The sequence below is a fragment of the Elaeis guineensis genome, chromosome 1 (genome assembly GCF_000442705.2).
Source record: "Elaeis guineensis isolate ETL-2024a chromosome 1, EG11, whole genome shotgun sequence".
NCBI lineage: Eukaryota > Viridiplantae > Streptophyta > Magnoliopsida > Arecales > Arecaceae > Elaeis > Elaeis guineensis.
In genome coordinates, this window is record NC_025993.2 from 177,232,508 (window position 1) to 177,376,686 (window position 144,179).

Below are 144,179 nucleotides of genomic sequence, written 5' to 3' on the forward strand. Positions count from 1 at the left end.
TCGATATGAAATCCTGATCAAAGAGTTCAAATTTCAAATTCAAAATTTGAAATTCAAAATTTTGACCCCGGTACCCAAAATGTGTGGAACTCATGATTAGAGAATCCTAATTCTCAATCATAGAGTCCCAGATAGATAAGACTCATAATCAGCCATCAGATCAGAAAGGAACCTCTAATGTGTGTGACCCCGCAGGTTCGAACCTAAACCGGTAGCACAGGAACCAATTTCTGTACTAATCGAAGTGACCATCTAGCAATGGTACCCGACGACCGGATAGATCGAATAATCGTAATCGCAACATTCAGAACCTACGTGAATATGGTTACCGTATAATTCATCCCTTTTGACCCCTGTGTTTAGGACGACTCAGGGTTAAACTGTCAATCCTGATGATATCATCCGAATCGTGCTCAACTCAATTAGTCCTGTGACTCCTCACTAGGACTATCCTGGCCAAGGTTTTGCTAAATTGAAACACGACTGTACACAGCTCCTAAACTGGAGTGGTCAATCCCATCTTGACACACGCACCGACAAGTCAAGTACTTGACTACACCCAGCAACCTTCCGTCACTGAATTAGAAATTCAGGTAGTCCAGTGCCTAAGTGCAGTGAGTTGCTTGCAAGTCACCGTGGCGGTCTCAGGTCGGAGGGACATTTATACCCATATCCCATCGGAGCAAATCTTGACAGCAGAAATAGCTCCGGAGTTGGTCACGTTCAGTGCAGATGTACCATTACATCTCACCTGTATGCCATACCAGTGTCTCCACACTCTTTGGTTATGAGGACAACCAACCCATATGGCACACAACGACCTATGCTCGATAAACATTGTCGTCCTTGGTAACAACGTATCATTTGGTCGCGAACATGTTTAAGGACTAAGCGACAAATCCTCCTTTGTCGAGTCTAAATAGTCCTAAAGACTTCACCACAACACAGGAGTTCATTAGAAGATGAAACATTTGTGATGAAAAATATCAAAATAACTTTTATTTATTTATAATTCATGTACTAATACAAAAAGGAGCACAACCGTCGACAGGCTGACGATTGGCTTTAGGACACTATTCCCAACAGACGCGTGGATAAGAATTATTTTGCCATGTGTAGTGACTGCGTGGAGTGGGACCATGGGAGGATTGGAAAAGTTTCGAAAGAAGCTTCATTCGCTTCAAGCCTCCCACCTGATCGAGACTCCTGAGAATGAAAAAACAGCAAAAAAATACAGAGAAAAAACCCGGATGCGGCCTTGAAGGTGGTGAGGTGGGTGCGGAGCTCGACAGTGAGGCTCTCTAGAGGGACGAAGGAACGGAGGTCGGCGATGTAGGACTCTGGCTCGAAGTCCAAGCGAAGGAAGGAGGTGGCCTGGAATCATAGCGGCTGAGACTCGATGGGATCGTCGAAAAAATCCATAGCCGATAAGGGAGGGTAGAGCTCCACCATGGCTTAGGATTTTCGGAGCTCTTGGTTATATGTGATGGCAGGACCTTTGTCTGCTACGTGGTCTCAACACAGAGGCCTCCGCATGCCACGTCGCAGCTGAAGCTCGTAGGGAGAGGTTAAGGGAGGAGAGGGAGGCGGCGGCGGTGAGCTTTTGGAGGCTTCGACGGTGAGATTCTTCAGCGAAGATAAGGCGGTGGAGGTGGAGGCCACTACAAGGAGAGGACAGAGGTGGAAGAGGAGGCAATGAAGGATGGAAATGAGGAGGTTGCAGTAGTGGGGGGCGAGCGACTCTGGCTTGAAGTCCAAGTAGAGGAAGGAGGTGGCCTGGAACCATAGTGGTTGAGACTCGATGGGATCACCGAAGAGATCCATAGCCGATCAAGGAGGGAGGAGCTCCACCATGGCTTAGGATTTTAGGAGCTCTAGGTTATATGCGATGGCAGGACCTCCGTCTGCTACGTGGCCTCAATGCAGAGGCCTCCGCATGCCATGTCGCAATTGAAGCTCACAGGGAGAGGTCAAGGGAGGCGGCGGTGAGCTTCTGGAGGCTCCGACGATGAGATTCTTCGACGAAGATAAGGCGATGGAGGTGGAGGCCACGGTAGGGAGAGGACAGAGGTGGAAGAGGAGGCAGTGGAGGATGGAAATGAGGAGGCTGCAGTAGTGGGGGTCGAGCGGCGACGCGGCAGCAACTGGCAGCGAGCGACGGCCCGGGTGGCTAGACATGATGGGGTTGCTTAATTCATGTTTGTGGAACCTTTGGAGTCCGAGTGTCTGAGTGCCATTGGATATTGCACTCTGGCTTTAAAAAAATCGAAAGAAAAATTAAAAAAAACATGGCGATAGGTTTTATTTTTCACTAGAATATATTATATATTTCTATATTTCGATGGATTCAAATGGTGGAGTCATCGTCATTAAGCAACAGAATTAGAGAAATCACATAGACACCGAAATTATGATAGGACCCAGTTGGAAATCAATGGATACTGTGGATCTCATAGTGTAAAATCGGAGGCATACGTTGAGATTTAGCTGGAATTTAACGGGAGAGAATCAAAGGAGAAGAAAGGATAAAAAAGTTTAAAAATAATTAAAGATAAAAATAATAAAAAATGATAAGTTTAGAAAAGAATTTTATGAAATTAGGATTTCCAGATTTTCATAAAATTTATCTAATAGCTCATAATGCATGTTACGCATAAATATAATTTGTTTATAATATTTTTTTTCTTGAAGTTATCAATTGCTTTTGTTTATGCTATCTCATGTATTTGTTCAGAATTGCTTTTCTTATGTCTGCAATAATATGGTTTAGAACTTGATGTGAAGTTTTAAATAAAATAAACTAATTTATAAATAGCTTATAACATACATATAAATAGTTCAATAAAATAAAATATATTTTTAAAATAAAATAGTTAATAAAATCATCCAAACCGCTGTAAATTAGAACAACGGAGAATTACGTATTTACATGTGACCGTATCCCATGCATTGCATGGGGTTCTAAGCTAGTTATATATTAAAATAGAAATAATTGATAATAAAATTTAATAGTATAGAATTATTGATATAAATAAAATTAAAATATGCAAATAATATTAATGAAAAAAATAAAAAAGTATTATAATTTTATCAAAAAAATTAATAAGAAATAATTTTGTTAATACAGAAATCCACCTTCCACATGCTCTATCCATACTTTTTGTATTTGGGATGATACAAATTGGTGGATCCAAATAGATAAGCAATCCCCCATTTTCATTCATCTTTTCTAAATTTTTTTGAACTAAATGATGAATGAAGACTATCCATCTTTAGGGACCGAATAAATGGATAATCTCTCTTTTTCATCATTTTTTTTTTTAAATCAAATAATAAATAAAAACCATCTATCCTTTTAATTCCATCCTTTCTCTCCCCTATAATCCCCACTAAATACAGAGTTATATGGTTGGTTCCATCTAGTATGCGAAGGTTTCAACAATGCTCGTCTTAATGTACAAAACGGAGACAGCAGACGGTTCTCCTTTAACGGTCGGATAAAGCTGATTTGTCCCCGGCCAAACATGAGCAGCGTTTATTGATGCACGAACGCAAGGGAAAGAAAAACGTTGGGTGGAAATATCAATCCATCCGGCGAGTCGTTCAGCGACTCCTCCCCCGTTTCTTTGGACGCGCATACCGACGTTCGTCGGACGCGGCCAAAGCCAAAGCCCAACTTGGCGTCACGGCGAGGCGGAGAGAGAACCAGCGACGAAGAAAGAAAGCCGGGTTCTTGCTTGCTTTTCGTCGAACGGGAAGGAGGAAAAGGGGAAAAAAAGGGATTGGGAGGAAAAAAAAAAGAATCGGCAAACCCTAATCAAAGGCGAGCGTTCTAGCGATCTATTCAACTTCTGGTATTAGATTTCCAGGTGAGCTTCGTTTCTTGATCCCAATTATGGGTGCGTTGGGGGAAACAAGAAAGATGGTCTTCATTTATTATTGCCGTTTTGGATGATATCAATCGGATGGATGGAGCGCGCGGGGAGCAACAATTTTGATAATTTCTTGAATTTTTCTGAAATTTGAATGGAGAATTCGAGAATTTGGAAGGAGAGGCGACCTACGCCATAATGTGGTTTGGAGCCAAGCATGAGAACCGAGAAAAATAAAATTTATCGCAAAAAAATATGTTTCTTCCATCATTAAAATTTGTTACTAGTCTAATAACTTGCTTATAAATGTGTCGGGGGTTTGTGTTGGCCTGAATTTTTTTTGTCGGATGAGAATAACTGTTACTCGGGCTTCTTTTTCCAAGAAGTGGGTTTCCGAGGTTTGCGGGTTAGGTTGAGAATTGCAAAGACATAACAAGCTAAAGAATGATTTTGAATCCAAATATTTAGGATAGTATACTATTTTATACATAAAGGTCCTAGTATCAAAGTATTTTCAGGATGTCGAGATACATCAGTTAAAGTACGAGTTAAAAGTATAAATTACATTTCTTAGTTAGGAAGAATAACATCATAGAGCTGATACACGAGTCATCTCATCTACTTGAAGTGCAAGGTTTGTTAACGGGAACTGATGTGTGGGGATTTATGCATAAAAAGAATTCTTTCTATCTGAAAATGTAGTTGTACGTTAATAATTTTGTAGTAGATATTACTGGGAATGCCACATATATAATATTGTTTTGCTTGGAATATTATGTAATTTGATGGGCTCGTATCAACCACAGATTGCTTGACTCAATGGTATGCAAGACTGGGTGTGGAAGAATGGCTGCCATGGTGAGGCTTCTCACTGTTCGAAGTTGTCCAGAAATTACACCAGGTATTTATGGGAAAGTTTTTTTTTTTTTTGGTTAGTCACATGCTCATAATTCCAGAATATTTACAACATTGGAAGCATGCCTAGAACCCTTGCTTGATCTGTTTGTTCAAGCCGTTATGGGCTTTAGCTTGGTTGAAATGCCAATTAGAATTAGTTGAACTGCCATATGGTAAGAGAACTACCATGCAGCCAGAAGCCATATTTTATTTTATTTTCCTCCTCACAAAGGGATGCTTTTGTCCTATTTAAAGGCTTATAATACAACTTGACTTGATGCACATTCATATTAAGGTGGGGTATTAGCAAAAATGATCAACAATTGGCAGTCAAAAGAAAATTTCAGTATCCCACATTGTACCTGGGAATCCAAAATGCAAACGGCTAAATATCCCTCTTTCGTCCACTTCATGTCCCATTTGATGTCCTTTATAAATTTGTCCTGTTGCTGTATTATCGTCTAAGAATCTGTGTATCAAATTTTTTCCAACTATTGAGAAAAGAATCACCGTTGTAGTTTCCAGTTTGATATTGTTTCCATTTGCTAACCAAACCACAAAACCTGAATAAATTATCAGGACTCTCATAAATGCTCATGTTTGACCAAAATCATTAAGTTCCTTTCGATTAAGATAGCAGCAAGAGGTTTAGGCTTTTTTCATTTTTCAGTGAAAAACTTGGGAAATAAAAAAGGAGAAAATTGCTTATCTTTTAGACTTTACCACAAGCAAGCATGTTTGCTATGTCCATGGTACCAGGTGAACACATATACCTAAGGTTAAGCTTCCAATTCTTTTTCATTAGATCGAAGCAGAAATCCTCGCTATTGATAAGGGAATTCTTTGCAATTTTTTTTTTTTTTCAAAATGCAGTGAAAGGAAAAGAAAAGGATAAATGTTATCCATGGAAGCGTAAATGAGTAGAATTACTGGGAAAACATGATGCTTAATTTAACTGAGAATGTTGGATTTTTTTTCCATTATATAGTATTCAACAGAATGAAAAAGGAAATTGAAAAGATTCAGAAAGGCAATTTGTGATCAAGAAAGTTGATCAGCCTGAAGATATATGGAGATATCTTTTTCCATTGTTTTCAGGTGGTAAATGGAATCACTAATTGTCCACTGTTTTTAAAATCATAACCATAATTCAAGCCCTGTCCCAACAATTTGCATAAGGTTTATGAATCTCTATCATGTAGTCATGCAAGCTCAAGACTTCTCTCTCCCATTTTTATATTTGACAAATTTTCAAGTACTCTTACTTACTTGGGCCTCCTTGTATCCTTCTTGGACACTCTATCACTATTTTAATCATTTCTCTGTTACTTTTTTCCCAACATGCACCTTCATTGGTATATTGCTTCCTCGCACATGTATTGTAACTACAACCATGACCATGACCATCTTATGTTCTTCTATTTTAATTGCATAGTTCCATGCTTTTTCTTGGTTATTTGCTTCCTCATGGCCATGACAGCAATTCATATTGTGTCAGTCAAACCTTGGTCCTGTGTTATCTTGAAACTTTTTGTATATGATTTTCACTGAAGTCCTAGACTAATATGCACACCAAGAAAGGTACAGATTTGTGTTCTGGATATTTGGTCTGAAAGCAACTGCATTGTGTTTCTTTTTTCTGGTAGAAAAAGACAGCTATGAGAAGATTGCTGCTCAGACCATTCATAAGGAGTTTCATGATGCAGATGAGGCAAATTTACTTGAAGAAGAAGGTAAATTTCACAATTCTGGTTCCAGTTTTACCAATCAATCTTTTTAGTGGAGAAATTTTCTTATGGTTCAATTTATATTCCGATGTCTTTTCCTGTTTTTCTGTCTTGTTTGCCTTCTGCTTCCTTTGTGCAGCTATGTCATGAAATTTCACAGATATTGTTTGTAATGCAGTTGTGCTCAGTGCCACTGTTCTAGGTCAGTAGGTGTTCAAAGGCATAGTATGCCATAATGCAAGTAACATGGACTGCCTGGTGCATAAACTAACATTTTCATCTGTAACATGAGTCCCTGCATCTGCTATGTTCGAATAGTTGATTGAAAAATGTATTAAACTATATAATAAAGCCATAATATGCATACCTATCTTTCCTAGTTTAGATGTAGCATGCATGCTGTGAACTAATAACAAACAAAACTTCTCTTCATTCAAGAAGTTACCACAATGATATTTATAATTGGTGTTGTGCAAACAGGAAGCAAGATCATGGAAACAGATTCTTGGGTAGTCTGTAGAAGTTAGCAAAAGAAAACATTTAAAAGTGTTTTGATTTTCAAACTTACTAGCTTATAACCCCGTGCCATGCACAGGATGTGATTTTTTCTTGAAAAAATATTTTATTTTATTGATATATTAATATCTATTTTATATATATTTCAAAAATAATTAAAATAATAAAAAATATATATTTTGTACATGGTGTGGATTATAAGCTATTTATAAGTTATATATATATATATATTTTAAATTAAGAGTTTTCATGGGCCTTTTGTCGCCTAGCTCGTAAAATTCTCACCTTCTTTCGGTATTAGCATTCGTTCTTTTCTACTTTGTCCGTGCCTTCGGAGCTCGCTCTCTCTTCTCTCTTTATGTTGCCATGACAGAGCCCAAGAGACTCTCAGAGAGTTGGAAACTCGGGATCTTATTCGGATCAAGTGTATCGGCACCCACTCACATATCTGCAACCTGGGCCTCGACTCCACTTTGGAGGCCTGCACCATCTCCGAGGGTATGGTCGGCTAGTAGTCCATCTGCAAGGCTACTAGTCTTATCCTCTAGCTCATTGGTAAGGACAAGATCGTCTGCCATGCCATCCTCCTCGTCGGCCAGTCTGGCACTAGCGAGACTGCCATTGCCATGGGCCTTGTCAAGTCCCTTGGCCAGGAGACCCCTTTGCCACCGTCTTTGGCTTCGAGCTCTTCTCTCTTAAGATGTCCATATGTCAAATAGAGGCTTCTGCATTGTCAAACGGAGGCTCTGCCAATGCAGAAGCCTCCATTTTAATATACATATATATTAATGTATAGTAAGAGGGGATATTGATGATGAATTTATTATATCATATAAGGAACTACTGAGATTTTGAATCGATTTTTTCTGAGCCGAGATCCTTTCTTGCCATATGAAGCTTGGGTTTTCAAAAGAAAGAATCTTTTTCAAGGATTGTATGAGAGTTCAACTCTGGAGAGACTTTTTTTTTTTTAGAAAGGTTTTTTTGAATAAACATACATATCTTTAAATCTTTCGGAAAGTAGCGGCGTATTTGTTTGGTATCTTTCGTGCAAAAGAATGAGTCCCCTTCGCGCAAACCACTACAACCGTTCCTAGGCATGGTAAAACAAATTATTGCATTCTTATCTTCTGAAAAGTAGCGGCATATTTGTTTGGTATCTTTCGTGCAAACAAATGAGTCCCCTTCCTTCGTGCGAACGACTACAACCCTTCCTAGGCTTGGTAGAACAAATTATTGCATTCTTATGTGGATTCACGATACTATGTAAAAGTTCATTTACCATATATTGAAATTATTTAGGTTGTAGGACTAATAGCTTTTCGTCTCTCCTATTCCTTTTCTGGGCTTCAAACAATTCTAGCCCCTTAACATTGCCAATGGCGGCAGGCAAGAAGATGAGACAGAACCCGAAAGGGTCATGTGAGGGTCACAGCCTCACGGGCTCAATCCCCATGGGAGAAAAAACAATAATAGATGATTTTTATTATCCTGTGTGGACCAAGCCCGTGACTCCCATGGTGCTCGTGACTCCCATGGTACCCTCTCTGGCACCATCTCTTCTTCGGGCTCTTGCACTGGGAAAAACTACACGTGGTGGATGGAAAAGCTACAAACATGGCACATGGTGGCTGAAGCTTTCGTTTTAATGTATATAATATAGATTCTATATATGATATAGGATGAGGGTGGGGCCAGGGTTTTAATCAAGGGGTGGCCAAAAACATTTAGGTTATGCTAAAACATGATGCCATGCAAGTGAATATCACCCTAGACACATTTTGGATTGTCTGATATCCTTTGCAAACCTGCATTCAAAATGGGACTCACTATAAGACAGGAATTTTCAATTCCTCAAATTTTCAAGTCATTTTCCTCTACGCATGTGCATATGCAGACGTGGCTCACAAAAAATATATTAATGAAAACAAGATTGACATTAATATTATGAATACTCTAGACATTGCTTATCATATATTGATTTTAATGAAGGTATATTATAATTTATCTAAATTATATTAGTTTTTAAATGTTTGTGTTTTCTATTTTTCGAAATTTTCAATAGTAGTGAATAAACTTTTGTTACTCTTTTAGGAAATCATTAAAATTATTGTTAGTATGTATCATGCATTGAGAAGAAAAAAATCCCTTGATATGGGGGTTGCATCATTTTGTATCAACATCAAAGTAATTGTATAAATTTTTTCCCCATATAATATGCTATGCTGCTAGAATAATGCTAGTTGGACTCCAAGATACGGGACTCCACATTGAATTACTTTTGGGTGCTTCATGCTGTGGCACAAAGCAGTAGAGATTTTCACCATCTAAATAGTTACATGTGGGATAATACATCTTCAATGGTCCATTTTTGCTTGAAGGGGCTATTTCTTGGTGCCATGGTAAAAGGCTTGGATCTGTCCTATGCAAAGGCTGGGCCATCCTAAAGAGACCTTTGAAAGCATCAATGGTATACGTCAGGAGAATTGTTACAATTTGCCTATTAACACATCGATTTGAAGCTAGATGAGATACTTTTTGTTTTCAGCCTTCTGCTCATTGTTATTATTGAAGATGGGCATCACCATTAGCATGAGGAATATTCTCCAAATTTAAACTAGGATATAGGGGCTTTGGAAAACCTCTAAGTTCTCTAGTGTTTGTCTACTTCGTCTGTATCAGAATTGTGATAACCTGATTTCGGTTAATATTCCTTCACTGAATTTGAGGAACTTGGATCTAACAATTCTACTTGGCTATTGATCTCTTGCTTCACCTTTGCCTGTAATGTCTTCTCCATCATCCTTTATATAATTCATTTTAGTCCCATTTGGAGCTTTCATTTTTTGCTCCATGTGTATTAAGATCACCATAGGTTCAATGTTGATTTTTGGGTGGCGCTATGAATTTTTTCTTTTAAATTTTTTTATAGGTTTCATACATCTTTTCATTTTTTTGTAGGTGCTGCTTAAATTCTTTCAACCCATGCAGAACTCTGAGTGTGGACTAGTCTACCTTCTGAGTTGTCTAAATGGAAAGTCAAAATTTATGCTTATTTTTAGGATACGAAATCTTTGATATATCACTTTTTTGAGGTCCTCATTTATTTTTCATGTCTATAGAATACTTTGCTAGCTTATTCAATCCCCTCCATGATGTATCTCTTAGTAGCTTACAGTAGAAATTTTAGTTCATTTGCCTACTTTATTGTGTTTTACTATTTTTTTTTTTACATTGACTTCGCTTGTTTTAACCATAAGAATTGGATGAACTATGAACCTCTAATCTTGTGAGGTTGACATTTCAAGTTGGTTCTGCGCTTTGTGATACCAGCATTTTTTTTTGTATGTGATTTATTCTTTGGGGTCTTTGACATGATCTAGCACAAAGATTCAGGTCTTAGCGGGACGTCTTGCAGGATACCGGGATGGGATAGCATCCCATATGTCAGGACAGGGCCGTCCCGCTAGCGTTCTAGCATCCCAATTGAGACTTGTGACATCCTCTGTCCCAAGTGTTGGAATAGAGTAGGATGGCGGTGTGTCCCGTTCCATGGAAAAACCGGGACAGTCCCATCCTAAAGGATTTAAAATCTTTATCTAGCAATTTAATATTCTTTTGTGCTTCCTTTTTGTTGGTTGCATTTTCTAAACTAAGGGTTTCTTTTCCTTCACTTGTAGTTTACCTATCCCTTCAGCTTTTCATTAGTAAAACCTGATGGGCTATTTTTTTTTTAAAATATTAATCCCACTATTATGATCCATTTTTCACTCTTTATTCTTCGTGCATTTCAATTTAATATCATTCTCTTGTTCTGCATCATTTGATTGCCTTGGTATTGATCTTTGTCTAGCAGTCTAGCTTCTTTGTGAATTTAAGAACAATTAGATTATCTCTTATCATCCAATAGGAAAGGAGTTTACTGTTTTGTTAGGATTACTACATGGCCATCCACCTAGTGTTGTAATAACATCTATAAAAGGGGAAGATGCTTCATTTGATGATTCTGAAAAATAGTGGCTTTCCATTTGAACAATTGTTTTTATGATTTAGAAAGAAAATTCTGAAAGACTAATTCTTATTGCTATTAGTCGATCTAAAAGATTTTATGATGTTGAAAGGAATTATAAGGTAATATTTGTTTATTGGTGTTTCATGAAGGTGAAGATTAAAATTCTTTTGTTTCCATTTGTTGGATAACTTCTGCACCAAAATGGAGTATGATGCTAGTATTTTTAGATTTCTATTACATCTTATATCATAAAACTTTGTCCTTGTTTTGCTGGTAGTGAATTTCTATTTGTTTATTGCTCTCCTTTTTTGCAGATATGCATGTCTTTGATTGTAGACCACTGACAGATCCCTTGCACCTGGTAATTTTTTTAAAAGAAGTTATAGATAGTTTAGCTATCATCAAGAAATAAAAATATTCAAACAGTTTGGTGCTGATGTTGGGTCTATTTAGTCCGGTGGAGCCTGTATTGTGAAGTTAAAGGCAGTTTCATCTCACGGTCTTCGTTTGATCTTACACTGCTTGGAAAATTTCTCTGTTCTTTGAATATCTGAATTTGGTGTATAGCTGTTACACAAAATCTTTTATATTTCATCTTTGACATAAGAATTTATTGCAAAAAGTTTTTTTTTTCCCCTGTCATTCCCATGCATTGCTTGCAAAACAGCCATGTGGTTAATTATCATTTCATGCTCAATGATCTCATGCAAAGGATGGACTTGACAATAGAGAAGTGTTATATGTGCGGAATCTTTGCAACAGATGAGCCCTTAGAAATCATAATTTGTCATGACCCAAGACTTGAACTTATGACTTATCTGAATCCAAAGTGTGACTGCAGTAATGGAATATGGCACTCAGCAGGCACAGGCATTGCAGCACTGGCACACACTTTATGGCATGGGCATTGGGGTTTTCAGCTTTTTTTTTTTAATAAATAATTTTAAATTCTGATGCTTTAAACTTCATCTTAGTGTAGTTGTCAGTTGTTTCATCTTCCATGTGTTGAATCAATATCTTAAACCCTTACATAATGTCATACAAGCGAAAATGCGGTTTTGTTTTAATGCTGATTGTGCAGTACTGCAGTGTCATTTGAAGTTTTGAACTAATATGACATTTTAACTAGTTAAACTTTTTAAGTGGTGCTGCTTGTTTTGACGACTTATTTTCTGCAAATAGTGGCCACAATACTGAATATCTCTAGAGAACCTTCTGTACTTTTGCTCATTCGCAACTAATCAGACTGAACTGCACCATGCTAAGTGATCAATTTAAGCCATTTTGTGTCATGAAAAACTGAAAATATTAAGAAACAAGCGCCTGTTTTGTTGTGCCATAATATTTTTTTATCTCATCAACTGTATTCTCCAAGTTCACTGCACATCTTAGTCTGATGACTTTGATCTGTATACACTTATTTTGAATGGATGTGTTATTTCAGTTTTGTTGTTCTTGTCAATTCATATGTTATTCCTGATGTTTATATTTATGATAAAGGTTTGTTGCAATGCTTGCAAGAAGCCAGTCAAAGCCAGTCAATATGCAGCTCATGCAGGTTTCAGCTTATATTTTATTTTCTACAATGATGTTTTTCTATTATTTTTATGCTTACTTGTGGTGTATATGGCATAGAAATTTCCTTTTTTTTCAAAGGAAAACTGTTCATTATGATTATAATTTGCATTTCCAGCCCCACTTCTTCTGGGGCATGAATGTTTTGGAAATGGAGTTGAGCATGCAAAATGACTGAATTCTATTTCTGTTAAAGATGGTTAATTTTGAACCATGTTAAACGCTGTTCGAACTCCATTATATCATGAATATTTAATATGATGCCATGAATGCCCACCAAATGCAAGTAGGTGTGTTCACTCTATTATCTATCTATTTTGCAAAGTTGGGAAGGGTTTGTTGAAAGCCATATCCATGTCAATTCCACATTGTAAGAATGGCTTTATGAATGAAGTATCAAATTTTGTGCTTGTGGATAGTGGCCAGAATATTACAATATTAGGCATCATGCTACAACGAATGTTAGCATATTATTGCTAAAAACTTACATGACACTACACACCAAACATATATATGGATATGCTATGAAAACTCCTTTGAAAATATTTTTTTATTTGTACTTATTAAAGTATATTTAAAAATTAATCATGGAAGATAAATTGATTTACTTATGCACATAACATCAGTGCATTAATCAAGTGCATGAAGTGAACATGCCCTTCGATTGGGGCTGCAAAAATTTTGAAAAACTAAGAAAAGTGATAAAAGGTAATGGATTTAATAAAAAATATGGAATAAATAAGTTAATGCATGCCGTCCATTAAACCATGCCACTGATGATTTCTGTAAAGCTAATTGCATTTCAATTGCTAATTTTAAAACATATATTTTTTAAATGTATTCTAGTTTCCAAGTTTTGTGTAACTTGTCTGACAAAAATGCTTGCTATTGACCTCAGCATGCACAGAAAACCGTAACTCAAGCAGCAAAACTGATATTCCTACCTTATTTTTTTTGCAAAAATATAGCAAAAATGATAAGAAACCCCAAACCAGAGTTTGAAGGACAAAATGCCATTTTTAGGGTTTTTATTTGGCCATATTTATCTGTGCCTATCGATACCCCTTTTTCAATACAGATCCTCGATACGATGCATGCCATACCCATCCTTGGTCAGTACTGGTTTGATACTAAATATTTTGATCCTTCTTTATTATTAAGTTTAATCTATTAATTGTACTGAAAAAGCCCATATATCAATGTTCGCTAATCATATTTTGATTTTACGAAAATAATACAGCATTCAATTGTAAACTTGAGAAAGGCTAATCCTCCTTTTCCCTGGGGGAGGGGGTAGTAGTCACCTATTTGTATGATTTTCGACCTCTGATCCTACTGTCTGGCCCTTGCTAGTTTCTGGCATTGTTATCGAATTGTCGGGTCCATAATCACGGCAAATTTGGTAGAGCAACTTTCTATATCATGTCTATTGTCCTTTAGCGTGGTGCCTCTTGTATGATATGTAATGAAATGGGTTATCATTTAAATCCTTGTATTAATCTGGCTTGATATTTGCACAACAGACTCACCAAACCTGCTGAAAAATTTTGCCTCATCAGCCAAATTCATCTTAGAATACAATATCCTGACTTTTTCCAACAAAATAGATCATTTAAAGCAATATCTCTGAATTTAACATCCACTTGTGCATAGAACTGGTATTTCTCATATTCACATACTTTACTCAAGTCCATCTCAATTCAAGGTCTCAAAAGTGGAAATGACCAAATTACAATGGTGTTACAATTTCACTAGTCCAATTCTAATGCTTAAGGCAATTATTTTCCACAAACACTCTTGGATCTTATATTGGTCATTTTCTAATAAATTTAAAATTCTGGAAGACAACACTGAAGCAAATTCATATGAAATATAGTAAATTTGTTTTTCTGGTTTTATGATTAGATAGATACGTGATATTTGCCTTCCAAAAGATACATTTATATAGCAAACTACCAGTGAACAATCTTAAGTTCTTGACCATATCTGTTGCTTAAGAAGATTTTACATTTTCTCTTCTTTTGGATCTAGAGACCATATCAATATGTGGCAGATCTTCCTTGTTTAAGTTGATGTAGAACTTGAACCTGTATCCAGTGGATTCATTGATAGCTGTAATTTACAATTTTTTAGTGTACAAATCTATAGCCTTCTGTTCTTCTTAATGTTCTAATGGTCAATGTTGATTATTGAATCATTTAGTGTTAATCTTGAATATCGAATCATCCATCATGTTACATAATGAATTTTTCCCCTCTGAATACAAGTTAAACAATGAACATATTTTCTCTCATGATTGTTTAGCGTCTGCTTATGTTACTGAAATTTTCAACTGGTGGGGTGATGGTTCATTGAATAAATGTCTAATTCCTGCAGAGCGCTGTAGGTCATTAAACTCTATGAAAGACATTATTCTGGAGCTTGATGGTAGTTCTGGTCATAAGAAGCCTCCAAGGAAGGGGAGAAAAATATCACAAGCAACTAATGGCAGTATCCTTTTATTAAATATTTTAGTTATTAGGTAATAATTTGTTTTTAAAATTTTCCTTCTGTAGGCTTACTAACCTTTGAAAGAACAAGGAATATGTTTCAAGTTCGTTGTTTGGCTTATGTATTTTTTCTTTACACATACTCACAATAGCTTATAATTTATCATGAATTAGTTCTCTGTCTAGACTTCTGAGTTTAGGGATCCTTGGATAGCACTGACTAAGGTTAAGGGTTTGATCACTTTGATGCTTGTTTCAACTCTGTCCTAGCTGACCTCATATAGATGGGATGAAGGGATTGTTGGTGAAACTAATTTTTTGTAAAAGTTCCATAACAAAGATATAGCATAACTTCAATATGGTGTTGATAGAGAGCATAGAATCCTAGATAGCATTGGAAATGCTAGCGGACATGTTGGAAGTGATGAAGAGATTCTTGAGATGGGACAATTCTATCCAATCAAAAAGTTCTGGGCACCGATCGCCGAACCAGACAATTCAGGGCATTTTGAGCCATGCCAACTGCAAATTGGGACGGTTTGGCTGGCCAATTCAGAACACTGGATGAGGGAGAGGAAAGAGAGGGAGAGAGAGAGAGGAGGGGAAGAAAAAGAGGGGCCAGTGGTGGCCGCTGAGGTCGTCGGATGGTTGGTGGTGGCCGTCGAGGCCGTTGGAGGGTCGTAGAGGCTTCCATGGCTTGGTGTTGTCCGATAGGGCATTTAATCGAGAGAGATAGAGAGAGAGAGAGGGGGAGCGATAGTATCGGAAGGAGGCGCAGCCGGTGGAGAGGTTGCTGGAGGGTGCCGGATGGCCTCCATGGCCATTAGACGGTGGAAAAGGCATGGACGGAGCCGTGTTCGTGGAACATGGGTGATCGCCCTTGTTCATCATCTTTTTTTTTTTTTTAAACGATGATGAATAGTGAAGCCAGCAAACTCATTGCCGGCTTCACTATTTCAATTTTTTTTTTTTTTAAATCGAAGAAACAATGAAGTTGGCAATGGGTGTGCTGGCTTCACTTTTGCAAATCAATTGTCGGCTTCATTGTGGCTGGAATTTTTTGAAAAAATCCCATAAAATAGGGGTGATCGTCTATATTTCACGCTCGTGGACCTGCAAGCTGCGATTTTGCTGTCCAACAGCTACAGTGGCCAGCCAGAGGCCCATTGGTAGTCTCTCTATTGGTTGCCTCTCCCTCATCTTCTTTCTCCTCTCTCTTTATCTCTCTCTCTCTCTTGATCGAGATTTGGCGGAGGAAGCGGAGGCCTTGGTGGACTTTCGAGCGCGCTCGCGGCCCGCCTATGACCACTGCCGGCATATCCTCCAGCCTCCCTCTCCCTCCCTCACCCCTTCTCCCTCTCCTTCCCTCTTTCTCTCGTTTCCTCCTCTCCGATTCCTTTCTTCTCTTCTGTGTCGGTTTGCACTGGTCTGGTCCGATATGGATCCGTACCAACTCATACTGCCGCGGACTGGTACGGGTCCCGGTTTTGGTTTTGAGGACCTTGGTTTTGGGTTGTAAGAGAACTATGAGTGTTACTATTGATTTGTTAAGATGAAAATACTCTGTTGGCTGCAAAACAGGAGTTACAACCAAGGAGAGAATTGGTGGAACTTCTAATTTGTCAGCTTTAGGTTGCTACTAAATAAAATATTCTTCTCAAATTGTGGCAAGAAAATGATGGTTATGTCACCATGGAAAGAGATCTATGGAAATGCCTACTTTCATCAAAAACAATCCATAATCTGGTAGGACAGCATTAGAACATTTAATAGTGAACATCCCAGCACCATTATCTTTTTCCTATTTCTGGAGGTATCTATCGGTGTTTCTCATAAGCTAAGCGAGAGCAGCGATCTTCGAACTCTTCCACTGAACAAGCAATGTTAGGAAAAAATTTCCCTTGCCGAATCTGTAAAGATTTCTGGAGACAAGTATCCACAGTTTTTGGGATGGCTTTCTGAATTCTAGATCATCTTTGATGGAACCAGGGTGTTCAAGTCCCATCTTTTGCAAGCCTGGATAATAGCAAGTAGAGAAGAAACCGACAAAGCTTTTGACGCCACCATCTAACAGTGGATCTTGTTTATTGCAAAATGAAGTGTCAAGTTCGATAAAATTTCTGAAGCAAATAGCACTGTCTTCCATCTTGTTACGTTCCATTCGTGATTCATGATAAATCATCTCCTCATAGTGAAGTCCTTTCAACGGAAATTGTCTTATAAACTTATCAGCCATAATTCCTGGAAGACATAATTATGGTAAGAAAATACACAATTAGTTTAGCTGAATCAATTTCCTTCAGAAAATGTAGCTTTATGTACAAATAATTGACACATTTCTAATCCAGTCATCCACTGATATGCTTTTAGTTTTTGTCTTTAGGTGATAATGAAAGCTGAATCTGTCACAGAACAAATCATAACTGCTGCTTACTGAGAGCTCTACAATCATCCACTCTGCCCCAGTAAATAACACAAAGCAGAGAAGGGCAATATCTCTGATGCTGCCATCGGATATATATTAATTGTCTTTACTTTGGTGTACAGATTGTTTTCTACATTGCATCAGTATCACATAAATCTTCAAAATTGACATGGGATCAAGGATCTTTCACTATGTTCTGATAAAGAGAGGATAAGGAATGGAATAATGCTTTATTTTTGTGTGCTGTAAAGTACTTATAAGGTCTTCTTTTGAAGGATATATGTGCCTGCTAGAAAAAGTGCTTAACTACAGACAAATATATGAGAAAGGCCTGTTACTGAAACATTGAATAATTTGAGCCTACTCTGCTCCAAAGCCCAACGGTAGAGTCATGAAGGAAGATGACTTTCATTCAATATAATCGGATCGGCAGGTCTCATTAGTGACTCTCACTTATGATCAGTGCAAATTAGATTTTCATGAGTACAGTATATTTGTATTTATCTTCTCCTCTATCTTTCTTCGAAGATGGTGATAGATTGGTGACATTAAGAATTCATGATACAATACTATCATGTACTCCTTTTCTGATTCTTGTTCATCAATTAGACTTTTGCTTTTAGTCATTGATGATTCCTATGGTGAGAAGTCTTTGGTTATAGATCTTGACATTTCCTAGATCAACGAAAAACTGTAGAAGAGCAAGAAAAATCTGAGTCAATGGATGGGAATGCTCTTGGTGTTTCAGAATCAAATTTTGATAACCAGAGTGGCATGCTATCTTCACACTCTGGAGAATCTCAAAGTATGTCCTCATTGTCTCTGCTCGTTCATTCATTTTATTTTTGCTTTTCTAACTTTTTTAAAATTATTTTTTGGTCAAATCCTATAAATTTACAGATTCTTAAGGTTGTTTGTATGAGCTTTGCTTGATCAGTTGATCCTTTAGCTTCTTGAAATGAAATTTACAACTTTTAATAGTTTATATCCTTTATGCTGAGCTCTTATTTGGATGGTATCGCCTCTTGCCACTTGGGGCAAGAGGTTGCATGCTCGATTCTGGTTGGAGTCCCCAAGTGGGGTGGGTGTAGAGTAGAAAGGGTGGGGAGTAGACCCTCCTAGTCTCAGAAAAAAGTTTATATCCTTTCATATTGGTCTATAATTAAATATTAATGCTCTTTTGTCAGTGCTAAGAGATATGTATTTGTAAAGAATAAGGCTTTTCAATTGTTTTGGCATTTTTGAGTTATTTTTGCATCATGTCTTAAGATATAATCATACCTCAAAGTATGGAAAGATTGTAATATATACATTTTTTTATGAAGATGGGAGCATCCAATCATCAATATTGTGAAATGTTAATACAGCTGAATGCAAATGCGCAAGGACAGGATTACTGTTTGCATGGATACACTGTGTCTCTACATTCAGTATTTATTTTTTTCTTTATCATGTGGTATTGCATCATGATAGTACATTTTAACCCTTTTTTCTTAAGGAATCATGGAAGCCCAAATTGTTGTCTGAGATTTTCTCACAGAATCTCCTAGATAGTTTTGCCTGAGATTGGTAAAGAATCTCAACTTTTAGCTATTGTTATCAGAGCGTCCTCTTCGTGCTTATCATGCCTCTAGACTTTTGTAGCTTGAGCACCACTGGCTGCCCACAATTCTTTGTAGTTCAGTGAGACAAGTGACTTTGTTCATATTAGAGAAGATTAATGGTCTATATGTTGATTTTTGAGTAGGCTCTTGAATAATGCGATTAAACCCCATTTTACCCACATTCTTTTCAATGTTTCTTCCTATCTGTTGGATCTCTGGATTGCCTTTTTATCCAGTTGGTTAATATCGAACAAATTGTTCTCGGCTTCTCAATTAAGTCTTTATCATTCTATTCTTTATTCTTTTGTAAGTTAAACATTTGAGTAGCCTATGGCCTACTGTAGTCCTTCCCACTTTATTGAGCCAACCTCACTATTTTATATTGATTTGGTCTTGGTTATTCCACTTAGACACATAGCACTTGTTAATTTCTCTCCTCCTTTCTATTCCACTATTTTCTCCCATTTGATGCTCTTTCACCCTTTTCTTTTCTTTCTGGTCAGTATTTGTCTGATCCCTGTCCTGTGATGTAAAGGATTTAGTTAGCTTATCATGTAGGTAATCTCCAATATACTATTGCTTATTTTTATGAGCTAACTGTGGCTTGGAATTGAACAGGAATGTCTTATAGATTTACTTGTGTGAATGCTAAAAGAAGCATGACTCATTTTTTTGAGGGAACTCATCAAAGTGAATTGCTTTTCTTGAGTATTCATGAGGTTCATCTTCATCAATTCTTTGTTCTGTAGGGACACCAGCATCAGTTGATCATACCACAGCACTTGATGCTTCTGAAATTGGCATTGGAGGTACTGCGAACTGTTTGGCCGTTGCAATATATTCTCTGAAATTGAAAATTCTATATTTTACATGTATTTTCGAATAATCATTTGCATTATTTCACGAAGATTGCCAAATTTATATCTGGGCATGTAGAAATATTTGTTTGCAGATCATATGTTTAATAGGAACTCTCTGTTGGTTATGTGAGATCACTTTTTTAAAATCCTTATGGGATTGTTGTTGCTCAATTTGACTATGGATCATGCAATATATCTTTCAATTAATGTTCTTTTTTGTTTGGATTCTCCATTATTTTGTCTGTTTAATTGCTATCCAACGTAATGCAGTAACCATTTGAATAAATTTAATTTTTTTATTTAAAGGAAAGCATTTATGGCCACAAAATAATTGTATTTTTCCTTTGAATAAATCTCACCAAAGGGATGTAAAGCCTAACTAATTTGTTGGAAGAAAAGGGCTGCTTAATTGTTCAATTCTGTGCTATTTGCTTTAATGCAACATGATATACCCTGGTTTTAACTGTTTTATGCCTGCCTTCTCAAGCAAGTGCAAACCTTTTGTTTAATGCCTATGCGGGATTAAAACATCTTACAAACTATAATTTGATGCTGACAATTGGGAGGACACGTCCATTTAAGAGGTGGTTTGTTCCTGCTATTTCAATTGCACCACAACTGAAGTTGCAGAGAAGTTGGAGTGCAGCATTTCATGTCACAGGTGTTATATTTGGTTCATGTTGTTGAGTTTGCAAAAACTACTAATTTCTGTTTGGTTGCTTGCCATTCTAGTCATAGCATCCCAAGTTTACTCACTAGAATTCAGTTGCTAGAGGTCAGCGAAGTGCAAGATTGAGGTCTTTGGGTTGTTGGGGTCAGGAGGCAATGAGAACTCTGTGGGTGGGATGAGGGGCTGTAGGTAGTCCCTTGCTCATCCACTGTTAAAGTGCTGCATTTGACTTGGAGATGTTTTGCTTGAGTCATCTTGCTGCAAATCCCCTTCTCTGTGAGTCATCTTGCTGCACTTTAGATGACTTCAGGCAACCAAACACTGCAAAAGATCCACCTGCAAGTCTGCCCACAGCTAGTCAACTTGTAGGCAGGTCTTCTTGCATATTATACTTGCAAATGATGGTTTGAGGTGCCATTTGCAATTTAGCACATTGTACTGCATGTATCAGTTTTCCTTCAAAATTTAACCCAACTAAATAGGACATGACTTTGAAGTATTCATGAAGCCTCTATGCATTTCTTGTTATTGGTCTTGGGATGTCTATTATTTGATGTAAAAGGTTTCCGACCATCCGATAATATTTGCAGTTATATCTCCATTCTCCACTCATTTTTAAGATTTTTGGAAATTCTATATCCAATATATCTGCATTTGGAGTAAAAATTACATGGTAATCATCACACAGAAGAAGACACAAAGAATAGAGAGAACTGAAGAGAAAACTGAAGGAAGAGAGGAGCAGAGATCTCATTTGGGGTGGATGTCCATGGAGGTTCATTCAGTCCATGTTTCCAACTCCAATCAATAGATGATCAACTTCTTTAAGCACTGGAGGACACCTAATTACTGCCACTTTGAGCTGTTGAGGCCCATAGGTAGTGATGATTCTGTTATGGTATAATGAGAGTGATTGTCTTACGCATGCTGACATCTTTCAAGCTGATGCTTAAAAATCGTATGTGAGTTGTCCAGTCATATAAAGCATGTGAAATGATGAAATGGATCCGTTGGATATATCCTATGTTGCATGGACTTCAGTATGACAGTCAAGGGGTGGTTATATATGTCAGTGTCTGGTTATCCTAATCTCTAGGGCTATATTTGGATGAATGGAGTTCAACACAAGAACTTGGATCACTTGATTCTCTGAAACTGGGATATCATGTTTTCTAGAATTCGTAACATTTTTGTTGTTTGACTGCCATTAGAAATCACATTATTTTTCTCATTTTCCAACGGGCATTTGTTTAGCTGCATAAATTGAATGTGAAATCAAACTTCATGGAACTAAAGCAAATCAGTTCGTAAAAAACTTGCTTCAAAAGTTTACCCAAATTCAGGATCCAAATATCATCAGATTAATGAACCAAACGTTGGATAAAATTGCATTATGTGCAAGTATCCTACATGTAAAATGAATTCATGCCTTTCAGGCTTTCACCATTTAGGAAGTTGTTGGCATAACCATATGAGTCGAACCCTCCTTCCAATTCTCTGTCTTGCATGTTGTGGGTCTTAGAGGTAAAAAGGATGGCCCAGTGTGCAAGTCTCCTGCTATTGCAGGTCTGGAGAGGGTTAGATGTACCTAGCCTTACCCCTGCATGTAGAGGGGCTGTTTCCTTGTATCTCCTCTAACCTATCCCACTGCCGTAAATCATTGGACAGTCTTATTGTTTTCATGGGAAAACTGGGACAGCTCTGTCCCACAGGATTTAAAACCTTGGTGGGTATGTAAGGGGTTGTGGCATTGTTAGAGTGCGAAGAAGAAAAGGCACTTTGGATTGTATTTGGGAGAGAGTGTTGGTTGGTGGGTTAGGTTTTGAGGTAGATTGCTGCTATAGAGAAGTGGAGGGAACTATAGGCAAAGGATGGAGAGAGAGAGGGATGAGAGAGAGTTAGAGAGATGTAACTCACCTAATTTAGTATGGAGGGACATAGTGCTTCATGGATGGAATGTGGTGAAGAGAGAGATGTTTATATTGTTGGAGACCTGGAGTAGAGGGGCAACAGATTGTGGTTCTTTTTTTCCATGCAGTACCTGCATTTAGCTGAACTTTGATGTCTATTCTGATTATAATTTTGCAAACAACTATCTGGCTTACAATTATACATATGAATTTGAAACTCAAATTTTAGCTTACAAACATGTCATCTAGATTTGAGTCATATAAAATTATGAAATTTCTTGATTTTTTCAGGGCACCTAGACATATTAAAGAATATCTTCTTGTGGACCCATGCTCAAGTGTTACAACCCTACCCTTTCTCGGTGTTGGGTGCAGGTACCATGGGGTTAATCAAAGAGTCCAGTAATATAATTTATACTGATATACTCCATGGACGGTTTTAAAGAAATAAGATGAGTTTGAATGTACCCAAGAAATTATTGAATAACCAACTGACCCTACAAGCTTAAGCTAAAATGGAAAGGGTCAACAATGCATATCAGGTCTAACAACCCCTCTCCTCATGTGTGGGCCAGACCGTGTATGTGGTGGGACAATGAGATGGATCAGAATCAGCATAACAGATAACGAGGCATAATTAAATAAATAACTGAACTGGAGTGATTCGAACTCATGAGTCATGACTTCCAGCAAAGCTGTGCTCTGTCAGATATGACGAAATAACCAATAACCAATTGAATCCAAAAGCTTAAGCTGATAGGGAAAGGGTTAACAATGTATATCTGGCTTAACATAAACTTAATCAAGATATTGGCTATATGGTTTCATATTAGTGATGTGGAGTAAACATCTATCTCTTTATGCTTGGTCCATAAATAAATAGGAGATTGCTTACCATGTGTACAGTAATATGTGTGACTATATATGGTCACCAGGCCACTAAAAATAAATTGTATCTTTGGCGGCAAAATTTTAACCCACATCAGCAAACGACGCAAAGTTGTGCAGCCGCTTTTTACTCAGCTTTTGTATTGTATGTGAAAAAAAGAAGTTTCTTGGGTGCATATGTGATATCCTCTAATAAATAATTATTAATGGGAAACACAGTGCAATCAGCATTTGAATGTTAAAGGATCCTTATATTCAATTGACTTATGAACCTGTAAATGACAACCTTAAGAGTTAAGATATCAGAATGTATAATAAAATGGATCTCAATGTATTGCTATAGTGGGATTTATCAACTTAGTAACAGAGCTCAGAGCAATTCATGTTTGGCTGGTGATAGTCAGATGGCTGAGCTTAAGAGCTAGTTTTGTACATCCCAGATCATTGAGGAAATCCTCTTGCTTACTATCAACCATTTTTTTTTTTTGATCTCAAAGTGTTTACAAGATGATCTCGAAGCATGCACTTTCACTCCATTTGCAGATAAGCGGGCCTCCTTTTAAATCCTTCACTAGTTTTGTTAGTTTCAATAGTGTACTGGATTTTGCATTTTCTGAAATCTGAACTAACATGATACTCTTCTTCTTTTGCATTCTTTCAGGCAGGGAATATTACAAGATATCAAATGTGGAAACAGAAGTACCTTGTACTACTCTGAATGGATATCAGAAGGCTGGACAAATCCTTGAAAATGGTGTAATTTATAAGGAGTATCTTCGGAGTAGTAAGTCCCCTGACTTACTACCGAAGTTATCATTTTCAAACATGCTTACTGGGGCAAACAAAGCCCATCAAACATATTTAACGTTTACTTCTGGAAAACTGTTCCGCATATTGGTTATGCTTGAATTTTGATAACTGCATCTTACTTTGTAATTTACTTGTTTGGTTAATTAATTTGAATTGGCCAGCACTTAGGTTTTTCTTGCTTCGAAATATTTGAGCTCATAGATAATTTAATAGTGCTACATGACAGTCTGTCATTACTCCTTGCCTTTTTTCTTTCAAAACAGGAAATTCACAAAATCAATATGGGAAGTTTTTAAACTTCTTAATTACATGCCAAATATGTAGGTTTCTGTGGATAGGATCGCCAGTTGGTTAGTCCATGTTACGTGAAGTCGCTCTTACTCTGCCTTATTTAAGGCACATGCTTAACATATCCTGTCCCATTTGGTAAAGGAACTTTCTTTGAATAACCCTACAATAGACCCTGTAAGGGCCATCCCACCCATTTCACTTGTTGATGGTAACTGAGGATTATTTGCTGGATTGAACTTGATTTAGTTTACATATCCTAAGCCAAATTGTAGTTCCCTAAAGAGTTGTATTCTACTTTATGATGAATGAACTCTGAGCCATAAGAGTGAAATGGCTGATGGACTTAGAGGGCTTCCAACCCAACTTATTGACACCATTACAGTGATATAATTCCTCAAATAGGATAATCTTTGAATAGAGATGGATTATGTAAATTTTATGTGGAACTTTAATACTTTATTTTTTCTAATGAATACAAGACGTCCTGTCAATATGATGTATCTTGCATGATTATTTACATTGCACTGATGCCTTTCTTAATTCATATTATTCCATGAGTTGAACTCCATGAATGCTGGATTTCCTCTCTGGTAAGCAATCGGAATGTCTTGGCATGGGAACGCATGTGCTTATCTTGATAGTATAATGTTGTTTTGCACTACTTCTCTTCCTTTTTGAAGTGTCTTAGTTCTTTCATATATAGTTCATACTTTTATTCTGCAAAATTTCATTCTATTACAACGAAAAAAAATATTATCATGCTATAGAAGATCCGATACATTTATTTTATTTTACAACATCAGATGCTCCCATTCCACTGGCTACCAAAATTTATCACTTGCAAGGGAACAATCATCTCCGGTTAGAACTGGGCCATCTATACCGCGAGGCATGTGCAGAACAGCATGGCAATGATTCCTTAAGTCCACAATCAATGCAGGACAAGAGTATGATGTCTACTCAAGTCTCCTCTTCTAGTAAATTATTGTGTGAGGTTCACAGGAATGACGTTCCTCAAACGAAGGTCTGAAACACCTTACCTTTATTTAGATTATTTGCTAAGAGTCTAGTTAGTAATTAGTTTTTTATTTTTCCGCTCAAGTGCTCCCAATGTTAAAAAGAAAAGTGGTCACCTGGTTGTGCCTGTCTTCATGCTTATGCATCATGTTTATGTAAGATGTATCAATTTATGAATTGATATCAAATGTTGCCAAGTTGTTACTTGTCTTGACTTATTAAATCTCATTTGATATCTTGCGTCTCATCTTCTGAATTGTATCCTTATTTAGATTTCTGCTTATATTTCTTTCTTTTTGGTCATTTTTGACATCTGGGTGCCACTCAGGCACTTGCCTAGGGTGGCGCCATGGCTGCTTATCTGCTGCCTATGGTCCTTTGAAACTGAGTGCTCCAATTCTCATTTCTCAATTCTAACATCAGGATATGCAATTTCTTCAAAATGACGCATATCAATAGATGGATGTGCTCTCTATTATGTATTGAAAGAGGGATAAAAGAGCTTGCCCTCCAGGGTTTCATCGATCAAAATATATAGAGCACACCAGAATGTACACATATGGCAATATGGGCCAGCAATAATACAGCAATAATGCCAAAGAAATATGCAATACTAAAATATTAAATATATCTTAACATCCCCCCGCAAGTTGGGCATCCTTGGTATGGAGGCGAAGATTGGTGCGCAAAACCGAAAATCGAGAAGTGGTCAAAGATTTTGTGAAGATGTCAGCAAGTTGTTTGTCAGAAGAGATATGGACCACATCCAAATCATCCGATTAAACTCTCCCGCAAGAAGTGATGATCAAGTTCAATGTGCTTTGTATGGGCATGTAAAACGGGATTTGTCAGATCAGTAAGATGTGTTGTGCTAAGATTATCACAATAGTTGTGAATAGAGTGCCACAAGGAGATGCCAAGATCACGAAGAAGATGACGGATCCAAACGGTCTCGACAAGTGTGTAGGCTACAGATCGATACTCTGCTTCAGAATTGGAGCGAGAAATAGTAGGCTGCTTCTTCACTGATCAAGAGATTAGATTAGGGCCAAGAAATATGCAATTCCCTGAAGTGGACCTTCGTATATTTGGACAGCCAACCTAATCAGTATTTGAAAAAGCAACGAGTGATGGATTCAGACAGCGGGAGATGAAAATGCCGTAGGATAGTGTCCCGCTAATGTACCGGAGAAGATGTTTAACAGTTTGCATGTGTCTCACGAGGTGCATGGAGATATTGAGCAACTGTATTAATAGTATATGAGATGTCTGATCTTATGAAAGTAAGATATTACAAAGCACCAATAATTTGACAATAGAGAAAGGGATTTGCAAGAAGACGCCCTTCATGAGCTGAGAGACGAGCACTCGGAGATAGAGTAGCAACTGGCTTGTGAGAAAATTATGATGCTCAAGCAGTTGATGCGCATATTTTTGTTAAGTCAGATGAAGATCAGAAGGAGATCTAGTGATTTCAATGCCTAAAAAGTTATGTAGAGACCCTAAATTCTTTATGGCAAACTCATTGTAAAATGCCTGTAAGTGCCTCTAAAAGAGAGGAGAAGCTTCTAATAACAATAATATCATCGACATATGGTAGAAGAACGAAAGTGCTAAAAGAGGATTGACAAATGAACATGGAAGGATTTGCAGTACTTCCAATAAAACTAATCTTCAGAAAGAAAGAAAGCACTAAAATCAAGCCCGAGGTGCTTACTTGCATCCATAGATGGCTTTCTGTAGGTGGCAAATATGATGAGGAAGAAAAAAGTTTACAGAGTCAGGTGGTTGTTTCATATAGACGTCTTCAGAGAGAACACCATGAAGAAAGGCATTCTTCACATCAAGTTGCCAAAGTGGCCATCCAGAGGAGAAAGCAACAGAAATAACAGTGCGAATAGTAGTCGGTTTGACAACTGATGAAAAAATTTCTGCAAAATCAATGCCCTATTGCTGTTTATAACCTTGAGCCACAAGCTGAGCTTTGAGATGCTCAAGAGAACCATTAGCCTTCTGCTTAACCTTATATATCCATTTGCAGCCAATGAGATTGATAGATGAGGAGGAACAAGATCTCAAGTAGAGTTAGCCAATAAGACATCAAATTTTTCGGTCATAGCTGCACACCAACCTGCATCTTGAAAGACCTCAGCAAAGGAGTTAGGCTTGATGGGAAGAGAAGAACTCGTAGAAGCGAGAAAGGAGGTAGACGCATTCATATTCTTTGTCATGGACCAAATGAGCATAGAGTGGGTATGAGAAGGTGGAGGAACAATAGGTGAAGTAAATAAAGAAGATGGTGAAATTGGTAGATCTGCAGTAAGAGTGGAAAGAGAAGGTTCAGAACCCTAACTAGAGATATTGATCCATAGCCACCAACCGCCAAAACCTCTTCTTCCTCCCCTCTTTCTCCCCCCTCTTCTGCCATCCGATTTCTCTTGGCCTTCTCTGGTGTTGCTAGTTTTTCTTGGTGCCGTTGATCTTCCCTAATGCTGCTTGGCTTCTCCTGTTGCTGTCGCTGGATTTTTCTGTTGCTACTTGTTTCTTTTTTCTGATCTTCCCTAATGCTGGCCAGCTTCTTTTGCTGCTGTCGCTAGATTTTTTTGCTGCTGCTTGTTTTATTTTTTCGATCTTCCCTGGTGCTATCCGATTTCTCTTGCTGCCGCTGCTAGATTTTCTTGATGCTGCTTGTTTTCTTTTTCTGATCTTCTCTACTGCTACTGGTTTTTCTTGGTGTTGCTCGACTTCTCTTGCTGCCGCCGCTGGATTTTTTCAGATGTTCTTTGGTTCTACTTGGCTTTCTCTGGCACCACTCGGACTCTCTTTAAGCTGCTGTTTTTTTTTTGCTGCCGCCTGTTTTTCTGGTCTTTCCTGGCTGGCCCTATCTAATGCTGCTCGGCTTCTCTTGGGAAGTGATATTTATTGATTACTTTTAATCTCATATCTTTTTCTTCTAGTGGTGCTTTTTTTTGGTGGCAAACATGTCTTCATTTACCACAACATTATCAGTTGTTAACATCAAAACTCTTGTACTATTAGAACTCACAGATTCTACACCTTTGGTGTGGAAATAAGTTTTTCTAAATGTATTAGAGAGTTTTGGTGTTACTCCGCATGTGGATGGGACCAGCATGATCTCTCTTCAGACTATTAAAACTATCGATAAGAAGACAATTGTGAATCCAGAGTAACTAGTGTAGAAGAAGGTAGACACCACCGTACTTTCTTGGATTAATACTACTCTATCTCTTAGCATATTGCAGATGGTTATATCCAGTTCATCCAAAACAGCCCATGATGCATGAAAAATCATTGAGGCATACTTTCTTGACAAAACCATCTTTACGGTCTTTTCTTTGAAATTTGAATTACGAAGCATCAAGAAAGTATCAATGGGTATGAGTGAATATATGCAAAAAGTTAAATCCATAGGAGATGCCCTTCAGACGATTGGTGAAGATGAGTCCGATCACAATTTGGTTATGATTGTTCTTCTGGGACTATCCGAGGAATATAGAGGATTTGTAAGTGCATTAAACACACACAGGATAAAACTTATATTTGAGTAACTTCGACCTCTTTTATTGCAAGAAGAGATAGAAGTTCAGTGCCATGTCGGATTGATGACACCTACTTCCACCACTGAAGGAGAAGTCCTTTATCCAAATCACGTTCGAGGTCATCGTGGTGGATGCAGGGGTAGTTTTCGTAGAGGTCAAGGACAGTGTGGCAGACACAATTCAAATCCTGATCGTGGATACAATAGAGCATACATATATTCTCAGCCTTTTCCTCATCTTAACCAACAATCCTATGTTCCACGATATGGCACACAATGCCAGATATGTGGAAAATTTAATCATTCTGCTCTTCAGTGCAGGCAATGCTTCTATCATGCTTTTATCACAGATGATATTCCTTAGAGCTTTGCTGCTCTGATACCATGAAAGAGGAATAAAAGAGCTTGCCTTCTAGGAGTTTCATTGATCAAAATATATAGAATACAGAATATACACATATGACAACATAGGTCAGCAATAATACAGCAATAATGTCATAAAAACCTCCACTATACATGGAAAGAAATATGCAATACTAAATACTAAATATATCTTAACATGTATGTATGTATGTATATGTATAGAAGAAAAACTTCAGTAAAGGTACCTCATTTATCTTAGATCTCTAGAATACTTGACAGTGGGATTTTGTGGCAAATAATGAATAAAAATATTTTGCAATCGGTATGAACTCTTCAACAGAAGGGACTACAAATTCTGGAATCTTTGATAACTCCTTCACAATGGATTTTATCAAAAAAGAAGGGAAAACTATAAAACTAACAATGTTATTTGGCTTTTTCAAAAGCATAGAGGCCTGATCATCAGACTCTGCTTTTTAAGTGCTTATTTGACTTCTTAGTCGCATTCTCTCATTCCTCCATGGTGCCTTTCCATGTAGCATTGCTTTTTTCCAACATTTTTTATGAAATAATTCAGACTTAAGAATAAACAACACTTATTAACCTTTTTATTTATTTCACTTTTTCCTAAGAAATCTTTCTTCCTCCCTTTTTTCTTATCAAGGTAAAAAAAAAAAAATATTCTGAAATCATTGTCTAGGTTTGTTACATCTTCTTTATTTTTTTATTGTGTAACAATATTTTATGCTCCCTTTTTTATTAAAATAGTTCAAACAATCAAGTGGCAGATTTCACGCAGTTCTTTATTAAAAAACTATAAAATAATTAAGGGCCTGTTTGGCATCATTGTTGATTCTGTGTTTTTGTTTCTCTACAATTTTGTGAAATAGCATATGGATATTGATGTTGAAAGTAGAATTTGCACAAAACTTCTGCTATTCCTTACTTTTATTTTCACTCTTTTTAGAAAGCAATAAATCTTAGTTACCAAAAGCTATAAAGATTTTGCAAGCAATTTTAAAAAACTAAAGGGTTTCATCATAGAACTTGTTCAGTCTAGTTCATTTTTCTTCTCGGATTTTTGTGAGAAAAAACAAAGGCAAAAGCAATGGGGGCCCAAATAACTTGTTTGTGTGTGTGTGTGTTCCCACCACGCAGCTGGGTGTGTGGGCGAGGGGAGGGGAAGATGACTTCATCTCCCTGTCCACATCTAGCCATGGATTATCACCCATGGCCATAAATACCTGGCTATTAAATGAATTGAGCTGGAGTGTCTTTAAATGTCTCCACATCTCTATTTCTTCTGTTTTCATTATTGAGTTCCCGATCATAGCATGATCTAAAAACTATAAATAAGTAAAGAACATCCAATGCATAGTGCAGTTTTGTTTCCTCTGCCCTCTTCATTACCTATTTTTATCGCTTCTTTGTCATCTCTTTTAAGGAGTGATGGCTGATATCCATTAATGCCTCATCAGATGCATCATGTTTGCCAACATTAGTAATGTTTAAGTACAGTAAATCTGGAATTGCAGTTAAAAGTCAGTAATGATTTGTTGAATATTAAACATTCTATATCATACTAATCCTAGGAAAGCAATATGAAATTCAAAAAGAAGAAAAAAAATCAAGGTAAGCCTTACTGGTTATTGACAACCGACCTCGAATCTATAACTATATATCTGTACAAAGCACAAAAGGTAAGTAAATCAAATTATGCCTTTAAATGAAATTCTAATACAATCTTACAGAATCAAAATCTTAAAATAACATTCATATAAAAAAATTAAAATCATCTCCTTTGTCTATATAAACCCTAAGAACAAGTTCATATATCATTAGTATTCCAATAAGTTGACATGATAGCTTGAATCGCTATCTATATCCCATTTTTGGGATGAAGAGGAGAGGGAGTGACGTAACACAAGATGCAGCCAAGAGGTATTAAGACCAACCAGGCCATATCAAGTGCCGGAGGAGCTAGCAAATATTCGCAAGCGAAGATTGCAGCAGATCCACTCACAGGATTCAGAGGTTTTTGGCAGATTTTCTTGTAAATTTTCCATTAGGGACAATATCAAATTTTAGCCAGGTTTCCATATTTGTAATAGTATAATTCCAATATGTTTTCTTATCTCAAGTCCTATTTCGAGTATGATTTGTATCGGGTTTAATGCCAGAATTAGGGTTAAGGTATCATGTCCTATAAATATGCACATAATACATTGTAAGGGAAGCCTTTGAGTTATTAATAAAAATTCTTTTTGGGAGAATTTTTTTCACCAAGTAAAGGATTCTTCAATACAATTTTCTTTTATTTGTGTCTTGATCTTCGAAGCATAACCTTGTCGATCAAATTATCCCTTTTTCCCTTTCACATTGCATCACGGAGTGAATAAATCTAGACACAGAGCAGTGGCTAAAATGAATAGGCAAGAGAGGAAAAGATGAAGCAACAATCAAGAAGATCTTTGCACTTGTGGATTTTCTTTCATCATAGTAGATAGGTGTTTTTTATGAAGGAGATAAAAATCGAGCTGATGTATGGAGACACTGTTAGGAAGGAAACATGATATGCGCACACATGTACAAGTTCGACTACATACTTTGTTTTAATTTTTTGGAAAAATATTTAACAATTCAAAATCATTGATGCACAATCCAAATTTAAAATCCAAACTATTGATGTTAATGTATGCTATAAATAATTCTTAGAAACCAAAATTCAACTATTTTGGTGGTCTCTAACATAAACATCAACTGTGTGGGAAAATAAATGGTTTTAGTAGTATGATAATAATGATACCATGTTTTGTTAGGATCTAATAATCAAAACCTAGTGAATTTAAATCTACCCATGTTTTAAGATGTGTAGATCACGATACATGAAGTGGATTTTCAATTTATGTGTCCTATCATTTATTTGAGCATACGAGTATATTTTACGCCTTTTTGAACCTGGTTGGTGAACAGGTTAGAGACCACCAAGATAGGTGAATCTTGACTTGTAGGCATTTTTAGTGACTTAAATGATATGGATCTTCGATTTGGATGATCCATCATCAACTTTAAAATCATTAAATCTTTTGTCAAAGTTTGATGTGTGTAGTTTCTCTTTCTCTATCTATGTACATATATAAAATTGCTCAGATGGGATGGTTACAACTTACAAGTCACTTAGTCTGGAGGAAACATGACCTTCTGAGCTTAGATTCTTTCCAAACAAAGCCGATTCAAACGTTCAAATAGCTGGGTTAGTTTATAAGAGTTTTTTACTGTACCATTATATATATCTAAAATTGCGTGTATATCCTCATAGATTTATTAGTTGCATATATGCCCTTATAAACTATTTCTTATGCATGTATACTCTCACAAACTTACTATATATATATATATATATATATATATGCTTAATAAGGTAGATGTGCAAAAAGAAATAATTGTATACACATAAATAATGAATTGTGAGGACATACATGTGGAAGGAAATAATCTATATGAGCATACATGTAAGCAAGGTTTTAAATCCCGTGGGATGGGACTGTCCTGATTTTTATATGGAATAGAACGTACCGTCGTCCCACTCCGTCCCGACACTTGGAATAGAGGATGTTCTAAGACGTTCTGATCAGGATGGTGGGACGCTAGCGAGACGGCCATGCCCCGACACAGGGATGGTACTCCATCCTGGTATCCCACGGGACATCCCGCTGGGATTTGAATCCTTGCATGTAAGTGATAAATTTGCAGGGCATATGTGCGGTTTCGGATATTCATAAGGGTATGCATGCAAATAGTAAATTTTGCAACATATACATATAATTTGAGATATTTATAAGGGTATACGTGCACCCTAGTTAGAGTATTTATATGGAATTTTTTTGAGCATTAGTGGGTTAGGTCTAGGCAACATACCCAAAATGCTTAGGAGGCTCAACTAAACAATCCAACTGGAAGCCTGGAACAATATAAAGTTAGGCCTCTTGGTTGACCCATTGATGTTATCCAACATTTGGATTTTCAACAAAGAGAATATGGAAAATTATCAACTGACTAGGCAATTTAGGGTGAAATAATGCCTTTTACCCAAATATTTTTCATCTTTTTTGTTGATTTCTATCAAACATATGATTCTCATAACTCCCATAAAGATAGGAGGAAAATATCCTAAAAGACTTACTCTTTGTTTGGATTATTTAATAACCAAGGGTGAACAACAAGCAGTAAAATCCACCCTTTACTTTTTTTCTCTTTTTTGGTGTTTAGTAGGCATTCCAAATATAAATAACATGGCAGCAAGCTGGGTTTTTTCTATGATCTTCCCTAGATTTTCAGCTATTTTGGGTGAGGGGAGAGTCAGAGTTTTTCTTCTCTTGTTTATTTAATTAATATGGAGTTAGGGGAAAAGGAAAGAGATTCATACTTTTCAAAATTTTTCTTGGCATTTTGTATAAATTTAATTTCAAGCTTAAGTCTATTAGATATTAACATATACACATGTGGACAAAACATTTAAGTTCTGCCCACTTTTATACATGTGGAGTATGGTCTTCATTAAATTTTGTAGTTAAATCTACTCAATTCTTCTTTGTATGTTCTTTGCTTTGTTGAATACAACTGAATACAACTTTCAGATCATTAGCCAATATCTGCAAAATGGTTTGAGATGTACTAAAGCAAACTAGTATGGAATATGGTGGTTTGGCAGTTTGGTTCGAGACTCAGTGTGAGCCAACCCCAAACGCTCCAAACCAAGCAGAAATGCCCAATTTGGCTTGGTTCCTAATGATGACTTAGTTTGAGGGCTAAACCAGCGTAATTGTCTTTAAACCACCCCATTAGGTTTTTGCTGGATTGCACTCACCTTGTTTGAGCTCTCGCTCGCGATCCTTCGTGAGGTTCAGACGCTTTTAGGGTTTTTGGCTTTTTTGCCACCATCATTGCCAATATGTACAAGGTCGACGATAGGAACCTCTCTCTCGCCTCTCCTTCCTCTCTTTCTCTCCCTCTCTCTCGCCTTCTCTCTTGCTCTTTGTGTCTCTTCCTCTCCCTCCCTCTCCCTCTCTCTCTCCTTGCTCCTAGTTTCGACACTTTTTGGGTCGATACGATATGTACCAGTACCGTACGAAACTACTAGCTAGATAATATGACTCCGAGTATTGGTTTGGCAAACCTTGTTGTTAAGTTAATGTTTTTGTGTTAAGACTTGAGGGTAATAACTGGAAAATTATTTTGAGAAGAATCTTTCTATTTGAAAATTAAGAATCAAACAAAATTGCAAAATCCTTTTCAAAGCCTCTTTATGAGTAAGCTTTAAGAAGAGGGAGAGCTAACTAACTTGGATACAATTAGAGCAATAGTAGAGAGGGACAACAAATTAGAAAGATTTTTGTACTTGTGAGCTTCCTTAGATCTAAATAGATAAATATAGTTTAAGGAAAAAGTGATCCTAGAGTATCATTCAGCCTATTGTAGAGGCAGGGTCCAGGAGTAAGATTTGCCATATCGGAAGTTGAATTGGGCATCAAAACTTCGGAGGGCCATAACTTCCCTGTACGATGCCCGATCGAGATACTCTTTTTCTGAAATTGGATAACTAGATTTATGATGGGGTGTCCACTGGGCATGCAATAGTGCTTAGGCCTCCAAACAGGCTAGCCAGAAAAGTTTCCTTTTCAAGAAAAACTTTGACTAGGCATTACTCTTAATCTAAGATGAGTTAAATGAGGTGATTAGGCAAAATTGGAGGAATTAAGATCTATTCATATGAGAATTTGATTTTTTGATTTTTTTCATGCTTATTTGTACTAATAATGGCTATTTTAGGAAAGTTGTTGCCTCTTCTAACTAGAAGAGGAATCCTCAAATTTTGTAAGGGTGGATCTCACTAGTATAAATAGAGGCATCATAATTAATTCTATTAGGAAATCAATGAAAGCAAAAGGGATTGAAGTTCTTCTATTTTCCATTATGTTTTTAAGAGGTCCAAGTTGAGCATGTTGAAGGAAATCTTTTTTCTCCCCAATCAGATCAAAAAAAAATGAAGCCCACCTAACTTGCTTTTATAACTTAGTGAGCAAGAAAAAGAGAAGGCAATAGGAATTGCTTAGTGTGGACCATTTTAAGTCAACTAATCAAGATGGAACATGACTTTTGAGTTTGGCTTCTTTCTAAAAAAGGTGATCCAAAAGTCATTTGTATATCTTCTAATTACTTTGGCATTTCTAGAGTGGAATTGATATAGAGATATCAATGGGTATGGGCAAAGTATATCCAAAACTTTAAATAGGCTAAACCCAATGATACAATCCAAAGCATTTTGTATCATATGGTAATAATCGAGAACACTGTTTTAAGTCTTAATATATGGCCCTACTCTGGTAACTTATCAATATGGAACAACATGCAGTACCATTATCAAGGCCCTTTATCTGGTAACTTACTGGTATGGTACTGCATGCCCCTATGTTGAACACATGGTACACTACTAGGGTGGGCACAACACTAACCATATGTTGGTAAAGGGCATATTGAACCATTAAACATATTGGTACCTTAACAAGTTGGTATGATTAATCTTGTACTGGCTAGTACAAGTTGGTGCTTGAAACCTTGGTTGAGCATTTAAAAAGAAGTGAACTTATATGTAAGAAATGTTTGGATTCCTAAGGCAACACCTAAGCATGTGGAGAAGTATGGGATGGTACAATTTATTTGAAAAAAAAAATGTCATCTCGGTGTATGAGAGCAGGGTCCGGGGAGGGTGAGATGTATGTAGCCTTATCCTTGCTTGCGGAGGGTGAGATGTACATAGCCTTACCCCTGCTTGCGAAGAGCTATTTCCATATTTCAAAGTTCAAACCCATAACACCCAGGGTCACAATGGAGCAATCTTACTATTACGCCAAGGTTTGTCCTCTAAAAAAATCCGCACCATTGGATTTGAACCAGCGACCTAAGGATAAACGTGCATAACTACAGTCTTCCGTTCTACCAACTGAGCTAAGGTCGGTTACAACAACTTATTTGAAGTTGTGACTTTTATTATTTGAAATTTTCAATTATTTTACTAACTTTTGGCCAAGCATGTAACTCCCCATGCCATTAATGAAAGCAAAAGAAAGCCGTAAAAGACTTCCTTTTAGGATTCCGTAGAATCAAGGGAGAGCAACAAACTCTAAAACCCAACCTTTCCCCTTCTTCTGGCTTTTAATAGGAGTATAGGACAGTGATTATGTGGATGAGATTTGAGTGAAATGGGGTTGGGTTTTTCTTTAAATCTTTAGGCTTTTAACAATTATTGGAGAGATAGGTTTCTCTGTCATGTCCATCTAATATGTATAGAGATTAGGAAAAAAATAGAAGAGAATAGAGGAATATTTTTGTTTGAATCCTTGCATGCATTTTGTATGATCTAAAATCAAAGCTAACTAATGTTAAGATTTATAGATATAAACCATCAAGTTTTGTCCACATCTGACATGTGCAATGTGATCTTTATCAAACTCTGTTATTAAGTCTAATAACAAAGCTTACATCCTTAACCTTATTATTTTTGTTGGGAATAGTAGTTGAATAATCATTTGGAAGAGTTGCAATTTTGAAGCAAATTAAAGAAAGAACTAAAATTGCAAAACTTTTCAAAGCTTTTTTTGTAAATGTCTAAACTTAATGTGAAGTTTGCAAGATGATAATGATGATGATGATATGAAATAATGGACAATCGTATTAACTAAAATTAAAGCCTGGACTGGATCTAAGCACATATACTATGCTAAGAGTTCTATCATTCCTCTGTCATGCAGGTGATGCAGCGATGAAGTCCACAGGCTGCAACTTTACCCGTAAACTGCTAATAGGGCCCATGGAAATCCAACAACTAAACCAATCAGTTTGATCAAACTAGAGCTCAATACCTACAGTCCTGTGCCAGAGAGCCCAGCTGCTCACAGTGGCTTTAATTGCAAACCTTTTAATAAAACAAAAAGGAGTACAAACCCACATTCACACCTGGCTACAGTTTAGCCTGCTTTGTCGTGCGAGACTGGGTGCATTTGCACATGGCTATGAAGTCAAGAGCTCATAAATAGATTCATAAGCCTTCTTCTCCTTTCAGATGTGACAGAATGGGAAGGGCTGGTTCAAAGTTTTCGAACCTTTTCAAAGGTTCCAAATCTAATTTTTGGAATAAAATAAAACAAAAAAAAACCAATAAATAAATCTGGAAAGAACTGAAAGTCCCGAAAATTCTGTGGAAGTTCTTTCAGTTGTAACTTCTAAAATTATTTTTTTCGATATGCAAACTTATAAGGAAAATCATGAGACTTTACCTTGTGCATCAAGGCTTAAACTTTGCTTTTTTAAACATAGTTCTCAAAGAAGTGAGCATCATTCTCCTAAGCTAGTTCCATTTAATTCCCATGACCATTCATTGAACAGATTCATTTGGATGCACAAGATTTTCCATTTGAACATGTTTAGTGATGAGCATTTATTTCATGCATGAAGTGTTTTGACTGAAAATATGAAACATAAAATAGTTTTGGAATAACATTAAACATAGAAAGCACCAAGAAATAATTTTGGAAAGAACTGAAAATATCCATAAAAATCAGTTGAAGTTCTAACAGTTTTAACTTCTCAATCTTTTTTAGATATCTAAAACTTATAAGGAAAATCATGAGACTTTAGCCTCATTCTCCTTAGCTAGTTCGGTTTAATTCCTAACCATTCATTGAATGTATTCATTTGGATGCATAAGACTTTCAATTTGAACATGTTTAGCAATGAGCATTTATTTCATGCATGAAATGTTTTGACTGACAAAAACTTCCAGGCTTGCATAACTACTGATTGGTTATTACAAATTAGCAAGCATTGCTTGCTTATTCTGTATCACTGATTATTTAGTAAAAATCCATTGCGAGCAGCAATTACATTTCCACTTTCTCCCTTCAGAAACAGAGAGATATGTACTCCTCGGCTGCTGTTTGGAACCCTGAGCAGGTTCTAGCACAAAGTTCAGAACTATTATTGGGAACCTCAGGAGCATTACCATCAGCTGTAAGTTCTCCAAATCATTTCAGAGAGAACAGATTTTTGAAACCTGAAGTAGCTGCAGCTTCAATGGGTGTCATGAAAACCAGATATCATTCTGCACAATATTCATATGCTGCAAAATCAGGTTGAAGAATTCTTTTCTCCTTTTTGTATAAATTCTTCAGTATTTCATGATGATGACGATGAATCTTCCACTATGAGTAAAATTTTGTGAAATCAGAAGGATACATATAAAATTACATTATTATGCAGTTATTGATGTTTCTTTTCTCCTTTTTGTATAAATTCCTCAGTATTTCATGATGATGACGATGAATCTTCCACTATGAGTAAAATTTTGTGAAATCAGAAGGATACATATAAAATTACATTATTATGCAGTTATTGATGTTTCTCTTTAGTCTTTACAGCAACCCAATTCATTTCCTCCATGGAAGTTCATTTGTGTAGCAAAGTTTCACTTTTTTCTCCATACAACACAAGATCACAGGTGTCTAATTTGTTAAGCATAATAATAGAGTAAGAATCCTTTATTGAATAATGAAGTCCATTACTGATGCATGTCCAGGGAAGTGCGTTCATATACCATTTCTATTTATGATGAGAATAGCATACAAGAGCAAACTCATTCCATACATATGTCATTGGTTGATGGTGAGATTTAAAAAAAAAAAAAAAAACAAAAGGGATAAAGAGAAGAGGGAAAAATTAGTAGGGCAAGAAAAAGAAGATGAGACAAAGAAGATGCGAGAAGAAGAGAAGATAGAACTAAGTAAACTTTTATAGTTTTATATATGTTCTGCAGTTGCATGAGCTTAAATTGGGTAACCAAGAAGATTGGTCTTTTATCCAGCAACCAACCTTTTCATTTCACGGTAATGTCCTCTTTTATCTAAAGATGTCATTGCCTGGATTTTAAGAGCTGATGATGCTAGGCTGATAGCTGAACTTAAAACATTGTTCAACTTTCCAGGATCATACATTATTCTTTAGACTTGGACCAGATAGATGAGATAAAGCTTTCTGATAATGATTATGTTATATGATATTTTATGTAGCATGGAAAGGAACTAAGTGATTAAATAGAACACGACCACTTATTTTATAACTTGACTCTTTTTATCTAGTGAGAACACCCATCAGCTTTTTGAATGATTTTCTTGTTTCCATCTCAACTAAGTGACTAAATAGAGCACGACCATTGATTCCTAAAACTTGACTCTTTTCACCTAATGAGAACACCAATCAGCTTTTGAAATTTCCTTGTTTCCATCTCAAACTGTCCTCTTTCGATGAAAGATCACTTTTCTCCTCCAGGTACCCTTACTAATCAAAGTATCTTGTCCTTCACGAGGACTGTCAAGGCATGATTGTTCTTTTTAAATAGCTGCTTTTGTAAATTTTAGACTTCTAAAAGATGAGTACTGTTATCTATCAAAGAAAATGCAAGAATCTTGATGAAAATCAAGGTTTTAGGTCATGGTCCGTCCATGTTGGCCATAATATATGGTTCTGGACTGGTGCCGGCATGGGGATTCATGTGTGCAGAAGTAACCATGTGTACTGGAGCATATAGAATGATACCAAATGGCTAAAGTCCAATCCAAAGCCAGGCCTCAAACCACAAAATGTATACCCTAAGCAAAAAGGTTCCAATGACTTTTTTCCACTTTTTCATGCCTTGTACAGGGAGCAGTTGCACTTTATTGGCTGCGGAGCACTTGGAAGATCCCTATCTCACATATACTAGTTATTATGTAGCCATACTATAGTTTTAAAACTACAACATAATTGTATGATAGGGTAATATTGTTAAATTGTATGACACTATATAGAGCTTTAAGTTATTATTATTATTACTACTTAATGCATGGACCAACTCTTATCAATATTGGAAAGGAATTTAAAGTAACCTATTTTTTAGTAAAATCCAAAAAATGCTTGTGCCAATGCAATTAGTCTCGTGCCCACAGCAGGCTGGTCTGTGCCAACTGTTGGCATGGCACAGCATGTGGCATGTGGAATGCTAATCCCTGGTCAGCATGGGCATGCACAGGCAGAGCCAGCAGGGAGCAAGGGAAGACAAGTCCCCCAAACCCCTCATAAAGATATGGAAAAAAATAAAATTAGTCTTTTTGGCATTCTTTTTTTGGGCATTACTACCCTAGAGGCAATAATAATTTTTGTTAAATTTATAATTAATGGTTAAAAACTTAAAATAGTAGATGTCTGCTTAGCTTCTATGTTAAATTTTGAAGCATTCAAGATGTTGGCGGGCCTGCTTCTGTGTATAAGTAATTAGCCATAGTTGTGACAAATATCAATCTTTAAAGGTGTCTTCCCTATCAAAAGTTCATAACAAGTATGGTTTTCTCAATAACTTATCCTTTTCGATTCTAATGATGATATTGGTTGAGGAAGGTTTTGGGTCGGTGTAAATGGTAGAGAATTGTCAGAATGAAGTGTGTATTGTATTGTTTAAGGTGGAGAACCACCAAAAAAAACAAAAAAAAATCATGAATCACTAACTTACAGCTAATCAACCCCCCCCCCCCCCCAACACTGTGCATGGCATGCAATAGCGAAATCCTTGTGAAGTAATACATGTCAAAACATTTTGTCTTCTAAGGTTGAGGGACCTCTATTTAGATCTGAAATTTGCAACCTAGTTCTAAGTTGGTCCTAGAGAAAAGCCTATAGAAAACTAAAAATGCCGCATAAAATTATATGGTATGATATATGGGTCTGGTATGTTATATATTTGATGAAATTTCCCTTGCTTCATTTGGCTTCCTTAAATGCTTCCATGATGCTGATACAACTTTAGGTTTTGCTGTACATTAGTTACCTTTGCTGTATGGGCTTATCCAAAAGTTAGAAAATAAAAAGGCTTTTTATTCTTCGATGAAAAGTAGACATGATTCTAGAATCACCTTAGCAATTGAACACCTGCATGTAGGAACTTCATGCCACTAATGATCTTAGCATATCTCATCCAGCATCGTAATATTCATTACTTGGAACATGCCATTTTATATGGCTTTAAATTAATGTCTAAATGGTCAGTATTATCTATGTACTTATTAGTTACCTGAGAAATAATTAGAATAGATATAAAATTTTATATTTATATCCTTTTTCATACATTTCATTATACTGAAACTAATTAAAAGAGAAGCACATACGCATGCTGTTCATAAGTAATGACAACTGCAGGCCTGTCCTCTTTGAGAGAAACATTGTAAAAATTACAAATACCTTTATCCTAATCAAATGAATGGAATGATTGGTGAAGGCCTCTGTCATTGTTTAAATGCCAGGAGCTTTAATTATTAAGGCAGCTTATCAACCATTATGCTTTAAAAAGTTACACTTTGAAATAGGTATTCAATTGATTACCTTAGTGCAGTAGTTTAAAATTATTGAAGATTCTACATCATTTAACTTTTGAAAACTTTAAGGGATCGATATTAGTGGAGAACTTTACAGCTTGATTCAGAGAGTTCTCAATTCATTTTTCAATTGGCTTAAGTCAAGGATAAACTACTGTAACCTGAAATACAGAAATTATATGAGTTGGACGTGACTTTATCTATTTAGTTCTTTTTCCTGTTGAGCCTCCCCAATATTGATTGGCTGGGTTAAACTCCCCTCTCATGATAGACTGGGTCATGCACAGGTTCTCCAGGTTATCTGAGTTTCACAATATTTTGAGTCACCAAGATTGCCTTGCTCTTTTAATCCCATAATCTTTTTAAATGATATTTTGCATTTTATCTGTAGTTCGTCAAAGATGTAAAATTTGCAGAGGCTGTGCTCTATATCTTGCTGAACAATTATCACTCAATAAATCATAAAAGTCATCTAGTTCTTCCTGTAAGGCTGTAACATGATGACATCTTGTAATGTTGCTGGTACCTGTTTTATAGGTTTGCCCCTGGGAACAATGCAGAAGACGAATGGGCGTGTTTCTGTGGTTTAACCATCCAAGACTTTCTCACAAGGGAAGGGTGATTTTGTTGTACATCCCCTGTCAGAATAGTTGGATAAATGGTGGAACACATTAAAGTTGTTTTCTTTTCTTTTTGCTTTTTTGGGCATTGCATTATGATAGATTAATTTATTTCATTAACGATGTCTAGGATGCATGGGCTTATGGTTGTTGAATTGCCTATCTTCCATCTAATCAGATGTGGGTTCTCTCAGTGGAATGATTATGCTGCAGCCCTCACATAGGTCAAAATGGTGATTAGTTGGCCGCTATCAAGACTGTACCATCAAGTTGTGAGAAATGGCTCACAAATTGATGGTCCCTTCCTGGTGGAACTGATTCTTGCCCCTATGGGACATTTTTGGTTTTTTAAATTATACAATTGTGCAGAGGAAGATGGAATGGTGATTGAATCTGGTATGATCCATAGGACGTTGACCTATGAATAGTTTTGTTGTGCATCCCTGTCAACATATTTAGTACTTTATATGTTTGTAAATAATTTCAATTGTTAGCACCATCAAGCATTCTATGTTGTTCCATAAAAAATTTTTATTATAAGGTGCTGAACCTCTCTGTTTTTTGAGAAAAAACAGTAGGGAGTATCACGAGTAAGAAGAGAAATTCTTTGTGCACCGCGTGCGGTGTGCGAATGCGCACGGTGATTGGCTCATCTGTGGGGCCGGCGAAAAAAAATTATTTTTTCTATGCGCCACCCGATCCCACATGTGAGCCAATCATCATGCGCGGTGCTAGTGTTCCGCACCGCACGTGGTGCACAAAGAATTTCCCCTATTAAGAATAATCTAGGTCAAACACTTTGGAACAACAGCACCAAGATCTGAACCTAGACTCTTCCTATATTGATTATACAACCACCGGACTATCACCCAGGTGCAACGAATGAAGCAGCCCATTTCGTTCACATGAAAAGTTCTTCCTGTCATGTGGCATAAGGAGATTGGTGTGACTTGGTACATAGTGTTTAGTTGAATGGGGCATTGCCAAGGCAGTGTTGTATAGGCTCTTGGAACTTTTTGTGTGCCTTTCCATTGCCCAGTTTTTTAAAACAATCATATTTACTTCTATGCAATCCAGTTTTTTTCATAACATGATTAGTTTTCTTTTCTAAATGCATTCGGAAAAAAAACTTTAAAATGTGATTGATGACTTTGAGAGGCTGATAACATCATGGAAATTGTGGTTTGAAGTGAAGATGAACTTTATTGGAATTCTCTAAAATGGAGCAACCCGTAGACGAGTTGCAGAGTTTTGTATCATTTGCTTATTTATTTGATCGAAAATGCTTTGGGGCATTATTGATGCACATGAAAACCTTTCATACGTGATACAGGTTTGGAAACTCAAGAATCCAACCACTACAATTGTGCCACAATTTTGAGTTGTGCAGATGACTGTCATGCCATGTAGTAGGAGAAACTTTTTGCTTGCACTGCATCACTCTAATTTCGTAGGTCACTTGAGATACTGGTATCTACAAGTATTTCATTATTAGTATCGGTGCCAAGAAGGCACGAAAGCAAATTAACATCTGAGAATGGATAGCATATTTCAGATTTAGTTTGCTTGTTAAACATATTATGGAGTTTATAGGAGTTTAAATCTAGCAGCTGAGTTTTGTATGATCAAATGGATGTTTCCTCTATAGAACAGCATGCCTCTGGGAAAGGATAAGAAGTTTCTCATCATGGGAATGACACTTCCAATGCAAAAGAATAGGGGGAAAGAACCCCTCTGTGAGAAGTCTGATGCTTTCAATAAACTCCTAGATGAAATGTAAACTCTGGGTGTCTTAGACATGGGACTAAGGCCATAGGATGCTTGCTCATGTCTTGTAAACTACTCAACTAGACCACTTTGCTATCTTGATGTGGTGTTAACTAGGTAAGTATTAGGTTTGCAGAAAATCAGGGGCCAAATGCAACTTTTTCACTGGGAAAATAAGATGCCATGCAATAAACACTACCGTGGCCATCGATGGGTGTCTCCATGCAAACATCGATGAAGCCAAAACATCACCGTGGCCAAATCATCTTCGATAAACAGATAACCAGCATGAAGAATTCGACGCAGTATGAAGAATTCGACATGCATAAGTAATCCTAATCCATGCAGCTTGGAGCTCTGTAGAAGGAACGGTTGGATCAAATAGGTCACTACCTCCAACCCTTACAAATCTAGAAGCAAAATTACGGATAACGAAGTTAGATCCGCCACTCCTGCCTTTAACACTAGCGTCGAAGTTGATCTTAAGAAATCTCATAGGAGGGGGCTCTCAGATGATTAACATATCCTGGGTCGCTACCTAAGTAGGTTAGGAGTCCCAGATCTCTCTGAGGGTCTTAAGGCCATGTCAATCACCTCGACAACCATAGCTAAAGCTTGCTCCAAGATGACTCTCACCTGGCATCTTCTGGTCTTAAATACTAGAGTATTCCTAGCAAGCCAGATATGGGGGGCAATATAAGCCATCTGAATACCAACCGACATCGAACTTCAGTAGTAGCACATAGTCTCAGCTGTTTCAGAAACTCCTAGACTGACATGGCCTCCAGAAGAAGAAATCCACAAAGCCCGAGTAGTTGCCACACCTACACTGCCTTCGGATATCGAAAAAGGAGGTGCTCATCAGTTCCTTCCTCTCTACTGGGAACTTCCTCTCTACTGCAGATCGGACATAGCCTGAAGGCCCATACCTCGAGCTCTCAAGAGAGATCTGGTCGGGAGCCGTCGTCATGCCACCTTTTAAAGAAAAAGGCTAACTTACGGATGCACTCCAATCTTCCAGATCTATCCAATATCAAGTTGCCTCGAAGGCTCCTTTCGGAATATACAGTAAAGATCCTTAGTTAGTGCTTTCGGCACACAGGAGGATCTCCAAACTCTGACATCCGAAGTGGCATGCCTCAGAATCACTAGCAATTGCATATGCTTAGCCAGATTTTTTCCAAACAACTAGATCACAGACTCAGAGTCCCATCCATCACCATCCTGGGCAAGAATATTACACACCCTCATAGAATCTCTGATGTCCATGTTGATGAAGGTTGGCCATCGATATAGCGGTATCTCAGCTATATAGGGATCCAATAGGATGCTAACAGACCGTCCATTGTCCACAATCCACCTAGTCTATGAGTGGACTATAGAGGCCCACGCACAGATCTCCTTCCATAGGAAGGAACTCCTTCGGGTCGATTGGATCTCCACTCCAGCCTTCCATGATCCATATCTGGTCCTCATCATCAAGCTCCACCAACCGTCTGGATCAAGCAGGAAGCATGTCGCATGCCGAGGATGAAGAGCCTCTCCCCTAGTGGCTAGGGACTGGATTCCCCAACCACCATCCACCAATGGCTGATACACAATATCCCAAGGTAGTAAATGCACACCAGCGCCTCCAGTCTTCAAACTCCACGGAAATCTTTGGAAGTGCCACTCAATTTCCCCCATCATGAGCTTTGGGAGGAAAGTGTTGGACAGGAGATATACAGGAATAGCACTAAAGACTGACCGCATCAGGGTGATCCTGCCCATCATAGATAGAGTTTTAGTCTACCACCCCTCCAGCCGCTCTCGGATCAATTGAAGCACTCCACTGTACTCAGTCCTCTGGAGCCGACATCCTGCTATAGGAACTCCCAAGTACTGCAAGACCTCGTTGTGCTTTGCCATTCTAAAGATACCCCGTCTCATACATCGAAGATGAATTGAAGTCTTCGGACTGGGGCGGATTGCTGATTTATGTTCACCTTTTGGTCCGAAGAGAGGCAGTACTCCTCTAAGACTCTCCGAAAGCTAATAGCATTTCGGATTGATGCCCGACCCAGCAATAAACAGTCGTCTGCAAAAAGCAAATGCGAGATTGGCCAAGCCCTAGGAGCTAGCAGGTAAAGATCCAGATTCGAACCTTAGGACACTGCACGAAGGGCTCTTGAGAGAGCATCAGTACAAAGAATGAACAAGTATGGAGATAAAGGACAACCTTGCTGTCGTCTAGTCGATGAACAGAAATAATTCATTGGTGCCTCGTTGATCAAGATGGAGAAAGTAGGACTACGAACACATGCCATAATCTAGTCGGTCCAGCAGGGATGTGTTAGGATTTGATGCATTGAGATTCTGTCCATATTGAGATACAGCGAGGTTTGCGACAAAAAATGAAGTCCAACGAGACCAAGATCACCCCAAATAGAGCTCGGATAGAGGAAATACGAGCTTTTGAAGTCGGCACAAGATCCGAGATGGTGGAGGACCGCCGGCGGCCGGTGGAGCGGCGGCGGCACGGCCGCAGGCGACGGCCCGCGGCCCAGGCGGGGCCAACGCGCGGGACGCGCGACCCAGGCGCGCGGCCCAGGCGGGCAGACGGCCCAGCCCATGCACGGGCCCGCGCGCACGGGCCGGCCCAGGCCCAGGCGCCTTGCCTGGGCCTGTACCCCGGTCCACCATGGATCGGGTGGTCCACGGCTGGGCCTGTGGATCGCATGGGCGTTTTTCATGCGTTTCACACGGTTCATGGCACTATTCCATGAACCGGAGTGCAATCGGATGGTGTGGATGATTCCCGATGATGATCCAACGGTTTGGGATCTTAATTGGGTTTGATTAGGACTCTTAAACCTAATCTAATTGAGTTTTAGCCCTATAAAAAGGTCTGAACAGTGAAGAAAGTGTGGGTGATTTGATTTTTTTGCTGAGGATGCCGCGTGGAACCCGAGAAGAAAAAGAGAGAGGCATGAGGCCATTGAGAAAGAAGGAGCATGGCTCCTGGACAGCGGACGCCGGACACTTCAGAGGTTCAGAGGGGTCTTCCAAAAGAGAGAGCTTTTGTGAGAAAAACTTCAGGTGAGAGAGAATTAGGTGTACGAGGGTTGAGAGTGAGGTCTCCTCTTATAAATTTTTTTTTTCATAGTGAAGTTTGCATGCCCCGTGGAGACGAGTCCTTTTATGGCTGATCCACGTATTTTGATTGTTTTATTTTTTCTTTCTTCCTACTGCATCGCATGGTACTGAAAAGGTCTTGGAAGGTGGTGTCCTGACCAGACATCCACCCAACAAGTGGTGTTAGAGCAAGGCGGTACAAGGACGCAGATTGCAACGCTGGTGAGCAAGACTGAAGATGGAGAAGACAGAAACAATCAAGATGGAGATCAACAAGTTCGATGGTAAGAGCAATTTCTCCTTGTGGCAGGCAAGGGTGAAGGACGTGCTCATCCAACAGGAGTTGATCGATGCTCTCTTGTGCGATGAGAAGCCGACCACCATGGAGATGCGGAATTGAAAACGACTACAGATGCAGGCAGTGAGCACCATCCGCATGTACCTGACGGATGAGGTGGTGATCCATGTGCTGAGCATCGATATCTTTCTTCTTTTTTTTTTTGCTTAAATAAAACCATAGAAGATATCAAAACATTCTTCTTCCCTGTATCTCTTCCTATCATTCTGTGTCAATTACGAGGATGTTTGGTTGGAAGAAATGAGATTCGAAATAGGAATAGGAATGGATGATTCCTATTCTAATCATTTGGTTAGGAGAAGTTCCATTTCGATTTTCATTCCAGAGAGGAATGGGAATAGTTCAATCCCCTTAAAACTCATTCATGGATCTTCTCTACGGATTCAAAGCCCATTCCAAAGTTTAAAATTAAAATTCCTAAAATACTCCTCATCTTTTGTTTCTCCCGTTCGAATAACCCTGATAACCCCCGATGACCCCCGATGGCCATGGACTCCCTCGATAACCCGATAGAAAAAAAATGGTAGAGAAATCCTAGCCTTTGATGGATCTTCCTGGCTCCCCTCTCGTTGCCGTCGCATTCGATCCTCCATCTTTTGTCGACGGTCGACGGTGTCGACCTCTCCTCTCCTCATCTCTCATCATCGATCGATCTGATCTCCAATCCCTCTCCGCCTCTCTTTTTCGCTTCTGGAGCTCTCCCTCTTGCCGTCGCCGGTGCGCTCTTGTTTCTTTAAGGTTAGATCTCTTCTTCCCTTCTATTCCTTTCGCATCCCCTGTCTAGTCCCACTCCTTGATCAGAACCCTAACCCTAATTTACATCTTTATTGGCCATTGTCCTCTCACCACTTTGTAAATTACATAGTATTTTCGTTCTTAACTACAACTTGACCAAGTTATAATTTTGTCAATTACATAGTGGAAAAGCTCCTATTACAAAGTTTTCTGGAGGTAGGATGTGCATAACTGATGTATCTCCAGATTATGTATGGATTTTACTTGTTATATTATATTTGCTTATATAAATTAAAGCTTTAATATCTAGAACATGTTTTTCTTTGCTTATGTTTGTTATTTGATGTTATAATGGATTTACCATTTTTCAGTCAGTAATTTTATTTATGTTATAATTGGAGAATGAACAACAGAAGGGCTGTTTTTACAACCAAACAATATTGCAGATTTTTGATCGTTTGAACCCTGAAGTGATAGCTGCATCCTAAAACCTGCACTTCTATTATTCTTGTAAAAACAACCCTTGCTTAATCAAACAACTGAGAGCTGCAACAAGCAGTTTCCTTTTCCCTACTTGCATTGATGCTATCCAACCCACCTTGAGATGCAAGTTGAAAAGTTCTAAGATAACAATTTGTTCCTACGCAGCATATGTATCCCAAGATGACTGAAATGCATTTTTTGTCGACTTTAAAAATTAATTTAAAAAATCAAGATAATAAAGTTGTAGCATATGCATGGTCTAGGTTTTCCACTCATCTTTTTCCTCATTTCCTTCACAAATGTAGTTTTTCTTTGAGGAAATAGAAGTGTTGTCAAAAAATGTAGTTCTATTTGCCAATTCTTATAAAGCCCCTACAATCAGTTAATGAGGTGAATCTCTCTGACAAGCCCTTTTTAATTGAAGTGTTATGATATTTCATACTCCAAGGTTTGCTTGATTTAATTACTGATCTGAGGAAGCAAATAACATATCTAAAATTTGAAGACTTCAGCAACCATAACAGCATAAACTGCTGGGTTTTCACGACAATCCAGTTCAGGGTGCCATTTTACTTGAGAATTAACACAGTAATGGATAGACGATGACCGAAAAATAATTGAAAATTGATTATTAGGAAAAACACCACATCCCTTTTACAAGCTCAGGTGATGCTCCCCAATTCCTTCCTCTGATTTTTGCATATAAGATGGAGCAGTTTCTCTGTATATAATACAAATCAACCATGATCACCATTGCTGTGTACAAAGACATATACATTTCGTAGTTGCTAAACTTTTTCCACTCTATCAATTACATCCAATTTTTATTTATTCTGAAGTTTGTCCTGCACATGCATTTTCATTTCTTATCTCCAATTCATCAGTATATAAACAAAATTTGATGTACAAAATATTACAGATGTGGGTGATGAAAAAGAGAAGGAGCTATTTATTTTTTATTTTTTCTTCTTACAATCAAAAGTGCGTACAAGGATCTATAAATACAAATATGTAGACCCTAATATAGATAGGAAATAATAAGAATATGCCAGAGATCCAAATATAGATAGGGAATAACAAGAATATGATAGAGACTAATCAAGAATATGCTAAGGAATAAATCCTTGGACCTTTAATTGGATAGTTTTCCAATTAAGTTCAATCCTTCCAATACTTCCCCTCAAAATGAGGCGAAGATATCTCGAAGCCCCATCTTGTCAATCAATCCCGAAAAAGACACTGAGCTAAGCCCTTTGGTTAGAATATCTGCCACCTGATCAGAAGACCGAATATAGGTAATGCAGATCTGACCCTGATTAATCTTTTTCTTGATAAACTGACGGTTAATCTCGATGTGTTTAGTACGATCATGCTGTATTGGATTGCTTACAATCTCAATTGCTGCTTTGTTGTCACAATACAACCGAAGAGAAAATTTGTTTAGAAGTTGTAATTCCTTAAGCAACTTCTGAAGCCAAAGAAGTTCACATATGCCTAGAGCCATTGCTCTATTTTCAGCTTCTGCTGATGATCTAGCCACCACTGACTGTTTCTTACTTCTCCAGGTAACTAAATTATCCCCTACATATGTACAATATCCAGAAGTAGATCGCCTATCATCCAATGACCCAGCCCAATCTGCATCAGTGAATCCCTCTACCTGGAAGGTGTTGTGTTGTGAGAACAACAAACCACGACCAGGACATCCTTTCAGATAGCGTAATACTCTGAAAGCTCTCTCCATGTGTGATTCTCGTGGATCATGCATGTATTGACTGATGACACTGACAGCATAGGCTATATCTGGTCTTGTATGTGAAAGATATATCAACCTTCCAACCAACCGCTGGTACCTTTCTCGATCAACAGGAGCTCCACTATCTGTCACTGTTCGATGATTCTGATTTATTGGAGTAGTAGCAGGCTTACACCCCAACATCCCAGTCTCAGAAAGCAAATCTAGTACATACTTTCGTTGTGACAGAAAAATACCTTTGGATGATCGTCCAACTTCTATGCTCAAAAAATATCTTAGTGGACCCAGATCTTTTACCTCAAATACTTGCTTTAGTTTTTCTTTGAGTTGTTTAATCTCATGATGGTCATCTCCTGTTATTACAATGTCATCAATATAAACCAAGAGTATAGTTTTCTTTCTCTTGAGATGCCTATAGAATAGAGTATTATCTGCATTACTCTGTTTATATCCCATTCCTTTTATAGTCCGACTGAATCGATCAAACCATGTTCGAGGAGACTGTTTAAGGTCATAAAGTGAGTGCTTTAGTTTGCAGACTTTTTCAATAGTTGCTCTGGTTTCAAATCCTGGTGGTATTTGCATGTATACTTCCTCCTGAAGATCTCCATGAAGAAATGCATTCTTCACATCTAACTGATGTAATTTTCAGTCAAAATTAGCAGCACATGATATCAGTGTTCGAACAGAGTTCATCTTGGCCACTGGAGCAAAGATTTCATCATAGTCTACTCCATATATTTGAGTGTAGCCCTTTGCTACTAGCTGAGCTTTGTATCTTTCCACCTTGCCTTCTGGAGTCTGCTTTATAGTGTACACCCACTTACACCCTACAGGATGCTTACCAGCTGGTAGAGTGACCAGATCCCATGTCTGATTTTTGGATAAAGCAGTCATCTCTTCTAACATTGCTTCCTTCCACTTAGGTTCTGCCATAGCCTTTTGCCAGGTACTAGGAATACAGACAGAGTCTAATGCAGCTACAAAGTTTTGATAAGATGGAGACACATTTTTATATGAAACATAATTAGCGATATCATAACGGTAATGAGCAGGAGGAACAATTGAGTGAGTACCCTTCCATTTTGTAATAGAAATATTAAGATTAGAAATGGAAGGAGTAGTAGAGATATTGTTACCATTAGGAGACTCTGGAGAAGAAGCTTCAAGCGGTGGAGACACTTGGGCAGTTGGTGGTGAATGCACACTGGACTCTTCTTCACTGGACTCTTCTTCTTTCTCAATACTAGGCTCCCTCTGAACATCATTCTATGATACTCCTCCTGGGCATCAGAATTTTTTGGTGTGTATAAAAAGTCACCCGGAAGAAGTAATTCTGGTGTCTTATTATCAGATAGACGACTTTCATAATAAGCTTCAATTTCTCGAAAAGTAACATCCATAGTAACAAACATTCGCCGCTCAGGGGGATAATAGCACTTGTATCCCTTTTGAGTAGCAGGGTAACTGACAAAGACACATTTTAATGCTCGTGGATCTAGTTTTTCTACTGAAGGTCTATGATCGCGAGCAAAACAAACACATCCAAAGACCCTAGGAGTGACTACATAATCAGTAGACCTTTTCAAACATTGTATGGGGGACTTAAACCCGAGTGTTCTTAGAGGCATACGATTGATCAAGTAAGCCGCGGTCAAGACAGCCTCACCCCACAAAAATTTAGAAACTTGCATGGTAAAAAGTAAGGATCGGGCTACTTCCAATAAGTGCCGATTTTTTCTTTCGGCAACTCCATTTTGAGCAGGAGTATCAACACAAGTGGTTTGATGAATAATTCTGTGAGTGTGAAGATACGCACGAAACTCCTGATTAATATATTCTGTGCCATTGTCAGAACATAGAATTTTAATTTTGACACCAAACTGAGTACCTACAAGTTTATGAAACTCTTTAAAGCAGTTTAAAACTCCCATCTTTTCCTTCAATAAATAGACCCAAGTCACTCGACTAAAATAATCAATGAAGGTAACAAACCACCTATGGCCCATGAGAGTATTAGTACTACATGGTCCCCATACATCAGAGTGAATTAAAACAAAAGGTTTAGAACTTCTAATTCCAGATATAGAAAATACTGCTCTTGTGTGTTTAGCCAACTCACAATGATCACAAACTAACAAATTTTTATTGCATTTAGTTGATAAAGACGGAAATAAGTGACTAAGAATAGAAAAAAGAATGTGACCCAGCCTACGATGATGTAACATAAGTTCTGAAGTGGCACCTTCAACAGACAATGCATACCCCGTCAAAGAAGAATTCATATTTTTCTCATCAGTTGATAGATAATAGAGTCCATTGTGCAATCTACCACCCCCAAGTATCTTCTCCATTTTCAGCTCCTGAAATAGACAATGAGAAGGCCAAAAAGTGACAGGGCAATTCAAATCTCTAGTAACAGAGCTGATAGAGAGTAAATTTGTAGGAAAGGATGGAGCATGCAATACTGATGATAATCTTAAACTAGGAGTACAGTCAATGGATCCTTTTCCTGAGACAGGGGTAAAGGATCCATCAGCTATTCGGACTTTGTCATGTCCTGAACATGGTGAATAGGAAATAAAACTATTAGATGCCCCTGTCATGTGACTGGATGCTCCTGAGTCTATTACCCAGGAGTTGGATATTCTGTAAGTAAATGCATGTGATAATTTATATGGAGTACCTGAGTGTGCAAAAAGAGAGGAGTCAAGATATCCGTCCTGGTGGCTAGACTGTTCCAGAGTAGGTGTGGTGTTAGAAGATGATTCATACTTTTTCATCATTCGTCGGAAGGTCTGATACTCTTCTGCAGATAAGCTGTGTACAACACTCTCGGTCTCTTCAGAGAGATTGGCTTGGACAGGTCCACAAACATGATTTTGTCCTCCAGTTCTTCCACCACTACGATGACCACCACGGCCCCGACTACTACGTCCAGGCTGATTTGGGCGACCATGGAGATCCCAGCAAAATGCCTTAGTGTGCCCAGGTTTTTTACAATGAAAACATACCTTCTCACCTACCTGCTGTGGCTGTACAGTAAGAGCTGATCTTACAGAACTATTGGAGTCAGAAGTCACTCGTCGCCGTGTCTCCTCGCTTAAAATAGTAGAGAAGACTTGACCTAAACTAGGTAAAATATCTCTGGCGAGAAGCTGAACTCTGACAGATTTATATTCCGGATTCAAACCATATAGAAAGTCCTGAACCCGTTCTTCTTCTAAATATTTCTGAAATTCATCAACATCGATGGAGCATTGTGGAACAAAAGTTCTATAATGATTAGCTTCAGACCAAAGATATTTCAACTCGATGGCATATTCAGTGATAGATAAATCTCCCTGACGAAGCTGACGTAATTGAGAACGGATCTCAAATGCTTGAGCAGAATTCTGCTTTTGTGAGAACATTTGGGCCACTGTCTCCCAGACTTCCTGTGCAGTCTCCAGCAGTTACACACTTCTAGCCACATTCGGTGTCATGGTATTTAGAAGAAATGCCAGAACAGCAGAGTTTCCCATTCTCCATTGAGCCATATCCTGCTCATTATTACCAGGTTTCCTCTTTGTGCCGGTGAGATATCCCTCCAAACCTCATCCTTATACAAGTAGACGAGTGCTCCTCTCCTATTGTAAATATGTCGCTGGGCCATCAAGTTTTACAATTATTTGAAGAGCATTCAGCGATCCACTATCTCTTGACGAACCCCCTGATCGAGTGGCAACTGTAATAAGTCGATCCAGTAGACCTTCAAGATCTTGCATAGTGATTGGATTGGCCATACAGACAAAATACGAACGATAATCTCACTGGCACACTATCAATGAATCACAACACACACGAATCACCGGAGACACATTATCAATGAATCACCAAACACACGAATCACCAGACACACTGTAATTGCAGGCTTCTTAAGTATCTAGCCATAAAAGTTTCTCTTTTTTCTTTTTTTTTTCTTTTTTTTACTTTTTTTATTTTTTTTATTTTTTATTTTTATTTTTTTTTGAAATAAATAAAAGATTAAAAGAAAGAACTGTGGTTTTATTTGTTACCGACTATGTATCCCGTGAAGCACGGGATTGTCGAGGGTGATGCCATCGCCGGTGACGCCGTCGGCAAGGAAGACGATGGCTGGTGTCGGGGATTCGGCCGTGAAGAGGTTTTGGTGGAGGCATTGGAGGGATTTCGGGGCTGCGGTGGCGAGCTGCGGATGGACTCGGCGGAAGCGGAGGCTTCGGAGGGATTTCGATCGGAAAGAAAGGGGGCTGCGGTGACTGGGAAGAAGGGGGTTGCAGATGACTCGGCGGAGGGCAGCTCGTGGAAGGATCGGACGGCGGCGATGGTCCGGTAGAGCACCAGGAGCGAGATGCCGTGGTTGGTGATCTGGAAGAAACCCCAGTCGTGGGAGGCGGCGCGGATGAGATCGACGGATAGATGGTGGGGATGATGGGCTCGGCAGAGGCGGCCAGGGAGGAAGGGAGCTGCGATGGCTGCGGTGGCAACGATTCGCTGTGAATCAGGAGGAAGAAGGAGCAGTGGCGACGGTAGAGGCGGTATCAGCAATGGAGGGAAGAGAAAGGTTTTAAGAAGGGGGAAAAAAATGGAAGAGAAGGGTTTTAAGAAGGAGAAGAAAAAAATGGATCAGAACCTGAGTGCTCTGATACCATGATGAAAAAGAGAAGGAGCTATTTGTTTTTTATTTTTTCTTCTTACAATCAAGAGTGCGTACAAGGATCTATAAATATAAATATGTAGACCCAAATATAGATAGGGAATAACAAGAATATGTCAGAGACCCAAATATAGATAGGGAATAACAAGAATATGACAGAGAATAATCAAGAATATGCTAAGGAATAAATCCCTGGACTTTTAATTGGATAGTTTTCCAATTAAGTTCAATCCTTTCAATAGTGGGCTCTAAACAAGATTTTGTGTATTAAAGATGTGGGTTGGTAGATTTTTCCTAGAAGAAGGGATTGGTAGATGGAGCTTTAGGACTTGTTTGGGTAATCCAATAGGATTGGGATGGGTTTCTTATTGCATTCACGGATGGGGTATAATAGGGATTAGATGATATTCCCATACAGTGGATGTTGTTTGTTTGTTGTTAGTGGCCATAATAGGATACTTTGGGAACAAAAATTGATATAAGAATATTCCTAAAGTCCAATTTTTTTTAAAAAAATAAAAAAGTATGAGTTTAACTTCATTTATCTCCTTTTCCAGCATTTTATTATGATTATGTCTGTGGACGCTTAAAATTGCACCTTGTTGAGTTGGATGTGATAGTTATAGATCTCAGTATTGAAAAAAAAAAAAATACTGTCATTTTTTTGGGTAAAATTAACTGAATCTTGTACTGTTTTCCTATTATATTATCGTTTGAAAATTTTGGTGATAGCTTTTTGAGTATTTTTTTTCAAAATTTGAATTACCTATGCACTTGTTTCTACTTATTCTATTGAATTATTATAATTTGGTTGAAGAATCTTCATCTTAACTGTTGGACACTAAAAATGTATACTCGTCTTATTTAGTTCCTCAGCAGTTCTTTTGATTTCTTATTCTTGACCTCTAGAAGCATATTATGTGTGTGTTTTGCAGAATAACTATTTCTGGTGCCTGATATGTTTGGGGCTACTTAGAAATTTGCAAATTTTGGTACTTGCTGCTATAAGTTTTTTTCTTTCCTTGTAATGGCATTTCTTCTTTCAGCCTATATAGATGTTTGTTTTAATTATTTGATAAAAATGAATATATTTTGTGGGAAGGATGAAAAGCGATAGATATACCAATGAGCATTTATTCCAGCTGGGGTTTTGTTGTTTAAAACTTATGCAGTATCACGTCATATTGTCATTCTTCACTGAGCTTAGACCAAATAAGGGGACTCTTGAGTCCTGGTCTTTCTTTGCATATTTGCTTTAATGAATAAATATTATGGTATAAACCGTAGGAGGAGCTGTGTCTGTTGAAACTTGAAAGCCTTCAAGTATCAAATAGATGGATGGCAGCATCTAAAGATATAGTTTCATATCCTTCATTCTCTGAGCTAGATAAAGAAAGCCATGATGAGGAAGACTTCCAATCTGATTTCTGGAGTGTCCCAAGAAAAAGGCTTGCTCATCGGGGCAAAGATCCTTAAGACAAGGAGATCCTTATCGGTTAAGGGATGATGAATGACTTTCTTGATGGATATGATTCGGGTGAATAGTCTTGCATTTCTCCACAGCCGAAAGCACACCCTGAAGTAAACCTGAAAAATGTCTTGGGTGGGATAGTTGCAATTCTCACTGGGAGGAGCAAAGGACATGGCATTGTTCAACCCCGTCAAATTTTTAGTACAACATTTTTGGGATCTGAAAGCAATGGAGACAGTTTTTTACATCCCTCCGTGTACATATCAAGCTTCTGTAGATTCATTTTTGGCCTGTTACATCTGATTGCAATCAGCATGAGTTTAAGAGCTTGTGTATGAATTTGCAACAAAAATAGAAGAGGCTGAAAATTTACTTGCAAATTGAATTATTGTATCTTTATGTATTCAGGGCCGAGAAAGACTATTTTTTTTCCATTAAGCTCTGGATAAACAGATGGAAGCATGTTTTTGTTATCTATATGTCAAAGCTCCAATAATAGTTGATTTGTTATCTATTTGTTATTTTAAAAAATTTAATTTATGAAGATTTTTAATTTAAGAGTAAAAATAAAAATTTGAGTTGATTCCGATTCCTATATTGAGATAAACCAAACAACAATAATAGAAATCATCCATTTTGATTTCGATTCCGGTCACGAATCAAATACTTCATGGGAATTGACCATTTCGATTTTGATTTCAAGTCATTCTGATTTTCATTCTTATTTTTATTTCGATCGTGAACCAAATACTCCCTACATGTCTCCCACCATTTTCATTATAGCACTGTCATTTACGTTTTATAGATGCTACTTTGTTGGGCATCATCGTTGTTCTCGTACTCTCATCCTCCCTACTTTTGCTTTGGACAATCTCACCATATGGTTTCCCCTCCCTTTCTCTACACTGGACTAACTTGTGCTCGAGTTGTCTTCAACATGGTGATTGTTGTGCTCCTTGCTTATGGTTATTAATGTGATCCTCTGACTTTTTTTTTGTAGTCCTCCTATGGCCTCCTACATTTTGGTTGCTCCATGTTCCCATTTGAATCCATTACAGTTGCAATCACTGTCCTTGATTTGCCATTTACATTTTCCTATATTTGTGTCAATAGACAACACAGAAGTGCATTTGATTCCCGACTGGTATCAGAATCAGAATGTATTAGAATGGGAATCAAAATAGCTATATCTTCTAATGCATTTAGTTCACGATTAAAATCGACATCAAAATAGAATTTGAATATTGAAATCGGAATAAGAAAGAAACTCTTATCAATCAAACAGCTCAAACGAGAGTTATTTATTTTCATTCCTATTCTAGAATCTTACTCCCTTCAACCAAACATGCCATCTGATTGCTATATGGCTCTTATTTAAATTAATTTAGATATAAATCTTGTTGGAGGAAAATTTGAAATTTGGAAACTCAAAATTTTTCAAATAAATTTTTCTCAAAGAATTTTTCCTTTTAACCATCTTGATTAAATGTTTTATGCCCTTTACATAAGAAAAAGATTTAACTAAGCCCTTAGGAGCATTTGAGGAGGTTTAAAGGAAAATCAAATCGGAACAGGGGCGTGTGTATGGGCTTAGCACCTTGCTAATCCGAAATCTTTAATTTTAATTTTTTATTTGGCCATTTAAACTTTTAATCATTATTTTAATTTTTTAAATGTTGAGTTTTTAATATTTTAAATGTTGGGCTCTTTAATTTTTGAATGTTGGGATAGTCCAAATGGTCAAAATTTGTTGACTATAAAAAGATCTCCTTGGGACCTAATCGAGCAAGTCATTTAAGAGCTTTCTAATTTTTTTCTTTCTAAACTTTCTATAATGCTTGTCCTTTCTACTGTAATTTTTTTTTCTGAATACTGAAAAAATTTTCATCAACCTCCTCCATGATTGTGCTCATAGGCTGAAGATATCGATGGTATCTTGGGATGTATTTTTGGATATTTTCTATGTAAAAGATGGAAATATACCTTAGGACAGTGTTACGCATGCTTTCGGTTGTTTTTCAATTTTGCTTTAGCTCTATAAGTTAATTTATTTGATTTTCTATAGAGTAGAAAAAAAATTTTATAGCCTTTTTAGACTACATCCGATCTAGGGCTGAGCACGGATCGAGTTCAGTCAGGTTAAGAGAAAAATTCATCCGACCGAACCCAATCGGGTTGAAAAAAATTGAATTTGCTGCCGACTGTTTATCATGCATAAACCGTTTGAAACTGAAATGAATGGTTTATAGCGGGTTCGGATGGATTGTGTCAGTTTGGACTTTAATGTTGACCCAATGCTGATTTTAAGTCCGATGTTGGTCTATTTAGGCTTATTTACTTTTTTTAGTTAATTTAATATAAAAAGGTCTAAACCTTATAAGTTACAAATTTTGAATTTATTTTTGAATCTGTACAAAATAAAATAAAAAAAAAAAAGATTTACTCATCTGAAAGTAACTACATCTGAAAGCTTTCACTTTAGAATTATCTCAAATTAATGTATTTCTATCAACAATTCAATATTAATATTTTCATGAATCTAAATGGGTAATGATATTTTTTAGAATAAAGTATTGAAGTTTAAACGACACCGTCCCAAAATGAAAGTGAATTTGTGAAATACCACATCAGTTAGATTCGGTTACATACAGATTAAAAATGTAGATATCGAACTGGACCATAAATAACTAATTTTTTTACAAACCTCAACCCGATCCATCCGATTTATGTTTTTCAACTGATTGAAATCGATGTTTATTAGATCAAATTGGATGAATTTCTTCAAATTTTGATTATTTACTTAGCCCTTATCTGATCTATTCACAAACTGTGCCATAACAAATCTTACACAAAAAAAAAAAATTCTATATCTGCAAGTGACGAAGCTCTCTCTATCTTACTCCGTGTGTGTGTTTTGGGTGAGGGGGGTTGGGGGAGTCCAAACTAGATTCTACCATTGGATTATTCACCGATGGCTTTGAGATATGTGTAGGCATATGAATGACGAGTTGGATCGCTTGGAGAATTGTTCAGTTGGTGGTGATCCAACGGTGGATTCTCTCGAAGGAAGGTGAATCCTTCTTTCTCATGAAACATACAACCCCGTCGCAAAACCAACATGATCCGACCCAAACCAGTTTCGGGGCCAAGAGGATTCGGCTCCGTGTTGTGTCGGTCTCGGCAAACCCACAAATGGTGGCAGTATACGTAAATAGTCTTGCAGGCCGAGGTCTAATGCTTATCTCCCCAATATCGAAGCCCTTCTTCCATCCCTCGCTCGACCATTTTTTTCCCTCCCTCTTCGCTTCTCGATCTTTCTCCCCTCTCTATAAAAGTTCGAATTTTCTCTCCTTTGTACTCTGCCAATCCCTCGATGTCTTCTTCATTCTTCTTCCAATCTTCTCTCATTTCTCCTCCAATCCTGCCTTTGGATTGGATTTCGTCTACTTCGAGGATTCCAGGGCCGCAGAACTCCCCTATTTCGAGCGTTTCGGGAACCCTAACCCGCACCTAGCCCTCCCTAGACAGGAAACAAGTCGGCTGCCGCCGCAGAATCGGAGGGGCAGCAGAACGGCGCCCTCGGGGGGGGTAGAGAAACGAATAAGTCTGCTGTTTCGTTTCTTTCTTTGATGCGTGGGTTTGAGCTTGATTTGAACTCGCGGAAACCCTAAACCGAACTTCGGTTTTGATCTTTGGAGCAGGAACGGGTAGATTGGGGCTGTTGATAGGAGCAAGGCGGAGGAAGAATTGCGAGGTATTTGAATCTTTGCGTTGTTTAATCTGCTTGTTTTTTATGGTTTTCAGAGATTGAGGTGGCCCTAACCCTGATTCTAACCCTAACCCTAAAGTTCAATTGTTTCCGGAGGGGTACTCGTTGGTGTTCGTGGGGGAGGGGAAGTAGTTTCTAGCTTTTTGTGGGGATTATGATGAAGTTTTGTGCATTCTGTTGATATTTTTGTTTTCCTGGAGCCCTTGAACTACCCTTAAACGATTTATGGATTTGGTTCGCTTATGTGCTTGTGAAAATGGGAGATATCTCGGTGTTATTATTATCCCTATTTTTTTTCGGGGCATTGGCGGAGGTTTGTTTTTTCTGAACAAATTTTTTTTTTCCCATTTTTTAATGTTCTCCTTCAAATAGAAGTTTGGAGCAACAAGTTAATTTGTTGCCGTCCCAGTATTTGAAGATGTTAAATTTTATTTGCTTAAACTACAACTGTTCCTGCAGAAAAGGGGGAAATGTTATCGTGCAGTATAACCATTTTTGCTGAAATTTTAGTTTTGCATTTATAATACAGTGAAATTTAGGCATTCATCATGCACATTATGCTTACTAGATCATCGAGAGTTTATCCAGAAAAAGGTAAAAGAATAGGTCTCTGGTAGGGTTTATAATTAGCATTGGCAATTAGGGAAATCAGTGGTGTGGGATGATCAGAGGAGTTGTGATTGGATGAACCAAGGAAGTGTAATAATTAAAGTTAGAGAGGAGGAGAGAAGTGTTCTGTCACTTGCTGTATCTCAAGGCACATGGAAAGCACGAGATTAAACAATTTTCATGACCATGCATGGCTGGATGTGAAATCCTTTGATTTATATGTTGCAGAATTAGAGATGTATAGTCTTTCTTTTGTCTTTATATTTTGACAATATTTGGATCTTTACATATGTGTACTGTTTCTTCTCAGGTTGATCTTCTCTCTGCAAGAGGTTATAATATAATAACTTAGCTATCATTTCAAAAATTAGTAGCTGCTGTTTGTGGATGTGACTTGGTGTAGATGGCTGACCATCAAAGCACAAAACCATCTGGCTCTGGGGCTGGTGCATACTCAATCAATCTTGAGAATTTCAGCAAGCGTCTGAAGGGGTTTTATACACAGTGGAAGGAGCACAGAACTGATCTGTGGGGCTCTGCTGATGCTATTACCATTGCAACCCCCCCTCCTTCTGAAGATCTTCGGTATCTGAAGTCATCATCATTGAATATCTGGTTGCTTGGATACGAGTTCCCAGAGACAATCATGGTTTTCATGAGCAAGCAGATCCACTTCCTGTGTAGTCAGAAGAAAGCGACCCTGCTTGAAACCCTTAAGAAGTCAGCAAAGGAGGCTGTTGGCACTGATGTTGTGATACATGTCAAGGTGAAGAATGATGATGGGACTATCTTGATGGATGAGATATTACGTGCTGTTCGTGCTCAGTCCAAATCTGGTAGTCCCATTGTTGGATACATTGCAAAAGAGGCACCCGAAGGGAAGCTTCTCGAAACATGGTCTGAGAAACTGGGAGGCTCAACATTACAGCTCACTGATGTAACACCCGGTTTCTCGGGATTGTTTGCTGTCAAAGATGCCATTGAGCTCATTTGTGTCAGGAAAGCTGCATATCTAACTTCATCGGTGATGAAGAATTTTGTGGTCCCAAAGCTTGAGAAGGCTATTGATGAAGAGAAGAAGGTCTCTCATTCTTCAATGATGGATGATACAGAAAAGGTGATACTTGATCCATCTAAGATCAAAGTCAAGCTGAAGGGAGAAAATGTTGATATATGCTATCCTCCTATATTTCAGAGTGGGGGTAAGTTTGATCTCAGGCCAAGTGCATCAAGTAATGATGACAATCTGTACTATGACTCGACAAGTGTGATCATATGTGCAATTGGGTCACGTTTCAACAGTTATTGCTCAAATATCGCCAGAACATTTTTGATTGATGCTACTGCAACTCAGAGTAAGGCATATGAGGCTCTCCTTAAGGCTCATGATGCTGCAATAGCTGCTTTGAAGCCTGGTAATAAAGTTAGTGCTGCTTACCTAGCTGCAGTAGCCGTGGTTGAGAAAGAAGCACCAGAGCTCCTTCCAAATCTGACTAAGTCAGCTGGAACAGGAATTGGCCTTGAGTTCCGTGAATCCGGGTTTAGCTTAAATTCAAAAACTGATCGGCCACTGAAGGCAGGCATGGTTTTTAACGTCTCACTTGGTTTTCAGAACCTCCAAGCTGAGACTAACAATCCGAAGACTGAGACATTCTCTCTTTTGCTGGCTGATACAGTTATTGTTAGTGAAAAGTCCCCCGAAGTCTTGACAGCCGGCTGCTCCAAGGCAGTTAAGGATGTTGCTTACTCATTTAATGAGGAAGAGGAAGAAGAAGAGCCTCCCACAGCCAGGCCTCCTGTTAATGGCACTGATCTCTTTTCATCCAAAGCAACACTGAGGTCAGACAACCAGGAGATGTCGAAGGAAGAGCTGCGGAGACAGCATCAGGCAGAACTTGCTCGCCAGAAGAATGAAGAGACTGCCAGGAGGCTAGCTGGTGGTGGCTCTGCAACTGCAGATGGGCGAGGTCCTGTAAGAACTTCAACTGACCTGATTGCCTACAAGAACGTCAATGATATACCCTACTCAAAGGAGCTGGTGATACAAGTGGACCAGAAGAATGAAGCTATTCTTTTGCCAATATATGGAAGCATGGTTCCCTTCCATGTCTCTACTGTGAAGAGTGTGACTTCACATCAAGACAACCGGACCTGCACGATTCGTATAATATTCAATGTGCCTGGTACACCTTTTAACCCCCATGATGCAAACTCCCTTAAATTTCAAGGTGCTATCTATTTGAAGGAGATCACTTTCCGTTCCAAGGATCTGAGACATAGCAGTGAAGCGGTACAACTGATCAAGATCCTTAGAAGGCAAGTTGCATCTAGGGAATCAGAGAGAGCTGAGAGGGCCACTTTGGTTACTCAGGAGAAACTACAGCTTTCTGGCAATAGGATGAAACCAATCAGGTTACCTGACTTGTGGATACGCCCACTGTTTGGTGGGCGTGGAAGAAAGCAACCTGGTACTTTAGAGGCTCATGTCAATGGGTTCCGGTATTCGACCTCCAGACCTGATGAGAGAGTAGATATTATGTATGGAAACATTAAGCATGCCTTCTTCCAGCCTGCAGAGAGAGAAATGATTACACTTTTGCACTTTCATCTGCACAATCACATAATGGTGGGCAATAAGAAGACTAAGGATGTCCAATTTTATGTTGAGGTGATGGATGTTGTGCAGACATTGGGTGGTGGAAGGAGATCAGCCCTCGATCCAGATGAGATAGAGGAAGAGCAGCGTGAGAGGGAAAGAAAAAACAGAATAAACATGGATTTTCAGAACTTTGTCAACAAGGTACATGAACTTTGGACACAGCCACAACTCAAAGATCTTGATCTGGAGTTTGATATGCCTTTGAGGGAGCTTGGTTTTCATGGAGTTCCTCACAAGGCTTCAGCTTTCATTGTTCCAACTTCGAGCTGTTTGGTTGAACTTGTCGAGACACCATTTCTGGTAGTTACTTTGAGTGAGATTGAAATTGTTAATCTGGAAAGGGTGGGGCTTGGCCAGAAGAACTTTGACATGACCATTGTATTCAAAGACTTCAAGAAAGATGTACTTCGCATAGATTCTATTCCATCCGCATCTCTAGATGGAATCAAAGAATGGCTCGACACTACTGATCTGAAGTATTATGAGAGCAGGTTGAACTTAAATTGGCGCCCAATCCTGAAAACAATTATGGAGGACCCTCAGAAGTTTATTGAAGATGGTGGATGGGAGTTCCTAAACTTGGAGGCAAGTGACTCAGAATCCGATAATACTGAGGAATCAGACCAAGGGTATGAGCCCTCTGATATGGAGTCAGAATCTCCTGATGATGATGATAAGGACAGCGAGTCACTGGTGGAGTCAGATGAAGATGAAGAGGAAGATTCAGAAGAGGACTTCGAAGAGGAGAAGGGGAAGACTTGGGAGGAGCTGGAGCGGGAGGCAAGTAATGCCGACAGGGAGAAGGGTGATGAGTCGGACAGTGAAGATGAGAGGAGGAGAAGGAAGGCAAAAGCCCTTGCTAAGTCTCGTGTTCCAGATTTAAGAAAGGGCATTCCTTTGAAGAGGCCAAAGTTTAGGTGAAGCACCTGCCATTGTACAGAACTGAAGTTAAAAAAATCGAATAGCCAGCATGGATTTCTGAATATGGCATTAACATCAGTACCTGTAAGTCAGTCACTCCCTTGTTCATTCTTCACCTTCAGTTGTTGCGCTCTTCTGAGAATCTCAGTATTCAATCTTTTTCCAAGTTATCATCAAGCTTCCGACAAATCTCGATTCTTGTAGTTCTAGAATACCCCATGCTTGACATAATGTCAATGGGACATGGAAACCTATGTGTTTGCAGCAGTAACTGCACAGTTGCTTAACTTATGTTTCCTTTTGATTTATTACGAGTTCTGGTTGGAGAATTGAGGAGCTTTAACCATGAAAATTTATCCTTTCAGCAGAGAGCATTAGGATCCTGGAAATGTTGCCCATGCTAATCAAGATTCTTATCTGTTCTGGTCTTATGAAATTAAAAATGCTATCATGCCTATTATTCCATGCATTTATTAATCTCCTTATCAGACTTATGGAGTAGGACTCGTAAATTCTATTTAACCACCACTCCTGGTCAAAAGAGTTCTCACACAAGACAATATTCTGAAGGAAGCCTTCAAATTTAATTTCCAAATGTAGGTTAGGATTGTTCTAGAAGTAATTGATCCACACTTACATGGATCTGAATTTGATTCCAGACCTGTGAAATAACCAGAAAAGATTTTAAATTTCTGGCTTTTTTTAATTTCTGCAATTTCATCCTGTGGAGCTCATTTCACATCACAGAATTTATAGACAATCTTCCAAAGAGAAAAAAAATGAGAAAGAAGGATCTTTGAATTTAACTTATGCAAATAATTCTCAAGTTACAGTTTTTAAACCCAAAATCCTCTCTGAGACTTTTTAACTTGGACTCCAGGAATTGAAGGACTCTTTCCTTGTTTTCCCTAAAAGCAAAGGAGGAAAGAATAAAAATGAGAAAGCAACTGAGGGAACAATGGGGAATGGTAGGTTGGATCAAAGGCCTTGATAGGCAAGATTGATGAAAAGACTCCGTGAACTCTTTAAGAAAACTAAATCTAAATCCCCATCTAACCAAAAACCTAGCAGCTTAGGCTGTTCACTTGAAAATTTATCCTTGTGCAAGACCTTCTCCTTCTTGCTGATAAGGTTCGGTCTTCTATCTTGTCTATATCAAAAATGAAAGTACTTACAAAAGAATAACTGCTGAAGCTCTGTTAACTTTTAGCACTATTGGATAGCAAATGCTAGACCCGCAAGCTGTAATCTGTGATGTTCATGTTGCTTTTGGAATATCAATGGAGGACCTTCAGTCACCATAAAAAGGATAAACAAGGACATCTTGAGGGGTATAACTTGAAGCATAATTTTAATTATGTCTGAAATGAGTAGTGTTTGTTATGTATAACTCAGTAGTATGCAATGTTTGTTGGTAATATGTATTTATTCCTACCTCGTATTTCCTTGCTTAAATTTGAACCATTAATGATGTTCATATTTGTGAATGCATTATATAAGATCTAATGTGTGACTTCTTTTGCAAAAGTTGTCTTGATGCACTGATATTAATAAAAGATGTATACCAACAAAAAATAAAAGAAAACAATCAAACAAACAATAATTTACCATTTTTTTCTTAAAAGGATATGAGGGAGTGTAGGAATATAAATCCACATTGAATGTGAGGAAACTCAAGTTATGTTAACTGAAATAAGGATTCATGGTGAACACAGCATCAATGACAATGCAAACAAATTCTCTAAACCCAATGTACCTCTACCTCCCTTAGCTAATAAAAAAAGAATGTAACCAATAAGACATATGCTCAATATCTAAAAACAACAAACAAGTACTGAAACATCAGCCGGTAGCTAAAGGGAAAAGAAATATTCCATCTGGCCATTACTTGACAGTTTTTAAGTTCTATTTAACCATAATGAAAATCCATAAATAGATTTTGTAGGCATGTACATTTAGATAGACAACAAATGTTTTTTAGATCCACATAAATTTCAGATGTTTACAAAACTTATGACAGAATTAGGCACCTGCATGTGTGTGTGTGTGTGTGTTTAGGTTGGGGGGGTGGTTCAAGTTTTGCTCCTAGTGAGTGAAAATATATCATTGCCAATGTCCGACAACACCTCCTCTTCGAGCCCTTTTTTTGTAAGAGAGGAAGAAGGGAAAATTAGGGTTGTGGATAATACTCACAGTGATAATGCTACAAGTAATGAGAAAGCACACCTTAATTCTGTGATTGGATAGCATGGGAAGCCTTTCTTTTCCCTTCATTAAGTTATAGCAGCAAGGCCCTTGTTCCATCCAACCAAGTATCTGTTTTGCATATGCTAATAGCAATAAGAATGATTGCAATAAGAACTAAAGTTCTTTATTGGCCGAAGGAGCCTTGCATGTTCAAAGATCTTAGCTATCAGTCTGGATGAGGGTACTGGAGCTTCTGATGGTTGGGTATCAAAGGTGAGGTGGTCAAACAGTGAGGAGAACAACCTAGAAATAGGTATGGCAGTCGGGTGGGTATTTCTGGATATCTACTCCATCCCAAACCCTAATAGGACCCGTTTAGTATACCCTATAGGGTTTGGGATTTAAAATTAAAATCCGAACGGGTTTGGGATTTGCCTCTTGGGTACCCGCTACTTGAAATCGTTTGTATATAAACACTAACATAAAACCCTAGCCATCGTCTAAGCCTTCCCTATTCGGCCGCTACTCCAAGCCTCCCACCCGATTGAGACTCCTACGAGGCTACGATGGAAAAAGGAATGAGAACATCGCCTAAGCTTCCCTATTTGGCCGCTCCAAGCCTCCCACCCGCTTGAGACTCTTGAGGATGGAAAAAAAAACAGAGGAAGAACCGGGGGAAAACAGAGGAAAAAAAACAAAGGAAAGGCAGCAAAAATTGTAAGATCAGACCTTTTCCCACATGGATTGGTCTTTTTTTTTTTTTTTTTTTCTTTTCGCTTCTTTTTCTTTTCAGTTCATTCTCTTTTTTTGGAGATCTATGTGAAAGGACAGCACCTGAGAGAGATCGGAGGGGTTTCTTATGTTCTGGTTGGGGTTTTCTCTTGAGCGTATAGGATTTTGTGAGATGGCGGTGTGAGTTGGTCCTTTGAGGTTTTGAGAGCTTAATCTTGGTAGAAGTATGGTTTGTGTGATTGGGGGGATTTTTGACTGAAAGGATTCTTCTTTGGCTCCAAATTCTTCAAATTATGGAGTTCTGTTCTCATGAATATGATACCAAATCCATGGTGTGATACCAAATCCAAGTATCTGGCGGGTATATGGATTTTAAATGGGACCAGTTTGGGATTTTGGGTTAATTTTGTGATCGGGTTTGGGTAGTAAGGTTTTAAATGGGTTCGGATATGGGTAGTGCAAATTTTGCAGGTACCCTACCCATATCTATTGCTACCTAGAAAGAGTAGGAAATAGGAACTCGTGAGTTTTAGATGTTTATTGTAACCGATATATTCAATTTGCACTGAACTGTCATAAGTAATGCAGCCCTATCACCATAGCAGTGGAACCTGACTGCTGAACCAATATTAAATCAGCTGAACATTGTCGACCAGGCCACATACCCCACTTAGGCAGTTTGGTGGAAATGGATCAAATAATATCCCTAAAAGAACCATTTCCATATCCAGAAATGATTGAACATGGATTCAAATTTTAACATCCCACCAATATCCATATCCATATTAATATCTGTCAAAGAAAAAAGCAAATATGGATATGCATAATGTGAGTATTCAATCTGTAGCTCAATATCCAAGTCCATTTGCAATCCTATTTAGCCTTATATAGTTGTCATAAACTTAAAATTAATTGCAATGTTGTTAATTTAGTTTTCTTTCCATGCAATAAGATCTTTGATTTGGTAGATTGCATCCTTAATGAGCAGTTTTTCAATTCAAGGTGTGTAGTTTAGCAGAATTGTTAGGATCTACTAAAAGAGTCAAGTGATAAAGTGGTTGCATTTCTTTTCCTTTTTTTTTTTTTCCTGTAGGATCATTTCTCTATTTTAGAAAGATAATAAAAAAAATTTTGGAGGCTTACATCCTTTTTTTAAGTTAATACAAATCAATAAAACATGATGTTGAATTATATTCTAGCCACAATGTTTAATTGTCCGATTGATATCTGCATTTATATCTGTATTATCAGTGTCTGGCAAATTTAGCATTCAGTTAATATCTATATCGATATTCATATTCATCAAAATGGATGTGTACATGGATATTGTTGATATCTGTTTGGTATTGGATCCATTTTCAGCCCTGACTGGCAGCCAATGAAATAAGGACCGCCGGTCAGCGCAGGCGAGAAGATGAGTGCTGGCAAGCAGACATGTTAGATTTTAGAGTAGGATATAGATTTTAAGATTTGTAATTTTAACACTAGCTGATTATGATTATGTTGTTTACTGCTACTTATGATAGTACAATGCCCTGGTGTTGAGGCTGTTACTCGTTGGTTTCTGTTTGTTTACAAGTGATATACCGTGATGTATTAGTTTCTATGTTGCATTTGAAGTTTTTGACTTCTAATAGAATAATAAAGAAAATCATGAGTTGGAAGGTCATAAGATTATGGTATGCAATGTAGAAATTTTTGGTTACATGATTTAAAGTATGTTAATATTCTCTCTCTTTTCTTTTTTTCAAGAAGTTGGTAAATCGACCAATTTCATCGAGAGGATGAAGAATTAAAGACAAAAGGGAAAAGATATAGAAGGAAAACAGTAAAGGAAAAAGCATTCAACCCCAGAACTTCCACAAGCAACCAGCATGATCTCTAAACCAAGGGATCTTATAAATTTTCATTGAACGAAACACCTTTTTTTTATGAATTGTAACTTGCAATTACAAAGATAATGTAAAGTCGCAAAATATGATGTCTTTTGTGTATATTGAGATGCACCTGTAGTCTAGATTACAGAACATGCCAAAGGTGTGACGGATTGGAAGGTATATCCTCTAAAATCAATATTTTTTCTTGATCTAATGCACGAAATATCACTATGATATTTCCATTGCTGAACTAAATGGATATGTTGTTTCTTGTCTTGCAGGAGTTGGCTTGAATTGTTAGGCCTATCTTTGGTAGAAGCGATGGTCCAGTCAGTATGATCTTTTTTTAATTTTATTAGGTGCAGGGAGATATTTCTAGATATATTTTATGGATACTTGGAACTGTAATGGGTTAACCATGCTTTTGGCATATAAACTTGAGTCTGGGCTTGCAGATGAGTGGCAACTTGTTGCATTGTGATGTTTTCTTTTGTATGTTTCTATAATAGTTTGCTTTGAAAGTCATATCTTTTGACATCATTCAACTTGATTTTAGTAGCAAATTCACTTGACCCTACTAAACCACGCATAACTTTAATGTTTCTTAAAATAATTGGATACAATTATCGTTATTTTTTATTATGAAAAATGAGAGATCACTCGTTCTGCAGGATATTCATGGCAATTTAATTTTAGAAATATCCATTTAGATATATGCTCACTAGCATTGATCATTTGCTGTTATTTATGTAATTTTGTTGCATTGATTCTCAAGATGGCTGTATTACTGAGGCTTGCTTTTGTTCTTTTATGTATATCTGAATAGAAGCTCAAGCAGAAGATGCCAGTAATACAGGAAAAACTGGGGTTTCTGTTTTGCTTGATCTCCCCATGTCCCCAGTCCGGTGTTTTCATCTTTCTGATGTTTGTGTTGTGGGAGGACTGAGAAACAAGTGGAGGTAATTGGTGGATACAGGGCATGGTTGGTAGTTGATGACAATGTTTGGAAGATAAATTGCTAATCAAGATGGATCATGTGGTGTCTTTTCTCCAACAAGTGTTAAGTTGTCTGGAGAACATTCATTTTTTGCTGCAAGGCAATTTAAAAATAACTTAGATCTGTGAAGAAATTTTCTTTATTGAAATATTTTTGTAAAATGATTGATGTTTGGATATATGATATTTGAAAAAATAATTTTTGCATATTTGGTTGATCATTTGAAAAATGACATATTTTAGATGGGCTTATGTTTATATTTTTTTTTTTTAAAAAAAATTGTGTAAAATAATTGCTATATTGGTAATAGTTATTTTTAAATATTTTTAAATTTAAAAATATTTAAAAATAATTATTAAAAATATTTATTATGTTAATTTTTTAGACTTCTAACGGTTTTTAATAATCAAATAATTTCTTTATATTATGATAATTTTAATATATTAATAATTATTAAAAATTAGTATTTTTTATATTATGATAATTTTTAATAATTTAATATTAACTATTAAAAATAGCTATGAAGAAGACCATGGTTGCAGGGCGTTTTTGAAAAAAAAAATTTAACATAATTTTCAATCCATAGGAAAGTGGTTTTCCATATTCTATAGGATTTTTTTTCCTCATGAAAAGTGAAAATATTATTTTCACAAAAAGACTCTGATTTTTTTTTTTTGAGCCACATTTTTATTTTTTCATTGATCCAATCCTCCTCTTCCAGCGAACCAAACGAGGCCGAAATGAGAAATGCTTGGGAAGCATTGGAGTCCTTAAAAACATTTTGAAGTTTGTCTTTTGCAATCGTTGCTTGCGTTCTCTTTCATGCCTACTGTTAGTTGTGGTTTATAAGAATAATGCAACAAATTTGTACCAAGTCGTGCCTTCGTATGAGCTTCAATTTGCACCTCGAGCAGATACTGTCAGGGCTGCAAATGGGTTGGTCGATGCTTGAGTCTACCAGTCATGGTTAGGCAGTGTATTCTTAACCCGTGACTTTGTTGTAGGTTAGATGAAGGACCGGTTCAGGATCGGATTAGGCATATCTGTTCTCTTTCCTCATTCATGTGTTAATCAGTTTTTGAGTAGGTCAAAATATCCAAAGACCAAAAACCTTGGCCAATCTAACCCAAACCTGGAAAACCTCCAAGACTCTGCAATTGCTTGCTTTGATTGAGTTTAGAGGCGATTAATGAAGCTCGGTGAGACTGAACCGTGCTCATATTGGTGAAATCAGTAATAGTTGTTTACGCAAAACCTCATTTTTACATTCTTTCTTACATTCTGTCAATGTCATTAGTTTATTATTTTTGATACTACATTAGACCTTAACATAAATCTAACCTATGTACTAATTAGTTCTAAAATGGACCAAACTATTCATATTAACATTTAAAAAAAAAAAAAAATCTTTTTCACTTGTTGTCCATGTTGATACTTATTTTACTTTTAAATATGATGACTGGTGCACTCTTTTTCTAAAGAAAAATATTTGCATCATAACTAAGCCAAAGCCTGAGTCGATCCAAACACAAAAAACACTGGATTAGATCTGGTAATCACAAATGCTCATAAATGGGGTCCCAGCTCATAAATGCCCTATAATGTTGGATATCGTAGCAATTCTGTGATTTACTTGAGTTCATTTTTGCAGTTTAGATCTGGTAATCACAAACCAGAACTTGTGAATAAATTATGAAATATAAAAGGTTTCAAGGTGGCAATTAACAAAGCACCAATAAGAATTCCACCATGTCTAGCTCCTTCAGCCTTGCTCAATCCAAGCTTAATATAGAGGACTCAAACAATTTGGTTTGGAAAGACGCAAAACTACATCTCTGAAATGCAGTTCACAACACATGCTATTCAACAAAAATGCCATTGAAACAGTCTGAAAACAATAGAAGTCGCATACTTTTCGATTCCTTTTCTAACACTAATGGTCCGCGGAGACAAAGATCCACCAGTAGGTAATAGCGGCCAAAACCATTTGACCCTCCAAGCTTTTTCAGAGTTACTCATGGACTCTTCTCCATGAGAAAAAGGCATGGGATATCTAAGGCCGGACGATTACGAGGCCCACAACGACCAAAGTTAGATGGGACCCTCCGTATAATCTCCAACAAATTAGTGGGCACTAATGGCGCACTGATACCACATGTGTTCCACTAAATAGAATTAGTTGGATGCTTTGTTCATGTGAGTGCACACTTGGGCAGAAAAGGGTGGCAGAATCCTCAAGTTTGGTAAATTGGAGACCCACGAGATAGCCCATTAGAATCCAACAGCAGAGGGAAATAAAAAATATTGGAGTTCCAACAAATCAACTGACTAAACAATCAAAAGCAAAGCATCACAAACAAAAGTGGTGATGACAGGAACAGGGATTAAAATACAAATTGACTGTTTTATTGCCCAACCTTAAGTACTTTCAAGGTTCAAACATCATCATCATGTGGATTGCATAACATGCATGTGCTAGTACTGCCTACCCTAAACATAGGTTGATGAAGAAGAATTCATAGAGTGGACCATAGACCATAGCCCGTCCAATGGGAAGGTGGTCCTATCTTGGCAAGGACTCAACTGAGAGACTGTAGAGATATGGTGAATAGTATTGATGATTTTAATGTCCGCTTGGCGGCATAATTGTCTTTAAGATGATCACGATTCTGCAATTTGATTTTTCTCTTTTTATTTTATTTTATTTTTCCTAATTCAACCAGTGGGAGTTTTAAGTCCAATCCATTGATAAGGACTAGGGTGATCAAAACATGAGCACCTAAAAAGCAAATATGCTTAATGGGTTGTTGGATTTGAAAAGCAAACATGACATAATATTTAGAAAAGAAAAATCTTTGATTTTTTTTTTTTCAAAGTAAGAAACTATTCATGGATTACCTTATCCAAGGTAAAGTCAATCGATCATCATGTATCACAACAAAATAGTATTATGATTTTTTTTGTTCTCATTCAAAATTACTATAGGAGAACCATTAGTCTGAATTACATGCGTCAAAAACTTGAGGAAATTTTCCAACATTTGTACACAAAAATACATCTTGGACTCCGAATCTTCTAACATTCTCCATATTCAATGATAATGGTCATGAGGGGATGTCACCAGAAGGCCTAATGGTTTAGTGGTTACGTGTATACGGTGTCTTGTCATTAAGTGGCTCGGTAAAAAGATTTGCTATGTTCCGGTGAAAGGGCATTTTGATATGCAAACTCCAGATCAAGACAGACTAAGATACTTGAGCTCAGGATATATCTAGATAAGATTCTCTGATAATCTTTGGAGAAACAAGGAGCCAGGCTTGGGATCTTCTATAGCCTAGATTCCAGTCTTCTAGGTTGGGCCACTAACCTAGTCTAGCTTAAAAATTAAATTTGCTAGGCCTGCCCAATCCATTGAAAACTTAAGTTTACTATGGCGGGTGTTGGTAGTTTATTAAGTTTTTTAAAATTAACTTTATCTATGTTTACTTGGTGACTAAATTAATCATATAGGCAGGCAACTAGGTTATGCCATGCCACGTTTCGTAATATGAGGTTATGGCAGCACCATCCTTGCCTGCTTGTGAATAGTTGGATCATTAAACATTAAACATTTTCATAGACTCCACAAGAGAAAAGATTTTTTTTTTTTTTTTTTGCGAGAACAGTTTCCAAAAATACTATATGATGATTAGTATAGTCAAAGAATAAAATTTAGTCTTAGACAACATGCAATAAGCAGGGTGGACAAGAGGTTATTCATCATTCATTACATATAATTTCTTAAGCATTGACATATTGCTTTTTAGATATGTCCCTTATTGGAGGAAGTAGAGAAAAAAAAGGCACATTGTTGAAGAGATGAAAAATGTGCAAAAACAATGTGTAGAATGTTACGGATACAAGCTTAATGAGGGTCAAAATATATAATATCTCAAAATCAAAATATTTTTTTATTTCAAATCGGACGATGGAAAAATAAAGGTGAGAACACTGTGTAGCCACATCATGATGCATGTGTTGTTCTTAATTTCAAGTAATGATCATTTGAATTAATCAGCCAATCACAGCTTAATTACTTTCATGTAAGACTATTATTCTACATTAACCGGCAACTATCTTTGTGAAATCACATGACATTAATCAAATCTTAGCTAGTCAATTGCTTGAGGAATAAAATAACTTCAACGCCTTAATAGACCATGGGAATAAGCTTGATTTCTTAAAGATTCTTCAGGCCATCCCTTTCCAGCAAGGTTGTGGTGGCTCCAACTCTAGTCAAATCCAAATTTGAAATCTCCACCGAATATCTTGTAGACATCAATTATGTCTAGAGTATCTCTCTCCCTTTTTTGACGCTCCTGATAAATTTACAACTCCATTATATCAAGTGTAAATACACTGGACAGGATCAGTGTCCGACATATCCTTACATCTGCAATGTCTCTCAAAAAATGTCTTTCCCGTGAGAGTGCAATCAATAGTTCCCAAGCTTATACAGAATCCAAATTTGATCCAACATACAAAAGAAATAAAAAAAATGGTTCCATAGAAATCTTGTATATCCAACATTTTTTTTGCTAAAATCTAAAATTGCACTAAATGAAATGTTCAACCAATATATATACACATACGTACGTACATATGAATGTATGTGTGTGTGTATATTTTTGATAAGTACCTGTAACCAATAGTTGCTCGCATGCTGTTTAAAAAGTGAGGTAGAGGAGGAGCCTTTTTTGTCTTTTACACCTCGGTTCCTCCCAAACCACTCAACCGAGAGGTTCCCATCGATAGGAGAGCTCCATTTCTTTTATTATTTTATTATTATCATTCCCTATTTTTGTTATTAAATAATTCTTTTTATTAACAAAGAAATACTTCCAGCCCTCTGTCAGAGCTAAACCGGCCCTCCCAATGGTGCAGATTTACTCTGGTTCTACCGACCAATCCCAGCCGTCCAACTTCTCCCGCGGCCTCGAGAAAGGACAAACCCCCGTGGGCTCCCATTTTGGGTACCATACCTCCCTGCCCTCGCACTTTTACCAAAATACCCCCGCCCAAGCTCGCATCTTTCCACTCCCCACGGAGCGGAACCCTTCAACGCTGTTAATCCTCGTTGTCACTGAAATAATGAATATATTTTTTTACCTGAAATTATCCTGTATTGAGTTTATTTGAAAACATAATAAAAACAAATTGCAACTATACATTTATTATTAGTAATTATAAAAATTAATAATTATTTTTTTCAGACAATAAAATTTTTTTTATATATTTTTATGAAGAAAAATAAATAAATAAAAATATAAATTACATAATCATGAATATAACAAAATTAGTCGGTATGAATATATTTGACTACATTGAAAAGAAAATATTTATCCAGCACGTGAGTTGGTAAAGATATTTTTTTTAAGATCTCTCATTGACTATATTGTTCCATTTTAAGAATGAACATATTAGTTGTAGAAAAAAATTAAAATTTATAAAATTATATTTTAAGATTTTCAACAATAGAAGATAATGATTGAAATCCTAGCAAGATATTATTCATAGCAAATTTGCTATGGGAATGCCTTAATAGAGATCTTACTACATGATTTATACTTATTTTTTTAAAATAAAAAAATTATTTACGACCATAAAAATTCAATATGATGAGGATATCTTGTTATTAATTAAAAAAAAAATTTATAGCTATCACCATCATGCTTAACCAAGAATTGCCTTTCAAGATGTTGACGGGTGCATGTGGTGCCTAACTCTAAAGGCTACTAGTTAGATTATTTATCTAATATTTTTTCTTTTCGTGCCGGCAATATACAAATTTAAATAATATTCTTGTAATTACATGGTAATTTACAAAAAAAAATGATAATAGCCGTGGGGGTATTTTGGTCATCATGGGCAAAAGAGATGGTTTGTTCAGTTGGAAATGGCGGTGGGGTGGTGACGTCACAGGAGGGCATTTATGGAATTTGAACCGTCAAATAATTCGGTCAATCAGATCGGACAATGGCTGCTGCCCGTCGTCAGTACCACATTTTTTTATTAAAAAAATCACCAATCTCTCTCTCTCTCTCTCTCTCTCTCTCTCTCTCTTCTTCGTAGTAGATGGATGGTACCGACCCTGCTGCAGCTGCTGGGTTTTTAAAGCTGCCACCCATTCCTTGGGCCTCCTTTTATGGCAACGGCTCCCTGGCGGTGATGGGATCCTCGTGAGATGTAGCCTGCGAAGCTTGCTTTTCGGGTATACGGTCACCGCCGGGATGGGTGGGACCCTTCATAGGAATGGGATGGATGGGAGAGTGAATGACCCATCACACACCCGGGACTGGTCACCTCCTCCGTCCTGTCCATCCATCCAAATACAATTGCACATCATACGGTAAGTTGACCGCTAATGATACAATGTTTATATTACCATCATTTGCAAGTGTTTTTTTTTTAACCTATAGCACCTGCAAAAGTGTGAAAATTACAGGTGCTCTCCATGCACCTTTGAAGCGATTCTTCGCACCTGCCATCTCTATCCATGTTGGAAACCTTCTTGAAATTTTGCATTATAATTTTTTATATATTAATTATGTAAGGAGGAGTTGAAGCGATCACCTTCATTTATCATAAAAAAAAGAGAGTAATTGTGCAGGTTTTGATTTCAATAATAAAGAATGAGTAATATGCACCGGTTCAAGTAAAATTGAGCAACTCTTGTTTAACTTGGTATAGGTCCAATTTAGATAAAAAATTTATTTATTCTATCCTTGATAAAATATATTTTAGAAAATGAGGCTTGATTCTGATTAAATCAAGCATGAACTATATTGAATATCACTTTGATATGAATGGACTTGATTGGACTTATGGAAAGTTACTTGAGAATATTAGGTTGGATTATTTAAATTCTATTGAATTCATGTTACAAATTGAAGTATCTAATTTAATGGTCCACCACCATTCATATATTTATCGGTAATAAGAAATAGAATAAAGCAAGTATTGATGATAGGGATCCACCTACATTATATATTCTGTCATGTTCCATAACTTATTGTTGTTGCATAAATGATAGGTAGTCAAATTAAACATTACAAATCATAGAAGATTTGCACTTTGAATTTAGATTTGATACGTAATTGATATGGAAGGAAATCTATCCCATCTAATAAAGTGCATAGCAAAATGGATCATACTATCAGGACTAACTCTCGAGATTAAATCAATTTGGATCAAATATAAATAAAGAATGATTTATCTCTACAACAATGACAGGCTAAATGACTTAAAAAAAAAGGGGCGTGCAACTTGCATATTAATTCAAGAAAATGCTGGGGGCTGATACGTCAAATGGCTTAATTATTATATGGGTTAAGAAAGGGTCTAGCATTAATTAGAGTAAACTAATGGTGGATTACTGAATTAAATAAGGGTCTATTAAATTAAAATAAAGTCCCGAGTTCCAACAATGTAACAACAAACTTGGAGAGGGGGAAACAAAATTGGGGGACCTTTTGCTGTCGCTATACCCCACTTAGAGCTTGTAGGGACCATTCAACCCCTGTCACGTGCTCCACGGTTCCAAAGGCCACCAGGACCACCCCCCCCTGAGAGTCCAAGATTCCCCTGCAATCCAAACCGTCCAATCCATGCGCGAATTCCGAGGACACATCCCCTTCATCAATAGCTTCTACCATCCCCCTACGCGTATACCCATGGATATCGAGAAACGCGGATCCCATGGCGATTAGGGGCTCTCGCGGCAAGGACGTGCGCATGTACAAAGGTCGCTGGCTGTAATGTTAGAACTGTTTTTCTTTTTTTTTTCCTCTCCGGTTACCATATTTTTTTAAAATTAATTATACTGTCATTCATTGTAACAATTGTAATCTAATTACTATAATGCTATTTTTATATTACTGTTTACTTGTCAGGGTAATTATTATTAATATACGAGAAGTCATAAAATATTTTTTAACATGCAATCTATTATTTTTGTTGAGTCATATTATTATTTTATAATTTTTAATTAATTTATCTTTCAAAATTTTTCTAATTATATATTAATTTATAAATAGTTAAAAATATATTGGATCAAATCTTAGAAAGCTCTGAATAGTACCTTAATAGCATTACATGAAATTTTTATTTATCATAAAAAATAATCTTGTATTCCTCATAATCCTACTTTTATCATTCTATAAGTGGCAAACACATCATTTTGATTTTTGAAACTATTTTTTAGATTCTCGTAATTGAGTTTATTCTCTTTTTTTTTTATCCTATCACTATCATTAAAATTATCAAAAATCTTTTTATTTAATAAAATATAACCATATAATGTTCTCTTTCAAATAAATTTAATGATTATGAAATATAAATAAAATTTATTTACCTAAAATACTCTTATCTCACCTTATGTTGTTTAATTCTACATATATATATATATATATATATATATATATATATATATATATATATATATATAATATTGAGGATAATGATGATATATTCTGTTTCATTCTTAAAAAATTATTTAAAACCTAAATTTTTGAAAAACTACTTTTGATTGTTTATTTCATTGGAAAATTAATAAATTTGGAAAGATTGCTGATTGTAGCTATTTTTATGTTTCGGAGAAGTTTTGCATTTTTTTTCCCGCTTTCCGTTTCAATTTTTTGCCCCGTTTCTCTTTCATATCTGCATGCATAACTCTACGTACGTATACACAAATACGTTCCCCCCAGTTGCTTGCGGGTCGTCACCATCTGTGGATAAGAACGCCATGGCCATCTAACGGTCATCATTCCAAGCATGCCACGTGTCGATCCTGCATCCGTCCATCTCGTGATCCACGCACGCCTCAAATCAGAGAAAAAGAAAAGAGAAATGGCTGCCATTCTCCCTCTTTTCTCCTCCTCTCTTTTGATGACGATGATGGTCTCCTCCTCTTCTTCGAGGGATCCTCCTTTCTCCACCGTCCGATAGCAATCGGACCCACCAAACGGACGGCCGACGATGCCCGCCGGCGGGGGGTGGGCCGCCATGTTCCCCGATGAGGTCTGGGAGCACGTCTTCTCCTTCCTCGCCGCCGACGGCGACCGCAACGCGGTCTCCCTCGTCTGCCGCGGCTGGTACCACATCGAGCGCCGGTCCCGGCGCCGGATCTTCGTCGGCAACTGCTACGCCATCGCCCCCACCGTCGCCGTCCGCCGCTTCCCCAACGTCCGCGTCGTCTCGATCAAGGGCAAGCCGCACTTCGCCGACTTCAACCTCGTCCCTTCCGACTGGGGTGGCCACGCCGACGCTTGGGTCGCCGCCATGGCGGAAGGGTGGCCGCTCCTCGAGGAGCTCCACCTCAAGCGCATGGTCGTCACCGACGAATGCCTTGAGTTGCTTGCCAGGTCCTTCAAGAACTTCAGGGTCCTCGCGCTCTCCTTCTGCGAGGGCGTCAGCACCGCCGGCCTCGCCGCCATCGCCGCCAATTGCAGGTCACTCTCTCTCTCTTTCCCTTCCTCCCTCTCCTCTTTATGTCTCTTATTTTCTTCTCCCAATTCCAGTTTGTGTGCTGGGAGCGGGGTTTGGGGTCGAGATGTCGCTGTTCTAGTACAAGAAAGGTGTGATTGTTTTGGGAATAAAAATGTCGATAAGAATAATTTTCTCGTCTCGGGACGTCTGGAACTCTAAATTTGTGGGCGTTAGGGTTTATTTGCCTTTGATTTTGGTGGTGGATTTAGCTTCTGCCACCGACCGGGGACCGTGGAATAATGTGGGGGGCAGTGATTAAGGGAGAAGTCTCAAAGTTGTGTGATTTATTTTGTCTTAAAAATTTAATTTTTGAAGCCAGTTTAGCTTCTGAGTTAGGGAAAAAATGGGACGCTGAAATGAGCTTTTTTTTTTTTTTTTTTGCTTTTTTTTGGGGGGGAGGAATGACAGCTCCTACAGATCTATAAGGGTATTTCAGTAGTCGGATGTTTTTAGGCTTTTTTTTTTTTTTTTTGTAGATAATCCATTTTAGTCCGTTGATTAAAGAGATAGAAAAGGGGAACTCCAAATCTAAAGGAGTGTTTGGATTTGAGCTTTTGCTAAAATGTCTCTTTTGTAAAATGAAATTTTGGTTGTGTTGACTGGTTTGCCTTAGCTTTTTTCTCAAACCGCACCCAAGGTTGAGGCGGAAAGCTCCATATCCTGCCGGACAAAGGTGCAACTTTTAATACATTGAGGAGATCAGGTGCTCTAATCTCTGGTTCGCTCCCATTTTGGTATGCTATTCGTCCTCCGAATCTTTGGTACCTGGTTGTGATTCAAAATGAGATGAAGAGGGACAGAGAGAAGGCCCCCCTAGTTTTTGCTGGAATCCTGTCTGACTTGTTCCTTTTTTATTTGGGCACTTAACCACCAAATTAAAAAATTTATAAGATCCTTGCTAATTGTTTCAATAAAGTTGAATTCCACTCATATGTGACCTCCCTTTAGTTTTGCAAGAAGAAAGTTGGAAATTATGAATCAATCTGAGAGGAAATATTCTTAATTCACCATGGCCTTCCTGTCTAATTCTGTCCAAGACATTTGCTAAGGAATACTCAATAGAATAAGGAAGGTTGAAGCAAAAGACAACAGTAGATGTAAAGGAAATGCTAGCTAATGGGCTGAAGTTATAGAATCTTGTAAGAAAATTTTCAGAATAGTAAGTATAATATGGGAAATATAAGACTTTTATTCATACTGCAAGGAAAAATTATATGATACTTTCGACATTTTCTAGTTCCTCTCATGATATACAGCTGGGTCAACTGCTTGGATATGGAAATGGCTAGAATGGTTCAGACTAGGGTACATCTTGGAATGCCACTGTCTAGACTCTTATCAGCTGTGCTCTGGCATTGGCAGGAAGCTGTTTTGCTATAGTGCATGACTTAGAGGGTGCCTATTGTCATATGCAACTTTGTTCTAATTCTTCTATTTTAGCCCAAGAAATTGTGTGGTCCGCATGCACTTCTTCAGTGGTAAAATATCATCACCCCCTCACACAGAAAAAAGTCTTTCTTGGTTTCTGCTGTCAAAAACATTTGGTCCTTAAACATTATTTTTTTCATTTCATTCCTTTCTGTGAACCAGCAGCTGTCTTTTGTAAATCATCTTGTGTTATGTCTAATATCTACTTGCGGTTCAATATTTTGAAACAGAATTATGCCCATTATGTTTGTTTACCTTGTATGTATCATGAAGAGCACCTGCAGGCATAATTTTTGGTGATTTACCTACTTGTGTGACCGTTATACATTATATGGTTTAGTTTTGAATCGCCACTCTAACCTAAATATTGTCTCTGGCCCTTCTTATTGTTATTTTTTGAAAACTCACTCTGAAATATTTTTTTTCAATCGGTTTCTGAGAAGTGTCTACTTTGATGCCTTTTTTTTTTTTTTTTTTTGTATGAGACGGCCTATACATCTAACTTCCATGTGATAAATAAAGTAAATATTCTCCTGAATCTTTTCATGAGATCATGTTCATTACTGCAGAAATCTGAGGGAGCTAGACTTGCAGGAAACTGTAGTAGAGGAGAATTGTGTGCACTGGCTCAGCCATTTTCCTGAATCTTCCACTTCTTTGGTAAATTTGAGCATTGCTAGCTTAGAAGAGGATGTGAATATCGCTGTCCTTGAGCACCTTGTGAGCAGATGCACCAACCTCAAGACCCTCAAGCTCAACTATGCTGTGCCTCTTGATAGGCTTGTCAACCTCCTATGCAGGGCCCCGCAGCTGGCCAACCTAGGAACTGGCAGGTTCACAGCAGAGTACCGTCCGGAGCTCTTCTCCAAGCTTGAATCAGCCTTTGCGAGCTGTAAAAGCATGAAAAGCCTATCAGGGATCTGTGAAGCTGTTCCAGAATATCTCCCAGCGATATACCCAATCTGTGATGGCCTCACATCATTGAATTTATGTGATGCTCCCGTGAATGGCGCTTCCCTCACCAAGCTAGTCAGCCGGTGCAAGAATCTTCAACGACTATGGGTAAAATCCTCATTGCTTCCTATTCCTTGTATATTGCAAAATGTTTTTTCATCAATATTCCTTTCCTCTTGTAGTTCTTAATAACTTAGTTTTAGAATTTATATTTTTATAATGTACAAAGCTGACATGCCATTCCACCTAGCCTCAGAGATAATTTCATTAATTGCCCGGGATCACCAAGTTCATTTCAGTCATTTTTGTCATTGCTTTTGAATGTACCCAAACAATATCATTTGGATGCTGATTAGCCTTGAACTTTGTCAAAGTTCTGATCATGGCCTTCTAATTTGGTATATTCCGTTTATCCGTTTGTCCTAGTTAATCTCTGTTAACTTTTTTCTACTCACTTATTATGTATGAGCGTTAATTATTATTAGGTAATGGATGTCATTGAGGATGATGGCCTAGCTGCTGTGGCATCATCTTGTAAGCTGCTTCAAGAACTGCGTGTCTTCCCTTGTGATCCTTATGGTGCAGATCCTGTATCTCTCACCGAGCATGGCCTTGTCACTGTGTCTACGGGATGCCCAATGCTTCAGTCTGTTCTCTACTTCTGCCGACAAATGACCAATGATGCTCTCTTTGCTGTTGCCAGGAGCAGTCCCAATCTCACGTGCTTCCGTTTATGCATCATTGATCCCCACACACCTGACTATGTCACTCTAGAGCCACTCGATGCAGGCTTTAGTGCCATTGTGGAATCCTGCAAGGATCTCAGGCGTCTCTCTGTCTCGGGTCTCCTCACCAACAATGTGTTTAGATCTATTGGGGCCTCTGCAGATTGCCTCGAGATGCTCTCTATTGCCTTTGCCGGGGATAGTGATGCTGGTCTACATTATATTCTCTCAGGTTGCAAGAGCTTAAGGAAGCTGGAAATCAGGGACTGCCCATTTGGAGACAAGGCTTTGTTGGCCAATGCTGCCAAGCTGGAGACAATGCGATCCCTTTGGATGTCGTCTTGCTTTGTGAGCTTGGGAGCATGTAGGTTGCTGGCCCAGAAGATGCCATTGCTTAATGTGGAGGTTATGGATGAGAAGAAGAGAGGAGGGTCGTGGGATTCACAGCCCGATGATTGCCTTGTTGAGAAGCTCTATGTTTACAGGACGGTTGCTGGGCAGAGATCCGACACCCCACCTTGTGTCTGGACGGTGTAAGGTGCTATCAGATAATGTGGAGGTACTGATTTCTATCTTTGATTCTCGTCCACTTAATTACTCTATTTGTTTAACTCAAATCATTTCTTCAAGTGATGGGTGCATGGGTTGGGTTCAAACAGCACCAAATTGAGCTTGGACAAGGATATGTTATCATCGCGGATTTAACTGCTGCAAAGTAGCTTGTGCTTTGAGGTTTTACCATATCTATAAAGGAAATGAATGGAATTATATGTTCCATATTCTATAACATGTTTTAGCAAGGATTACCAGGAAAGTTTTGCGTGTTTCGCATACTTAATGTATATGAGGGTCTTTTATTTCCTCTTGTTAGTGACTCTGTACTTTTTATGGAAGTTTAAATTTTGAAGCGGTATGCTTACTTCTGATGTGTATGAAGATTGCGTGGAATATAACTACAATGCTTAGTTGTTAAATTGCTGCAGATGATTACGATCAGCAGCGACGATGTTTGATCATGCGGCAACGATGTTTGATCATGCGGCACTCGGTGACACGATACCGAAGTATTTCAGTGAGGCTTAGAGTTTTCCGAGTCCTCTAGCATTCACCAGCAAGCCAGTATCTGTATGATCGAAGCACTGTTGTATGGATGGGATAATACTTGGATGATTTGTGTTACATAATTAGTGCATGATGTTTCTGACCTATCCAACCTTGCATGAATTGTTGGATAAATGATCTCATGGACTGTGGAATGGAATGCTACAATTAGTATTTGTTTGCTGGCGACGTTCATGTATGGCATCAGTTCTTTGTTTTCCTTTAATCGATTGCGAATCCATGATGGATATTATGCTGTGGAAACCGTGTCCGATGCTGCACGTACACTTGCGCGTGCTTCTTGTCACGATCATTGCATCGGAATCCTCGGAGTAAGCCCCCTCAGCATTTTTGAGCTCGTGAATGCTTCGTGAATTGAGTGTTGTGCCAACCCCATGCCGGATTTGTTGGCTTGTGAAGTGCACCACTTTGTTGCTTTGCTTGGAAGCCGTACTGCAATCAAGATATTAAGCTTGGCTCGTTCTTTGCCTGTCATGAGCTGACAGACCAACCAACGAGTTACCTGTAACTGTGTAATGATGTTTTCTGCTCAAGGTTTGCAGCTTTTTATTGGCTTCCAAAAAACAGAAAAACTCAAACCACTCTTTCAAATATTGGGAAATGAGAATGGCACCAAAGGTCTCTCTCTCTCTCTCTCTCTCTAATTTTTTTTGATAAACACACTCTTCTGAATGGAACCTGCCCCTTGGCTGAGTGGCAAGGGTTGGCTAGATTTGATCTTGAAAATTTTCAGCAGAAACAACCCTACTCTACCTGCTCATTGATTGCACCAAGTGATGCAGGACAGACATCCAACCTTATGATTCGGCAACCTTGGTTTCAATTACATTTGAGTCATGTCTTGGAATTTCCAAGAACCAAGGTGAAGGGTCTGATAGCGTGATGAAAGCCAAAAAGGTAATCCTTGAACCGGCGGTAAGAAGCTAACCGTTTGTCGTAGCCACGGTCACCGACCGAATAAGATCTAATAGTCCCAAGTTCATGGTCAAAAGCAGGAGAGTATGGATCCCACCAATAATATTTCAACAGTAGTGCAATGACTGTTGGAAGCCAATCGACGTTATCCAGGTCATCATCACGAGGAACTTTTAAAAGGCTTGCTCGTAAAGGAAACAAATCCGAGATAGATTCTAAAAATATATGATGGCATCCCACCAACCATCCAAAGAACCCAGAGCACCGTCCGAAGGTCATGGTTAGTTTGACATGAAGACACATACTCGATGAATCCAAAAAAAGAGTTGTCACCTTTAGATGGCATCTGATGGCAACTAAGCTATCGCCCTGGCCTTTCCAATGCCAAGTAGTTCACTTTTCAAAAGAAGTTTCTTCAAGAAGCTTGCCAGTGGCAAATAGTTTGTAAGCTTTAGAAGTTTACTTTAATTTGTAAGCAGTTCGAGATCCAATAATATCCCTACATACCCTCGTTATCGATTAGTTAATGAAATTTACTTTCTTTTGAGTCCGTGTTTGTTTTAATATATCTTTTGCATGGTCAATTCTATGCAGGTCTGTGTCCAAGGATTGGCTATGAGACCAGTTGGTGAAGTTCTTGATCGCTGGCTTTTTGCATGCTGCAGCAGGTCAGTTGGTGGAATCCTTGACACAGTGGCCGTTAGATTCTGAAATTTATTTACTTCCTTAGCTTCTCTTATTATTTTGGTTTTAAAATTTATTTTATCCTTTCTTACTTCTAAGTTTACTTTTAATTTCTACTTCGTAGTTTATATTATTACTTAGCTAGTCTGGTCTTCCGTTGGGCAGCTTTGATGCTAGCTTCAGCTTTCCTTTCTTGCATCGTCCAGGCTAAGTTCTGAAACCTGGCCTTTCAAATTTTTGGAAAGGAACATGGTGTCCTTGGATGACAAAACCAAAAGAAAAAGAAACAAGTGAGAGTAGAGTAAAAACGACTTGCTGTTAGAAGGATTTACCGGCTCAATATCATTTTGATTATTTTTGCAGATTTGATGCAAATTCTCGAGGCAAGGATAAAATTGTCCACGACTCAGAACACTGGCTCATCAACCAGCAACATTGGTCCAGGCTGTACAAATTCTAGATGAATTCACATGAAGTTGTGAATAATAACTAATTTGAGAACATAGTTAGCATAATAGAAAACTTACATAAATCTTGTGCGAGGTTGGTATCTTTACTTTGCTTGTTTATTTTGCTTTAACAAGTTATAGTATAAGTTACATGTTCCATACATTTATAATTGATGGATTTTATAATTTATTTTTGAACTCCATTTTTTATGTAACTGCTGTATAAAACCTGCGTAAGAGATATCAAAATCTTGCACATTTTTTCAACATACCAAGATGACAAAGCAAACAAATCTGACCTGGGAGGGCTAGGAGCATACTTCATGCACTAACCCACCATATTAGCCGAGCTTGCATTCGTTCTAATTAAAAACTCCAAATTTAGAGTTCAAAATTCGAATGACTGGCCTAAGTTTTGATAAATCAAATTTTAGATTTTTAAAATTTAGGATATTAGGGGACTTCCAGATCTAAGCGACGTGCAGGTAATCTTCACACGTGCAGAGTGGATCCCATGCCAAATGCAATGAGTATGGCCGACACACAAGTGGGAAGGACACGGTACACGGCAAGTGTAGTTGGTTTTCACCCACAGTCACATGTAGTACAGAAAGATATATAAATATATATATATATATTTTTCTGGTCAGTGTACAGAAAAGAAAGATTGTTTGAACCTGGAAACCATTGGTGGCTCTACCATGACTCTCGCTTAGAGAAGGGCAGTACCATTTGTCACCCATTTGTCACCTATAATCATTCAGTTCTCGTGCAGGCTGCTCTGACAGTATGACTACTCAAGGATATCTACATGATGTGTCATTTTTGGAGTGACAGTAGCTACCTCTGGAATTTTTTGGATTTCTTTACCATGGACAATCTGCCATCATACTTTGTTTGCAGGAAGTAGCAGTTTGATACGCAAGAAACCATAGTGTAATCAAAAGAATGCATGTACTGGGTCACTGTAGACAAGGTTTATCCATAGTTCACAGAAAAAAAAAAAAAAAAAAGTTATTGATTGACATTTTTATTCTCCAGAATGATTACAATAACATTTATTCTATGGAATAAATGCATGGATTAAGCATACTCTCAGTAAATATGTATTGGAAGATGGGGATAAAGGAGGAATAATTATTCGATCGGCCTATCTTGGAATAGGGGTACAAGAATTCTGACCCAACCAGTCGGCTTGGGTTGATATATGTCATGAATAATTGAGCTCAAGTCGGGCTTGATAGGGTCTGTGCCAGCCTGACTCTTTTGTCATTTGTACTGAGGTTGAAGGAGCTTTCTGTCAAGCTGACCCAAGCTAAGCTCCAATTAATTTTTGTAAGCTTAAGGTTCAAGGTGGTTTGTGAGCTAAGCTTTAAAATATGCTTAAGCCTAGCTTATTTTTCAATTGAATTAAGATTTGAATGAACTTTTTACTGAATCAAACCCTAGCTGTCCGTGAACGGCTTGGTAAATTTTCAGCCTTATAACTCTGAAACTGCTATTCCAGGCAGTGGATGTAATAACATAATAACTGGAGTGAAGCAGACTAATATTCCAAGAGGAATAGAAATTATTCCATCCTTTGCTATTCTCAAAGGAAATCCAGCCTATATTCACCTAAATGTCAGTTCAAAGAGTAATATTTTATTTCATAACGAGTGATCTAACGATAAAATGACTATTTTTTTGCTATTACACATCTATAGCAGTTAAGGTATAGCATCTAATCATTAGCCATTATAACAACCATTATTTCATTTCAAATTAAAATTATTTGGAGATTTGATTGGACAAATAATGGGAGGTCATCATCTCCATCCCAACGGCCGCAAACACCTTCCACCGGGCATCATACGACCGACGGCTGCATGAGGTTACGGGCTGCCTCGCAGTCGCAATCAAGCATATGACATTAGAAAAGCAACCAGCTGGCACATCATCCCACCAGCGTAGAGCCAACAAGAACCAATAATTGAGCAGGTAGGTTCTTATGATGTCACTTCAGAGGCTTTGAATGGTGCAGAGGTGCAGGCATTCCAAGATGTAGACATGATGACATATACTGCACTTTTTTTAGGGAATGGGTACAGTGGAAAAAGAAAAAAAAAAAAAAGAAGATAATAATAAAGCAATAGCCAGCCTCTATAGCTTGATGATTTGATGGCATGATGTCTTCATGCATGGTTTCCTGCGGAACAAAGATATCCATGTCGGAATCTGCAGTCTTGGCTTAAAAAAGAGCTAGCATGCAAACCCTGGACATGGGAAGCTAATGGATTTCTCAGACACAAAATTTAGATTAAAATTTAAATGTACAGCAGAACTGAGGAGGAACAATTTCTTTTACAAGTCAATCAAGCTTTCCACACAGCCGTTCCACTGAGTTCTATTTTGTCGATCATTACCGGAGTTTTTTTTTTTTTCCTTTGTTTTCTCCAATGAGGAAAAAGAGAGCTATTTGACGCTCCATATATAGCTGGTTCGACAACAATAGCTGAAACTGTAGAAGTTTTAATACCATTATCTAAATACTACACGATTCTCCTCGTCTGCAGGCAGTGTAGCCCCTCCACTCACTTTGTCTGTGCATCTGTGGAAAAGCCTTCAGGTTGTCACTCTGTTTTAGGCCTTGAAATCCATTTTTGTACAGGCGATCAGCCAATGGAAACATATGAATCCCACAAATAATGGATGTCTCACGTGATGGCTGCTAATCCAATGACATTATCTTCTTCAACACTTGCTCCGACGGCCGAGCTACGGGTTTTAGCTGAGTATCAAGGGTAAATAAAAGCCGATGAATGTCAGGTAAAAAGACATTCCAAAAAAAACAGATAACAAGCACGATTAAGAGGAACACTTTTCTCTGAAAGACTGCAAATCAGATGTACTGAAAGCAATCTATGAACAGTTTCCATTTGAAAATAGTTTATATGCATCATAATCCCTTCCTCAGTTGTGTATGAACATGCAACAAGTAGCCGTAAATAATCTCATGTCAACTGCTTGGAAAGCAATACACTTACGTGTGACTCAAGACTGCAGCATGCATTCAGAATAAATAATGTCGAAATAAATGATGATGCATCAAGTAAAGACCAAGTTTCCGCCACCTATGTTAAACAAAATCATCATATAATTTGGAAGCAAGCTTTATTTAACACATCTTCACATGCTTTCAAGTACCAATTCATTTATCATACAGTTGACAATTGTTTATTCCACTCGATGGCATTGTACAAACTCTCATACACCAAGGCTCCAGTATTTAGTATGTTTTCTATAACAATCATTTGGTATCAATCCTGTCAAGGTGGTTAATAACTTGATGTTGATTGGAACCAAAGAGTTTTAAGCCTCTGGAGCTTTGGCCCAACAGTTGGCACCCTGCTTTTGTGGGCAGCAGTCGTGAGTTTGAAAACTGTCCAAATTTTGAATGAGCCAGGGTTAATTTGAAATGGTTCTACGTCTGAATCAGGTAGTTTGTGGTGGGTTAAGACCTGATTCAATGCAGTGGGGTGGTCCAAGGCTTGGCTTCATGTACTTCACTGGTTTGGAGCAATTCTAGCAGTGTAAGCAGTTTAAGCTTGGTCATGGAGTAGTTTGTGCATGGATCAGAACAATTCTGGATCTAGATCAAGGGCAGTCAAGTGGGGGAACACCATCATGTAACAGACATGTAACTTCTTAGCACTGCTTGTATTGCCACACAAGTGCAACTTTGATGTTTTAGTTTGATAGTCCAAGCTGATGATATAATCAACTGTATTTGACTTGTATACATCTACAAGTGGGTTGGACATAGCCAAGATATCATTTTCTAATTTGATTTATTTGAGCAAGTCTAATGATAGCTTTACTACATTATAACATATAATACATAGTACAAGTTGACTTTGTGAAGCAAGATTTTAAGTACTGCCCGACACACTCTATGGAATAGTACATACCATGTTAGTGCCCAGGGTTGAAATCTTTCACATACTGACCTTGTACAGAGCCTTGAAATTTTAATCATTTCTCAGCACCTCACTGGCATGCAGCAATGGCATGGTATTGGTCGGTGTCCAGCACGAGCAAGGCATCACACATATATTGTGCCAGTATCAGACCAGCATTCCACAAGCATGCAATACTATGAAGTTTATTTTTCAATATTAAAAGAGAAACCCATCTGTTTTTGTTTCTCCTGTGCATTCATAAGCTGGCACCAGTGTGCAGAATGAAGTATTTTGCTGTTGCATTGATCACATTACATGATAATTGAATGTATTCCCACAATAAAGATATTTTCAGTAAAATCAGGTCTAAGCCTCCAAGGCAATAAAAGAAATAATAGAAATAAAATTTTAGGCAATAGCAGAACATCCAGATATGAAACTCAAAACAATAGGATGCTCAACAAAGAAAATGGTAAAGGCCATGTGCGCACCTGTTACATTGGTTATGACATTTGTGCTCTTCTGAGCAGCAAGAGCTTTCAACTTGTTTCCAGTAGCTATTAAAAGCAAGCTCCTCATATGTTGCTTTTGTTCTTTGGGACTACTAGTTTTTGTCAGAGCATCCTCAAAAGCAAGTAGATCTTCTCTTTTAATACAAGGAAGGGACAACAGAATCTGCACATAGAAATTTTGAAATGTTAAAGAATGTTTACATAGGACTTTAAAGCCAAACATAGAATATAATTTCTAAATTACCTGTCTGGGTGCAGGATCTCTATCTGCTAGATAGACATATATTTCACGACAAAGACCAACAAGATCGGCACTTATAATAGCATTTGACTCCAGGGCGAGACCTTGAATTATTGCATAGAACAAATCCTTAGCAACAAACTCTCTAAGTTCCACGTTATTCGTTGATATAGCAAGAAGAATGAGAGATCCACAAAAAGGGATAACTTTATTCACTGCTTCACCATCTGTCCATGCAAACACTTCGATACTTATCCTCATTGCAGGAAGAGCAAGGCCTTTGTGCGCAATAAGAAAGCTGCAAGTGAACATAATTTTCAGCTCTACCTATTATGATAATCCTACAGTTTACAAGAATCAAAAATTGAAGCTCAGTGAGGGTTATAGCAGACAATATTATGAATTTACCCAATCATAGAATTTGAGACAAAAGCATCCAAATCTCTAAGCGAAGACACTTCCAGGCGATTGATGGGCCCAAGTTGCTCCAAGGATGGAAGTCCACTGTTTAGACCTGGTGAAGCTAAAACTGAGAGAAGAGAACATATCTCACGAGTCAAATCACGCAGCAACTTTTCTTCCATTACTTCCACCTTTAGCTCCAGTCCAGAAAGATTACCAAAGGTATCAGGAACCTTTGCTCTACCCTCGTGCAGAAGACTGGACCATGAACAAGTAAGAGCTTGCTCACAGTAGAGAAATAATGGATGCAAGATGTTTTCTAGCCATGTCTCCCACAAATCTGCAGGACAGAACTTGACCAAAGGAATAACAACTAAATGAATTAGTTGGCGCATGTGTCTAAATTCCATTGATTGGACATTCTCCACAAGGGCTAGTGCAACAGATGGACTCTCAACACATCGGAAAAAGGCATCTCCAATAGTTGCTGAGAGGCCGACGACATTATACCTGAAGCAATGCAAAACAACTGCTTTATTGGGATATAGTATGTTAAAAAGGTGCCAAAATTGCAAAGATACGGCAGTAAATACCAGCATGTTTAATATCCCAGTGCAAGCATATTAATTTATAATACATCATAATGTTCAGTCAAAACTAAAAGCAATAGACGAGGCAAAAGAGGAGAAACAAATTTCAAAACCTAAACAAGTCAGAGACATGCAGCAAGTCCAATGCTTACCCACTGTCCCTGATACCCTTCAACCAGTTCCTTATGTCATTTTCATTTGACTCTCCTTCCCTGTTCATGTCCGTCTGAGACCCATCAGCAAAACTCACCTGACCTTTTGGTGGTTTAAGATTGCTTTCCCCAAGAAGAGTAGCCTGCTCAACATGGCTCATACTCTTTGCTGCTCTTAGTTCACTTGTCAAAGCTTGAGCTACTGGTTGAGACCAAAGAGCATGCACAGAACGAAGTAGCTGCGATGAACAAAAGTGCACCACACTGAAAATTGTCTCAAACAACAAATTTATCCTCGTAATGCACTAAAAGTTCTGCATACATTGATATGTTTTCAGGCAAACAAACCACACCCACCTCCCTAGCCCAACCAACAAAGAAAAAGAAGGAAAAAATGAGGATACAGAAACTTCCTGCTTCTTACACATATTGACTTACCCTTAGTAGAGGGGGCAGCATCCATGATAAATGAGAAGACATGGGATGGGGATAAGTGGAAATATCTGTGGGTGCAGAACATCCTTGTAGATTCATCATAGCCTTTTTAGTTCCACTCCTTTTCAGAGCCTTCTCAAAGAATGTTACAGTATGGAAAATTGACCACATAAATTGTGTGTCGGAGCAGAGACGTGCCAGACCAAATGGTTCAGACAAATAAGCATTTTGCCATTCTAATGGTGCCCACTGTTTATTTAAAGGTTCAAGTAACCAGGCTAACACTTCCTGATGTTGCTGAATCCTAAATGTGAAAAATAGAATAAGATATCTATTCACAAGTGCTCTAGGAGGGAAAATAGTGCATCAAGAACTACTCTAAGCTGTTTGAAAGGTGCATGACTTGGATAAGCATGAGGTAATGTACTTACCCAGCAGAAGATGCCATGACAAGAAATGCTTCACCTAGAAGATTATGCTCACCACGAAGTAACCGACCCTCTCCTTGGAGATAAGCCATCATGTCAGCAATACCCTATTGCGTCAAAAATATAATAGTTAAAATATAATGACATTTATTCTATTTGACAGAGGAACTAAAGATATGCAAGCTGCACAATGCAATACTTCTAGCTACCTACTGTGTGATTCTATGTTTTGGCAGAAAAAATGGAAAGATTTTTTTTTCTTTATTTATTTATTTATTTTATTTCAGAATCAGGGTAAACAAATTCCATTAGACATGCCGCATTTATATGTGTACAAAAAAAGGAGGCAGGTGAAGTGCATGTTCCATGAAAATAATAAATCACATAAAATAGACAAATTTGGAGGGCAAGCCTTGGCGTAATGGTAAGGTTGCTCCATTTTGACAGGGGTGTTGCAGGTTTGAAACATAGAAACAATCCGTGTGTATGGATAAGGCTGTATGTATCTAATCCTGCAATGGCAAAAGCCTCATGCACCAAAATGCCTTTTTTATAAAATAGACAAAACTGAATATAAAAATAAAAATAAAAATAGAAACTAGGAGATGATATTGAGCAAACTTAAAAATAGAAACATGAAACACAATAGAAAATGAAATCAAAATAAAATACAATGCAAAACAAGCTAAAAAAGCATGACAAGAAATAACACAAGTAACAAAAGGTTAATAAAAATAAAACAAAATAGAATGCAAAAATATTTTATGTTAGAATGCAATCCCATCGATTGTTTCCCTATTTAGAATGGTTTGAATACACCCCGTTGGTGTAGCCTTTATCTTTCTTATTTCTATCAAGAAAAGGGTAGTAGCATTCTATATAGATACAGAAGTGAAGGAGCATGATGGCATACTAAATCAGGATCTTATAATACTTGAATGTTCAAGCAAGGTTTTAAGTGCTAGCTTGAGTGAACTCATGATGGACAGCATGTAACATGCAGGCTAGTACGTGTAATGGCATCAGGCCAGATAACACCCAGTAAACCCTTTTTCTGTTTTTTTTTTTTTTTTTTTAAATTACAAAAGGCTCTTTGAAGATTTGTCTTTTTTAATATCTTTTGTTCTATACAGCTTGGCATGTGCATTGGCATGGAAAGAGATGAATTGATATGTTTTTTGCCAGCCAGTAGGTCAGATCTCCAGCAACACCAGAACTTGAATCATTGAGGTAAAGAAAAAAAAATTCAAAACACAAGTCCATTAAAGAGAGATGGTTGGGAAGTGGTTTAGCCACAGTCATGGGTATAATAAAAAGTGAAGTGGGTGTAGGAAGAACTTTAAAGGAAAATTTAAATCAAGAGAGGAAATTAATGGATAGTAATCAAGAAAACAAAACAGACAAATAACTAGATAGAGAAAGAGATGTAGACCTATTTATATTCTTGTTATTTTTTAAGGAAACTATTTGAGAGTTCTTGGGAGTGGATTAAGTAGGGGAGGGCAGGCTTTGGCACAACGGTAAGGTTCCTCCATTGAGACTTGGGTGTCATAGGTTCAAAATATGGAAATAGCTCCTCTGCATGCAAAGATAAGGCTGCATACGTCTAACCCTCCCCAGACCTCAAATTGGCAGGAGTCTCGTGCACTGGGATACTCTTTTTTACTAAGTTGGTGCAGAGCTTTGTTTGGCTTCGATTTTTGGGAGGGGGCATTACCAACCTGCTGTTGAATTATCTATAGAGACCCCTTAGCCCCACATATGCTCGTCGCAACCGCCCCACCCCACCCACCCTCTCCTTTAAATATCATATCAGATTTAAAAAACATTGTGATCACACTCTCAAAATCCATAGCATAATCCATCTACAATTACCCACTTCTCCCTTTATGCCTGGTACACAACCATTAACTGCCTAGCCTTTTTTGTTTTCATGCCTACTCTCTTAAAATATAGGAGTTTTCAAGTATTTTGAAACCAAGAAACAACAAGCCCCTGGTTCTTTCAACCAAAAATCATTTTTAGCAAAACTTCTTATGAGTAGATTACTCCCTCTATGGTTAATCTTGCACAAGGCTTGTAAGGACCCGTGTAGGCAGTGTTTAGCTCCACATTTTGTATGCGCTAAGAAGATCTTGAGTACTAAAACAAGGCCAAGGATCCTAAAATATATCTTTCTGACTAGCCATTTTGGATGAGATTCAGGATTGCTACAGATGGTATGAGAGGAAACCCAGCACCATGACCTATGCAGACCAGGAGATGCTGCAGCATAGGAATTTTTGGGACTGAATATGAGCCGATCATGGTGTTTGTGATTGTGTTTGTAGTTGGACCTATATCTGGTGAGGATGCTGAGGCTTAAATGGAGGGGAAGTATGTGAGGACTAATGTAGGATTTTGTTTAGTCACACATTGGTTATATGCTAGCCAATAATCTTAAAGTACAACCTTTTGGCCAGCCTTTTTGGATGATACCCATATCGTTATAAGTGTTGAATCACAAAATTCCTTACTAAAACATGTAACTACTTCAAGGTTGCTACTTATATGTTGCATTTTCAATTATACTGATAAAATGGATGAAACCATAAGATACAACTACAATATAGTTTTGTTCATTTTCCTTGAAAGTTATAATTTTTCTAGAAAGACATTTGATGAACATTTGACGCTCAAGGCAATACCTTCTAGTTCTGCTATTTGTAGAGAGAGTTCCCACTGTTGCAGGTAGCAATGCATGACAGACTTTGAGATCCATGTTTGGCATTTGATGTATGCAAAGCTATCTATGGTCCATGCTGAACTGATATGAGTACCAAATGGATCCAAAATTTTGTTTTGCATTACTGTCTTCGCTCTACAAATACCATGGATCCACCAAACCTTAACCTCATCCGACGTTCTTGACCTCACTGCAGATGAATCTTAAGACCTGTTCCTAAGAGTCATTGATTCTTGCTAGATACAAGACAGTTTGCTAGTCCCAAAGAGGAGGAAGTTAAAAAAAAATCAGGTGTTAGAATATTTGTGGAATATTGTAAGGTTCAAAACTCTAATTTCTTAATTCAGTATAATATATTACAGGGTGATTAACCTAATAGATGTAATATTCAGTACCATCACCTAACCATTGGTAAGGAGTTTTCCAAGGATCTTTGATATCTTTGGTCATGAATGTGTATTCCTTTTGTCCCTGATGCACTTAGAGTTTGTCCAATCACCCTTTCAACTCTAATAGCAATTCCAAAACTTTCATGTATTAAAGGGTCATCAACCAAGATGTTTTTAAGTTTGGGGTTCCAATTATTTACCCGCAACTTTAAACTTATCTAAACCTACTCAAAATAAACAGGTTTTGCTGAGGATTTCCAACAACTGGATCACTTTGGGTTTTTGGGTAATCTAAGATCATCCTGATTATGTACAGGTCAGGTTTGGATTTCACTACCTGATCTGATGGTCACCTTGGATTGGATAAAGTACTCTAAGACTGGCCTAAGCCTTCAAAATAGTGGTAATAGTATATTGGCCATGAGTTGGTCAAGATATGGTTCGGGTGATAAGGAAGGGCATGCAAATGTTCATCTAATAAGGCAGGCAATGCAAATATTAATTAAGAAAACATCGAAGTAAAACTTGCTTCATCGAGTTTAGGGATTATCATGATTTCTTAGCCACTTCAATTCCTTCTTCTTCCTCCAAAATAGTGGTAACAGTACAACCCTACCAAATAGTCTGGATAAGGCTTCATTTGGATATAATGTTCTGTGCATCAAGAATTAGGTTGCTAGCTAATCATGTATTATATCATATAATACACACTTTGCAGGCAAGGTGTCAGGATGCTGCAAGGTTGCGTACCTCTGTATGTGTGCACCAAACTATAATGCTGCAAATCAACTAGTATCTCTGACGTGTTGTTAGATGTGTGCCCTAGATGCCAGATTGGCTGACACATTCCTGTACAAATTTAAGGACAAATTTGTAATTTTGACTATAAATAAATAAAAGGGTTATTCTACTATCACATTGTGTACATTATGTCTGTGATACATCTTTTGAGTTAGTAGGAATGTTAATTCATATTTTCAAGAGTTGAAAATTTAAGGCATGAATTTACATAACTCATAAACAGCTCCTGACCATAGGATCATCATGAGGATGGTAATCGATCCGGAAGGTTGGTGTACGATCGCTTCTTTAGGGTAGATGTGTCTTGAGTCTACAGTGTGGAGACACCGGAGCGAGAGTACAGGTATTCATTGAGAACGAGAGTACTGAGCGTGACCACTTCGAACAGTCATAAGAAAATCTACCTTCTCGTCGATGACTAGCTCAATGCTGCAGCTGTGTGTCTAGTTCTTTGACCTGAGGTACATCGACAGTTCACCTTGAGTATGTTATAGTTTGACTACACCATAACTCGGTCTCCTAGCTATTCGAAACCCTGAGGTGTATGTTGGCTGTAGCATATTCATTGTAGGAACCAGATCGCACCAAGAAGGGATCTATCAACCTCGGTAGATAAGAGTAGTCCTATGATGATCGAAAGATTGAGTCCTTAAGCCCATGACCATGGCAGAATGAAATAATGGAAAAAAAATTTTCATTAAGATTTCACATCGGACTTGGATCGATCGATTGATTCATATGACTGATGTTGGGTTTGACGAGTTCACTTTAACCCTAATTCAGTTGGGACTCATGATAGAGGAACTCAATCACACAGGTAGCTGCACCAAGAGGTTCGTCTTCATTTCTGATGGATTGCCACCATATACTGCTAGGTGTCACTGATGGATTTTGGAAGCAATTAGAATAATCTTGATGATCGATCATTCTAATTGCCTGAATCAGAAGAGTTCTGGTCCATCGAAAGGAGTTTTGATGATGTCGATGATGAGATCACGACATGTCTCATTACCATACGGAAATGAACCTAACTGAATCACACAAACAAGAGTTAAGGTCTGGATGTCATCAACTGAGCTAGCCCAGTTCGATTGATTTGGATTAGATCCAATTAGGTTCAAGGAAAACGTGCTAGCACACGATTGAGCCTAACTTTCTCCTCGTGTAATCTTTTCTATCTCGACTGAGCCAAATGTGATTTGACTCATCCAGAGAACCTTGAAAAGATTTCTCACAGTCTGACTGGAGCCAGTACAGCTCAGAAAGGACTTGTCTTAATTCATGAGATGAATTTAAGACAACACCTGCTAATTCCTGTCACCTGTCATTTTCGTTTTAGGACATTGGTCAAACGTTGACCCATGGACCTTGGACTGAAGGCCACTTGGCAAGAGGTCATTGGAGAGTTTTAGTGGAGTGTTCACCTGCTAAATTAGCCCTCAATGTGGGCGCCATAATCAGATATGGCGTGCACCCCAAGTGGATAAGGATAGAATCTCATGAGATGATGACTTTGATCCCTTGATCAACTTGGATTGTGGGGCGCCAATCTCACTATGCTTATCCAGTGTTGGTGCCAACAGTAGGAGGGATTGTGGGGATTCTTATCTGATATGATCAGATGACATCATTCCATCAATCAAAATTTTTTCAGAATTAATTGAAATTTTTTGATTGGTCGAATGATGTGGCACTGCATGGCGCAGCAGGGTCTATTTAAACCCTGTCTGCACCTAGAGTTTAGAGTCTCTGCTCAATAACCAGCAAAAGCCTGAATCCTCTCCACTTCTCCACGCCCCCTCTACTCCTCTCCCTCCCCTCTTCACGTCCAAGAGGTTGGGCGTCCATCTGGTGCTTGTCCAAGGCATGGTGGCTCTCTGATTAGAAGGCTGCAGAGATTTGTCGAGAAGCTGCTGCTCCAGCTTCAGAAGATCTTCCAGATCAGATCCAGATCTGATTTTTGGAGCAAAGATTCGCGAGGAGAAGACGATCCAGATCCTGTTCGAGTGGATACCGGTAGAGGCCAAGCGACTGCGTGGCTATTTTAGAATCTCGAGCATTGCTACGATCATCTACAGGGTAATCTAGTTACCCTAGAGGTATTTCTCTATTCCTCATGTTTCCAAATTTAATTTTAGATTTAATATCAGATAATAGGAATTAGATCTAATAGATCTTAAATCTGAAATATCGTAGAATAATTTTTTTTTGAAATATTCCGTCCCAGATCTCATTAGATCTGAAAGATCCTACAAGGAAAAAGCCGGTTTTTCCTTCACGTGTTGATATCATAAACATGATACAGATCAATATAGTGGCATGTGCATGTAATTTGCTTTTAATTTTAAGATCAGCACCTCAAGATTTTGAAACCTTCCTGCTGTTTGGGGCAGTTTCGAGCTCTTACCGACTTTTCTTTGTTTCCATTTTTCCTTTTAAGAAGGTGAAGGACTGATCAAAGAATTGGATCAAGTATTACCAGTAAACTTGATAGACAAGGCTCCCACAATATCACTAGTGATGGGTTTCCCATGAAACTAAAAATATGTCGGCAACATGAACATGTTGCTGGCATTTAATCACAGTTATCCGCCCACTTATCTAGCTACAATCATGAAGAACCTATTTTGTTGTAAATTTGTCAACATACTTGTTCGGTACTAGTCTGCACTAAAACTGCCAGAACCTAGACACTTCACAGGTTAAACAACAACTATCATAGATATCTAAAATATTTTATAATAACATCTTTACAGATCACTTAAAACTGTAATTTTTGTTCATGATATACCAACACACTAACATGAAATAGTTAGATTGTCAAAAAGTAGCTACTCATGACATACTGGTCACAAATCATGTTGCTGGCCATTCTTTTGTGATGGTGAGTGGCAAGCATCACCATGGCGGGCATGATACACAAACTGTGATGATCAAAGGCCAACAGATGCATGATACATAATATTTTTAAACCTCGGTGAATACATGCATAAAGTCATATACATAAAAATATATTCGTGCATGTATTGTGAAAAGAATATATATTAAAAATCACTAGTACAAAGAATCATAAACTACTAATTGATTTACTGCAATTTCAAACAAACTGCAACGGAAAAAAAATTGAAATATAACCTTCATATGAGGAAGAAGGCTTTTATCAGCAGCTCTGGCAATCCTAATAAAAGATGTACAAATTTGCAACCTAGCATGTCGAGCATTATTTGAGGAAGGGTCCTGTTGCAGTCCAAGTACAGAGGGTAATCAGATGATACTTCGGTGTCAAAAATTATTTAATCAGAATATATCAAGCATAACCTTGAGTGCAAATGGGAGTGATGTCAAAAGTTCAAAAAGTTTATTGACAACACCAGCAACTGAATCTGGATAGTATTTCAGATAGGGACCAAATGCATCCAAATATCGCCCAAGTGTTACTGCAAGTGTTGGTTCAGTCCATTTCAAAGAAAGGAGCTGCTGAAGAAGACCTGAGTTCACAAAGCAAGGTTAGATTTCAGCATGCTTCAGGATTAACGCATTCACAAGCCACAACAACAAACTGTAACTTTATATGGATAACCTTCAAGAATACTGTGTAATTGAAACTTGGTTTCAGGAGCACTGCTTACAAATTCAGCTGAGCCATCAAAAATTGCACCTACAACTGTTTCAAGGCCCAATTGCATGCTTTCCACTACAACTAGCTCCTGGGATTTAAGTATTGCATCAAAATAGTGAGCATGTCTATTTATCATTAGACTTAGGAAGGCATTCGAGTTATACAAGATGATACAGTGGTATTGAGCCCAGAAACTCAGTAAACTAAAATTGCATATCAAACCTGAGCTGACATTGACGCATGTACAAAATTTCTAATAACCGAGTCAATTCTATGTGAAACCCTTGCTGCAGCAACAAGTGGCTTTCGAAAAGCAATAAGTCTTATGAGCTCCAACTGCACAAGAAAGTAAGAAGCCTTAGTTTTGGGAAAGACATTGATATATATTACACTCGTCAGACACACAATCACCAGCAATCTATTTCCATAAATGATATCCAAAAAGTCGTGCTGAATAAGCAGGCACTTGCATATTTGCGCTATTTTAGCCACTATAACATAAAGTGTTGATAGTCTTGAGTAAAACATTCAAATCATAAATCAATATCTACAATTTGTAAACTGCAATTCTCAAGAAGCATCTATATCAGGTCCATATCTAAGAAGTGAAACAGTCATTCTTCAGTTTTCAATAAAAGATCCTCTTTTCCATGGTGACGGTGGACCACAGAGTCATGCATATGCCATAAGTAGCTCCACTATCAAAAAGTGGCCCTTGAGGGCGTATGTCTAGTCCCACATTGGGTCTGTCTTGGGTACATAAGCATGGCCATGCATTTCAATTTTCATAACTTTTTAGCTCGCCTTTTTCGAGATGGCCCTGGGTCATTATAAATGATATCAGAATTGATCCAACTTGTGTTGTGGCCTATGCGGACTAGGGTATACTGCTGCATGGGCCCTTCTGGGGCAGAGCAGGAGCCAGTCATAGTGTCTTGGACCCTTCCCTCACAAGGATACCAGGGCCTAAACTGAGTTTGGGTGGGGGGAGAGGGGAATGTGTGAGGAGCAGATGTGTTAAGTCCCATATGCATTGGGGAGATCTTGACCAAGGACCCCAGTTAATAACCTTTTGCCTGGCCTTTACCAGTGAGGTCCTGAGTAGCTACAAAGATAAATGTATCAAAAAGTATATTTGCATGTGAATATAGGGAAAACTGGCGGTTATCCAGCATGTTAAAGAAGAGATGAGATACAACTTTTTGTTTTAAATTTATAAAAATAAAAAATTCCTATGTATTTAACTTGGTTCTAGTAAATGAAACAGCATTATCTAACTAACCTAGTCAACCGGCATGCCAGAGAGAAAGGAATATATGACAAGAAAAAGAAACAGCATACCAGTCTAGAACGATACTGGCTAAAGTCACTTTTCCCATCAAACTCATCACTCCACAGTTCTAATGCCTCTGCAGTTGTTGAGGTTCCAACAGCAATATTTTTCTTGAGCATTCGCTGGAAGGAAACATCCAAAATAGCATTGCAGATATCATCATTAATGAATGCTGACACCCCTTTCTTCTCCTTTTCTGCTAGTCCAGAACCAAAGCCCAAATTACTGACAGCTGAGTTGTCCCCAGCAATCTGTGCAGCAGCTTTTGTCTTGGATAGTGATTCTCTCATAACCACCTGTTAGCAATGGAATCAAATTGCCCTCTTAGGGACAAGCCATTCTTCATCATATAATAACCTGCAAGTAATGGTCTGGACAAACACACTTCAAGAACTTGATACATACCAGCCAAAAGAGCAAAGATTGAAAGTGAAGTGCAATTTTAAAATGTTGATAATACTCCAGCATCTGGAAAGAAAAAGATAAACATTAAAACATACAATTAATCCAGAACTAATACAAAGCAATACAAAGGGAGTATAACAAAAGATCATTACAGATACATGTACGAAGTTAAAATTTGGGTACAGATGCATATTTTTTAATCTATCACCTATTAATAAACAGGTAACTGGCATGTAACACATACAGAGCACTAAAAACTAGGTCCCTGTAGTGGTTAATCAGAATGGGCTGGAAGGTCAGTTGATGGTAGCCATATTGCCAGAACTTAAGTCAGCATATTTCTTTTGTTACACTTGGTAGGCATATTTTAAAGTGAGTACAAATTCATCTAATACAATCCTCATGAAGATATCTGCCTTCCTGTTGACAGGGCAATGTTATGCTACAAGGGTCACACGAAATTCAAATACTGGTAATGCTAAAGTTGATAAAAAAGGTGCAGCACCAAAAATAGGAAAGAAAGAGAGCTCTAATCAAGAGCAGCATTTCTCGAATCAAGGCTAAAGATATAGACTTCATAAGAGATAACCAACTCAGTTGAAGTAATCATTGGTGGTTTTTCATTAAAAACCAAGTTTCCAAGCCCCATTTAAAGCATTCAACAACTCTAAATAAAGGACGACAACAATCATTGCCGATGTTAAACTAAGTCCAACAGCATAATAAGACCCCCTTGCTCATGATCATTGAGTACATCTGTGTTCCATAAAACGATGCAACTAAACAATCTCATTTTCTCATGATACAACTCGAAGTTCCACATGATGCTCAGAGATGGACCCACCCGCACAAAACTACAAAGTAACCAGCAAACAGTTACACATTAAAAAGAATCTAGATCCTGTAAGTATATTTTGTTAAGAAATGCACAGCTCTCTATAGTTGGTAGACGACTTATGGAGGAACGTTGTTTGAAGCCAGACCTTATATACAGATACATAACATACAAAATGCAAGTTCACACAGTCAAATCAACAAATGCTGCACCAAACAGTAGTCTTACTAATACTTCAAACAAAAGCCACCCACATGACCTTCTTAATCCAGCTTATATAACATCAAGTTGACCTGATGTGAGTTTCAGTAAACCTCCCTTCTGATTTCTACCAGTCATGTCTCAGCTTAAGGGTCCATGAGAGGGATCAACATTAACACATAGGTAACATCTAGGTTACACTTGGAAGAAATTTAAAAAACAGAATAAACTAATGCATCCATCTGGGCACTTTCAACTTATAAATTGAGTGAAAATGAGAGAAAAACAAAGGCAAAAGAGTCACAAGCATCAATACAACAGGCTACCTCCACCTTTAAAATGAATTCCATGTGCAAAACTAAGTGCTGTAAAACGAATACCGGTCTAAATCATCACGCATGCTCAGTAAATATCAAAATCATCAATTTTTCACCAGCTGAAAGCCCATCACAAGTTAATAAAATGCTGTCTGTGAAATAATAAAATTTAAATACAAGGCATAACTGATAAGTTTCAAATTTTCTAGCAGAAGACTGTTGAATTCCATCAATCACCACAGAGAAGCACAATTTTCACTTGACCACAGTTCTTATTTAGGCAAGTCTTTCCCAATAATAATGTTGCCCTATTTTCTTAGCACACCATCTATATGTCCAAATATCTAACATTTTCTTGCGTCAAGTGCAAAAAAACTTAGAATATCTAGGAAGACAAACAACTGTAACAGTCTTGAATCAAGTGTCATTCTCTGGATTGGCATCAGAATCACCAGTATTATCATCTAACAACTGATCTTTCATTCCAGCTTCTCAGTGATATTTCTTCAGCATCTCGTGGGGCTGCATAGTGAATGCTTAATCCAACCAAACCCTTTTCCCTTGCTGCCTAAATATGCTCTCCCATCTCATAGAAACAACTCTCTCCCTCCCCTCTATGATCATATACACAAACGTCCCCTTCATTTTTCCATTCAACATTTTTTGCCAGCTTTGGACCTCAGACCTCTCTTAAAAATGGAGAAGGATATGAAATGATTCAAGCATCTCACCAGGGCAAAGAAAATAACAAATGGAGCACAGGTAATGCTAAAATGCCATAAATGTTGAGCCACTGGAAATATACATGAATATTAAAACTGGAATATTCCATCAACCTTCAAACCAAGCATATGAATCACTAGGTCCTCACCTGTTGAAGAAATTGAGAAGTCATGGTTCCATCAGCAATGATGCATTGCATGTTAGAAGAACCCAAAGCGACCATACTCTCACATATACATTCTACAAACTCAAATTCACTTTCATCAATAGCGTGAAAATTGGACCTAGATCTGTTTAAGAAATCTCTGGATACATTCATGAGGATCTGGAAGATGGTACTCATTGCAGAATTAAACTCATGTGCAGTAGCATCAGTAGGTCTTTTCCTGCATTTATATATATATATTAAAAATGAAGCAAACAAAATATTGTCAACTAAATAAATGAATTAGATTTAGCTTTGACATGCACATTAGAAAAGGATTGACCAGGCATACCTTTGACAAACAAGTTTGAAAAATTCACAGGCATGGAGGCGAAACTCATGGTAAGGAAGTAAAGACCCGCATCTGTTAAAAGAAATGGTTAGCAACCCCAAATTCTAGCACACATTATCCTAAAGGATAAAAAAAATGCAGTCAGAGTATCATAAAACATACCCATGAACCAGACCATATTTGGCAAGATCAGGGACAGGAGCCCATTCAGCATATGCATTCACAGCATTCAAAGCAGCTGTTACTGTGGCCGCATGCTGTTTTGCTATATCTAACTGTTGTTTAGCATATTCATTCAAAGCAGCTCCAAAGTGTTTTTCAAGCAACTGCAATAAGATGTTATTTGCCTCCTCACTGGAATATATATGCAGAAGCAGAAACAAAACCAAACAAACAACCTTATCCCATCTTTTTGAGGGCAGCAAGCTTACATTGTATAAAAGTGGCAAAATCTCTGTCAGTGATTCTGTAAGTCCACGTAACAGTACCCTACGGCGATCACCTGATATATGCACTCACATTAAATCATATCAAGCAATCAACATGCATATCACTTTTCTTTTTTTATGTTGAGATATTTCTCAAAGACAGATTAATAATTGCAAAACTATTTGGTAAGTAAACACACACGCACAGCGAGAGAGACTCAACCTTCTAGGTCTTCATTATGAACTGTTATATCTTCAGGGAGCCATCTCAGCATCATTGCAACCAACTCAGCCTGATATAAAAAGATTTCATTTATTGTATCACTGAGATGATTGTGGTCATAATCAGCAAAATTAACAGCCAGTTGTAGGAAATAGCATAGGATACCTCTATAGGACCTTTATTAGATAGAGAAACTAAAGATGGTAGCAGCTCATGCCAAAGAGCGACCCCTTCTCTCCTTACAACCTGCCTCAAGAAAAAAGATAACAATGATAAACATGACTCTAGACAAATGATCAACATAAACATAACCAAGGAAATATAAATACCTCAGCAACCAAAGCGGCTGTCTGACTCTTTAATGCCCATTCTTCACGAGGACTGACCATCTCAAATATTAAATTGATGGTTAAATTTGCGAACTCACTCCGTTCTGCAATACTAAATTCATCCCACCTAAATCGAACCAAATGCTGAAACATACATAATGGTGATGATCAGGATATCCAACATAGTAAGAAAAGGCTTTAATCATAAAGACCATAAAATAAAAGGATAGATAAAGTAAAAATTTTGAAGAAGTTGCATGAGAAGTCTCCACATGGGGCATGTTTTTCCTAATAAATGGAAAGTCAATGAGAAGTTTAACTGGATTTTCCCAAGATTGGCATGTGATACTGCATTAGCAAGAGCGCAGTGCACAATTTGATGCTCTAAGGCAGATTTATAGTTCAGGTAGAGTGAAGCGATACATCTTTTACCTTCATGTTCCCATCCATTTTCAATAATAAATACAGAAATATTAATTATTCCATATTATACTACTTTATGTTGTCAACTCCCATATTGTGTTTAGTGTCATCCAAGCAACCAACTCCACACCCCCTATCCCACTTCCTCTCCACAAGTTGATAATACAACCAATCCTATAACTCTCTCTCTCACACACACATGTGATGCACATGCCTAAGTCCTAACACTATTAATATGATATAGAAAACTCTCACAGAATGCAAGAAGCAATTAGAAAAGCAATATATAGTTTTGTCACAATTCATAACCTACAATGAAAAAGATCTTCTATAGTAAAATCAAACTCTGGCACAACTCCCAATCCAGGACCATTGAAAAGCCAATCATAGTCCAAGACACTATTGCATCACACCTTTAATATATAAAAACATATACCTCACTTAAAATTGCACTCTATTTCTCTGTAGAGCATTTTTGAGATAAGGAATAAAATAAAGGGACTGCAATATAAAGAAAAGGGGGCCAATCTGTCAATCAATAAACCCGATATATCTTAACTAAGTGTTGCACTTGCCACATATCCCGCTGGCAAGTTCGGACATTTCTCTTTCTCTCTGTGCATGTAGCTATATAACCTGTCTGGTCTTAATAAACATCCACCTAATGATCTTGCATGACCAAAGTCTGTTAATGCTGGTCACTAAAAAGAAATTTTAATTCCTGCCCACTATTTTCCATTGTTAATGATATTAAAACATGAAAGGTGGTGGATGATCATGAACCTGCAACATTTTGAATCCATGTAGCCGAATCTCAGAGGACCAATCCTTGCCAACCAAAAGAAGAGATGTCTTTGCCAACACGCGAATATCTCCACTTTTAACCTGCAGAAATTTTTTTACAGAAAGAAGACAAACATGATGAGGGGTTGAAACCAAATGATGTGTTGGGATTCATCACCCCAGGTTGCTTATTTTTGTAAATTGAATGAAAAGAGGCAACATAAAACAATAACAATATGGAATGAAGTTAACAAGAGAGAACAGATAACTACATTCAGGACCTATATGTCCTAAAAATCTAGTGCACCAAGTTCTAGTTGAGGTATTACAACATTCATATTCATATTCTACACTTACTACAGTGAAAAAAAAAAAGGCTATCTAGCAGCTTATCAGTAATAAAGGACAAAAATGATTCAAACCTACCATTTCGATACCTCCCAATATGCAAATTTACAAGAATCTATCTATAGCACAACACATTTTCTCATCTGTGAAATCAGTCATTATTGTGGAATCTTCAAACTAATAACCAACTCTACTAAACTGTCTAAACTCTAAATACAAGCTCTGAGATCATGATATATTAGGCAATCCCATTCCTACACAGGTCTCGACATTATATTTTGAACACAAAAGGAAGAATTTGATTTGACAGTCCTATTTCTGTAACAAATAGCATGAGTGAGACATCCAGTTTACTATAATTAGTGAAATGCCATTTGCTCCAATTTAAGAAACAAATTGACATTGGATTCTCAACTTGTTCCATTGATGGTTCTTAAATCAATGAAAAAAGACAAACAGACCATCAATATCACTATATTTTTAGCTTAAAATTGAATTTATACTTAGGATCTTCCAAAGTTGTCATGAAAATATAGCTAAATTATATGATTCCAAAGTTAATGAGAAAATTTTAAACAACAAATAAAATAAAATGCCTAAAAAGCCTGTAGAGAACCTATTAACTCTAACCGTTACGTTCTTTGATCAAAATCCATGATTTTTATGATCTTGTAATCAACCTCTTTATGTAGATAGAATAGGTAATCCCCAGTCCATATAATATATCATTAACAAATGTAAAAAACCAGATTGACTAGAGCCATGATACCAGCCATGACCAATGCTTGGTACCATAATGGTGCTTCTGATACATACTTTTTAAGCATACCAACAATTACAAAAACAAATGGAAAAGAAAGAAAAACAATGAACCAAATAAATAACAGATTTAGAAAATCTGTAATGAAGATATCGAACCGTAGTCAGTTGTCTTTCTACCAAACCAGCCAATTAGCAATTTTGACATTTTTCACAGCTATCACACCTGTTCCCACATTATGCAAACTTGATGAATCCTCTTCTCTAACAATTCTATTATATGCAAATTCCATGTTACGAAGTTTCACTATGGTATCACATTTTGCCGGACTGTATTGTACCATGGGTTGGTATGAAACCAAAAGCGATTCCTATTGGCTTGTAACAAGTATGGACACTGACACCAATTCATAATGCAAATTCAGCTCATTCAAGAGATCTTCTCCCATGAAGTAGAGAAATGCCAATTCATTAGGAATACAAAGAAGGTTAAGGCCAATATAGGAACAGAACCAGTAGGTTAGATCTTGTATAGACCTAAATTCTTCTCCTTCTCAATGCTATTCTTTGCTGCATCATATCCAATGAACTTCAAAACAGATTTGTTAAACAAGTGATTACATAAATTACACTACATACACAAATACATGCACCTCCATTAAAGCACTCAATGGAAGAGCCTATTCTTTCAGCACTGCTTTTTCATTTTTAAGGATGTTTAAAGAAGCAGAAAAGAGATGAACCAACAAAAAGGTCATGCCTCTATTTTAATGCCACAAGCTGAATAATATTGATAGAACCAGACACATGAAGTAGGGCTATTCAATTAAACAGAAGTAAACTCAAGCAACAGGTTTTGGGAAAGAAAGGGCCTTAAGGTTTTCCAAGATTCTGGCTTTTCCTTTCAAGCAAATGACCAATAATAGCCCAGAAAGGATCTCCTATTTTCCTCTCTATCTTTCAAACCAATGATCAATTGGAATATATTAATCTATTCCTGAAACATTCAATATACGAGTCAAATTCTCTACTTAAAAGTCCTGGTATGTTATATCGACGTAAATCAACAGCGATATTACTGCAAACAAAACCACAGATTCTTAAACTGAATATTAATCTCCAAGCTACATATACCATATCATATTCTATGTGACTAGATAGATGGACATTTAGACTGCCATCTATAAAGATTGTTCTTATCAAAATTTACCTACTCCTAAAACTGATCTAGTTCCACCCTCCTAAAACCTAATTGTTGTACGCATGCTAAAATGACATGATATGTCTCCTCTTTTCTTGACCAAGCAACTATAGCCTAACGGGAATCCTTGTACAAGTTTATCATCATAACTCCATCAGCCAATATCCATTAACCATTTCTAGCCCGAGTCTATACCACCACATACCTTGTATGAGTTGCAGAGTGAAGGGGGGAAAAAAAAGAAAAAGAAAAATCCCTCTTCCTCTATGTCAATCCATGCATCTTGTAGCATGTAGTAACCCAAAGCCTCAGCCAAAAAGACTAGCCAAAAGGTCTCATTTGCATCCCTTCATCCTATATAAGCACCCACGATCTGTCCAGTGCATTAGTGATACTATACAGGTGCTTGCATTGGCACGTCACATAGTCTCCCCATTAAGCCCTAGTGTTCTCACCAAGCTAACATCCATATCCAATCAGATAAGCCACAATTCGCCCGTGGTCAACCAAAATTGGGCCTGTGTTGCAATATCCCCCAGTCCACATGGATCGTGGATTGGGTCTACTCTAATACCATTTGTAAAAATCACCCAACCTCACCTAAAATGGCTAGCTAAAAAGTATTATTTAGGTTTCTTGACAGACTTGACTATGTATAAGTACCAAAGATCTACCCAATGTATAATCGATGTGGGTTTAAACATACACTTGCACGTGTTCTAACATTGTATCTTTCAAATTTCTTTGTCTGCATTGTCCAATAAGTGTGTTCAGCGTGTGTGCCATTCACAAATCAAGAGGTAGAGCTAAAGGGGCAAACAAGAGCCACAACCTCCCTAGTCCCCCTCACCTCCCTCCACATAAGCCAAAATCCATTGCTTTAGCCTGCATCAATCATGACGTGCAGCCCCCTTCTGATTCCTTTAAATATGACAAGTTACATTGCCCATTGAAGCTCTCTTTTTAAGCTAACACCTAATATGGCAGTTAATCATGATAAATAATCACGTGATTTATGCCACATAAGTAAGCCAGCCTACCTCTCTCATACACACACAATCACTATAAGACCAACCATGCCCACTTCATATGTGCCATTTCTTGAACCATGGAGGTCTAGCTTCTCACTTATCTACTTTAACCTAAATCCATCTATTTCTCAATCTTTTATTTAATAGAATACATTGGATTAATATGTCTTTAAAATTTGAATTATCATCTCTTGTTGAATCATGTGAACATATGTTCTTTTGTAATAACTTAGTGATAAGCAGTACTCTATCTAAAAATTCTTCAAGTGGATATCCACAGTATCTATTCAATGTGTATTACTTTCAATACACATCTATATACACAAGGTGTTGTTATCATAACATGACTTACTCTAGAGCAACTCGACAGTCAACCAGTCAAGATTGGATCAGTCAAGTTCTTACTTAATCAGCTGTTGGAATGTTTGTTCTCAGGCCATGATTTGAGTAAAATACTGAAAATCTAACTTAAAAGCATAGCGAAATTTAGTTTCTAAAAATATCCTTTAGGAAGGGTTTTACAAATGTATTATTTGTATTTATTTCTATCATTAACGTTTAATATCTCTACACATACATTTATTGACCTTTTTTTTTTTTTTTTCTGGATTAGTTTGATTTGTATACTTTGCACTAAATTATACATTAACTCATTTGTGTCACCAATCCATGCTAATTAGTAGGAATCAAGATAGTTAGGTCCTGGATGATCGTTACCAAGTGATAGCATGTATACTTTTTTCTTCTCTCTCCTAGCTAAAAATTTTTTAAAAAGATTACTAATATCATTGTATCAATTTGTAATGATTTTTGCCTACAGTAAGCTCAACGGTTCCTGGTGATTACAACATTACATTAGCCTAGGCATATATACTCCCCCAGTAGAATAATCATATCTCCTCCGGTGAACATATTGAAATATCTTTACAGACACATAAATACATTAATCCCATCCGAGCTACCCAAAACCCCTGAAAAGCCATGAACGAACATTCAAAAAAAAAATCTAACCATGTTCCTGTTTCACATATCTCCTTCCACTAGCAAGCAAGACTCAATCTTTAAGTCTGGACAAGTTTTATATGGTATGAACGGCTAAAAGAACACATAAGATCGTAACTTGCACCCTGCCCTTAGGCCAAGATTACTCTTTGATCATCGGAAACAGGTGCTCATGTACAAAATCAGTCTTTTTACAATTAAACGTGAATGGATATATAAGTTTATGATCCAAGAACTCTATTCAACAGCAATTTTTAAACCCGATCGTCTTTAAGGAGAAAAGAAATTACTCTGGAAATCTATGCAAACTGAAAAACTTCATTAACTTGAAGGGAGGAATGGCAATCGGCGGAAGCAAAGAAGAAAATGGGGAAAGTAGAGGGGTTGAGGAATGCTGACGGATTCCAAGTAGGCGACGGCCGCCTTTCGCGTATCGGGAGGGGAGCTCCAGTCGAGGGCGGCGGCGATGGCCCGAGCGACGTTGCTCGCCGTACTGCTGCTGTCATCCATTGCCGGATCACAACGGCTCTCAAAGAGAAAAGAAGGGTTTTTCGATTAGATTAGACCGATGGCATTGGATGGCATTAGGGTTTGGCCGAGAGAGAAATAGAGGGAGTAAACGGGAAGAGAGAGAGAGAGAGAGATGAGGAGGAGGCGTGCGAGGAAAGGGAGAAAAGAGGCGGTGGCCAAGAAATTTCATTCAGTGCTGCCTTTTCCGTTTCTATTTTTGTCTGTGTAAATATATGAAAGTAATAAAAAGCTTCCAGCTTTTGCAACAAAAAAAAAAAAAAAAATTATGGTGACACCGTCTAAACTTTATGTTTCTCAAAACACATCCTGTTGATTTTAAAAAAAATTCATACCGGCTCTTCAAGCTTCCCAGTTATTTGAAACTGATCCTCCAACTCTTCAATTAGCGAACAGCATTGGCCTGTCGTCACAGGTCATCAAAATATCTTCACCATCTTCAAGTGTGGATGAAAGGATTTGAGTGCTTTAAAATCTATGCAATAAGTAATTCTTAATTATGAATCATATATTAAAGATGCTTTGAGATCTATATATGTGGATGAATGAAGAAGTTTGAAGTATTTTAAGATCTATGAGAGTGGTGATCTTTAACTATGAACCATGTACTAAGTATAGTTTGACAGATAAATGAAGAAGCTTTGATTGCTCTAAGATTTGTGCAATGGATGATTTTTAACTATGGGCTATATATTAAGAATAATTTGAGATCTATATTGATGAATGAATGGAGTTTTGAATGCTTTGAGAGCATGTAACAGATGATCCTTTACTATGGATGATGTATAAAGAATGTTTTGATATCTATGCTTGGCAGATGAATGAATAGCTTTTTAATACTTTGATATCTATAAAATAGATAATCCTTAACTATGAATTATATACTAAGGAAATTTTGAAATTTATGTGGATGGATAAATAAAAGGATTTGAAGTGCTTTGAGATCAATACAATAGGTGATCCTTAACTATGGATCATATACTAAGAGTGATTTGGGATGTATCCTAGGAGTTCACCTCACAAACAATTAATATAGACGGTATTTTAGTTATAATATAAATGGCATTTTAGTTATAATATACTTCTATACTAATATATGATGATTATGCGATATAATTCTATTGATAGAGCTGTATTTGAAATGATATGGAAATTTGAAGGCTCGGTTTGAAAATTTTAAAGTTGGAAGGGTGGCTCTAAAAAAATGTCTAACATTTGAGTGGAGGGAGGTCACGGTAATTATCCTAAAGTAAAAGGTCTCTCTTTTTTTTTGGATAAAAAAAAAAAGAAAGTTGGAGGGGGCAATCTAACACGTCTATCTCCTCTGGGGATGACTATAAAGCTCCAACCTCCACTAGAGAATATTCAATTTGAGATCGAATTTGTGTGAATAGACGGCATCTTCCCCACCATATGGGCGAATCCAATGGCCGAAACTCGAATCCGCCGAAACTCGAATCCGGATCACTTCGTTAAAAGTAAAAGCCCGTTCCGCTGGATTGCCAAAAAGCTTCTCTTTAGCGGCCTTCAAAGAAAGAGTGGAGCAAGATTTAGTACCTTGACCAAATACTTTTAGCTGGCACCAAGGTCTACATGCCCTCAAGGTAGCACCATCATTTTTTGATATAAAGGTAGCACCTTCAAGATATGCTACTCTCATGTATTGCATTCATTAGAAAATGCCTGCAAGATATGCCATATATTTGTCATATCAACTGTTAATTAGCTTTATAAATTTCGATGAACGGGTGTCAATAGTTGAAACCAACACATACTTAGTTTGGGCAGTATCATGTAACTATATATTTAAATCACATATTCACATATAAACTTCTCCCTTGTTGTTGGTCCATATACTATCCTTACCGATTACTTATCAATCTATTTTCTTTTGTATTAATACAAGATGGCAATTGAACCATTTATTGTTGTGGACTCTGTATAATGGTGCATTACCATACTAGAAATTAATTAGAAGACGTCTACACCACAGTTTTCAACAGTTTGTTATCATGTATATTATCTAATGACTACTAGGTGCAAACTGTTCAACCAAGTGCTCAATCTAAATTGCTTTTGCCTCTACTATTTAGAGCTTGTGCTTAGCTTAAAGTCATTAATTGGTTTCCCTTAAATTTAGTTCTGAGTTGGGTGCGAATTAAATGGCTTGGACCTAGTATTTTGAACTACTCTTAGTAGAAATCTCCAAACCTAATGAAGTTGGGTCTAGTTTTGGGGCGCATGTATGGTATGGTTAGATTAATGGGTCTTATTTTAGTTGTGCACAACATATTGCCAAAATTACAAGGCAAAATTAGGTTGGAAGGGTATAACTAATATAAGATTATCGAATCCTAACGGCAAGCTAATTGACAAATAAAAAAGCTAAACTTGATAAACAAATAATATTACGTCCGAATCCTGCCTTACCAAGAAAGTTGAATCCTGCAAATGTTAGATTTTTTTTTCATTTTCAGTAATAAAAATATGCAACTATTTAATTACAAGATGGTAGAATCCATACCTAATATCGTAATCAAGGGCTCATGGCTCGACATATGAGATATTATTCATTTTGACCTACGGCCTATAGTCTGAGAGCTATATAGGTCGTTTTTGGGTCTCACGATTTTACCTCTTAAAAGGAAGTGGAAAGGATGATCTCTTCCTATATAAGCTAGATTTCTCATTGACTCTAACCAATGTGGGACTAATGATGCCCTTTCTTCTACACCATAATATAGCCCCCTCAATCAAAGAAGAATCTATGTACTCCATAGACCATATCTGTGTCGGAGGTTATATGGGTTATTTTTGGGTCTCACGGTTTTGTCCCTTAAAAAATACCTCACATGGGAAGAATAGTCTTTTTTTATATAAGCTAGATTTCTCTTTAACTGCAAACAATATGGAACTAATGATGCCCTTTCTTCTATACCACAACATCTAGCATCTAATATGATACAAACAAAAAGAGGCATAAGGAAAACTATTCTATTATGTCCAAGAAATCAAGATCCTTTTTCAAAAGGTAGTTGCACATTCCAACTTTAATAACCCACTCTTTACGGTCACCATACCACTGGAGAGGATTTAAATCCTTGTCCAATTCAAGTTTTGGTTCTTGATTCTATGGATAAACTAATAATTTGCAACCACCAGATTGGAGCTAGGGTATCTTCAAGTTGTGAATTGAACTGCAATGGTAGCTCAGTAGATTTGGAGTTCCATATTATGATAGTATTGGACCTTCCCCTGATCAGTAGTCATTAGGATATTTTCATCACTTGGAACCTCTCCCAGAAGCTGACTCATATTCTTATTGGTAAGATTTAAGGTTTTGGATATAATATTTCTTCAAATATGAAATGTTAGATGTGCAGGTTCACTCTTTCTCAAAATAAATCAAAATGAAAAATATCTTCAAGTTCACTGAATATGCCACTGATGAATATTGTGAATGTTGCTTGGTTATCTATGTACCTGTTGGGGAATACCGACCGACCCCACCCATGCCGACTCATCGTCGGGCCGACCGACCGATGGATGCCGTTACCGACCGACCGACGGCTATCGACCGACCGACCGACGACTATCGACCGACCATACGTCGGTCGGGCAAACCTTATCCACTCTCCCAACCGACAGCGCTATGGAGCCCGATGTCCGACTCCTGCAACGCGCTCGACTGACTGTCGGAGGGGCCCAAATCTTCACCCGACGTCCCTCAGCTAGCCACCGACCTACGGTCGGTCGGCTCCTCCAATCACCGTACTACTGCCAGGGACTGTCAGTCCTAACAACGGCATGCGGCACTGCCGTCTAGGGGCATTATCCCGCCTAGGGCATGGTCAACTCTAGCGACTTGACAGCCCCACGGTGATTTGACATCTTTATGGTGACCCTGACAGTCTACAGTGAGTTGACAATTCTTCAATTGTCCGCGCCATTAATGACGGCGCCATACCATGCTCCACTATATATATCGGGGAAGGCAACAGTGCTAGAGGTCCCTTCAAAACTTTTGGACTTGCCCCCTCTCTCTCTTTCCCTCTCTCGTTGAGCTCCTTGTTTTCTTTTCACTGTTGCCTAGTCTCCTCTCTGACTTGACCGTCGAAGGGTCCCCGTCGGAGCCACCTCCGGTCAGTGCGGATTTTCTTTTGCAGGCGCTCGTTCCCGACGATCAGGCGACGAGGAAATTGGCTGCAACAGATTGGCGCGCCAGGTAGGGGAAGAGCAACGCTCATAGTGACAAGTTAGTGCTTCATCGACAGCACCAGGGATCGCAACCCCCATAGAATTCTAGATGACAAAGACAAGAGCTCAGCGATCGAGGGTCACCAGATCGGCGAGGCACTCTTCCCGTGGGGAAGAGGCCTCTCCTCCACCCTCCGCGGTGGAACCCAGCTCTCCGCGTCCCGCAGTGACCATGGAGGCACAGATCGCGGCAATAGTTCGACAGATGATCGTGCTGACAGATGCGGTCAAAAGCCTTCAGCAACAACCGATCCAGCTGCCGCCTTCACCGAGCGAGCAACCGACGGCACGTCCGATACCCTCCAGGAGCAGCCGCCGACGCCCGCACCGATCGCCGTCGCCTTCTTCGGAGCCCCTGTCACGCCACTCCCACCGAGAGGAGGAGGAGCGCCCACGGCGTGATGCCCGTCGGTCTCGACGTCCTTCCCCTTCCCAGCTGGAACGAGCAAGGAAGGAGAAGCGACCGCGAACGCCGTCCGCCTCTCTCTCGGACTCCTCTGGAGACTCCACTCCTGGGGTCTCTCAGCACCGACGGATCGACGACTACGAACGCAGGTTCGATGAGATCGACCGTCGGCTTGCCCAGTTGCAGGTGGACGGGCAGAAGTCCTCGAACGACATTGACTTTTAGACTGTCCAACCTCTCTCCCGACTCATCCTTGACGAATCGATCCCCAGTCGGTTCAAGATGCCGCACGTGGAGCCTTACGACGGCTCCACCGACCCAATCGACCACCTGGAGAGCTACAGAGCTCTCATGACGATCCAAGGGGCAACCGACGCTCTTCTTTGCATCGGCTTCCCCGCCACGCTACGCAAAGCTGCCAGGGCCTGGTACTTCGATCTTTGATCGAAAAGTATCCACTCCTTCGGACAGCTTGAGCACTCCTTCGTGGCCCACTTCAGCACCAGCCGAAAGCCGTCCCGAACATCGGACAGCCTTTTCTCTCTTAAACAAGAGGAAAATGAGATGCTCCGACACTTCGTGGCGTGATTCAATACGGCCACGCTCGAGGTTCGGGACCTCAATGAGGACATGGCCATCTCGGCTATGAAGCGCGGGCTGAGGGCATCCCGGTTCACCTACTCCCTGGACAAAACCCTCTCCCGAACGTACGCTGAGCTGCTGGAGCGCGCATACAAGTACATGCACGCAGACGAGGGAGCTTCTGATCGGCATCTGGCCGAGCCCAAAGGCCCGAAGGAGAAGCGGAGGAAGGGTTGGGAACCTACTGTGCCTAGCAGGCCCCCGACCGACAATCGGGTCTCACCCCCACGACGGGACCAGAGGTCGCCTCGACGGTGGAGCCCGAGGCCGACACGCCCCAGGTACGATTTCTACACTCCCCTCTCTGCTCCTCGTGCGCAGATTTTGATGGAGATCGAAGGGAAAGAGTATCTGCGACGGCCTCCGCCTTTGAAGGCAAAGGGCCTCGATCGGTGGAGATACTGCTGATTCCATCGGGGCCACGGTCATAATACCGACCAATGCATTCAACTTAAGGATGAAATCGAAGCTCTCATCCGCCGAGGGTATCTCGATAAATTTCGGAGGAACCCGCCGACTCAACCAGTTGCCGACCGACGACCCCAGCGGACTGAAGAAGCGACGACTAATCAGCCAACGGTCAGGGTCATCAATATGATTTTCAAACGACTGGACCCGGGGACGTCTGCTGGAGGGGAGTCAACGAAGAGGCTGCACCCGGACGATGTAATTACCTTTACGGAAGAAGACGTTCGGAGCATCCAAACTCCCCACGATGACGCTGTTGTTGTCTCGGCAACAATAGCGAACTATGATGTAAAAAGAATTTTTGTAGATAATGAAAGTTCAACGAACGTTTTGTTTTACTTGACCTTCTCCCGGATGCGACTATCAACCGACCGACTCAAGAGGGTCCCTGCGCCCTTGATAGGCTTCGCTGGGGACGCCGTCACGATGGAAGGAGAAGTTACCCTGCCCGTGACGGTCGGCACCGAACCACGACAAAGCACGGTCCACTTGACTTTTGCGGTCGTCCAAGTACCTTCGGCCTACAACGCCATACTTGGAAGACCCGGACTAAATGCCATCAAGGCGATTGTCTCGACATACCATCTCCTGGTTCGGTTCTCAACCAAAAATGGAGTCGGGGAGATGCACGGAGACCAACAGCTCGCTCGCCGATGCTTCCAGATCTCCACTCAAAGCGACGAGTTGAAGGGCTCCCTGACGATCGATAAACTAGACCAATGGGAGGAAGAAGAACGGGGTTCACCGGCCGAACAGCTCGTTCCAATCTCGATAGCGGAGAATCCCGACCGAAAGGTATGGGTGGGTCTCAACTACCCGACCCCGAACGACGACGGTTGGCAGAGCTGCTGAAGGCCAACGCCGACATATTTGCTTGGTTGACGGCAGATATGTCGGGCATCCCCCCGAAAATAATAACGCACCGACTCAATATCGACCCGACGATGAGGCCGGTGAGGCAGAAGAAAAGGTCTTTTGCTCCTGAAAGACAGAAGGCCATCGATGAAGAAGTGGACAAGCTACTCGAGGTGGGCTTCATCAGAGAAACCGCATATCCCGATTGGCTCGTCAATGTTGTCATGGTGAAGAAAGCCAATGAAAAGTGGAGAATTTGCATCGACTACATCGACTTGAATCGGACCTGTCCGAAGGATAGCTTTTCACTCTCAAAGATCGACCAACTGGTGGATCCGACGTCCGATTATCGACTGCTCAGCTTCATGGATGGCTTCACTGGGTACAATCAGATCCAGATGGTGCCCGAGGATGAGGAGCACACTGCCTTCATGACCCCCAAGGGCCTCTACTGCTACAGGGTGATGCCCTTCGGGTTGAAGAACGCTGGAGCTACCTACCAACGACTTGTCAATAAGGTCTTCAAAGACCAGATCGGGCGTAATATGGAAGTATACATGGATGACATGCTGGTAAAGAGTGCGCAGACCGCAGATCATGTTCGAGACCTCGAAGAAGCTTTTCGCACTCTACGACAACATCGAATAAAGCTGAATCCGACTAAGTGTGCTTTTGAAGTGACCTCAAAAAAGTTTCTCGGGTTCCTCATTTCTCAGCGTGGAATTGAGGCTAACCCTGAGAAAATAAAAGCAATCATCGACATGCGCCACCCAAACACCAAGAAGGAGGTCCAGCAGCTGAATGGGAAAATCATTGCCCTCAGCCGATTCATCTCTTGGTCAGCCGAAAGATGAGTCCCGTTCTTCAAAACCCTGAGGCAGGCGAAGGGCTTCTCTTGGTCAGACGAGTGCCAACGGGCCTTCGAGGATCTGAAGAGGTACCTGGCTTCTCCGCCGTTGCTTGTGAAGCTGGAGGTCGGGGAGACATTGTATCTCTATTTGGCCACTTCCCCCGAGGCGGTCAGTTCGGTGCTCATCAGAGAAAATGAGAGCCGAACCCATCAACCTATCTACTATACCAGCAAAGTGCTCCGCGGTGCTGAAACTCGATATTCGGAGATAGAAAAGATGATTTTCGCCCTGACCGTCTCCGCACAGCGACTCCGCCCATACTTCCAGGTGCATGCCATCGTGGTTCTCACCAACCAGCCCTTGAGGGCGATATTGCGCCGACCTGACACATCGGGATGACTGGCAAAGTGGGCGATGAAGCTCAGCGAGTTCGACATACAGTACCGACCGCAACCTGCCTTAAAGACTCAGGTCCTGGCCGACTTCATCGCAGAATGCCCGACGGCCGACCAAGGGTTGGAAGATGTGGACCCCGGACGAGACGTGGTCTCCGAGCCTGACCCGGTCTCCACCTGGGTACTGCACATCGACGGAGCTTCGAACGCTCAAGGGAGCGGGGCTGGGTTCCTGCTCACCAACTCGGATGGGATAGTCACCGAGTACGCCCTCCGATTCGACTTCAAAGCCTCCAATAACCAAGCCGAGTATGAAGCGCTCCTCGCCGGCTTGAGGATGGTAAGGAAACTTGGGATCGATAGCCTCAGGACATTCTCCGATTCTCAGCTAATCGTGGGGCAGGTCAAAGGCGAATTCGAGGCACGAGATCCAGCCATGGCAAAATATCTCCAAAAAGTGAAGGATCTCGTGACGCGCCTCAGATATTTTGAAATCTCCCACATCCTCAGGTCGGAGAATGCCCGGGCTGACGCACTCTCCAGGCTGGCGACCTCGGCTTTTGACTCTTTGGGCCGGACGTTCGTGGAGAATCTCGAGCAGCCGAGTATCGACAAGGTCGAGGAGGTGCTACAACTGACAGCCGAACCAAGCTGGATGGATCCGATTGTTTGGTACCTGACCGATGGGATCAGCCCTGAAGATCCCGCGGAGGCCAGACGGCTCTGATGGTCGGCCTCCCAATATGTGATCATGGATGGCCGACTCTACAAAAGGTCGTTCTCCCTTCCCTTGCTCAGGTGCTTGGGACCGACCGACGTGGATTACGCACTCAGAGAAGTGCACGAAGGGATCTGCGGGAGTCACTTGGGGGGCAAATCCTTAGCCTACAAGGTCCTACGGCAGAGTTACTACTGGCCCATCATGAAGAAGGACACGGCTGAGTTGGTCCGAAAGTGCGAACCATGCCAGAAGTACGCCAACGTACAACACCGACCAGCCAGCCAAATCACTCCTATTGTCGCCCCATGACCCTTTACTCAGTGGGGGGTCGACATTCTCGGTCCCTTCCCTCCGGCATCGGGCCAAAGGAAGTTTATAGTCGTTGCTATCGACTACTTCACCAAGTGGGTGGAGGCCGAGCCCCTGGCGCAGATTACCAAGCGCAAGATGGAGGACTTCATTCAGAAGTCCATCATCTTCAGGTTCGGATTGCCGCATACCATTATCACCGACAATGGGCAATAATTCGACAACCAGGATTTCAGAGACTTCTGTGCGAGGTTTCACATCACGCACCGACTGACTTCAATCGGACACCCACAGTCCAATGGCGAAGTCGAGGTGACCAACCGAACCATACTACACGGGCTCAAAACCCGATTGAATGAAGCCAAAGGCCTCTGGGTCGATGAGCTGAGCTCCGTTATGTGGGCTTACCGAACGACCCCCCGCGTTCCGATCGGAGAGTCGCCTTTCAGTTTGGCCTATGGGATGGAGGCGATGATACCGCTCGAGATTGGACTGCCATCTACCAGAGTCGAGCAGTATCAAGAGCCGAACAACTCTGACTGCCAGAGGGCCGACCTAGACCTCCTCTCTGAACTATGAAACGAGGCTCAACTTCGCATGGCTTCATACCGACAGAGGGTAGCCCGATATTACAACGCCAAGGTCAGACCAAAGCTCTTCAGGCCTGGGGACCTAGTCCTAAGAAAGACAGAGGTCTCGAAGCCTCTAGACCAAGGGAAGCTAGCTCCGAACTGGGAAGGGCCCTACATGGTAGCAGACACCTACGGGCCAAGGGCTTACCGACTGGAAACTCTGGAAGGAAAACCCATTCCCCGGACCTGAAATGCTGACAACCTGAAGTTGTATCACCAATGAACTTTGTACCTGTTCATTCAGAATACAAATCCAGTTTCAAATTTTGGAGTTTTAACTCTTCGACTGATGATCGGCGCTCGCCAAGAAGGATGAGTCCCGACGTCCCAACTCGAAATTAATGTCCGCATGAAACTGACGGCCCGATTGCCGATGATGTATCGGACGCTCACAAAGGGCCGAACCGTCCATAACAACGGGAGTTAACACTCCTACGGTCGAAGTTTCGGGCCAAACGGTCGGCTGACTTGCCGACTGAGCCCCGACCAAAGAAAGGCAAAACGTCTGCGCGACCGCCGTCGCGACTTATCGACCGAGCTACGATCGATCGAAGGATATTCGACTTGCCACCGTCTATCACACGACGCGACCACTGTCGCGTTCATGACTCATCGATCGAGCTACAGCCGGTCGGAAGATATTCGGCTTACCACCGTATATCATGCGGCGCAGCATAAGTACCCGACACAAGGGTATTAGGATCCGACTTATCGTCGCTTCCCCGATCGAATGCGCCGGACGACGTCCGACTGAATGCGTCGGAAGAGATCCGACTGCCAAGTCTTATCCGGTGGTCGGTCGCCTTTTGACTCAATGAATACGCCCGACTTACAATCGGGCGAAGGATGCCTGACTTAAGCCCTCGACCATCGGAAGGCCGATCCAAAGTTGGGACTTGCTCTACCTTCATGACGACATGCATCACCGAGCGTCCTAACTGATCTATTGGGCTAGCGACTTATGTGTTCAAACGCATTCCACAACACATGAAAAGAGAAAGACATGCGGAGGAAAAAAGTTCAAGTCCAAAACTTTGATTTCATTGAGGATCAGGACAAGTTTACAAACTGGGCAGAAGCCCGACTACAAGTATGATAAGCCGAAGCAAAAAGAAAAAGCAAAAACTGACTAGTCCTCAGAGTCGGCCTCTTCCATTGGATGACGGCCGGAGACGGTCGGCGAACCCGCTCGGGCTTCAACAGTCGGGGCCGCTTGATCTTCGGTGGCTTGCTCTGCGTCTTCTTTGGCTTCCGCCCTGATGGTGAGGCCTTTCGACGTTGGGTCGGCCGTCTCCTCCGCAGCTGGGGCCTTCGACTCCGACAGAACAACGCTGCTGAGATCAAGCTCCGGATATAGGCTTCGAACAGCTTCCCGAGCATCCTCGTACCCCATCCGGTACGAGAGGAAGCCGCTCTCCAGAAGTTCTTCCCGGAACTCTTTTGAGTCTCGAAAGTCTTCCACGGCCCGACCCATGGCCTCCTTCGCCGACTCAGCTTCTGCCTTCGTGATGTCTGCGTTAGCCTGGGTGATGGATAGACCTTCTTCGGCCTTAGTGAGATTTCCGAGGCTTACTCGGAGTTGCTCGCGTTCGGCCTTCAGCTCCTCGTCGAAGCTGTCCCGCTCATGCCGAAATCGACGGACGGTCCGGGACTTCTTCTTCGCATCATCCCGGGTCGACTGCAGCTCCGACTCCGATGTCGCCAAGGCGCCCGTGAGTCGGGAGACCTCCTTCATGAGTCGGGAGACCTCCCCCTCAAGTCGGCCCTCCCGATCGACCGACTGTTGCAGCTGGTCGACCAGAATGACCTTGTCGGCTTCAACGACCGCGACCTTGTCTCTCCAGGCCGTGCGCATATCACCGAACTTTCGATATCCGACCTCTAGCTCGGATATGTTGTAGACCAGCTGCACAAGACAAAACTGACTGTTAAGGGACCGAACTTACGGAAACTACATTGAAAACGAAGAAGAGAAAAATTTATCCGGATCATCATCGGATAGAATGAAGATAGCATGTCGAAGACACGCTGGTTCTTCATCGCCTCGATGTCGGCGGGGAGAAGGAGCGCCTGGCACAGCCTCCTGGCCAAGTCGTGATTGGCCAAGCCCGACGCACCTTTGGGGAGTGAGAAGTCGGTCGACCCTCCACCACCGGCCGACCTTCCTTCATCGCCCGACGTCATGGGGGCCTTCCCTCGGCCGGACATCCAGGCCCTGACATCGGAGAAGGATGGTAGGCTTGAGCCTGACCGAGTATCGACCGAGGGTGCGGCAGCAGCGGGCGCGGGTCGCTCGGGCTCGTGCGCCTCCTCCCGATCCTCCTCTACCGGCTGAGCTGCCGGTGCGCCGTCGACCGACTCATCGGCCGCCCTTCTCTCGGGCGAGGCTGCGCCCTTACCCGACGGTCCCTTAGACGGGACTTCGACGAGCACTGTCGGCGCCGACAGTGCGATGACGGGCTCCGCCCCTGACCCAGTCGGCTCGCTCGGTGAAGCTACGTGGGGCCTCTTGGGAGGCCGCGACGGCTCGGCCCCTTGCGCCGGCCTCTTTCGAACGACATACTGGCGTACATCGGCTGCCGTCAGTCTCGACCTCGGCGGCATATCTGCAAACGACGACAGGCGGTCAGCGCCATAAAGAAAAGACGAAAAGAAAAAGGGGAAGGAAAATGAAAAACCGACCTAAGCGAGGGACCGGGCTAAGGCCGGCGTCGTACAGGGCTTGCTTAGTGACGAGCTCCCTCTGCTTCGGCACCGAGATGTCTTTCAGCCGGTGGAAGTCTTTCCGATCTTCGGCTTCCACCCGACTGTTCTCGTTCGGTTCGGTTCGGAGATTCCCCCAACGGGCAGGGAACCCCCAAGGAGTGGAAGAAGATGCGAAAAAGAACTGATTTTTCCATCCGTGAATAGACGACGGAAGATCAGTGATGAAAGAAAGTCCCTTCCGAGGATTGAAGTACCACCACCCTCGAACTTTAGGGTGGGGTCGGAGGACAAAGAAGGCTCGAAAGAGGGAGATCCGAGGGTCAGTCGGCAAAAGCCGACACAAAAGAGCAAAACTGACTATTAGCCTAATTAAGTTCGGCGCGAGTTGCACCGGGCACAGCCCGTAATAGTCAAGCACGTTTCGGACGAACTCCGGGATCGGGAAGCGAAGGTCGGCCCGGAGGTCCTCAACGTAGATCCACTCCTTTTCGCCCGACGCTGCTGCCCAAACAAGGACATTGGCCAGTGCGCCATCCGACTCAAGAGTGGAGGGGGGCAACTGTTGGGGAATACCGACCGACTCCACCCATGCCGACTCATCGTCCGACCGACCGACCAACGGGTGCCGTTACCGACCGACCAACGGCTATCGACCGACCGACCGATGGCTATCGACAGATCGTACGTCGGTCGGGCAGACCTTATCCACTCTCCCAACCGACAGCGCTATGGAGCCCGATGCCCGACTCCTGCAATGCGCCCGACTGACTGTCGGAGGGGCCCAAATCTTCACCCGACGTCCCTCAGCTAGCCACCGACCTACGGTCGGTCGGCTCCTCCAATCACCGTACTACTGCCAGGGACTGTCAGTCCTAACAATGGCATGCGGCACTGCCGCCTAGGGGCATTATCCCGTCTAGGACATGGTCAACCCTAGCGATTTGACACTTTTACGGCGACCTTGACAGTCTACAGTGAGTTGACAATTCTTCAATTGTCCGCGTCATTAATGACGGCGCCATACCATGCTCCACTATATATATCGGGGAAGGCAACAGTGCTAGAGGTCCCTTCGAAACTCTTGGACTTGCCCCCTCTCTCTCTTTCTCTCTCTCGTTGAGCTCCTTGTTTTCTTTTCACTGTTGCCTAGTCTCCTCTCTAACTTGACCGTCGGAGGGTTCCCGCCGGAGCCACCTCCGGTCAGTGCGGACTTTCTTTTGCAGGCACTCATTCCCGGCGATCAGGCGATGAGGGGATTGGTCGCAACAGTACCTATAAAATAAATTGGAGAAAGAATGCCTCTCTACCAAAAATCACCAAAACAAGAAAACACAATCCCAAAAGATCAGTTCTTCCGTGCACTCTATTAAATGTAAATCTTAATTATTGATAGTGCCTTTTAATTTGACAAAAAGACAGGATCTTTTCTCTTTTTTCTATTTTATATTTTAATCACTCTCTGGGAATGGGATTCATATTCACATAATCATGGACATCTCATTGTACCATCAAACTTGAAGGAAGTTAATTTGTTTTTCTTCTATATAGGTTTTTAACTTTGGGGTAGGAGGTTTTTTTGTGTAATATTTGTGTGCAGGACAATTCAATTGAAAAGCATAAGTTAATAGAAGGATTGGCCCATGTGTATTGAAAGCCACCTAAAATCCACTGCCTATCTGAATTGGGATTATCCCACTCTCTAACACCTAGTTCTTGTCAACTAATACAAGGGTTCGGCAGAGTTTTATGCATCGATGATAGGTACTAGGAGTGGCAATACTCTCAATAGACATCAACTTATCACTAAATTAATTGCTGATCTAATTTATAAGAAAGATGAATCCTTAATTACTTCTGCTGCATTAGTTTCCGAAGTCCTTTTAGTTCCTCATTTGTTCTCTATATTTTTTTCAGAAAAGTTATTTGATAATTTGTCTATGGTGTGCAGGCACTGGATGGTGTCATGCATTTGAGTCCAAAAGAATCTGATATGGTAGCATATCCACTCAAGGGAAGAGATTCAGGGGTAGAGGAAGAATGGTTGCACTTTGCTTCATGCCTGCAGATTCTCCAAGGCCCAAAATCTAGGGTATGATTTTTGTGACATCGGGTTATATTGTTCAGCAAACAAGAAGTTTCTTTCTGAAAGAAATTTATGGAATTTTATAGTGACACCTTCTTAATTTTAGATGCATCCCACATATACCCCCTCAACTTTAAAAATTTTAAACTGATCCTTCAAGTTTCTAAACTGTTTCAAAGTGGTCCTTCAGCTTCCCAACCGACTGATAACAGTGAGTAATTTTTAACTATAGGCCATATACTATAAATATTTTGAGATCCATATAAGAGAACAAATAAAGGAAGTCAGAGTGCTTTAAGATCTATTAGATGGGTGACTCTTAATCATGGGCCCTATACGATGAGTGCTTTGAGATCTGTGCACACGGATAAATGAAGAGGTTCCAAGTGCTTTGACCTTTGCATAGCATATGATCTTTAACTATGGTTCATATACTCCAAATGCTTTAAGATCCCTATAGGTAGATGAATGAGGGGGTTTCAAATGCTTTGAGAGCTGTGCAATGGATGACCCTTAACTATGGGCCATATAGTAATTATGTTTTAAGACTTGTATAGTTGGATGAACGAAGGAGTTCAAAGTGCTTTGAGGTATATATCATAGCTGATTCTTAACTATAACCCATATACCAAGGATGCTTTTAGATCCCTGCTTTGAAATCTATTTTGTACGAAAGACTTTGAAGACACCACCTTGTTCTATATATATATATACATATATATGTTGACTTTTTAAGATTAAGAGATTGCCTTACAATACATCCAAAGTTGAGAGATGTTACTATAATTTTCTCAAAATTTTAATTATTTAAACACTCTTATATATATAAATGGTTTTCTAACTGCAGCCTATAACATGGCACTATGTGAGAAGGAAACTGACGTAAAAATGCATCAAACTCTGCTCATTGCATTGGGAAATGGAAGCTCGAGCATTTCCCTAACACAAACTGTTGCTTCTGGAATTAAAAAGAAAAAAGAAAAAGGCTCTCCAAGATAGATAGGATGGCCATGCCTTTTTGCCTTTTCTTTTAATTGTATTCATCGATTGATTTATTTTTGTACAAGAGCGGTGTATATGAGACTCTCCTTGTGAGGGACACATTGAAATAGACATTTGATGTAGATGGAATCTCTTTTTGTTAGCCTGTCCACATCGTTGATAGAAACTGGAACTTTGTTCCAAATTCCTCAGGCTCAAACGCTAGAAAAAGAGGCAAGAGCAAATGGTGATAGATGGAGAAGTGCAGGAAAAGGTTGTTCTGTGGCCATCAAAAGTAATTGATAGATCGAACTAAATAATGATGGGATTAACAGACTGTTCAGCTTGGTAGAGATATGTAATATCTGAAGTTTTGTGCTGCTGCAAGACAAATGCAACATTACATGCGGTACCAAGCAATGATGTATGATAGACACTGGAATGATATCATCTCAGTGCACTAAATCAAATGAATGCGAGCATTCCAGTTTCAGTGCAAATAATTCTTTTTTTTTCTTCTTCTTCTGTTTTTTCCTTTTCTTTTTTTTTTCTTTTAGGCATTAAGGAAATGAAATGGCGAAGTATAGATATATCAGACAAAAGGTTATGCAGGATTTGTCACTCTCTAGTTTGTCCTCTCGCCGACAACCTGCATCGAATCAGGTACTGGCTGACAATGATATGTTTTTAATCAGTGATACAGCCTCAACATGGTACACAACACATCCACAGCCATGCCAGTTCTTCTACTATTACATACAATTCAAGGTTAAAATCCATAATGGCAGAACCACAATCAACCCCCTATATATTGGGAGGCTAAGATCAAACAACCTTTGCAAAATTTCTTGCTAATTTGTCCCAGCCTCTAATAATTCAGGTCTTCTTTTCCCCACATTTTGGTTGGGGGTTGGGGGGGGTGGCTGGGGAGGGAAGAAATCAGCATAATGTGGGAATAAAAATCCCATAGGGGCATGGCATCTCTATTTTTAATTTTCCTCACCATGATAACACCAATGGCATACTTTCTCAAGGAAGCAAGGATACAAATCAGAATATTAACAGGCATTAACAGACCTGAGAATTACATAGAACCACCCCCTCAAATTAGACAAACCAAATTTCTGGTACAAGCCCTTCTGCACTAAAACAATAAATGAAGGGCTGAGTTAAAGTTGGCAAACCAATCAATCCAACTCACCAGACAATATCAGTTACCATGAAATAATGTACAAAACAAAATCTATGTCACAAGTCAAAGTCAACACTTCACACACAAAGCCGGATTTTATTGTTGCAACAATCATATTTGCTGCCATTGCTTCATCAGGTTAAATCAGACATCCTCCTTCTGTGTTGATGTGGAGTAACTCTAAAGTTGGGCTGAGAAGTAGAGACTTTTTTGTTCCGTGGTAAGTTGGGTGGCTTTAAATCTGTGCTATTCTGGCTAGCATTATCTGGATTGCAAGAAAATAATGAATGTCTGCACTTGGAAATGTTGGCTTCACATGTTACTTGTTTACTCTTTGAGCTTCGAGAATTTGCTAGGAGATAAGGGCCTGAATAGCTTAGGAACTGGGATCCAAGGAAATTCGCCGAGCTTTTGTTTCCAAATCTCATTGCTCTTAATTTGCTATTTACTTCCCCGGCTGCACTTTGCCTCTGACGGCTGCAAGCCGTAGAAGCCATGAAATGAGGAACTGAAGTATGACATGTTTTGCCGATGACTTTCTTTGTGGTTTGGGGGCTTCCTACAATTTCTATCTGATCTAATATTAGAGGGCTTCTTGGTGATCCCTTCTGATCATCATTAAGAAAAAGCTTGTTATTCTCTTGAACCATGTTCTCAACTCTTTCTATCTGGCTCCTTACTTTATGGAGCTCTTCTTCAGTATCATGTATCTGCTGCTCAAGTTCAGCAATAGACTTTTCCTTCTGTTTCTTCGCATCCTGAATGAGTTCAGGAATTATCAAAAAAGTCTCTATGACTTCGTAGATACTTCTCTCATGGAACCGTAGATGAAATTTATTAAGCAGTGCATTGAGTGAAAGTAGGAAGAAGAATACCTCTGAAACATTGGCCTCTATAGCTCTCACTCTTTTTGCAAAGCTCAAAGAACATATTGTCTCCGCTACATCATCTTCGCTAGCACTGATGTGCACGATCATCAAAACCTTTGAACCATCACCTGCAAAATTAAAAGAAAAAGGATTATATCACATAAACCTCTTTGAAAGGTATATCACATAAAATTTAGTCAGAGTAATATTAGGTAGTTCTTTGTTTACCCAGAGAGTCACTAAGAATCTGAGTGAGCTTGCTGTTCCTGTAAACATATCAGCAGAAAACACATTTGGTGATATGAAATCGAAATCATGGCACATGAAACTCATAAACAAATTATTATCTAGTACTTGCCTGTAGGGTATGTGATTTCGCTTCCTTTTCAGAGCAGCAATAACATCACCAAGGGCTGATAGAGAGAGATTAATAGCCTTCCCTTCATCTAGCGTTTGTCCAGTGGCACCAGTTTTTAGCAAGCGCTCACTTCCTCCTAGGTCCACCAGCCAAAGCTTGCTTACCACTTTATCACCTTCCACCTTATCTCCAGATCGGCATATGGTAATTCTAGTCAAGCTACACGTGAAAAACTAAAAGAAATAAAATAATTACTGATCAAATTAGCTTGAACAAAGAAATCAAAGGTCTGAAGCAGCTCGACAACCCACCAATGTGATCTGCTTGAGGCCTCATTGACATTAGTCCAGCAAGTAGCACGAGCACGCCTCCCCCTGGCATACCATCGGTTCGCATGTTTGAGGTCAGGTACCATCACATCTGTGAGTCCCTCAACTTCAACAGTGCCATTACTACCAGTTAAAATGCTGAGGCTACTGCTCCAGACCAATTATGCAAGATTCAGCAATATGCTGGATTAGTTTTAATCAGATTGCAGTACAAGATGGATCAATGGAAAAGCCACATTGGGAAACAATAGAAAGATAAAAGGCAACTGAGCAAAAAGCATGATGTTCTATTCTTCTTGTTTTGTAATTTATGTACAGAATTGCAGAAGAAAGCCTAGAACTGTGCAACAAGGTTTTCATTTTTGCAAATCTACTGCTGAAAGTGAAGAAATTTTACCATTTGGGGATGGAATTCATGGTTCTAGCTGAAGGGTGCCTTTGGGACAAGAGGTCCCCGAGACTACCCATGTAGACCTCTAGCATACTCATCGACAAGCTAAAGGATGTCGATTTGTCTTTTGAAACTTGGCGAAATAGCTCTTCGATGGCTCGAGGCACAATTCCCTGTCGGTCATTAGTCCCTTCCTAAAGAATTACACCTCCATTCATCAGTACCACTTGACAAAGGAGACATATATATATACCTGAATCTGAAACATGGAACAAACTAGATCTCCTACTCAGCAACACTAACCATGGTATATGTCTTTCCAGTTCCAGTCTGACCATAGGCAAGAATGCACACATTATGGCCATCCAGCGCAGATCTAAGGATTGGCTCCACCTCTAGAAACACATCCTCTAAAAAATATCAAGCAGGGGAAAATTTCACTTGGTGAAAAAAAAAAATTAAATACCAACATCTACAAAGCAGACCAAGTAGACCAAAGATCTTACCTTGTGTTGAATCCTGAGGGAATACCTTATCGACATTGAATTCTTTCCTGGTTCCTACCGATCTGACCGTGATCTTCTCCAGTCCGGTGGATATGGGCGACATTATCTTTTTGTTATCCATCGAAAGACCGTTTCGAATTCGGCAAAACACTCTGATGCTTCCTGCAATACCAAACCAAGTTCAGACAATAGTCCACTGCTAGATGCAAATCTAGATCCGCCATTACCTTTTATGTCCAGTATCTTATCAAGCGCTTCTCGCCGTTTCACATCCAAAGACCTCTGCTTTGCTCTCAATGCCGAAATTTCTGCTGCAAAAATGAAACAATTCTGAGCATTAGGCTACACATTCAAAATTAGATGGATAATTGGCAGTGACAAGGGAATGCATGCACCCTTGAGAAAAATACTGTCTTGGAAGCTCGAGATCGCCGGCACCGACACTTCGTTGTCATGCTCGGGGACGACGTTAACATCGGTATAAACCATTGAGGGAGTAGAAGGCACCTCCCCTGATTCAGATGCAGCCACTATGCCATCAGACAGATCCAAATGCAAATTTCCAATCCCTCTCAGGGGCTCTTCCATGGGTTCCATTCAAGAGAATCCTTGGATAATTTATAGATAAAAGAGTCTTCTTGGCTTCAGTCCTCTCCTCCTTCAACCTTTCTACCAACTAAAATATTGAACTGAAAATTTGTAAAACAATTAGAACTGAGCAAACCAGCTGATATATTATTAACATTAAAGCAACTGCAAAATTCAAGAGATTCTATGCATGAATACCTTGTTATACTTGCATCATTACAAGCCGAAAGTTGAAGCTAAAGCTAAAGAGATTGCGGCGAGCATCTGCTACTTAGCTTTCCTCTGACAAAAGTTTTGAAGGGAGCTTTTGTGGTCACCAGCTCTTTCTTCACAAATACAAGCTGGAGTTTTAGATCATGCAACATGGGTGGTGGGAGAAAAAAAGGGACAAAGAGATAGAAGGCACTACTGCCTTGGACAACCAAAATAAGAGCTCAAACTTCTGAGCCAGCATTGAAGAATTCATGCCAGAAAACAAGGAGAGATCTGATGAGTACTATAAAAGAGTGGGAGACAAGACCAGATTTCAAAATCTTAATTCTGAGAGGTTTTTCTTTACCTTTCCCGAGAAACTAAAAAGATCAACAAAGCCTAGATAAAAGGAATACAAAATGGCAAAGAAGTGGGTACATGATAAGGATCTGATGGAACCCAAGAAGGGTGGGTCTCCCTATTCCTTATTGGAGTCTGACAGTGTGAGACAGTGAGAGGAGAGGGGATTAGACCTCTCTCTCTCTCTCTCTCGTAATTAACAAGAAGAGCAAGGTCTAAAAATAACGGCCAAAATAGTACTATAAGTGCTTTTATATGTGTTTTGGACCCTTCTTGTTAACCTTTTTACCGATCATAAAAGTTCAAGAGTTTTCTCTAAAAGACAAATTTTTATGCAAAGAATATTTTTTATTTAATAAAGTTAAACGAAGTACACTTCGTTCTATATAACAGTTGCAAATAAGATATATCATTATATTTTGTAACTATTAATCATTTTTATTAAAAAATTCGACAATGTTCCCATGATTTATCCCTTTAGATACTCACACTGTTAGAAGCATCTACATCTAACTTGTAAACCGTTCTAATCCTCTTGTCAGAGTAATTCGGCTAACATTCGTTAACATTCTTTCTTTCCATTGATTTGGTTAATAACGAAAATTATAACAATTACTAATTTTACTATCACAGGGGTTTTTTAAAAAAACCATGGTTGATAAGTTTATTAAATTTTGAATCTTGATTTAATACCTAGAGGATTTTACCGAGCACATTCTCTCCTAACCTCATCCATATATTCTACAAAGCTATTTATATAAATTCTGGCATGTAATTAGTTAAGCAAGTCATTAATTTTTTTTAAGGAAGTTTAAAAAGCTAATTCTTATTATTGTAATGGCAATGGATCCCTTGTTTGCGGATATCTCACTTATTAAAAACCTAGGGGAAGTTAGATTTATAATTAAAAAAGAGTTTTTATTTGAATAAATAATTGGTTGGGGGAAGCGTGTCAGATGACACGGAGGCTTGGCGTCAACGGCAAGACCGGGCTAAGGAAACCAGAACTTAAAATTCAAATTTTCTATTTCGAGGGGTCATGATGGAAATGGAACCCGAGGCCCTCGCTCTTGCTCTTTTGGAAAATTCTAAAGCGGGGCATTGGGAATCTTTCAGTAATTTTTAAGTTAGTGAAGAAGATTAGTCTAATGCAAAAGCTGCATCCAGCGTTCCACCTACCCCCAAAATTGTGGGTGGGGGACCTGGGGGTCATTGTAAACAAAATTAGGTGATGAGCTGTTATTAGTCCCCTTTCTAGTGGTAGGGGCCGTGTAGAAATCTTAACTAAAGCTATTTAATTTAGACAAATTTTAGGTACAGGCTAAGGACCAAAGGATAATGCTATTGGGTGCTTCTTAGTTGCCTCATCAGTTTCTCGTGTCACATAAAAAGATTGGTGTTCAGAGTTTATTTAATTTATGGTGGCTCGGTTAGATCACAACATGCTAGGCTAGCATCATGTTATCAAAAAAGAAAATTTAATGGGTAACTTAGTGGTGCCCCATAATTTTCAAGGAATTCGAAACAATTTCTTTTAATATGACATTGGACATCTAACAACTACTCACGTAAAAAAAAAATCCCATGTTATGCTTGTGACATTGTATTGCACTTTCGCTCCGAAGATCAAGGAAAGTCCAAGTGTTGTTGGATGGAGAAAAGTTGTTGGCAAAAAAAAAAGAATTAAAGGGTAGTTAAATTGCTTTGTTAAATTTGGTATAGCATGCAAAAATATTTTGACATTGATGATTACGTTCTACCAATTCAAGAGGGAACCGAAATTAAAATTTTTAAATGGAAATAGAAGTGGATTATAGACCGGTGAGAATGGATGATGAGCATCAACTATTGGAGCAATCAATTACATAGTTTTTTTTTTTTTATACAACATCGAATAGTGACCGGAATGGTCAATAAGTGGCACTATAAATTATAATGCCTACTTTGAATTGCTCGTCTACTTTTCAAGAATGGTTTCATTTGGTTGCTTTAGTTGCCTTTGGTTCCCTGTCCTCCACTAGCTCGGTTAGTATTGTTGTGAATAAATTAATAAATTTTCAGGTCAACTCTAGTTGAAATTGTCTTGGCCCCATTCTTTCACTAAGCCTTGAGAGGCTGGACAACAAATTACTCCAGCTCAAAGGCATGAGAACCTCAATAATATGTGCATTGTGTCATGGACATCTCCAATAATACTACCAGTAATAATTTATAGTTCTACAGCATCCCATTATGATTTGACTTTATGATCTCTTTTTAATATAATCAATTTTTGGCAATCATGTTTAAAAGGGACTAATGGCAAAAGTAGATCCAACCAGTTTTAGGTTTAAATTAAAAGAAATTGGAATAGTCACAACAATTGAATTTCCAATCCAGTGACAAACAATTGTTTATTGGCAGAAATTAATCACACACCTAAACGAATTGTTCATCTAGTGGAGATGGTAACATACTGTTTGCCATCAATTTTTTTTGTAGAGATTATTACTAAGACACACCTCCCATTTTTGGGCAATTCATACTTTGACTCAAAAAATTTAAAAAGTATCAATTAACCATTCAAACTCTAAATTTGTTGCAATAGCACCAAATTGTTTATCTCTGTTATTAAATATTACCATATTGGAATCACATATGAACTAATTTTTTATAAAATTCAAGAACTATCCTTTCCACTAACTCAATAAATGGCTATTTTTTTGTGAGAATTGAAGAAAATAAAAATGAATGAAGTGTTTTGAAATCTGTGCCCGTAGATGAATAACAATAGATAGAGTGCTTTGAGATCTATGTAAACAGATGAATGATCAATAGAGGATGGAATATTTTAAGATTTATGCATGTAAATAGATGATAAAAGATGGAATATTTTGATATTTTTACAGTTGGATTGATGGCAAAGGATGAAATGTTTTGCGACCTGTGCAAGTAAATGGATGATGAATGGCAAGTTGCTTTGATATTTGTGCAAACAGATGGATAACAGAGGAGTGAATGCTTTGAGATCTGTACAAATGGATGAGTGGTGGAGGATGGGATGCTTTTAGATTTATACAGATGGATAAGTGATGGAGGATGGGATGTTTTAAGATTTGTGTAGATAAATAAATGATAGAGGATGGAATGCTTCGAAATCTGTGAAGAAAGATGGATGACTGAGGATAAAGTACTTTAAGATTTATGCAAGTAGATGGATGATATAGCATCTTGAGATTCGTACAAGATAAATGATAGGAGACAGAGTGCTTTAATATTTGTGCTGGTACATGAATGATAGAGGATAGCATGCTTTAGGATTTGTGCAAGTGGATAGATGATAGAGAAAGAAGTGCTTTGAGATTTTTGCAGGTGTATAGATGATGGAGAATGATGTGCTTTGAAATATGTACAAATGAATAGATCAAGAATAGATTACTTTGAGATTTGTGCAAGTAGATGGATAATAAAGGATAAAACTCTTCGACATCAAGCAGACGGATGATGGAGAATGGAACACTTTAAATTGGTGTTGGTATATAATGTTCTATATTCCAAAAGCAACAATATATATTATAAACCTCTTTAATATATTTTTTTTTGCTAGATGCACCCCCTCTAATCAAGATATGTTTAAAAGAGAAAGAATAAGACATGATCATGTATCAATGGAAAATAACAAAATTTTTATTAGATTTTATAAATAATAAAATATTTGAAATTGAATAGAGGGATTGGAACCATATACTTTATCTCTCAAATTGTATAATTAAGCTGGATCCATTTCATCCTTCAAGTCAAGATTAATTCTCTCTTCACGCACATTAGAGAGAGAGAGACCAATCACAACCAAAATATCCAAGACTCTGGAACATCAAAGTTTGGGTTCGGAAGGATTGCAGGCAGCTTCGTGAACACAACATATGATCGATTGACCCAACAATAGAGCGAAGTGGTTCTCTTCCTATTTTGGGATCGGCGTTGGAGAAGAAAATTAGGCAGAACCCTAGAGTGAAATTACGGGCTTACATAATTACTCGATTGATGCACGAACTAATCAAGTGCTCATGACTTTGTTATTTTTTTAGGAAATCATGTAATATTTTTGCAATAAATTCAAATGACAACCATTAAAACGAAGAAAAACTCCTCGACCGGTAGAGAATCGCGCGTGATCGGTGGTAAACCATTATGATTTGCCTTCTCGGATGCATCACCACAGCCGACCCAAATTGAAGTGCAGTTGGTGTCTTAAACAAATAATAAAAACCGGGTGCTCCTTAACACTGCTGTCCCTTACCCCCATCAGCAGGGTTTGCTTCCCCATGCGCCGCAAAAACCTGACAACCCTCAAGCGAGGCTTAGACCCCTTTGGAGTTAGTAACCATCCCCTTCTTTTGGAAAACGAATACCAGCCATATATAGAATGGAAGAGAGAGAGAGAGTAGGTTGGCGACTGATCCAAAAGGAAGCTCAGTCTTCAGGTTCAGACTCTGTGAACTATATATGACTCTTTGGTTGAGAACAGAGTGAATGGTTCTCTGTACTCATCACTACATGAAAGACTAAAACGGTATTCTTTTCCTCTCTTCCTTTTCCAATATGTACATATATACTATCATGTTACGTACCTCCACTTAAAAAAAAAAAAAAGGGGAAAGAAAGAAAGAAGCACAGGTATGGAATCTAATATTTTATGAGTATATTATATGATCATGAGTTCTCCCTTAATCCTCTCCACAGCCTCTTCCTCCAAAACTGTTGCAGTGACAGTCATGGTAGTATTTCCATCATGACATGCAACGGTGGTGGATAAGACCTCGGCTTCGTGCTTCTCAAACACCTCCAACACTTGTGTCACCAGCCTCGGTCGAGACCCGGCGACGCATATACCGAAGAATGCCATGTTTCCTGAAACGGTGACATCGACCGAGGAACTGCTTTGGGTGGTTCTTAACACCACGGGTCTGCTCAACGCTTCTCTTGATGCCTTCTCTGTTTCAAGCGTTATGATCGCTTCTTCAAGACCTTTAATGTATGCTATGGTTTCATCGACGATTCTTGCTCTTGTTGCCTGCATGTTAATGGGTTCCCACTCAGGTGTCAATCCTGTAATATTTGTTCCTCAATATTCAAGGAAACTAATGAATGCTATTAGGTTACAAATTGAAAAAGAAGTATGATTTCTTTTTTTTTTTTCTTTTTGGACATAGATGTAACAAGAGTAAAGAAGAAGAGTAATATCACATGGAAAACTTTTGTCTTTCTAGTAAATATATTGGTCCAACTAGCAGCTAGTTCAAAATGCAACAAAAAGCAGCAAATCTTTTTCATGCAATGCAACTTATAAAGAACTTAAAAACTAGAAAGACAACGAAGAAGCCAACCCTTCTATTGAGAAAACAAGAAAACTTCATTAACAAACTTAAATTATAGCCAAATGATAGCAAAAGAAAAGAGAGAGAGAGAGAGAGTGTGTGTCTCAGCCTTAGGGAAGAGATTGGGAACCATGGACTGCAACATGGTGTAGAACTCGTTCATCTTCTCCCTTCGGTTTCGTTCCATGTGGATCACATCCTTCTTGCTGCTCGTCGATGGCTTCTCTCTCGAAGAGCTGGCCGCTGGCAAATTGGTTAAGGGAGGAGGAGGAGTGTTGTAGTCCTCCTTGGTGGTTCTTGGAGCCTTTGGAGAACAGTCCCCTTCCATTGCTTCCTCTTACGACTCCAACAATCTCACAAAGTCTTGGCACAAACATATATACCTTCAAGGTGGTAAAACTTCCCACAAACTTTTTTGGATGGGGTTAGAGAGAGGGTTTGATACGGTATGATGCGGTCTTTGTTAGTTGGAAGGTGATGATGGTGGTCAGAGGGTCTGATGCCTGTTAAGGAAACCTAGTCACATAGTCTCTGCTGAAGGATGTGGTTTAGATCGCCATATATGGCGATCGCAACAAGCTCTCCACTGTCCCAGATTGTGACGCGTGTCCACCTCTCTGATCAGAATAATTCAGCTTGAAGTGGACTGGACCAAACCAATAAGACAGAGATCACCAAAAAAAAAAAAAATGAAGAGTTTATAGTCATTAAGAGTGCCGATTTTCAGAAAATCGAAACCAAACCTAATTCAATTTCCTTTTAAGCTGGATTGAATCAAAGTTGATATTAGTTTTATCAGTCAATTGGATTTTTCGGATCAAATTGATTCAAAATTAGTCAAACACAAGATGTAAGAAACATATATAAATTAATTACTTAATCATATATAAACATATTATGTAATAAAATAATAGTAAATAACATGTCAGCATTACAAGAAACAACAATATAATGTTTCTATAAATACGTTTATAAGTTGATTTGAGTGAATTTTTCCTCAATATTACAATGATAAAAATGTTCTGTCCTCGTTTGCTTCAGACTGAGAAATAAATTATCGCTAGACATGTCCAAATGATGTTTGTGATTATGTTTGGTAGCTTTAATTATCATCTCATCTAAATGGTGTTGAGAAATTTGATAGTTTTATATTTGAATATAAAGTCAAAATATTTTTGCAGTATTTATTATTTTGGCAGTTGAGTTCTTGATTTTGATTATTTATGTCACATTTCAAACCATTAGTGTTTTTGGTTTGGAGTTGCAACACAAAATCAAATCTGGTTATCAAGTTTTCAGGAATCATTTACAGGACCTATCGAGAATAATAAAATCATGGGTGGATTTTATATCACTAAAACCATAATATAGAAACATTTGAAGCCACTAAACCATAACATATATAGAACCATGGACCGAAGCAAACCATGACACTTGAAGCTAGACAATATCTATGTTAACATTAATTCCTTGATTTGTCCACAAACTACATAATTATGCCCATTAGATCACCCATATGATTATGGAATTCAAGCCTCCGATGTCCCACCTCTTGTTGCCTCCATCTCAGCCGGCAAGTTCCATTCGATTTATGTCCTTTTCATTTTGTTACTACAGGCTAAGTGTGTCTAATTCTCTAGATTTCAGGCAGGAGTGTCATAGTTTGTTTAGGTGTGTAGCAAGATTGGGTTTGATTCAACATGATCGAGACAATTAAGTCTGGCCAACTCATCTACATCAAGGCCATTTCGAGCTTGGAACTTTAACATCAGGATCCGAAAAGGTAGACATCCACATCCAACTATGTGATGCTTGGCTTGGGTCTCAAAACTTTGATATTTTACCTATCAAACATGGCCACGAAGATTGATGCATACAATAAAAAACATGGCTCTCTCACCCATTTTAGAACTTATATGGTTGGACTAATTGATACATTGAATTACTCTAAGGTAGTTCAACCTGGCACCACCATTAGTTGCATGGCTTAGCAGCTGTAGTGGGTGAGCATTCACAGGACCGGCTAAACCCACTAACATGCCCAATTACACCATTCGAGTGCACTCACAGCTTGCATTATGCCGGCCCCGCTGCACTCCCATGTATAACATGCCTCTCACTTTAGATATGAGAAAAATTACTAAAAACTATGTGATTTGTCTTCCTTGAAAGGAAATTGATAAAAGTAGGACATCTATTTTCAATACAAGGGCAGAAAGATAATGTAGGATATCCATTGTCCGAGAGATCACGTTATATTGTTACAAATAGAGATCTAGAATACATCATACATACGGAGTTATAACTATATCTATTGCTCCATCCTATGGAGATCTCTTGTGAAGACTAATTATGGCATGCAGGACTAGAAGCACATAGGCCAGAGATCCAAGCATCGACATCATGATAGAAACTGTGACATCGAGACAGAACTTTCCGAATACATTGCACACCTTCTTCCATTGCAAATGCGAGTTGCCACGCACACCTAGCAAGCCAAAGGTCGTTGCAGCTCCGTTGCCTGAGAAGAGGAGAGCCACCATTGCTATGTCAATGATGGACAACAACAATGGCAGATTACTTTTGCTAGCCCTCTTCACAGTCGATGTTGCTAATGAGATTGCAGAGTACACGCATGCGATCACATTGGCTATGAGGAAGTATCTGTAAGTAGGGAAAAGAAATTTAAGTTCGTTCTAAATAACAATAAAAAGAATTTGAAAACAAGAAATAAATTCTAGTAACAAAGTTTGATAATAACTTGCTACTTGTTCTTGTACCTCAAATAAGCCAGCCTTGCAAGCCAACAACACATCAACACATGACATGCATATTATCCAACGCAAAGCTGAGCTCTATCTTGTGCAAGGCTAGGGTTGACACAACTCAGTTGTCACCACATATGGGCAGAGCTATAGAGTATAATTTAGGGGCAAGCCTGGGCCACAAAGTTGTCTTCTTTAATGAACCAAGGAACTGTATTTCATTTTTTTCTGAAGGACAAGGGGACAAATCGATTATAGTAAATCAAGGTACAGTCTTGGCCACATATGTAGTATGGTAACTGGAGGTCCAGACCAGGGCCAGCTATGTGGTATGGTAACTCAAGGTACAGACTAGAGCTATTTATGATAAGCCAAGCTCTCTATTTGTGCATGCAAAAAAAAAAAAAATTTTTTTTTTAAAAAAATATATTAAAATATCAGAAAATATAAGACTTGCGTTTGTGATTACCCTCCTATGCTTAGAAACAAAAAATATAAAGTGATAAATATAAAAATCTCAACCAATAAGGTAAATCTGAAAGTAGAAAAAAATATTCAAGATATCCTCGAAGATAACAAAGTTCAGAGATTTTTTATATATTTTCTCGACCACTACTTTATATATAAAAACTCAAAAAAAAAATGATGTTGGTGTTGTTGTGGGCAGACCGTGGGGGGATCCCCCTTAATAGTCTCACATCGGGCAAACTCTGAAGTGTCATGTGCTTAAGTAGGATACGAGCACACCTTTCCTCACGAGGTGCCTTTTCTCTCTCCGGGAGACGAAAGGACAAAATCGTGAGGCCGTCTGCGTGATGCTGGACCGGAGCAGAATAACCCCTGGTGGGGCCTAGGGGCTCCAGGGACAACCCCAGTGGGGACCACGAGGCACGCTCCCCATCCGGACCTAGCCAGAGCGGACAATACTTCGTGGAATCCGAGGCGGTTGTCTCCGACGACCCTTGACACACTGACACATCAGTGGCGCGCCAGGTAGGGGCACCCGTCCCCTGCCTACAGCATATGCCTCTCCAGAGTAGGGGGCTATGTTGTGAGTAGGCCGTGGGAGGACCTCCCTTAATAGTCCTACATCGGGCAAACTCTGAAGTGTCATGTGCTTAAGTGGGATACGAACACATCTTTCCTCACGAGGCGTCTTTTCCTTCTCCAAGAGGCGAAAGGACAAAACCGTGAAGCCGTCTGCGTGACGCTGAGTCGGGGCGGAATAACCCCCGATGGGATCCAGGGGCTCTAGGGACAACTCTCGATGGGGATCATGGGGCACGCTCTTCATTTGGATCTAGTCAGAATAGACAATACTTCATGAGGTTTGAGGTGATTGTCTCCGATGACTCTTGACACACCAACATCAGATGTTGAGAGGATATTGATGGGATGCATAAGAGATTGGTGTGGTCCAATATTGGTTGGGCAATCCGTATATGCCATGTCTCTTAGGCAATTGAGTGGGTGTAAGGATGGTGGTTCGTGATAATTTTTTTTTTTTAATCTGCTAAAAGTTAAGTCTACAATGGTCGTGTTGGAGCAAGATAGTTTCATATAAAAATATATCATATTTTAATATTTTTGAAAATTAATAACTAGCCAACAAATTGAGCTATAGTACTTAATGTTGCAACCCTATTTCATATAGAAAAGTTTTCGCGTTAGGAGGCTTGTTCATGTTTATGTTGTCATTTGTTTGGTGGGTGACAAGCTCTCACTACCAAGCGCAGTGACAGCTTTTTAAAAGTTAATTGTTTTTTCTGTACCAAAAAAACAAAAGTGAACTATTTGTTGCTTCTCGTCAAATTATACCATGTTAAAAGTTTATGAAGCAGATGGGACATCAATCACCATATCATTTAGGAGGGGACAAAATATCTCCATAATAGCTTATTACTTGGATGGCACTGGCATCCACATGGGAAAGCCCTAAGTTTGAATCTAAATTTTTAGCATCTCTGTTATATTTAAAGAAGGAAAACAAGCTTGATAAATAACAGAAAATTTAGATCCTTTGAGATTTATTTTTACTTAGCTTTATTCAATTAAATCATCCACCATCAATTCCAAATTGTCCAGCCAAATCAACCATAAGTAATAAAAAAAGGAAGAGGTGTGACCCCCTCAGAACATGTTCTGCTAGGTGCAATTGTTAATTGTTGATCAATTGGACGTGATCTGATTGGAGGAAAAGATAAGAGCAGGAGTTGTTATGGTAGTTACTAGTTACACCTCTCTGTTTAGCAATCAAAAGTTTTATGTTCGAGCTTTCTATATCTAAAAAATAATAAATAAATAAATAAACAGGAGTCAAACTCCAGAACTCCAAGAGTTTTAGTAGTTGAGATAGAGGCTGAGATAGACAAAGGGTGGTATTAATTGAAGTTAAGGCGAGGAGAAACTGGATGGTATTTAATTTGGCGTCCAGCAAACGTAAACATTAATTATTCTCATGGATGACTAAGATCCCATGCGAAGAAACGATGTAACCACCAAAACGGCTACCACCAGTTTGCTTTAAATATCGAAAACTCACTTAAGAGTCTCTGAGCACTCACTATGCATGTGAGGAGCATGGTTATGGGTTTTTCTTTTTAGTAACAGCAAAATTAGGCCGGAGCTGATCCAAATTCAGTCTAGCCTGGCTCAAAGAAATTCGAATCATACGAACCCTTTCTTCACTCTTTTCGAATTCATTGTATGAAATTTTATTGAAGCTAATTCCATTTTAATTTTTATCTCAAGAATAACATCCCCTCTCATCGATTACCACTTAATTATATTTAAACTTTTATATTTACATCCAGTAAACTCAAAAATGATCAGACTTTGATGAAATTAAAAATTTTAAATAAAAAAAATAATTTTAAGTTGGTCGATTTTAGTTATATATTTTTTTAATATTTTTATCTTCAATTATTGATATTTAAATTTTAGCTATAATGAAATAACTATATGCTCAACTCGAATTACCAATCCAATTCTATCAAATCCAAATTTGAATCTGAATATTTTAGATTAGGCACAAATCATACTTCATCTGGTCCAATCTGAATGACCTGTCGGGCCTCAAATCTTGTCCATAGATTGGATCTGACATTTCTAATCAGCTAATGAGTTGGACAAGTATCTATATATGAAATTGGGTGCGAACAAGCATATCTTGGTCTGATCTGACTGATCCATCACACTAACTTTTACCTACATGTCCGGTTGAGAATGCCCATATTCATGAGGTTCAACTAGAATCCTTTTGTGGTGCATGAGCCCGTACAGCAAAATGTTGTTCATTCTTAGATGATCACCATCACAAGATGAATGGTCATAAAATAATGCATATGGTATGATTCTCGCACCTCTCCCAACCAAAAAAAAAAAAAAAGAAAGAAAGAAAAAAAAAAAACAATGGAGGCATTCATGGATGACAAGAAATTTATTTGGAAGTAGAAGTGGCTTACACAAACGCAGAGGCATATGCTGTTTTGGCCACCACCGTGACGGGCACCGGTGGATCGGTTGGAGATACCTGAATGCTGACCGTCTTTGTTTGCTTTGCGACGCCAATTACAACTGCCGCTACAAGTGTTGTAGCGAGAGCGATCAAACGGAGAACGATGTCGTATACGCTCACCGATCTCGGCGGGCTGCCACCGAAATCATCCTTCCCTTGGTTCATAATTCCATTAGAGCTATGCTTCGCTCTGGACTCCATTGTTTGTGTCTGAGCGAGTGAGAGAGAGAGAGAGATTAGAGAGCTGTCCTATTCTGAGGGCATTGCATGTATATATATTTATAGATAAAGTTAAGACAATAGCATCACCACTAAGGTGAGCTTACCTTCCATTCCACCAAATTAATGCCCCAGTAGATTAGATTTTAGAGGA

The 144,179-nt window shown here is 38.9% G+C and overlaps 6 protein-coding genes across 16 annotated transcripts; 3 read left to right on the forward strand and 3 right to left on the reverse strand.

The window, feature by feature from the left end:
• The first annotated feature begins 3,496 nt into the window (after nt 1-3,496).
• On the forward strand, nt 3,497-42,753 carry LOC105032104 (uncharacterized). Of its 2 annotated transcripts, none has more exons than XM_010906454.4 (12): nt 3,497-3,869; nt 4,679-4,773; nt 6,416-6,502; nt 11,339-11,385; nt 12,525-12,582; nt 14,976-15,089; nt 18,193-18,318; nt 19,867-19,926; nt 24,107-24,229; nt 25,350-25,570; nt 38,447-38,672; nt 42,478-42,753. In XM_010906454.4, the coding sequence occupies exons 2-12, from the start codon at nt 4,692-4,694 to the stop codon at nt 42,528-42,530; spliced, it is 1,197 nt and encodes a 398-aa protein (XP_010904756.1). In that variant the 5' UTR covers nt 3,497-3,869; nt 4,679-4,691; the 3' UTR covers nt 42,531-42,753. The 2 variants fall into 2 exon arrangements, with proteins under 2 accessions (XP_010904756.1, XP_010904757.1); XM_010906455.4 differs by having other exon boundaries at nt 3,499-3,869; nt 38,453-38,672.
• Nucleotides 42,754-60,169: 17,416 nt separating this feature from the next.
• LOC105032106 (FACT complex subunit SPT16) lies at nt 60,170-70,693 on the forward strand. Of its 6 annotated transcripts, none has more exons than XR_003798671.2 (4): nt 60,170-60,676; nt 61,611-64,964; nt 69,552-69,853; nt 69,958-70,201. XR_003798671.2 is itself a non-coding variant. In XM_029260902.2 (3 exons), exon 3 carries the CDS (start codon nt 61,704-61,706, stop codon nt 64,878-64,880), a length of 3,177 nt encoding a protein of 1,058 aa, XP_029116735.1. In that variant the 5' UTR covers nt 60,170-60,526; nt 60,624-60,676; nt 61,611-61,703; the 3' UTR covers nt 64,881-65,251. The 6 variants fall into 6 exon arrangements, 1 of the variants encoding a protein (XP_029116735.1); XR_003798673.2 differs by having other exon boundaries at nt 69,555-69,853; XR_012137415.1 differs by lacking the exons at nt 69,552-69,853; nt 69,958-70,201 and adding an exon at nt 70,503-70,693.
• Nucleotides 70,694-79,565: 8,872 nt separating this feature from the next.
• On the forward strand, nt 79,566-84,582 carry LOC105032107 (transport inhibitor response 1-like protein Os05g0150500). 3 transcript variants are annotated; one of them, XM_073249867.1, is made up of 4 exons: nt 79,566-80,161; nt 82,196-82,688; nt 83,066-83,864; nt 83,936-84,231. In XM_073249867.1, exons 1-3 carry the CDS (start codon nt 79,689-79,691, stop codon nt 83,840-83,842), a joined length of 1,743 nt encoding a protein of 580 aa, XP_073105968.1. In that variant the 5' UTR covers nt 79,566-79,688; the 3' UTR covers nt 83,843-83,864; nt 83,936-84,231. The 3 variants fall into 3 exon arrangements, with proteins under 3 accessions (XP_073105968.1, XP_010904762.1, XP_010904763.1); XM_010906460.4 differs by lacking the exon at nt 83,936-84,231 and adding an exon at nt 84,289-84,582 and having other exon boundaries at nt 79,567-80,161; XM_010906461.4 differs by having other exon boundaries at nt 79,567-80,161; nt 83,965-84,231.
• Nucleotides 84,583-88,953: 4,371 nt separating this feature from the next.
• LOC105032109 (protein HASTY 1) lies at nt 88,954-112,201 on the reverse strand. 2 transcript variants are annotated; one of them, XM_010906462.4, is made up of 22 exons: nt 111,948-112,201; nt 107,208-107,309; nt 106,002-106,145; nt 105,838-105,918; nt 105,673-105,742; nt 105,453-105,523; nt 105,184-105,347; nt 105,022-105,093; nt 104,673-104,910; nt 102,449-102,511; nt 102,052-102,339; nt 100,933-101,046; nt 100,672-100,798; nt 100,410-100,579; nt 100,227-100,328; nt 93,180-93,283; nt 92,752-93,052; nt 92,314-92,552; nt 91,578-92,081; nt 91,173-91,467; nt 90,908-91,091; nt 88,954-89,245 (listed from the first exon to the last, which is right to left on the reverse strand). In XM_010906462.4, exons 1-22 carry the CDS (start codon nt 112,056-112,058, stop codon nt 89,172-89,174), a joined length of 3,618 nt encoding a protein of 1,205 aa, XP_010904764.1. In that variant the 5' UTR covers nt 112,059-112,201; the 3' UTR covers nt 88,954-89,171. The 2 variants fall into 2 exon arrangements, with proteins under 2 accessions (XP_010904764.1, XP_019701762.1); XM_019846203.3 differs by lacking the exon at nt 111,948-112,201 and adding an exon at nt 111,839-111,876 and having other exon boundaries at nt 88,966-89,245.
• Nucleotides 112,202-128,466: 16,265 nt separating this feature from the next.
• LOC105032110 (kinesin-like protein KIN-14O) lies at nt 128,467-132,267 on the reverse strand. 2 transcript variants are annotated; one of them, XM_010906464.4, is made up of 11 exons: nt 131,814-132,267; nt 131,423-131,716; nt 131,255-131,335; nt 131,028-131,189; nt 130,825-130,931; nt 130,528-130,715; nt 130,113-130,277; nt 129,802-130,020; nt 129,672-129,709; nt 129,450-129,571; nt 128,467-129,332 (listed from the first exon to the last, which is right to left on the reverse strand). In XM_010906464.4, the coding sequence occupies exons 2-11, from the start codon at nt 131,622-131,624 to the stop codon at nt 128,709-128,711; spliced, it is 1,908 nt and encodes a 635-aa protein (XP_010904766.1). In that variant the 5' UTR covers nt 131,625-131,716; nt 131,814-132,267; the 3' UTR covers nt 128,467-128,708. The 2 variants fall into 2 exon arrangements, with proteins under 2 accessions (XP_010904766.1, XP_010904765.1); XM_010906463.4 differs by having other exon boundaries at nt 131,255-131,338; nt 131,814-132,266.
• Nucleotides 132,268-139,701: 7,434 nt separating this feature from the next.
• LOC105032112 (CASP-like protein 1E1) lies at nt 139,702-144,044 on the reverse strand. Its single transcript, XM_010906465.4, has 2 exons — nt 143,754-144,044; nt 139,702-140,188 (listed from the first exon to the last, which is right to left on the reverse strand). The coding sequence occupies exons 1-2, from the start codon at nt 144,005-144,007 to the stop codon at nt 139,849-139,851; spliced, it is 594 nt and encodes a 197-aa protein (XP_010904767.1). The 5' UTR covers nt 144,008-144,044; the 3' UTR covers nt 139,702-139,848.
• Between the last annotated feature and the right edge of the window lie 135 nt (nt 144,045-144,179).

What these genes read in the sequence shown, in the direction of transcription:
- LOC105032110 (XM_010906463.4), bottom strand. Translation starts at nt 131,624, where the DNA reads ATGGAACCCATGGAAGAGCCCCTGAGAGGGATTGGAAATTTGCATTTG. An exon ending in ATGAATTCCATCCCCAAATG is followed by an intron (nt 130,278 to 130,527) that starts GTAAAATTTCTT and finishes GGTCTGGAGCAG; the next exon opens with TAGCCTCAGCATTTTAACTG. An exon ending in TAGAGGCCAATGTTTCAGAG is followed by an intron (nt 129,333 to 129,449) that starts GTATTCTTCTTC and finishes GAACTCATTCAG; the next exon opens with GATGCGAAGAAACAGAAGGA.
- LOC105032112 (XM_010906465.4), bottom strand. Translation starts at nt 144,007, where the DNA reads ATGGAGTCCAGAGCGAAGCATAGCTCTAATGGAATTATGAACCAAGGG. An exon ending in GCATATGCCTCTGCGTTTGT is followed by an intron (nt 140,189 to 143,753) that starts GTAAGCCACTTC and finishes CCCTACTTACAG; the next exon opens with ATACTTCCTCATAGCCAATG.
- LOC105032106 (XM_029260902.2), top strand. Translation starts at nt 61,704, where the DNA reads ATGGCTGACCATCAAAGCACAAAACCATCTGGCTCTGGGGCTGGTGCA.
- LOC105032109 (XM_010906462.4), bottom strand. Translation starts at nt 112,058, where the DNA reads ATGGATGACAGCAGCAGTACGGCGAGCAACGTCGCTCGGGCCATCGCC. An exon ending in CTAATAAAGGTCCTATAGAG is followed by an intron (nt 105,743 to 105,837) that starts GTATCCTATGCT and finishes TTTTTATATCAG; the next exon opens with GCTGAGTTGGTTGCAATGAT. An exon ending in TGCTGCCCCCTCTACTAAGG is followed by an intron (nt 92,553 to 92,751) that starts GTAAGTCAATAT and finishes TGTTCATCGCAG; the next exon opens with CTACTTCGTTCTGTGCATGC.
- LOC105032107 (XM_073249867.1), top strand. Translation starts at nt 79,689, where the DNA reads ATGCCCGCCGGCGGGGGGTGGGCCGCCATGTTCCCCGATGAGGTCTGG. An exon ending in GCCATCGCCGCCAATTGCAG is followed by an intron (nt 80,162 to 82,195) that starts GTCACTCTCTCT and finishes TCATTACTGCAG; the next exon opens with AAATCTGAGGGAGCTAGACT. An exon ending in AGAATCTTCAACGACTATGG is followed by an intron (nt 82,689 to 83,065) that starts GTAAAATCCTCA and finishes AATTATTATTAG; the next exon opens with GTAATGGATGTCATTGAGGA.
- LOC105032104 (XM_010906454.4), top strand. Translation starts at nt 4,692, where the DNA reads ATGGTATGCAAGACTGGGTGTGGAAGAATGGCTGCCATGGTGAGGCTT. An exon ending in TTCTGAAATTGGCATTGGAG is followed by an intron (nt 19,927 to 24,106) that starts GTACTGCGAACT and finishes GCATTCTTTCAG; the next exon opens with GCAGGGAATATTACAAGATA. An exon ending in ATGACGTTCCTCAAACGAAG is followed by an intron (nt 25,571 to 38,446) that starts GTCTGAAACACC and finishes TTCTCCCTTCAG; the next exon opens with AAACAGAGAGATATGTACTC.